We start from the raw sequence: 144,179 nt of genomic DNA on the forward strand, positions 1-144,179 counted from the left end.
AGTGCTATCCACTGTACCACCATGTCGCCCAGGTTTCAGGTTCATCTTCAAAATAATACACATGCACAATAGCAGGTGTGACAGCATCATTTTTTACTTTTTCTCTTTGAAAAATGTCTTAAAAATCTCACTTTTTGGGACCTAAAATGTATTTATGTATGGACATGAGGCCCAAATGTGGAGAAAAACATCAATTTTGCAAATCGTAGTATGGAGAGGGCATAAGTTACATACATTAAAATAGCAACAGTTAAAAAAAAAAACGACAACTTCTAACAACTGAAAAATTAGACCTATGACCTTTGTTACCATGGTAACAGTCAGTTACACTAACCAGTGACGCAAACTGACACATAACAGAACAACATGGTCATAATTTATGGTTTGTTTGTGCTATAAGAGAGTTGTGGAATGAGAAGAAGAGGTCATCTTTCTGAGTGCCATTCTAGACTGTTACTATTCTAACTTTGTGTGCTTCTCTCCAGTGACGAAAAAAAGTGGAAAAACACTCCCAGCCTCCATCATTTTTTAATGGATTTAATCTAAAATGTAAGTGGTTCATTCTTGCCCATTGCCCTATGCTTCTACCAGGTTTCATGAAAACTAGTGCAGCCCGGCAGGAGTGAGCACATAACCTGCATGGTTTCTACTAAAATAGGTTTTGGATGTTTATACAGTGATTATCTATATCTATATCTATATCTATATCTATATCTATATCTATATCTATATCTATATCAATATCTAACTGTTATATTGGTAGTATATACACTGCAAAAATCTAAATCTTACCAAGTGTATTTTTCTCATTTCTGGTCAAAATATCTCATCACACTTAGAATAAAACATAATCACCTAAAGAGTAACTTTTCAGTGAGATATAAGAAGTTATTTTTAGACAACAGATCTTGAAAATCTTATTTCAAGAAATCTTACCAAGATCATTTTCATTTGTTCCACTGGAAGATTTGTTTTGCTTAATTCAAGGGTTTTTGTTTTTTTTTTTTTTTTTTTTTTTTTGCTTAATTCAAGATTTATTTATTTATTTTTTTTTTTGCTTACTTCAAGCAAAAAAAAAAAAAATCTGCCAATCAAACAAGTGAGAATTATTTTGGTAAGATTTCTTGAAATAAGATTTTCATGATCTATTGTCTAAAAATAAGTTCTTATATCTCACAAGTTGCTATTTAGGTGATTATGTCTTTTAAGTGTGATGAGATATTTTGACAAGAAATGAGAAAAACACACTTGGTAAGATTTAGATTTTTGTAACCATCCTCATTTATAGATTCTCTTTTTTGTCATCTGTTTCCAGACATTTTATTTTACTAAGCAGTTTTTTTAACCATTTTTATATATTGAAAAAATCAATAAAAGAAAATAAATTCTGTGTGAATGCAGTCTTAACTAAAGCTATTAGAACAGGAGTAGTCTGTCCTTTTCCTACAGATACACATTTCTGTGATGGCGACATGCGAATCAATCCTCTCAGCCATGAAGTACAGCCAAGATGGCGCCTGACAGAGACGTGATTGAGAAAAGTTCATGAACTGCTCTCTCACTGAGCGCAGACCGACACGGATGGCTGATTGACAGATGAAACACAAAGACACATCTGAAAGACACAGCGCCAATGTCCTCAAACTGGTACCCATCCCCTTCTCCTCTGTCCCTCCCTCTCTCCCTCCCTCCCTCTCGCCTCACCCCTGCAGCCCCACCCCTTCAACCCAACTCCCCTTCTCCTCTCTCTCCATATGTCTGTGAATCTGTCACTATGGCAACCTCACCCCAGGGGCAGAGGAGGAGGGGGCTACGTTCAGACAAATAAGCATCGCAGGGCTCATTTATGATGGTTTGTTTAGGGATTATGATACACTGATGAGAGGTCAAAATGTGTCTACTTGCACACATGTTGGGATATAAGAGTCTATTGACATAAGATCATGTGCAGCATCTTGCCAAACATAAGTTGCACTGTAAAGATTATGGAAAGGAAAAAGGAAGTATTGATTCAAGTCTTTGGAAAATTTTACATTTGATCTAACGTGATTGCACCGTAGAAATCCTTTTAACTGAAGACGATATTTTTCTGCAGAATAATTTTTTCCCCCCTTGAATACTAATTTTAGGGAGCACAAGCAGCATACCAACACAGGACAGGGGTCATTAAATCGGTAGATTATTAGCATACTGTATAGTACTAGGTTGTAGCTTGTGTCTTAGATGCAGGATCAGCAATCTGTGTAAAGGCTCATTGCATTGTTTTCCCCTTTTCTCCTCATTTTATGCTTGTCTGCAACTTTTGAAAGGGCAGTCCAAGATAGAGAGTAGACAGAGCTGCACAGAGAGGTCAGAGAAACTCCCCACAATCAGATAAGTAGCAGAGCCACCTTGGTTTGATTTTCCTGATGCTGCATGATGCCACGGGGAGCTACTGTATGTACAGTGCATGATGCAGACGCACAGCACCAGATGTCTGAGGATACACGGGGAATTTTCCTGCACGACAGACACACTCAACCTTGACACAGTTTCACCTTTGCATGCACCCCTTCTCCCCCCACCCCCCCCCCACCTCCCTTCCTCATGATACCTTACATTGACTCAAAGGCCTCCCCTCCCCCCTTTTCAAGAGCAAATTTCCCTTTGCAGCCAGAAGTGCTGAGTGCTGCTGTTTGCTTTGTACACAGAAATTCGCTGAGGCTGTAAGCTGTCCCCAAACATCTGCTCCCTGGAGTGGAGCAGGAGAGGAGAGGCAAGGACTGGATTGGTGTGCATGTTGTTTAGCGTAGCTATGTCACAATGTGTTATGTATGGATTCGTGTTTGAGTGTGTGCATGCGCGTGTGAGTGAACAATTATTCAAATAGGTGCTTTGTATCTTTTTGAGTGCTTTATTAGTAGCACCTAGGAAACAAAACACATATTTGTGTAATTGTATACACAGTGCATCTAAATACACATAGGCGCACACACTGACACACAAACAGGTGCACTTCACTGCAACTTTCTTGATGTACAAATTGTTTGGTAGTCAAATATGTGAATGAGAGCGATCAAAAAGACTAATAGTGCATGAAAGTCTTTGCAAATAAAGAAAAACAGTAAAATCAGACGAGCAGAAAAACTGAAAGGGAAGAGAACATTCAAATTTTCTGTAATTACAACAACAACAACTGAGCTATCTATAAGTACTTTACATAGAGTTAGAAAAAGGCTTAACTTGATCAATGGATTTCATTCCCCCGAGCACCGGTGAGGATATTACATGCATATTATGCATTAAGTTAATTTTAGGCCAACTTAGCATTAATTACAATGAGCTCTGTAGAAACCCACTTATATGTGTTAATTTAAAATATAATGTTAGCCACATATGTTCTCTCATTGCTCATGCCGTGTTGCACTTGCCAGGAGAATTATAACAGCTGTATATATAGAAGATGATATAGAAGAAAATAGAAGCTGTCAATAACCCATCACTAGTTTTGCTTTGATGGAGCTGAAGTTTTATTTTAAAAAATGTAGAACCTAACTCTACTTGATCCCAATCCTTCAAATGAAGATGAAGAAAATATTGCACATTTATTTCTTATCATATGAATTAAATTAATTAGTTTAAAAAAAAAAAAAAAGATTTTGTGGAAATTTTATCATGAAAAAATAATGCCGTTTAAGACGAGACAAAGAAAATAAAGGGGAAGAAAATTCCCCCTTGTTGACTGTGACGACTGGTCCTACCTGTGGCAGTAACACATTTTAACGTGAGTTATTTTTGTGTTTTTTCCTCACATTTACCATGCGTCTTCTTGTGGATACACACGGCACAGCTGTCAGTCTTACGAACTCGCCGTACATCTTCAGAAAGGAATTACAGAAGAGCACAAATTCATCAGAGTAGAGTCACACTCAAACGCTTTCGAACTAAATGTCAGGTCTGAACAAACAATGTGGTTCTGCTTTCATCAATTGAGAGGCAAATGTTGAAGCTGCCACAGAATGAAATTAAAGTGATAGTTCACCCAAAATAAATCAACTCTTCTTTTCACCTGCATCTCATCCCTATAATTCACATTAAGTTTTTCCCTGTGCACCATTTCTGAACCTCACTCCTGTTTGAAATTGTTGTGTATTTTTTATTTTTTATTTTTTTTTAGTGAAAGCATTATTGACTAGAAACTGTGGTGAAATATAAGTTTGGATTTTTTTTTTTTCTTTAACCATGAGTGCACACCTGCTGCAAAGTATCCTCTGTGCACATTACAACTTGTAACTTGAAGCCCTGTGGCAAGGGAACATATTTGCACAAGATGATAAAAGAGTTTCTAATAAGGTCAACCTAACACACTTCTCAGTATAGGAACACTGGACATGGAAAAACATTTTTACATTCACTCTCTTTATTACCATTGTTTCATCTGTGTCATCCTCATAACCTTCACAAGTACACACTTATTTGCATTAAAAAGGACGGAAACATTTGATGGTTTTGTTAAACATTCCACTTTGTGCTATTTTGTTTAGAGAAAGGCAGGCTTAATGGAGTGTATTTGTTTAAATGCAAATTTATAATGGACCGAGTTCAACACATTTTTAGTCTCGCCTGCGTGTAAAATTATTTTGATCGATTACAAATAAAACTTTTAAATGTTTGTGCTGTCAAAAGCGGCAGTGCAGACCTTTAGGTATAAACTTTAATCCCATTCTAGTTTTCACTTACAATTTATGATATGATAATTATAAAAGATAATATTTGGAGAGGATGAATGTTTGGATTTTTTTTTTTTTAATTATTCAAGCAAATATACATGAAATATACAAGCAGCAGCCTTGTAATGAATACTTGTGCTAAATTTTGTTTATACTGACTCTGATGTTAAGTGTTAAGTATTTTCAAGTAACTTCCATTTGTCAACTTTGCTATTAAAAGTAGGTCTGTAGCTTATATCTGAAAAACCTATTGGGTGAAAAAGACTCTTCATCCAGTTTATAAAGTGAGCAAGCAGCATATTTTGGCTTATTAAAATAAGAGACGGGGCAAAAATTAGGTTAGCTCTAGGTGAAAAAAATGCATTATCTGGCCTGGTATGGAATTATAATAGGAACAATTATCATATGGCCTGGTCTCCCTTTCTATTCAGCTTGATGAAATATTATTGTGTGGCCATACAGACCCACCACAAGAACAATGGTTGCTTGTTGAAGTGGGGGGAAAAAAAGAGAAAACTAAAGAAAGAAAAAGCTCAGACTTCGAGGTCACCCGAATTAATGGTGCATCTTTCTGTCTCTGAGCCGCTGACCGGGTCATCGTTGTCCTGAGGCAAGACAAAGGTCAAGAGGTGAGGGGTGAACCCTGGTGTAACTGCATATATTAGTTTGGCCTTGCAGCCTGCATGTCCAGTCCTGTGCCCTGCAGAGGTGCAATTATCTCCTTAGGATTTTTCATGCTATACCTTATTCCAATGAGAGCACCTGTTCAGCATTTAGATGAGAACACCATGACTTTAACTTTTTAAAGTGACAGTAGTGACAATGCAAAATGTTATTATTATTATTCTAATTATTAATATCCATTTTGGACATTGCAAACTTCACGTCACAGAAAAACACACTCTCATAAAATTAATATGGCTGATGGCCCATATCCTGTTATTAAAATAGACATTAACATGATAAAAACGTGTTGCATTACCGTGAACATAACTGTGTTTAAGGGCCGACTTTACAATCATTTACTTTATATGAGACGAGATATTAATCTAGAAGGAATATTTAGTTGCTCGAACTGCTGGGGCCACACAATTTATTGGTTGATCTGCAAAACAGCACAGACAGCGTTTTATTGTCTGCTCTCCCGCATGAGTGTTCAAGCTAAATTATCATTTTCTGATGCATGTATAGAGGTAATAAAAGACGCAACAACTCCCGATCGTGATGTTTCTCCATTCCATTAACATGCAGTTACAGATGCATGCAAATGCTCCCAGATTTGTGCCTTAAATAGATGGATCACCACGGATCAATACTCTTAATACGAACGGTCAATAAATCTATCAGTCAATTATGGCATTTTAATCTTTTCGTGGACGGAGCCTGATGAAAACATTAAACCCGAATAAAACAGAGTACAGTGTAACATTAAAATAATCATTGGGGGATTGAGGTGAATTAGTCTGGTCATTATCCGCCTCCTTCAAGACATGCTTTGTTTACAACAGGTGCATCTGACTTTTTACTCTTTTTACGTTAAAAATAAAACTAAATAAAATTAAAAAAATAAAATAAAATAAAAAAACTTCCCTTAAAAAAAAAAAAAAAAAAAAAAATATATATATATATATATATATATATATATATATATATATATATATATATATATATATATATATATAATGTTGTAACTTTTTAAGTGCAGGAGAAAGCAGCAGCAGTGGAAGTGGGTGGAATAATTGGTAAAGCCTATTTACTAAAATATAGTTTTAATAAAATAAATCTGGTCAAATGTAGACATAAAATAAATATACATAATTCATTTGGGTTGATTTAAATAAAAGTAGGAATCTCATGTCAGGGTGAATAAATTATATAAATATATTCAACTGAGTCACATCCTGAATAAATAACTCCGAATAAATAAACAAATAGACTGCCACAGTTTCTATGGACAATTAATATAATTTTGTATCTCCGTTTACGTTGTGTAGATAGGAGCACGATGCAATGACTTGGATTTTAATATTCAAATCAGAGCGCCAGTCTGAAGCCGAGGAGGATGACAAATTGTTTTGACCCGTTCTTGCATGAAGAAACTTGCCATTGCGCTTTTTTTTTTTTTTTTTTTTTTTTTTTGCGATGAGCATCCACCGTGGTAAGCAAATAAAGGTGAAGCCTGATTGAAACCGATGCAAACGGGAATCAAAACATCTGCAGGCTGGCCCTCGCCCTCGCTGCTGGTGCGTGGCGCATGGTGCACGGCGCAGCTCCCACGGATCACAAGTTCAGGGGCAGGTGTTCTGGCGAGGACGGTCCGGGGGAGGGGCAGGTGTCCAGTCTGTCGGCGTGGGACTGCGCCGCCGTGGGCCCGGGCTCGGACAACAGCCGGTCTCTCTGTAATTTCTTTTGCTTCATGCGTCTGTTCTGAAACCAAACTTTCACCTGCGTCTCGCTGAGCTGCAGGGCACCGGCCACCTCCACCCTCCTCGCCCGCGTCAGGTACTTGTTGAAGTGAAACTCCTTCTCCAGCTCGGTCAGCTGTTTGGTGCTGTAGCTGGTCCTCGGGGCCCCGTTCACCGTGGGATGGCCATCCGTGCAGATGCTGCTGCTGCTTCCAGCTTCCACAGCACCGAGGCCTGAGCCAACAATACTGAACCCACAGGTCATGTGCATCCTGGCTGGGAACAGAGGACATGAAAACACTCGTCAGCAAGATCAATGAGGCTGCCCACAAAAGAGGCACAAAACCCTTCTGAATAAAATTATCCACGCCCACATCTAGGAAAGTAGAAAAATTATTAGAGTTAAAACATGGAAAATATAACCACTTTTAGTCAGTGTACATATTTAATTATATCTTATCATTTGCATAAATCCTCAGAAATTAAATAGTACAGTAGATTATTAATACTTCTGTGTGGTACTGGCCTGTTAATCTGTGTGATAATGAGAAATATGAAAATACATCTTCAGAGACTTGTTTGACACTGAAAAAATAAGTAGAACAAATATTCAAGCATTCAATGAAATTATTTCCAACAAACTGATTTGTGGGATCTGGCCCAGAGCCAGATTTTTGATAGAAACTCTTCACCGGGAGCCATTTTTCTGTCTGTAACAAAGATGTATTTCACAGGAGTATCAGCATTGCAATGGCTTATAGGCACACTGCAAAATCTTTTTGCTATCTGTTTTCACAAACGGTTGGAAATGTGGATCATCTACGTGTAGACAAAATAACACAAACACACACTAGATATACTGCGTTCTCATGCAACAGTATCACAAACCACAGTGTGAACAATGAACACTGGGTTAAACTGACACCCATCTGTAGCAGCTGCAGTGGATTATTAAATACTGTAGATCTGTTATTGTAACGTTAAAGTGTGTGCAGGACTTGTGCATGAAATCGCTGTCATAAAAGTGCTGCTCTGTTTTACATATGTGAAAAAGAAGTCAGTATAATCTTTGGTGATTCAAAGCAACTTTGCAGCGTTTACAGTCCATTAACTGTATTCATCAGAATCATTAATAATTTGCCTTTGGGCCCTTCTGTGTCAATGACAGTTTAACAGTTTACAAATCCTTTCAAACACTGCATTAATGACAAACGTCTCCATTTTTTCCTCTGAGGTTTCTGGGTTACACATTAAAGTATCATCTGTGCTACTTATGTGCAATGAATGACAGGAGCCACAGTTATATCTTGCTTTTTCATTGCTGACATTGTGGGCAGTTGTCAGTGTGTCTTTGCCTCTGAGAAAATGTGCTGCTGCTGCTGCTGCTGCATAATGGAGTCAGTGTGCCAGGTGTAGTGTGCAATGTCTCCCACCACAATTCATAGAAAGGAAGGTTAACAGGCCTCTAGCCACTTGGAAAAGCATAGCAGATGGAAAGGTCAGTTATAGGATAAATGTCGACATCTGTGTTTTAAGAAAATGAATGTCAAGGTAACCGCGTCTAGGAATTAGAGGGCAGTGAATATAAAGCACCAATACAGAGGAACTGTACGTAATTAAGAACTTCAGCTTTCAGGAGTGCAAATCACATGCACGTCCTGATTAATGGCTCCAAAGATAATAGAATTGATGCCGGCCAGAAGGCATAAAAGAATCAAACTAAATATTTGAGGAATGACTTGCACGCTTAAAAATAGCCAGCCTGTAAAGGGAATGGAAGGGCCTTCCAAGCCAAGGAGAGGGAAGAAGAAAAGGGATAGATCGATACACATTGCCTCAGTCATCTGGGCATCCAGCCCACAGTAATTCAGGTGCTGTCAAAGCATAATTGAAGAATGACGCACTGGGAGTATATACACTGAGCCAGGAGATCAGGTTACAGCAGGTCTGTGGAGGCCTTTCAACATGGAAGAATACGCAGCGACTTTGTTTTGTGCCAAAACCAATACACCCTCCAGAGTAAAGCATACTTTCACTAATGACTCTTTTACAAGTTACACAGTAGCACTAATGAGTTACTCCTACAGATGATCCCCTTCAGAGAGATACAGAAAGAGGTTACAGAGATACTAACAGTAGTGAGAGGAAAAGTCTTTGTGTATATGTGTGTGTGTGTATGTGTGTGTGGGTGGGTGGGTGTGAGAAAATGACTTTCTGAAGTGCATGGATAAGGAGGAGACAAGAGGCAAAATGTGTTTTATGAATAATATCACTAAGCAAAAGGTGTTAATGTCACTTATTATATGTCTCACCAGTAGGATCATCAGAAATAACATTTATCCAGGTGTTTATGGGCACATTATTTCAGACAAACCTGAATTTTAAGCACACAAATAGTAATGGATTTGGTCTGTTGAAACACTCACAGCATTTCATTATTTGTTATTTCCAGCTCCAAGTCAAATCGAAGGCGCCTCTGTAGAAGTGACTTTACTGAAAATGACACTTGCATTTTACTAAATAATCTGGACTGTGAATGTTAGAGCTGGAGATTATTCCTTTGTGCTGTTACGTGTTTGTGATATTTCTGACTTTAAAATTAAAGATCTTATTGGTTTCTCAGTTGCATCAAAAATAATGTTTTCAGGCACATCATCTCTAACAAATCCTCATTTTTAACACGTAAGTACTGATGAAATGCTATGTCTAACAATTTTGTGTTTCTTATCCCATGCTTCATTTCAATATTTCAGCTCCAGTCGTGGTGTGCCTCTTTCAACTGGCTTCTTATGAAGTTGTGCTTTACAAGATGCACATTTTATAAAATCATCTGGATTTACATCATCAGAAGGTAATGCTTTTATTTAAGTGTGTTGCGATGGTAATATTTCTGATTCAAAGTCAAATTAAATGTGTTAACATCTCCTTTTGCTTTATTAAGTGACATTCTTCTTTATAATCTGTGCATTGTTACTAAATAAGTAGACAACCAGACGCTGGCAATTGTACTTTTATGGCGTTATAATCTTAAATGAAAGGTTTTAACGTCATTGTTTTGCAAGCTTATGTCAGCCATTTTACCCAAGGAGTGTTTCTTTAAGAGTTGTGTTTGTTGCATCTCTTACAGACAAACACAGGCCTCTAACCAGTCTGACTAAAGCCATCCTGCATTTTTGGTCACTGAACATTTGGGTCAGCAGCAGCAGCAGACTGTGGAAACAGAGGAGGGTGGACCACCATGCAGTAAATCTACCTCCATGAGAAATTTATGAAACCCAACCCAAAGTACAGCGGCCAGTCACTCAACTGACATTATTGATCAAATGAAGAATCTATATAAGATACTATAAGTCATATCAAATTGAGGATTGATAGGCATTTTTCACATTAGCAGGCTATTGGTATTTTTTCAAAGCCTGAGATATGTATTCTTCTGTGGGCTCTCTGCCCAGGACTCATCAGTCAGGGGAATGATGATCTGTGACAGCAATTATGTTAAAAAGGTGGACACATGTAAAGGTGCTGCAAACTGAAATCAATACACCAGGGCTTTCATTACAAACAGACAACTAATCAATACTCAGGGAGCACTCCAGCTTACAAGAGTAAGTTTTACTCAACTTCCTGTGAGTCTCGACAGGCAGTGGTCTGCTGCATTATTCAAAGGCTACTGGTTAGGAAGAGCAGGGGTAAATACTGTCATTGATCGTTTTCCAGGTTGAATATTCACTGAAGCTGAAGGGCCTTTTTCTGTGCATCCGCCTTCCTGTGCGTCTGTTTGGTTTTGGAACAGTAGGTGGAGCAGTGTTAAAATGAGCTAACAGTCAGACATTAACATGGCACCGTTAAGGAAATACTAACCGGCTCCTCATGTGCATATTCAAATGTGGCGTCCACTGAGCAGCTATTCCTACTTTTCAAAGGGTTTGATCTGCTCCAGAAAGTCCCCCTAAAGTGTTTAGAATGTGCTTGAAGTTGGTCCTGTTGGAGACGGAGTGCGCGGTGCACGCTGACGCACAAAATACGTCAGCTTTTGTGTGTGTGTGTGTGGTTTTTTTTTTTCATCTTGTGGAGAAAACTTCAGCAAAGCCCGCTAACTTTTACACCTATGAATGAAAGTTTTCTAAATCTCAAATCAAATAAAACTCAATCGAGATCGATGTATTCTTTGTAAAGGTTACTTTAACAGCCGCGCTCATTCTTCCTTGACTCAACTTACCCGCCCGGTGTGGACTCCTCTTCACTTTCATCCACTCAAAAGTTTTAGTCCTTTCATCCATATCAGCCACGTCCGTCTCAGATGAACTTCCCACGGCGATGTGGATATCGGAGACATGATTATTATGAATTTGTTCTGGAAGTGACCCAAAAACGGAGCGACGCGCCTCGGTGTTGTCGCTGCTTGACGCGCAGGATCCGCGCCCTGCAGAGCCCTGCCCCTGCGCCCTGCACCGCCAGGGGACACGGGACGAGTGGAGGCAGGCCGGCGTGGAGAAGCCCTCGAGAGTCTCACACACTGGAAGAGGAGGAGGAGGAGGGTGAGGAGGAGGAGGAGGGCTGTCCGGAGAGGTGTACAGAGTCACACTGTTCGACAGAGTTAAGTACCGTGGATGCGGGGACTCAAATCCTGCAGAAACTTCCTCCTCCAGTTTGTGTTCGTCTCCTCTGCAGAGTTCAGGATGCGTCCTGCAGCCCAGGTCCCGGTTTATGACCCCTTTCACTCGGCAGCAGCCTGTGAACAGAGGGCTACTCTCCCCTTCGGCCGTTAACTCTTGATAGGAAGTCATTATCACCTCTTCCCTGCATAATCATTGGACGGGGTTGCACTTCATGCCCGGCCTCTCATGCATCCAGCAACGCATGGTCAGGCGGCTGGACGACCGAGGGGACATTCCTCAGAGGGGAAACAGCAGTCCCTGATTGATGGAGATGACGTGCCCTCTTAGTCTCGGCCAATAGCCGGACATCTCTGTCATCAGGGAGGACAACACTGATTAAGCCGAGCAAGCAAGTTGTGAAACTCACTTCAGGTCAACGCTTCAATAACAAACAATTAGGCTGCAATTCTCCTTAAAAACAGCAAGAAAGTTCAGTGTGTGTGTGTGTGTGTGTGAGGAGCATCTGAGGGCCTGCGTGGGCCTCATCACACAGGTAGGCGAACCAGGTCAGGGGTTTTAGTGTCCCTTTTTTTTTTCTTTTCCTCCAGCAACTTTATTCATCAAATATAGAGGGGGGAAGAGGAAAATGAAACACATTTTCTTTTATATTGTCCTCTATATAATGAACTGAGAGCCTTTTTGTTTGATGACATTTTTATCCGAAATCCTGATATGTTCTGGAGCACTGATGATGATAAGATGAAATGGTTGTTCAGTTCAAATGTATTTAAATTAGCATTATTTGTTTGTAAAGCCTGGAAAAAGCTGCAGATATGATTGTTTAAATAGGTCAGTATTTTGTTTTGTTTATATACTGTGCCTATTGTCTGGTATTTGATCTTTGGTTTGTATTTATGGTGTCTTATAAGCCCATGGAAGGGCTGGGCATGTCTGTATGCAAGACACAATAATAAAAACATTCGTTCATTCATTCATTCATTCATTCATTCATATAGAGAATAAAAGTAGATTCCAGAGAATATGTTTGCATTTGAGTGCATCATTTAGTGTTATATCTGCAACACTTTTTTGGTTTTAACATATTTTTTGCATGAGATTCTGGTGTGATAATTTTAGATTTTAGTAGTATTTTTTACAACAATGATAACTTTCTTTGCCCACAGCTGAATTACCATAATACAGAGCTACATTGATGGAGCTAATGGATTATGTAAATGTATGAATGCTTCTTGAAAAGCCGCGGCCCTCTTTAGTAAAGGGCTTAGGTCATATGAAAGGCACACTTAATGGGTTCAGAGGTCGTGACAGCTGGTATTTAGAAGTTCAGTGGCAGCAGATTTGTAATTAGCCTCCAACAAATACAAAAAAAAAAACGGTCCGAGCAAAGATCAAGAAGTTCCTGACAGAGAGGACATGTTGATCCGAGATGCAACCACACAACCCTCAGCTGTTTTTAGCCCACAGAAAATACACTCTAAAAATCTACTATTGATATTTATTTAGATTAAACAGCCTTTATTTTTCTGTATTCTTTTCCTCTGTGTTTCCTATTCATCTGTGTGTTTACTCAGCAGTGACTCATCCTCTCATAGGTTTCATACACATGCAAACAACACTGCAGCTACTGAAACAAAGTTCACATCCATACAGACACAGATGTGCTGGAAATAAAACCTCCAAAATCCCCACTCTGCTGCGCCCACGCTGACATAAAACATGACACATTTGAAATGGCCACAGATACAGCATCCAGCAGCAGCAGCCCACGGAAGTGGAAATGTCAAGAGGCTGCACAAGTTTAGTTTGTTGACCTACTTATAAATTCACACATGACTGTGTGACTCAGGCCACCAGCATGCATGTGCAAATAAATTACAATAATAGAGTAGAAGATGCACTGATGGGTTCAAATATTATGTGATTCATATACGTCTGCAAATTGTAGTTTTTTAATTTGTTATTCTTCATCGCATTGGACTCGCTTTATCAGAAATGGCGAATTACCAAAGAAATATGACAATTTATTTATTGAAGCCTCATCTTAAAGCTTCTTTTTATTTTATTTTATTAATTCAGTTCCTATTGATATAGTGCAATTAAAAATGACCAACGCTCTAATGAAAAGTGGTGGATCTTTAGAATTATATAGACTAGTAAAATAAAACAAGATTCAATTTAAAAAAAAAAAAATTCAATATAGTTATAATATATGAGAATGACTTTAAATGGCCTACAAATCTCCAGTTATTATTATTATTATTATTATTATTATTATTATTATTATTTGTGGGTCAGATAACTGCTAAACTAACTGTTCTTAACCTCACACATCGGATTGCTTCGGTTCTTATTGTTTGCTTTTAGCAGTATTTCTTATGTATTTTAGGTCTCCAGTAATTAAAAAATAATTCAGCGTAATGAACAACTTCTAACTGCATTCTTACAACACAGAAATATGGTCCCAGCTGTGGGAGTTAATGGGATTCTACAGGCAGCGATGTGCTGAATGACTGAGTGCAATATATCCCTTCTCTCCATGCATTTGCATGGTGCACTGATCCATCTTCATGTCAGCTCGGAGGTTACTCAGGGTTCACGCGCTAGCTTGTTTCTCTCCTCCACACTCAATAAATAAATCTCTGCAGCTTTCTGTTTACCGCCTGAATATAAATTTGTTTGCAGTCGATCGAAGACCTGTGCGGAGGTATTAGAAATTGTATTTCTGTAATGGCTTTCAGCAGAGGGAGGGGGCGTGGAGGGGTTGCAGAGAGGGGAAAAAGAAAAGAAAAAACAGGTGTGAGCAATCTCTGCTTTCCCGTATGCAAACGAATTAAAAAAAAAAAAAAAAAAAGAAATACACAGAAACCTCAGCCTATTACAGCCCTTGGACGCATTCAAATTACATTTAAAACCAAGTAACCTTTTTATCTTGTAGGACAAGAATACCAATCCTTGTTTGTTCCTAGAAGTGCCATATGTTTGATTAGCATATCTGAAGTGTTTTCCACATCACTGCCCAGCACCTTTACACAACAGAAGTTATATGATCACATTTAGCAGAGAAAACAAGTGCTCTTTAGTCTCATCTCCTTCCTCTGCACAGCTTGTCTCCCCTAAACCACATATTTTGCATGGGATATCTTCAGAAATAAGAAAGAGAATAATCTCACAATTTAGCTGAAATGGATGCTACACATATAATTGTGAATTGTATTTCCCTCCAACCAAATTCTGTGCACCATTTAGACAAAAATGTGGCTTTTCTTCTGCCTAAATTACCCCCCAAAAGGATCTTGAAAGTCAGTGCAGGCATTTTCTATCACTATTGTGTCTGTTGTTTTGACTGGAGGTGAGGTAAACATGGCTGCTCTTGGGTGGCTGTGTCAGGAGGCAGGAGGAGGGAGAGAATATTGACTGATGCTAATTTGTTTTGCGTCCATGCTCTGATGTGTGTCAATAGGCAGTCGAGGCCCTGGGATCAGTGCGGCCGTGCTCGGATTACCTCCGTGGCTTGAATTGAACCCTCATCCTGCCTCTGACATGATGATGCTGGGGCCGCTGTTGACACCAGACCCTCATATAACCCTCCAACACTGTCAAGCCTCATTATGTGTCAGCTCTTGACCCTCACAAGACTGGGAATTAAGCGGCGTTGACAGACGATTGTCACCGGCAGCCAGAGAGGTCACTGCCGTTAATGCAGTTCCAGGAGGTGAAGATGACAGCCATCTATGCCATGTTTATGGAGCTGGAGCTCATCAATGTGGCATCATGATAGAGCTGTAAAATGGCACATGGAGAATGAGGAACAAAGCAAGAGAGAGGCAGAAACAGAGAAGAGAAGGGCTGAGGTACAAGCAGACAGATATTCAAGTGTGGTACATTGACTGTTTGAGAGATGGCTACCCATTTGATTGATAGAGCGTGTCAGGGTTTTTTTCAGATATTGACATTTTTGAAAAATAGTGATGTGAGGATTCAGGTTTAGCTTAGTGTATACCCAGCCCACACACAATCCAGGGAATACCACTTCTAAAAAAAAAAAAAATCCATTCTCAGTGTGAAATTCGAATATTTGTGCTTGCATCGTTGTAGAATTGTATGAAATCTGTCACAGGACATAAACCGTAATCACATGTATCCATTGCAGTTACTGCAATGACCAGGGACATTAACCCATAAAGACTGGAGACCAAACCATCTACTGATCTAAAATATTTAATAAGTTCTGAACCACGAAGCCTATCAATACATGTACATAATTGGTGTAAAATACAGTTTGTCATCTTTTCATGGTCATCAGATATGAACCATTTGGACATTCAGAGGCTCCGTCATTACCATGGAAACACTGTCAACTTCTACAACATTAATTCACCAGTAAAACCCATGGAGTTGGATCAATGGCAGTGGATGGAGACAGTGGTTTTTATGTTCAGCTAATGATATCTTTAATGAAAAAGTCACGTTTTGTTCAGTTTTCACTGTAACAAATTTCTGTCATTTCTACAGTAACAAATTACAGTAGCTTCTTGTTCTAACAATTTACAAGGTGTAACTGTACATTGCAATGCATTATGGGTGAGAAAAAAAACAAAAACATTCATGATAACTTCAAGCATTTGTTCACAGCATCACATTGTAAAATTACAGGATGGTTGTGTTTTCACTTGGTCCTGACTGTAAACAATACAATTACACACTGTTAGTATTAGAAGGACATGAAGGAGGACACAGGGAAGTGAACCCCACATCCATCCATTCAGTAAAGTGGAAGTAAGACATTATTAGCCCACAAAATTAAAATGTGATTCAAGTAGTGACTTCATGCAATATAATTTGACCGTGTAGACATCTATTTTAAGTCAGCGTGTAGACATGTCAAAACCAGCATTGTAGTAAGAATAATGTTTCTTTATTTGTGTGAGTGACTGTATTTCACATTATTTTATTTATCTTAGTCGTGTTTCACACGGAATATACGGGATGTAGGATTCATGCATTGTTTTTGCAAATGTTAGCCAGTGAAAAACTGTTTAAGTTAAGCTAATGCTAGCTGTGTGCATTAGCCCTGTTCAGAAATGCCTCCGATAGTCCAGGCTCTTGTTAGCGCCGTTAGCACGACTACAGTCGAACTGAGGCAGTCAAAACTAAAAAAAAAAAAAAAAAAAAATACAATTAATGGTTGTTTCTAATATAAAACAATACAGTGCTGTAATTTATATACAGTAAAAACCTGTGAAAAAAAAAAAAGTATCCAGTAATATACAATAATTATTTTACAGTAATTAGCAAACAATTTTACAGCACTTACTTGGCAACGTTTTTGCCTGGTATTTACTGTAAAAAAAATTTTTTAACAGTTTTCTCTGTTTCTGATATAATAACCGTTAACTTTAATCTGAGCTTCTAGGAATATCTACATGATCAGTAAATTAAATACAAGAAGATACATGGTTTTCATTGAAAAAACACAAAATACAGAGGATAGTATCATAATAAATGGTGATAAATCATTTTAAAAATTTGAATTTATGTTGGAACTGCCACAAAAGTAACACTGGGTCTTTATAGGTTAAACATAACTACATTCATACAACATGTAATGTTATTTTAAGTGAATAAATACTTATATTAATATAATCTGTTTGTCTCTAAAGGATCCTCTCTCCACCACACAAGCTCAACAACATGACACTGAAGCAATACCTTTCTAATACCAGGACTTTTCAACAATAGCCTGTAGTATGTACTGCAGCGCTTCACAGCTTCAGTGAGCCAAGAGGCTTGGAGTCGGCAGAATCCCAAACATCATGACAACAAGCCATCAGTCATCTTCCCCCCAAGCTGCTGTGCACACTTGTGTGTTTCCGGAGTTCTTACTGTGGGAAATGAGCAGGGTTAAACATGAAACAGGAGGAAATGTTCGTCATTGCACCACACTCTGTAATATTCTCCCTCATACTGCACTGTGTTCGCTGCAGGGAAAAAGAAGGAGTGGATTTTAATTTTTTTGGTCTTAAACATCCCCTGCTTGTTCACAATGCACATCAGTAGTCGACTGTGCACGCTAATCATGCTTAATAGCAAAACGCTAATAGAAAAATGACTCTGTATTAATTTAGCACTAATCTTCTGTCTGAGTAGCAGGAAGGATTCATAGTGTATAATATTACAGTCACAAAAAGAAAAAAAAAACATCAGTGTAGCAAAGTTACAAGGTAAAAGTTAAGATAAATAAAGTGGTAGATATCCATATTGAACTATCTGACAGCATCATATATTTTCCTGCTCGCTCCAGCTCTTCACTGAAGTTTTATGATGTTTACACTGAATGTAACTCCAGACCTTAGACATGTTTCAAGTGAAAATGTTCAAAAAATGAAAATACTCTAATGCATTTTCATACAAAAATCAGCTCAATGTATCCTGATTATATTTTTGGAAGATTTGAACTGAAATGTAAGCATATTTTCCGAGGCTTTGAACAATATTTGGCGACACAGCATGAGCTTGTAATGACTGACACACCAGCTGGGCCGCTGCTGGTTGTTTGGACTAAAATACTGACAAACAGAAATGACACAAAGTTACTGTTACTGTGTGTGATATGTGTAGTTTAGCATGGTTTAGCAAAGGAATAATGGGAAGATGGGGAAACTAACATAACTTCAAAAGCTAAAATAATTTTCTCTTTTAATTTTTTTCTATAAAGAATAAGTAAAAGTGGTGCATTAGTTCAATAAATCAACTCACCCCTATAGAATGGAAATCACAAGCTTGACATATACATAAAAAGATCATTTAAACATAAAATCAAAATAAGGCATACATTTGGAAGTGAGAAATAAAGTGTGCAATGAAACAGAAAGGAAATGTGCTTGAAATGTTGGAATCAAAGCCACATCTTCATCCATCTTCATGTGAATCTGAAGAGGTCTGAAGTTGAAATATCGTCCTGCAAAGATGCATATCAATCCAATCCATTAAACACATAGACTTATAGGATGCAGTCGCAACCACCGTGTTTACCTAATCTCTCAAAGGGAGATTTATCTTCTCATGTGTCAAAATAATTCTGGAAGCTTTGATCCAATTCACCACAAATACAGAAAATAAAAAACGTTTGATATTTGTTAAAAAATCTTTCCCTTGTCGTTAACGTGCATTACATTCCTATTTACATTACAGGAAAGATCCCATCTCTGTTTTATGTTTCCAAACAAAAAAAAAAAAACAGTTTATCATCTTGGTGAAATATGAGTTTTTTATATTTTACTACATTAATGTAAATCTCCATCTTCCTTTACACATTTTTGACAATCTGCTCAAATGTTCATCTATTTCTTCTGCATAAAGACTGGTGCCAGGTCTCTGCCATAACAATTTAGATGATTTAACACTGATAAACAAAAGTTTGTTTATTTATTAAATCATGGCGTTTTATGGTGTTCATGTGGAATATTCAGGTATCTACTATTGCACAGACCTCCAACTGATTTATACTTGTGTTTTATTTGATTAAAAGTGGAAAACTGATTTTATTTTATTCCTCCTCTAATATTTAGGTTGTTAAAGGGTTAGTATAAGTGATCCTAAATAAACTATTTTGACATTTATGAGCATTTAAGAATAATAATGGTAATAAAGCAAATATAACCATGATGATAAAAATAATGATATCTAACATTTAGATCTTATTTCAGAACCAATTGGTAAATGAGCTGTTAACTACATAACCAGAGCTAATGGAGGTTAAATAATGGAAATTCTGCTTCACATGTTACAGGAAGAACAGTAAAATAAAACAGAAGTCAGCAAAACATTCAAACAAAGGTTTTTTTAAGGAAATGTGTCCAAAATACACTATGCATTGATTACTTCCCGGGTGATGAAGTCATTGAGTGTTGATGATTCTTGATTGATCAATAACGGTCAACACGTGGCATTTAGCAGGTGACTGTTGTGAGTTCATTCATTTGGCTGCTTGTGTCTTTCTGAAGAGGAAGTGAATCGCTCGCCGTGCATAGTGCCGCCTCACCACAGCTGAGACAGTTTCATCACCAACTTACCTTTTTATTGTCACCGATCATCCTTAACTGGAAAGCATTTAAAATGTCATTGATCTTGATAATGCTGTGCCGTAATATGACAGTAACAGTTGTATGAGATTCAGGAAGTCAAATTTCCGAGATTGATGAGTCGTAGCAGTTGAGTTATAATCCATCTACCTGAGTGATGCTCAGGCTCTGTTCCACATGAAGGAGCAGACAAATAAATAAAACCCATAAAGGTGACACAGGAAATTGATACTTAACAATCATCTTGAGCAACAAGCACCTAGAGAGACTGGTGGGCAGCAGTAAGTACTGTGGAGGGAGAAGGCTGAGAAGGTTAATAGGTCATAAAGAGAACAAAACCTCCTAAAGGCCGGGCATAAAAGTTTAGAATTTTGTTCAGCAGAGGATCGGAGTACTGCATGAAACAGCCTCTGATGGGTTGATTTTATTTCTGTGATTTTTTATAGAGCATATAATTCTATTATCAAACATTTTAATGCTTTAAACATTGCAATTGCAGTGTCTTTGTAGTTACTCTATTGGCCATAAGCTTTTCACTGGGTTTTCCACAGTAAATGCAAATGAAATTTTTACTTTTAGAAATATATAAAATATTTATAGTCAAATAAATTCACAAATTTAATTTAAGTCAGTCATGCAGCATTTATGGACGGCGTTCTCTGTTGTTGTAAACGCTGCAATGGAACGCTTTACAATAAGGGTGCATTAATTAACATTAGCTAATGCAGAAATAAGCATAAACAAACAGTTAGCTAATGTGTATCCACTGAATATTCTGTTCTATTTGTCTCTTTTTGCAAGTCAATGCAATTATTACAATTGCCATTACTGTCAATACAAGTTAGCAAGCATTGTTATGTGCTTATTGTTTGATGACTGTGGATGTTTTGATATCCCTGCATATTCACTTTCCACAGAAAAAGTGTTTCAGACTATGTTTGTTAATGTGCAATGACGGAATGTAGTTTTGTTTCCCTTTAATGAATGACCTCTATTGTATTCAGTGCAAGCTAAAACCTCACCTACACACCTGGGAATGATTTCATCATGGCTGTGAGAACAGCAGAGTATCTTATTGTGTTTTGATGAAGGTTTGTTTGCAGAAATATCATCCTGATGGGGGAAAAAAAAGATATGATGCAACACATTATTGTGCTATAAGAATGTCTTTATTCAAATTTGTCATTTTTATTCCATGAAATGAGATCTGTGTCCATAATATGTGGTGTAAATATAAGTCTGTGGGTTCTGTTGTAAACAATAAACAGTAAATTAAGACTAGAGACAATGAAGAATTCTGGGTAATCTGGAAAAAGTTGCATCATAAGGCTCAGATGTTTGATAGAGTCTCAAAGACAGGCCAAGTACGAGCTGGGACTGTCACATTTATTATGACCATTATCATGTATAGTAATCCCCATATAATGGATGGATTTAGGACTTTATAACCTAAGACTCTGGTGGACAGCAGTAGCTTAATATGGATTATGTTTGGTTAAAACCCGGGCAGAAAGCTAATAGTACATTTAAAGCCATGAGTCTTTGTTAAACACGCTGCAGTTTTGTTTTCACAGGAGCTTAAGAAAAGTCTTTATGCATAGAACATTTTTCAAGTCTAACCCCAAAATCAGTTTCACAACAGCTGCAAATGGGACAGTGGGCCATCAGTCACTGTAAAGGACATAACGCAAAATTCTGAAATTAATGATTGACCGTAACCAAAGCCGGTTTCATGGCAGCACGGCTTGTATCATTTATCACTTCAAAGATCCACTTAATGCATCGCTCGGGTCTGATCAAAGCCCAGAATTGAATTAAAAAAACATGTACAGATTTTTGGCTTTGGCTTCTAAAAACAAATGTCATCATAGTGGGGGAGGGAGCCGGGTGACTGAGAAGGAAATAATGACTTTAGTTGCTTTAACAAGAAGCAACCCAGTGTGAGAACAACTGGCTAACTTAATGTTCAAATGGAGGTCGACAACCCCCCCTTCCTTTGCAGTGGGGCCCTTGGGGGGCTTTCCTTGACCCCTGGGGATCCCCCTTGACCTTATTCACAGAATTACTGCACTCCAGTGTGTGGATCCTCCTTGCTTTTAGTGTCAGGAAAGAGAATGTGTTGAGGAACCAGAGGTAAAGGTCCTATTGAGCCTCGGCACCATTAACACCATAAATCACCCAGCATATGCAAGAATCTGAGGAATCCAACACTGTCTGCCTTCTTTTCCACAGTCTTTGCTCTTTCTGTGTCTTTGTAAGCAAGCATATTTGTAGAGAAGAACTTTATCTTTCTTTTGCCCTTTATTACTTTCCTCTTAAATTACCCCGCTGTCAACACATCTTTAATACAGATGTGGTGTATTTAATTTTATTCTAAATTTCCCAAGCCACCCTTCCCAACGACGTCTGAGACCTTGGAGCAAATGGTGTCAAATATTTACAGAATGACAGCTGATCCAGAGACTGATTAGGTCATGAATTAGGAGCAGGAAGTCGTTTTACGCAGGACCAGTAGGGGATCAGTTTCCTTGTTACCTCCACTATTTCATAGCTGTCAGTAGTCCTCAGTGACAGCTCATTTACAGTACAGCCACTGATATAAAACTGTCAGCATGTCCACAAATTGAGTGGAGTTTTGTTTAGAATATTGATACCAGAGCTTTGATTATCAAGCCTAAAAGAGAGTTTGCTCCTTCATCATAGTCGTGAAAGTTGCTGTCTATCTTGAGTAACTGTTGAAACCCAGGAGAAGCCGTGACCCACTTCTGTCAAATAAACGCATAATGCCTCATGCCTATAATTTAGCTCTGTAGATGAGTTTTTTTTTTTTTTAAGCAGAAAGCAGCAAGAAGAAAATAATTGTTCCATGACGTCGTTTGTAGTGAAGAATTCATGTGTCACAATGGCTCAGAGGATGCCAGTTAAAAACATAGTATCTTCATTGTTCTTTAAAATAATATGTTGTCATTAGTGATTGAACCTCATTGGTCTGTTGTGGCCTATGGGCTGCTGGAAGGGCTTCTAAGCTACACAACTAACATGCCCCCTGAGAGGGAGGCCAGCCCCAACTTGCAGCAGTACAATTTGGCTATTGAAAAGGCGAGGGGTTGAGAAGGAGGAGGCAGGAGATCTTGTCGTGGCGCACAGTGGGTTCAGAGCTTGTGGTTGGAGTGCTGGAAAGACTGCCTTGTCTCGGTGATTAATGGCGGGGAACTCGAAGGCAGGAACGAGGGAGAGGCTTATGTGGCAAGATTGTGCAACTTGAATGCACAATACTGTAGAGTTTTCAATGAATGTAAGGCATGGCTTAATTTGATTACAGAATCGTTCTCATTTTTCCCATTTGGGAGCTAATCCAGGAATCCTTAATCATGAAATATACTGCGGGAAAAATGTAATTTTAATCAGCGATGAATAGGGTAAACATTGCACGAGAGCTACCGTTTTCCCAAATGCATTTATTAAGCATGTACAGTATATGACATCTCAATTAATCAAGAACAGTATCAAAGACTTTCTGTAATGGCTTTAACAAAAATATAACATCATTCAATATGAACATTATTCTGCCCATTTCACAGTTAAAACATTTTACATAAATGAACTACTATTTACAGTAATGAAAAAGAGGCCTAATGTGACACTTACAAACCACTTAGTTATAATCTGACAACAAAAGGAAATAGAAAACACACTTAAGATTCCAACATGCATTAACATGCAACAATGCAAATGTAACAGACACATAATTGCAGCAAAGAAATGTTTAGATATTAACTGGTCAAGTGTGCCATGCATGCTGTCTATGTACAACATGAACAGCAAGTTAGAAGACCTGCAGTCACCATGCCTGAGAAAATGGGAGCACTTTAATTAACGCGTGTTCATATAGTCTAATTAAAATGTTTCATGAATGTTGAAAAGGCTTGTTTAGGGGGTTCCAACCCAGCAATGCTAATCAAAGATCCTCCAGTTTTTCATGAGTGAAAGTAGATGTATCATTGAGGTTTTGATGAGCACAGGAGGGTTATTATGATACTCTAGGGCCAGTTGGAAATGCCAGCATGATGATGACTATCTACGGCTGCACATGATGATGCAGGACCATTTGAAACAGATGGAAGTAGACAGTTCAGACTGGAAACGTCCACTGGGTTAACGTGAATGCAGTGAGAGCTGCTGGCATCACTGTGAGAAGACCAGAATGAGGAAGACATGGGAGCACAATCCATGAAGTGCATATATGAATGGGATGAAGAAGTTCTCACAGCACATGCACCTGGGAGCTTCAGCTGCACGTCACATGACCTGGACGATGGGTTCCACTGAGACAGACCGGCCACTTTTCCGTACTTTTGCTCCTTTTTGTGCCTCATCCTGCGGTTCTGAAACCAGATCTTTACCTGGCGATCTGTGAGTTTCAGTCCCGCGGCCATCTCCAGCCTCCGAGGCCGACACAGATACGGGCTGAAGTGAAACTCCTTCTCCAGCTCCAGCAGCTGGCTGTTGGTGAACGCCGTTCTCTCCCTCTTGACGCCGTTTCTGGCTCGGCTTCGGCCCAGGGGACCAGCCTCCGCACTGGCTGATACAGGAGGAGACATGAGGAAGAGAGGGAGTTGAAAACAATAGTTACCATGGGTTTGTTTGGACGTTCAATAAAGTTTGAGTGGGAATGTTGTCAATAGGGGAAAATTCCATAATAACATAATAATCTTTCAGCAAATTGTAATTCTAGAGGTCTGGGAAGAAACTAGACTCCCGCATCTTCTTGGCTCTGTTTTCCAACCTGTCAACGTGAAGGAGTAATGTGGCAACTGATATTTTGGCTTGACTTTTCCATAGCAGCGCGACTTGTGTGTTATGATATGTATCTGTATACAGTCTGTAGTTAGGACAGAGAGGAGAGAGCTGCAGGAGGTGGAGCTGTAATAAACTCAGGTGTTTTTCTTCCCGATTTATGCCTTTTGAAGCTTTAAGCAGGGGTCTGAGGTTCTTCAGTCTGGGAATTTAGTGTCCCAAATACTTACTTTCCTGCATTCTGATTTTTTATTTTTTATATGTGGTTTTAGGTGTTAGCTTATGCTAGAAATGTTTTTATATAAGTAAAAAAAATTAACCAAAATTTGGGCTACAGATGACGACTGGAATTACAGTTGTGGGAAAAAATTATTAGACCACCCTTGTTTTCTTCAATTTCTTGTTCATTTTAATGCCTGGTACAACTAAAGGTATATCTGATTGGACAAATATAATGATAACAACAAAAATAGCCCATGAGAGTTGAATTTAAGAGTTGATATCTAGCCGTATTCCGTCTTTTTTTTTTTTTTATAATAACCAAAATCACATAAGTTCTTACATCAATAGCTATGGCATTGTACTGACAAAAACAGTGCTTTTAAGCATTCCATGTTTTCTTTTCTGTCTGTTTTAGTCACATAATACACACAGGAGTTAGTACTTCATTGCATAACCATTGTTTTTGATGACTTTTGATGGTTTAATAATTTTTTCCACAACTGTATAATGGGCTGTAACAGGCTACAACAGGCTGCAAGACATTTTCACTGCTTTCAATTATTTATTCTCCTGAAGATCAGCTTTAGAGTGCATTTAATACTACCGCTCCAGAGACCACAAACATATAAGCATGATTTAATCATGTGTCCTCTTGTGTATTTTATTCCAGTAAGTAAGTCAAGTTGCTACTGAACGTCAATAATAAATAACCTTAAATAGTGCATAGTTAAATCCTGTATAAACCACCTGTGATTAAATATGTCATTTGATTTTTGTTTTATCATCAAAACTTTCGGCATATAAAAAAATCAAGCATATGTGTGAGTTAAATCTAGCTCTGCAACACATTTTAGCCATAAATGATCAAATTATTAATAGAATGGGACCTTGTTAAGTGTCTCTGTGTTAGAATCAATGGATGTATGAGCTCATAATTCATATTCTGGAAGTTTTCTTTTCATGTTTGTTGTGGGGATAAATTAAGAGCGGGAAACATCTCCCCTGCGACCCCCCACACCTCCTTGAAAACAGTGCCTCTGAGTGTCACATGTCTATTAAGTCTATCACCATGTGTGTGCCCTCCATGGGAGAACTTCATGTTAGTCCTCAGCCAATCAACCTGAGACAAAGTAGGGCCCTCAGCTCTTCTTGTGTATTCAGTCATGCTCAGACAGTGTACAAGACTGGCTGTCGACTGTGTCATGTGTTCGGGGAAAGTTACCTCCCGAAGAAACAGTCTGGGGGAAACATCTGACGCCACTACGGCTGTCTGACAGGCCACATTAATCACGGCTACACACGGAAGCAGACCTGTCAAAACCCCATCTCAGTCACTTAAAAGGTACCTTGGGACCACCACTGAAAATAACCACCATTAGAGATTCCATTTGACATGTATATGAGCAATACCGGGGCCCTGTTGATAACAATACAGCATACAGGAGTTAATGGATATTAAAAAGGGCCTAACGTGACCTCAGAGAGAAAACAACACTGCTTTACTCATCTGTACTTCACTAGGGGGCTGGAGATTATTTTTCTCTCTTTTTTTAATATTTTTAATGAATATTTATGTGAGAAGAAATGATCATTATGAATTCTTCAAGTATGGATGATAATGATATTTCCTGATAATAGAGAATCATTGTAAGTGTAGTTCATAGTTCATACAGCGACTTATCTTTTTAAAACATCACTTGACCACGAGAACATTTGTTTTACTGTCCTGTACTTTTTCTAATCAATTATACATGTATTTAAAACTTCTCCCAGCAGATATACATCTTATTAATGTACTTTTGTTCCTAATAAATTATGCAGGTGGCCAAGGTGAGACTAGTGAATCAATGACTTAGAGAACAGGAGGTTTTTTAGTTACAGCATGCATTCATTGTCTCCAGGAAATGTAATTTTTCAGGCAGATAACAACAAATAGTCAATGGATTGTTTTTGCAGCACAGAAGTTAGGTATGTTCATGCAACTCTTTATGTAAGGCACACACTGGTGACCTTTGCATCAGAAATCCACCTCATTTAAAGACGACTGTCAACAAATCAAATAACTAAACTTTAACAAACGAAATTAGCATTACCAGATTGTTCTGAGTCACTTGTCCGTGGGTTCATCCAGGGAAAAATTAATCCAGAGTGGCAGATGGTGAGTAGACTGCAGCTCCTGCTCTTGATGCCCATCTTGCCCTTGGCATGGCAGTGACCCACGGTGTCCGGTGGGCTCTGGAACTGCTCACGTGGGTTCAACCTGGAACTGACACCAGCAGAGGAGGTCAGATTTTGCTGATTAAGTTCTGCTTCTTGGCCTCGTCCTCCTCCTCCTTCATTGTATCCAGAGCTCAGCTTTGGCACATGTCCAGAGCTCATAGGAAAAGTGTTGCCATGCAGCTGCAGTGGGAGGGCAGACAGTTGGGGGTCCATGGACCCAGCTCATCAAACTGTCTCAAATAAAACCAGGAATCCCTCAGCAGTAGTAAAGACCTGTGTCTGTCTAATATCCGATCACAATTAACCTGAATGTATAAAGGCATGCAGGGAAGAGCACTTGGAGTAACTATGTGGAACATTTGAATAATATTTACCAGAAGGGTGCCGTAGTCACGTGTGGCTCTCCTCCAATGACCGCGCACTGGAGTTGCAAAGTAATCCACTGGCAACTTGGGGCGCCGGAGAAGCTTCTGCGATATTTCTTCAGACAACATTTCAATGAGCAGCCAGCGTTTCCTTACCTAGGGAAAGAAAAATCATAACGGAATATGAACAGGCGCCAACTACTGTCTTATCACTGGGCTGTTTGTGAGAGTGAGAGAAACAGGGAGATTTGTTTATACGAGGAGAGAGAAAAATGGCAGAGGGGGGAGACAGACAGACAGAGATTATACATGTGCAGCCGAACGTCTCATCCCAGCCTGAGTGTGGTTTTCTTAGAATGTTCTAAAGCTTTTGACAGGTTGCTTTTATTAGAGGGAGCCACTGCTTGCAGATGCACATCCTGAACTTTTTTCCTGGTAGGTTTTATGAAATGCAACGAGAAGAGTTTGTCCTGCTGCTGATATGACATGGAAAAACTGACTGATATTGGATAATAATGGGAAATCGTCCATAATTCGTTATTTTTGCTGGGGCTATTCCAGATGTAAAATGTCAAATTTAATTATGTTCTGTCATTTTTAGCAGTTCAATATATATAATAAATAATACTTTTGATTCCCGTATTTCCATGTTATTAGCTGATCTATGTATTGACAGTCTGCTGCAAAGCTGCCTCTCAGTTTCAAAGAAATCAATCCGATTATTTTTTTTGGATAATTTATTTTGCAACCAATTTAACTGTCTATTTTAAATCGGCGGGCTTTTCTTGAAATAACAGCATATGCTTGTAACTGTCGGAGTGGAAGTGCAGCTTTAATGGGATGCACTGGGAGTGGTCAAACAAAGGCATGACAGTCATTGCCACACAAAGACAAAGGAAGCAATCATTGGAGATTTTTTTTTTTCATACAATGATTCATGCATTTGCATTAATCAGGCATCACTGTACAGTATCAAGTGTCCCTTTCTGCAGCTCTGTGAGGCAACAGTCAATCTGCATGGACATTTTTGATGGTAAACACCCCGTTTGCTGCACTGCACGGCTCAATGGACAAAGAGGAGGTGGAGGTGTTCAGCTGTGTGTGCTTCTGTGCAGCTACAATGTACAACATGTAAAAACAGCAACTCTGAAATATAGCTATGAAGGTGAAATGCATTTAAATAAAATATAAATTCTGCAACTTCATTATGAAAGCCCCCCCATTATATATAATTTCTGGGAAATTATTTGGGGTAAAAGCTACATCAAGTGTGGCCTAACTGAGTTACACTTGAAAAAGCACCTCATAAAAAGTGGCTGCTTAATTTCAACAATGCCCAAATGTATGCAAAGTGGATTAATAAGTAGAATAATGAAGCTATCAGGAAATTTTAAATAGTGCACCCTCTAAAACGAGAGGCTTCCGCAGGCAAATGTTAGCATATTCTGTGCCATTATCAATCTTAGTTCTTTAGATATAAGTTCCTTCTGGTGTTTCACTACAACAAAGCTGTCGAGAAAACCCTCTTTAGATGTCTCTCAGCGGTGATGGATTATGCACTCAGGGTTGCATAGCTTGGAAACAGAGGAGCCTTCCCCCTTTTCCGTTTCACCCCTGCTACCACCATCACTGAGGTTTTTACCTGCACCTCCAGGGTTGACTCACGTCCTTGAATTCCCCCCCCCCCCCAACATAAAATATATTTGTTTTGAAAAGATGCATTGAAAGAAACTAAGTTAGGCCACTAACTGTGTCTGCTGTGGCCATAAACATGATCAACAATTACATTATTTAATTCTGTTGTTATTTAGGGGGTGATTTATACAGAGTTTTAACTTCAGCTATCAAATATAGGATAAAAATAATAAGAAGATTTATTATTGGGAGGCTATTGATTCAGTTCATGTGGCGTATCCATTAAAATGACTAATTATTAGCACCTCCTTAGAAATGTCAATATAAGTGAATAGGCAACGGAGTAACTGATAAACACCAATATGTTGACATCAGCTGGTGTCTTTAGATGCAAAACCACACTATTATTATTATTATTATTATTATTATTATTATTATTATTACTATTACTGTTATTATTATTATTATTATTATTATTATTATTATTATTATTATTATTATTATTATTATTAATATTATGGCTGTTGTTGGTGGTGTTATTGACTGAAATGGGGGAAAGTAATTAAATTCGTCTTGTTTTCCTTAGCTCACACCCTTGAACACACTCTCTGAATTGGAGATAGAATCTATGATATACTAGCTCAGCAAGACCATAATTTAGCTCCTCCGCGCCTCCACCACAATTCTCCGTGAACTCTGTTTGAACCGCCTCAGTGGCAATAAATCATTTTTCTCTCTCACACAAAAGCGCGCCGGTCGCTCTGGGTGTCAACCCTTTTACAATTCCTCCTTACCTTCTGCGCTCTCTCGGCTGCTGACACAAACAACCAAAGAAATCGTCGATAAACTTTTATTTTTCATACCAATAACTTACAGGGAAATAGCATTGGGAGAGAGGAGGAATATCTGCAGCTGCGCACAAGAGGGGGATATAAGAACGGCAACACAGTCCGTGCGTAAATACGCCTGTTTCCAATAGGTTTTATTTATATATTTATATATTCTTTACCTTTAAACCCGTATTGGTTTTCTGAGCTCAATGAATGCATGGATCAGTTAATGTATTTCCAGGGGACAGAGCTGGGCAGATAAGAGGAGACTGAGAGAGAGCTGGGGAGAAGACGTTAATGGGCAGAGGATGCTGTCGGTTAAAACGGTGCATACAAATGGCGCTGTCTTGGCAGAGCAAGGAGAAGATTTATGGGCCCGGTGCCCTATATTGCTGTAAACAATGCAGAGTGAAATGAAAGGACTAGAGTTTGCAGACTGCACTTCATAAGTGAGGAAAAGACACACATTGTCAGTTTCCCAAACAAGTCTTGACTTTTGCATAAGCACGTGTATTAACATAGAGGATTAATTTAGGCCTGTGGGTACGCCGCAACCCACTGTAAATCCTAGCGTGTCTGTGGAAAATAAATCCAGCAGATCTGAGCCAAAAAAGAGCATACAGAAGTGTCACAAATGAGACTACTTTATAAACTTCAAAAAAAAAAAAAAAAGTTTTCAGCATATGTGCACACACCTGTATAACTAATGACAAAAATAAAATAAAATATACAAAATTAAATATGCTGCACCATGTTATAGTTTTATTAAAAATATGCACATTATGTTGGAGTTTAATCATTTTGTACTGCGAAATATGGCGCACTGCTTTTACATACAATGATAAATGTTTGTATATTTTGATATAAAAAATATTTTCCTTTAATTTCATGTGCTCATCATTGGTAATTAATTGCAGTTTTTCAGAACGTTTAATATATGTTAAAATATTGGTTATTAGAATCATTGCAAAATTGTCTTTGGTTGCATGTGACTTAATGTGCGTGTTTAATTTCCATGTTGTGATTTTTTTTTTCTTAAGTGGATCATTGTTTTATTTGTGCATTTGTTTATAAATTGTGCCTTTATCACTGAAACGTCCCGTTTTTATCTCTACAGCATGCACATATTTATATATACACATAAGCATGTTTCAGGTGTGCATATATGGACATGTGCATGTTTGTGTGGAGTTTGTGTATTTTATAGGAGACTATTTAATCACTGGCAAGGCTGAACTGATCTCAGTCATCTGTCATTTCTTATGTAGCTGCCTTGTAACTCCAAATTCTGCAGAGATGCGTTCAGTGTTCACAGACACTACAGGATAATTCAATAGAAAAGCAACTGGTGGCCAGACAAATACACTAGAGGAGCATTTCTGGATTACAAATCAAATGAAAAGCGCATTTTCACTTAACCTATACATAATTGTGAATCTATAGTCTCCAGATCCCATATTCAGATCATTTTTGCTAATGAAAAGTGAATAACATAATCATAATTCAATCTAGTGACTGTCTGGGCCCCTGATGACACCTTGAACGAAGGAAAATGACTGTAATTTCTAAGGTCCTCAACGATGCAGCAAATAGGCTAATGAAATATTTCTCAGAGAGGCGTTATGATGATATAAAGTATTAGGGGTAAGTTTATCCAGGCCATCATTTCCTCTCTGATGTGATGTTGAAGTCTACAGTGGGATATCACAGCGTTGATCCAGGCTGCCTTGTCGTCCCCTGGTTGAAATGAAATGTTGGTCTGCATTGACAGTAAATCATTTCTAACATGTCTGATGGAGTTTTAAAATCTAATTGTATGTAAATTCATTTAAGTCTCCTTCTTATGCGCACACACACAAAAAAAGAAAAGACACGGTGCATCTGCTCCCTTGAGTTGAACGGATGGGAGAGAGATTTACGGATTTATGACACACCCACTGCTGGTCAATGTGCGAGAGCCTCTGTGTCCCTGGAAAATAGCAGCATGACCCCTGTTTCAACTCTCAGCCTTTATGCAGCTGCCATGGCTGCCGCTTAAACACACTACACCATAACAATACTGTGGCCCCGGACCTTTCATCACAAACCAAAGTGGTTGAAGAAGACACTCACCTGAGACGAGTGTGGAAATGTTTGCACTTAACCCAGCATTTGCAGCTGATAATAAACTACCAGCTGATCGTCCTCTGTTTCCTTTTTTTTACGCTTTGCTCAAACACTCCCCATGCCTGTTTGTGTAAAGTTTTTATATCATCCAAGAGAGTCCTCGCCTGAGGTGCTCATAAATCACCGACAGCCTGCAGCGGTGCAATGTGAGCTGAAAATCATGTGTGATTCAACAGTCTCAAGTCAGAAAAGAAACCAGTTAGGCTGAGTAAGTGCACAGGAATTTAAACAGTGAACTTCAGACGCATAAAATAGACCATATTCCTGCAAGGTAGTGATAAATACCTACCGCTTCCTAAAGTTATTGTAAAGGTCCGTCTATAGCTGAGAGTAAAGAGCTGCTTAAAACTAATTAGACAAGTGGAGAGAAAAAAAAAAAAAAAAAAAAAAAAAAAAAAAAGAGCAAGAGAGACAGCTTTAAAACATTAAGTCAAGAGGAGGAAAGTCTAAAGATTAAGTTGTAAGCTGCGGAAATTATGCTGACCTCCTGACAGGTAAGGCTCATAAACTTTATTTACTTTGAGCAAGAGAAAGGTAAACGTGTAAAATGATATGCACTTTAAAGATAAAAGTAAATACTGAGTGCAGAACAAATCTGTGCGCATTAGCCTAAAGTTTAATAATAAAACAGGGAGACGTGTATGATTTATGACTGACAGCACTGACATAGGCCTTGTTTAACCAACTCTAAATCACATCTTGTTTATTCCCGTAATAAATCTAGAAAATCCCGCTTTAAAAAAGTGCGAGATCAAAAAAAAAAAAAAAGTCTCCGCAAATGATTCCTCCTGTCGTCTGCGCAATTATTCAGTTGGAGGAGCTCCAAGTGCAGGGACGGGCCGTCATTGTGCGGCTGTAATGTGAGATGCACCTGTACACCACCACACACGGGGAGAGGCTGACTTATCACACACGGATGACAGACACTCACATTAGTTGTTTGGCTTTCAGCGTCAACTGTTTATCTAAGAGGGCATGCTGCCGAATGTCAACGCTGAATATTTTGGTCCTGCACACACAAGTCTGATCAGACTCCCTGGCATGGAGCTGCAAAATGACAAATTAGACTAAAATATAAGAGGGTGGGACTGCAGGAGCACTGAGGAAAATTACAAGAAAATGAGGAATTAAATGAGAAAACATAATATAACCAAAACAGGAGTTATTTTGTATTTAAGTATTTTATTTTTCTTTTAATATAATTCTACAAAAAGACTGAGTACGTTTGTGTAAACTTTGAAATGCATGTCTCAGGAGGAAGTTGTAAGTCTATAAAGCAGTGACTTAAGGCAATTTATTGACAGCAACTTGTAAGTGCTGACCTGAGGCCAGTAGTTCAGTGTCAGTACAAGTATTTTACTTACTTTACTTCTACTTGATTTGTTTTTGGAGACTTTAGAGAATTTTGTAGAGCCTTGAAAACGTTGACGTTTTAGATCTTATAGGCTATCTTGTATTTTTTTATGCAACTTTAAATTATGACGAGCAAGCATTTAGTAATAGTAGCAAATTTCTATTAAAATGTAGAGTTAAAGGGAAAAAAAATTCCAGGAATATTCTGCAAGATTTATAACACAGAAGATTAGAACCATGCTTTTTTTTTTTTTTTTTTTGCTTGAGGAAAAAAAACAAAAACATAATATTGCAACCATATGCACTTGTGTTGTCACTGCAGTGACCCCTTGTAAAACAGCCACTAAACTCTCCCCTCACTTCACATCAAATGGTAAAATGCTCCAGAAGGCGCCCGTTTGGAAGTCCTGCAGATCTGCTGGAACTGTCCGTGAGTTCAGCTCCGTCCTGGGTCACCCGGACTAACAAAAGGACCAACACATTCAGTAGTGATGCCCCGCCGCAGGGTTCCCTATAGGCACAACGCAGGAAAATCCACAAAGAAAGCGTCGGCCAAGGGGGGACCAGTGTGGGCACGCACAGAAGGTACACGTATAGAGAGGCAGTCAGGTCACAGGGTGGGAGAGGTCGGCCATCCAGACTGAAATGAGCCTAATGGGACAGAAAATGTGTCCTCGAGGTGAACTCGGCCTTCTCCCACTTCGCCCCCAAACTTCAATAAAGTACCTTTTCAGCCTCGCGACATGGAGGCGACAGGCCCTCGAATGGGATTGGAGGGATGCTGCGACTGTGGCGAGAACATTAATTTCTCTAATCTGTCCAGCAACATAAAGGCTCCTGGATTCATTTTTCAGCGCTGCCTCAACACTATTCTAGCGCCTTTCCAAAGCCAAAACGCAAATGTTGGTCAAATTAAAACAGTCCGCTTCAAAAGTCCCACATTTGGACACACTGGCAGAGGAGACGGTGTGGGACAAAATATTTGGTTCGACCAAAACTGGCTCATGTCAGAGTTGTTTTGCAGAACATAACACAATGCTCTGTAGTGAAAGATTAATGATGGAGAATACCTCTTCCTTTTGTGCTCCTCTGCCCCCCACTACGCCAGGCATTTTATAAGGCCTATTCATGTCACAATTTCAATAATCTATCAAATTCTTGCGCGTCTTTGGGTTTAAGTCATGTTTAAATCTGGAATCACTCTGCAAAGATCTGTCCAAAACCTGAAAAAAATGGACGCGCTTGTGGCAAAAAGAAACCTCCTCAAAAAGAACTAAGAGGAGCCGTGCAGTTTGAGTAATGTTTGGTCTAAATGCTGGGCTCGTCCTGCAGGGCTCCAGTCCTACTACTGCTGCTCAGGATCCTCACTGCCAGATGAAAAGCGGACGATGACGTTGCAGCGAGAGACGCTTAGCGCCGTTTTTTGAAATTGTAGTTTTTTTGTGTGTTCTCGCGAGCCGCTGCTGAACACTGGAGGCAAACTGCCCACGAGGGAGACAGCAGGTGAACGTGACAAAGTGTTTACACAAGCACAAGTCAAATAGTGAACATACAAGACAACATCAGCATGCAGCACTGCACCTTCAGGCCAGGGCACTGACAACAAAGGCCAGTCCACTGCACCCTCACCGACATGTGGAACGAAAATGACGCACCAGCTCCAATCTATCTGCAATTCACGACTTTATTTGATTTGTAATTTTTATTGTATATTTTTTTTTATTTCTTTACATTTGAAAATTCAGTCGCGGCGCAGTTGTTTACTATAGAAAAAGCAGCAACTACTTAGGTTACAAAATCAATAAGAATGTTTTCACAACAATGTAGAATCTCTAACACATTGCAAATATCCTCTAAATTAATCGCATGCAGCTTCGTGTTCAAGTCAGACTGAAGGCAGCAGTGAGCTTCCTTCGTGGCACTGGCTCAGGCAGTGCAGTGTGGAGTGGACTGGAGTGGAGTGGAGGGCCTCAGTGGCTTGTCTCTATCGGTAATTGAATGCCCTTCAGACTGATGAGGTTGCACATAATGCACAGCGCAAACTATTTCATTTTCAGATTTTAGAAATAACTTCAGTCCATTAGTAGCTAACGCACACGCTCTCATTCACGCATATACATAAACACACACACACACACACACACACACACACACACACACACACACACACACACACACACACACACAGAGGACTACCTGCTTTATCTGGGCAGATTTCTGTACACATTGCTAATTTAACGCAGGAGTAAAAGCTGCAGGGTTGATAAACACAGTTTGAAGACACAGTGATTCTTGTTTCCTCCATGAAATGTTCAAATATTCACAAATCTGTACAGTGTTCAGGTAAATCCATCCAGAAAAAAAAAGCCCAAACAATAGCAGACCTCATCTTGCCTAGAATAAAGTTCGACCAAACGTATTTAAAACTAGTAGACACTCACTGTTTTATTGACCAATATGATTAGCACAAGTACACTAAACTCCGTTTATTGCATTTCACAATAATCTGCTTTTTAACGGTCTAAACACAACATCAACACCACAAAACTAAATAGAAATCAAAAGCCTGTTTCTGAAATACACGAGGTAATTCACACATTGTTATTATCCTAAACATACAAGTTCAAGATCAATGGTGTGTTCCAGCTTTTTTATACCAAAAATAACTATTATTATATTGATTTCCTTCCAGTGTTGTTTGAAATAAATAGATTGTGCATTTCACCTTGGGCAGCAGGGCAAAAGAATGGCCCACAATAACATTTTGATAAAATGTATATTTTTTCTACTTTTTTTTTCCTTCATTCAAAACATTTTTAATAAAAAACATCATTTTAATTGAGCTTCAAATAAATTAAACCCTGTGTCACGTAAAAATAATTCATCGGTATTCGCAGTAATCCATGCTATATAACATGCATTTTATATAACTTTGGACTTAAAGGAAACCGCACAAGATAGCTACGAAAACAAAATATATAATTGTTCTATAAATAACCAGTTCTTTTTCTACCCCCAATCTCGGTTCGTGGTTTATAACCTGGTAATATCCTCGCCATGCTGTGCTCCGGTGAGTTCATCGGGGGCCCCAGTGTTAGTGGCCGAGGCAGCGGCTACAGCGCCGGCTGCAGAGCCTGTGTTGGACCCGGACGAGGAGGACGAAGATCTCACTTTGGTGTTCGGGAGCCTGTGATCCTTTTTCCATTTCATTCTGCGGTTTTGAAACCAGATTTTAATCTGTCGCTCGGAGAGAACCAGGGTGTGGGCGATCTCGATGCGCCTCCGCCGAGTTAAATATCGGTTATAGTGGAATTCCTTCTCCAATTCTAAGACTTGCTGGCGGGTGTATGCTGTCCTAGACCGCTTGGGCTCCGTCCCATTGTAACCCGAGTTCACTGGAAAAAGGAGAAGTGGGAGAGAAAGGGAGACAGAGAAGGGAGGAAAGGAGGGGTAAACAAGAATGGCCTCAACTGAGATATGTGCAGAAAGATTTATTGGATATGAATGTTTAGCTGTTTGAGAAATTTAAATGGGAAGTTAAGAAGTTCTCATCGTAATGAGAGGACACTCACATCCAACTATCAGCTAAATTATTAATGCAAGATTACAAAGCTCTATTTTTTTTCTTATTCATTTCTCCCCCTCTCTCTATCGCGCAATACATAACAGCAGAAGCCACATGGTGATACGGCTGCCCTGAGTATACCTCGGCTATAAAATTTATGGTGGGTGTAATTACCAATGCCGAGTCGTAAATCCGCCTCAATTGTGCCATTTCAAAGGCTTCCCTGCTATCGGAGCAGGGGCTGGCAACGAGATGGGAGTCAGAGGCACAGATAAAGGGAGGGAAAGGGAGAGAGGAGCATGAGGAGTGCAGGGAACATGAACACACAAGTTGCCTACCAGTGCTGACGTGAATTTTCTTCATCCATGGGTACACCACGGGCTGCTTGGAGGAGGCTGTGCTGTTTGGATGCTCCGGGGTAGCTTGGTTGCAGGCGGACGTTGCGGCCGGTGGGGTGGCAGGGGACATGGACAACTGTGGGGTTTCACATGAAGCAGGTTGCCCTTTTCCTGTCAGCAGGTGCGCAGAATGGGGTATTCCATGTCCCCTTGGCGTGTCAGGTTCAGGGATGCTTGCACAGTTATACTGGCGCTCTTGGTAGCTCGCCCGCGGAGGATATAACTCCTGATGGTGATGCTGGTAGCCAGAGTCCCTTGCGCGGCTGTAATATTCTGGACTATGCTCAGGGATGTAGTTATTTTGCGAATATTCCTCGCATGGAGGAAATTTCGGATCAATGTAGTTAGACTCCATCAAATACGAGCTCATGATCATTAATTTCTGGAGTGGAAAATAATTTTTCTAGCTTTGTCGTTTTTCTGCTCCATAAAGCCCTCCTACTTGCGAGCAGCCCTGTAAAGTTACTTTTACCACGTGACCCAGTGGCCCAATAGCAGAGTAAGAGGTAGTTCCCGGATAAGGAACCAGAGGTATTTAGCATACCTACAGTCGCCATTGTGGGCACAAATCTCCCTCTCTCTCTCTTTCTCTCTCTCCTTTCTCTCTCCTTTCTCTCCCTCCTTTCTCTCTCTCTCTCTGGTTGTGTTACCAAAGCAATTGATCTTGGGGACAAAACTAGTAGCTAGTTGCTGACCAAGGAAAAAACAAAACAGGCAAAATCCTATGGACTCAATTATTCAAAGGGACAATAGGTGATTCGCCAAGGATAAGATGCAACAATAGCAAACCAATCATTTTGTAAGCGTGCACGCCTTATAGAAAGGTTATCTACTAATTAATGAATGCACAGTCTTTACCAACAGTATTTCAAGTGTGAAACAGATTGTGCTCCATTAACACAATATAGGATCAGAGCTGCATCAGTTGTGTGATGTGATATTATTAAAATCATCACAGTGGGTTTATTTTGAGGCTTCATGTCAGAGCAGACTGGATTGCTAAGGTGTTCTGCACAAACTTGTAACTGTGGTTGTAAATCAGCTTTATAGTTGAAGTGATGGTGTGGAGCAGACAGGCAGAGTTGAGCTCTAATAACAGCTCTATTAAAATAACACAGTGTTTGTTTATTTTAAGTTGGGGCTTTTTTTTATGGCCTTTACCTTTTATTGACAGTTGGTAAAGAAAACCAAATGCGTGGGACTGATTCAAATGAGGATTCAGGAATAAAGCTCAGAGGTTAATACCTTTAGAAGCTGCTTTGCATGTAAAGCAAAGCGGCTTATACAAAAACAAACTTGCTGGAGGACAACTTGTCTAAATTTGGTTTTATTGCTATTGTTTTTTGGTTGTTATTTTGGGTTTTATTGCCATGTTAATCTGGCCTGGCTTTGATTTCATTGCTGTTTTATTACTCTTATTTATGTATTTTCCTCTCTTTCTATCATAATTCTTATGATGCACATGTTTTTCTTCCTCTGCATTCCTTCCCATGTAAAGCACTTTGTAGTCATGCTTTGGAGGAGTGTTACATAAATAATGTGTTATAATATCTGATAACAACAGTGACTTGTGCTGTTTAATATAGAACATGAGGTAAGAAGAGATATTTAGTGCAAAAACAGTGAAAAGGCCAGGATGTAACACATGCCTGCACATGAGCTGCTGATATAGACAAACATGACAACTGTGTAGAGTAATGCATTATATCAAAGACCAGTCTGCAGAGGATCTGCACCATTATGAGGCCAGGGAGCAAGAGATCAGTGGAAAAGCAGCAGCAGAGTGTGATAAGACAGTGGACAGGACTTGTGTCAGCGGGGATTTATGGTAAATTTAGTTGTCCTGGTCAAGCATATTGACTTTAGACAATAATAAACTTTAATAGACTGTCTATGCTGCTATATTACAGAAGAAACATCCAAAATAATAAACTTTAATAGACTGTCTATGCTGCTATGTTATAGAAGAAACATCCAAAATAATAAGCTTTAATACTGTTTATGTTGCTATGTTACAGAAGAAACATCCCAAATAATAAACTTAAACAGACTGTCTATGCTGCTATATTACAGAAGAAGCATCCCAAATAATAAGCTTTAACAGACTGTCTATGCTGCTATATAACAGAAGAAACCTCCAAAATAATAAGCTTTAATAGACTGTCTATGCTGCTATATTACAGAAGAAACCTCCAAAATAATAAGCTTTAATAGACTGTCTATGCTGCTATATTACAGAAGAAGCATCCCAAATAATAAGCTTTAACAGACTGTCTATGCTGCTATATTACAGAAGAAACCTCTAAAATAATAAGCTTTAATAGACTGTCTATGCTGCTAAATTACAGATGAAACATCCAAAACAATAAATACCAAATATGTTAAAGTCCAGAGTCGCCTATTCTTCTATTTATCTGTCTTCTACTCTTCTTCCTTGGTATCTATTATCCTTAAAAAAAAAAAGAAAAAAAAGAAAAAGAAAAACCCTTGCCTTGTACTTTTAAAGGTTAGTGCATGTTGTGGCCTTTATTATGGCTTCAACATAAATCTGTTTGTGTACACTTTCTTTCTGTGAACACCAGAGGAGGAAGCATCATCACAATGCACTTCCAATCATTTTATTTAGAAAAGAAAATGCAGAAAGGAAGTCTTCACCCTGACTTCCAAAAGGACAAATGTTACTGAATATACAGAAGAAAAGCAAATCATGTCCAAACTAAAGCTGTATTCTGCATACCTGGGCTGCACTTTGCATTCTATATTCTATATGTATCACCAAGAAGTAGAATGAAATGATAAGAATACCATAAAAGGGTGACAGTGGAGCTGCCATGTGGAATGTCACATGCTAATCATGGCTGAGGCACTGACCATCAGCCACGTTCCTGGAAGTCTGCTTTTGTATGGTAAAGTGATACTGCCAGGCTGCTTAAGTTGTCATGAGTTGTAAGCTGTCCAGCCTTATCTGCATTCAGAGGTTAACTCCTTTTTTTTTCTCTGACTGGTTCCAGCAGAGGTTCTTCTTTACTGCTATGCATCCAGATGTGTAGCAACAACAGCCAAAACTCCAGGTAGAAAATAATAACAATAATAATAATAATAATAATAATAATAATAATAATAATAATAATAATAATAATAATAATAATAATAATGAAAGTAATATCTGCCTTTTGCACATTCTCACATTCATCTTAGAGAAATCTGGTGCTAAATTACAAAGTAAAACAGGGATCAGTTTCCAAAGCAATCATTTCATAAAATGGTTAAAAATCGACTTGAAACGGCATATTTCCGCCTGTCCTGTTTGTACAGAATGCGCACGACATTTCTATTACCCTTAGCGAGGATGTTAGAGGCGTTTTATAGAGCAATAAAAGCCGTAAATCAGTCACTTTAAAACGACCCCTTGTTCCTAACGTGTTTTACAGGGTCTGACACAGGAGTAGCCGCACACTGCACACATGGCTTTGCTCTCTGTGGCCTGGACCTACCCAGTCTATGGCTGTCTGGACTATGAATACACTTTGTGACAATGTTATTGCATTGCTAGTGGCTGCGTGAGAGCTATATGTGTATATCACTGATGGACGGGTGTGAAATAGCAGGAAAACGTTGGAGCCAAAAGGGAGGTGAAGAACAGCAGAAGAAGCAGGAGAGTCCATTGGCTGGCGTGGTATTTCAGTTGCCCATGTATTCCTGTAGAGACGCATTTGCGACTGTTTATACTTCACACAAATTCGGTTCTACAGGGTACATATAGACAACTAACGTGTTTAACGTGACAAACAACGCAGGTGATCTCTCAGCAAACATATATGCAAAACGGGTTGTTCGAATTTGACTGGCATGCTTTTGCAAGGGAGGATAATAAAACGTTAAAGCTGCAAAAAAAAAAAAAGTAGAAACAAAGCGTGCGCCAAAGCAGATGCTGCCTTTGAGGACTCCTGAGACCTCCAAGATAAATGATTTCAGCTCTTCCCTTAGCAATCAGAAGAGAGAAAACGCTACTTTAAAGCCACTTCACCACCCCAAAAATATTCTGCTCGTCCAAATCCTGCAGCCATGCATGCACAAAGGAGATGGAGGCTCTCCTTCTCAACATGCAACCTCTGCCTTTGAGGTAGCTCTTATATGAATATTCAGTCACAAACACGGCGCATACAAAGGGACGGCGTGACAGCGCAGATGAAAAATAAGTTTCTATTGTTCCCAACCATTTCTTCTGCTTGCTATTACCATACTGACCGCTCGGTAACCTTTCTTCCTGCCACTCTGGAAGCTAATGAGAAAAGCCTCAGATGAAAAATGCAATATCAGACATGTGACCTGTTTCGAGGGGGTTATTAAAAACAGCAAACATGCTCAAATTGTGAATCAATGGAATTGATTACAGTGGCAATGCACAGGGGTCTTCAAACACTGTCAAAAAACATCTCAATCTACATATTTCTTCGCTCGTATCAATTTCATAGATTTTTTTTTTTTTTTTAAAGCAAACAATGCCAACAACTGAGAACTAACGAGGAAACAGTAGCAGGAATGTGGCTCCTTTTCTTTTTGGCTTTGTCATATTCTCCTCTAAATATATGCTGTTTGTTGTGCACCCAACCAGTCTGTCAGAGCAGCACACACACACCCATACTCCCACTCGCCCCGTGCGCTCTGGCGGACGCATTTTAATATTAGTTAGACAGCCTGACCCGCGTTTCACCCCTCGCGTTTGACTGGTTCCAATAGTTCACTGCCAAGGATTATTGATGGAGAGACAGCAATGAATTCTTTCTCCCCACAAATGGCTTTCAGATCGTGCACCTAGTTCAATAACTAGTTATAATGTAGAAGTACAAAAAATGAGGCCCTCAGGCGCACTAATTTGATGTTTCATTTGTTCATTTGAGAAATAGTTAAGCTTTCCCTTTCCGCTGCAAAATAATAGTCATACAAACGTGCGCACAAATGTACATATGTAAACAAAATCCGTGCGTAAAAGTAGGCGATAGTTGTTCTGTTCATGCATGGCTGTTTTTAATTTGGTGGCCCCAGAAGCAGCAGCAGTACCAGCAGCAGGAACAGGAACAGAAACAGCAGCACCTGACCTGGATGCAGACAGTGCAACAATCCCCCGTTCCCTGATGCAAAGGGTTATATAAAGCGCTTTTAATCAAACCCTTAACCTAATAGCCTTTACACGTTTACTCTCCCCAGGTGTAATAACGGTAAGCTGCACAGTCCAGTTACAATAAAAAGTTTTAATGAAGTGCAGGCAGGCTGGAGACCAGTTGGATATGAGTACCCTGTAAAAAGTGCAGCCAGAGGAGCAAAAGAGGCTTAAGATACTAGATGCCCCACAGAAACCATTGGTTGGTTTGCAGTTCATTACAGCAATCCTGCGGTTCATTAAAGCCAGTAGTTACAGTGTTAAATTCAGTTCACCTGTGCAGCAACAGCGCAACTTTTCGGACTTTTAACACAGCCACAGACTCTGCAGGGTGACGGGAAGTCCTACCCAGGCGGTACTTTTTTTTATTTAAGCATCTAAAATTTGGGAAAAAACGTTAATATTTTTGAAAAAAACGCGTCTAAGGTTTAATATTTTGGGAAAAATATGTATTTTTAAAACGCTTTTCCAGTGTCCAAAAATGTGCAAAAACAGTTATCACTGGCCAAATTCCGTTAAAGGTTGAGGCATAAATATTGTGGATGTCAGCGCAGCCAGCTGTTTGCCTAAAGCCAAATAAAGAAGCTGCACAAAGTGTCAGATCTCTTGACTAAAGCCAGGTGGCAAAGCGTGGGGCGAGGGGGTAACACTTACTGATAAATCCACAGTCCCACTCATTTTGACCCGATGAACCGTCTGGAAAAAAAAGCAAAGAAAACGAAAATTAGAAAAAAAAACAAAACTAAACTAAAAAATAAAATAAAAATGACTGATCCAAAACTATTCCAATTTTAACACACACAAAAAAATATTTGTTGTAGTGAGTTTAGGAAATTACAACGCTTAAAAATGATGAGAAAATTATTTAGGTGTTTATATAATTTTTTCCTTTAAGTAAATATTAATTTAGTGCAGAATCAACTCTAAATACTTGAAAAACATCTGCAATCTAACGCATCACGAGGAAACAACCGGACGCAATGTGCATATTTCGTTTTGTTTAATTTAACAGAGCTACAGTACCAAAAAAAAAACAAAACTAATAAATAAAAATAAAAGATTTAAGAACAAGCATTATAAATTATATCAAAGCTTCGGAAATCCATAAGTGGGCCTACATATTTCATTCTGAATCCCCTTTTAATGGGTTTTACACAGTTAATTTTGCAGTTTTCAGATGCAAAAAAAGGAATGGTTTTCACACGCCGAGTTATTATTTTAATCTAGATGATCCTTCAGCCTGTCCCCCCTGATCTGCTCTGGTATCTAGCCCCACTTGAAGGAAAGCTGCCCTAGAAAAGCGTTGACATGTGTGGGCTCCTGCAGAACTGGGACCGAGGACAGAAATTTAGGGCGGGTCATTTTCAGACAGTAAAAGTAAATTTACAGGCATTTTGGTATTTCCTTGGGCAAATGTTCTATGAATAGAAATCCCCCAGACTTCAGTACGGCTGAGTTATGGCAAACAGTCAATAAAAAAATCACGACTTTGTCTTCACATTGTAAATAAATTCTGTCTGTTTCCAAAAAAACTATGTAATGAGACTTTATGGTTCTTATTTGGACTCAGACAAAGGGAAGTCTGTGTTCACCCGGATATGACCTCTGTGGATTGAATAATGACAGTGTCAGTTCCACAGGTCAAAGAAAGGAATACAACAGCAGAACATGGCAGTGAAAGCGGATGTTTGCACTGCTTCACTTTTACTGTAGCAGTAAAAGTAGATTATTTTTTGCAGAGCAGTTTCATTAAATATCTTTGATTTAAGCTCCTTCAAGAAGCAACAACTGAAAAGTCACGAGGGTTGAATAATTTTCATTAGAATAAACACTTTGCAACTTCTGTAGAGGTGCTACAATTTATTTTGTTAGATTTTTATAGATGATTTTTTTTTTTTTTTGTAATAATTTAAAATATTGCAAAAAAAATGACAGTGAATCCTCGTATGAACAGACAATAGTCGGTGGCCTGGCACATGAACACACTGCCCACACAGTGTAGGAGTGTCACACAGTGCCCCCTATTGGAGGTGCATCATTGATCTGTGTGCACACCTGAAAGAAAAACCTGCACACTGAAGGAAAGAGTAAAGTCTCACAGAATCACAAGGTGAAAAGTGCTCGGCATCTCACAGGGAAACAGACATGAAGGAGCGTTAATGTAATCAATGTTCAGCCATAAATGCATTTCTGCGCAGATACCCACGCAGGCCTGCTGACAGCATGGAAATCTAATAAATAAATGAATAAAACTTGTCTATTTTTATCACATTCTTCCTTCAGTAGCTCCTGATGCTGTTTGCTGCTGCACATTTTCTCTGCCAGTCGAGCTAAACGGAGCCAAACACGAGTTAATATCAAAAATGAGCCATTTTCAGTTCTACACATTGATTAAGAAAAGAGCAGAATTTGTTGGCTGAATTGCTTTTTTTTTAAGAAATACGGTCAATTAAATGCTGTGTCCTATGGAGAAACACAAATTTATCGGGCTTGTAAGATCACAACAGCTCATCAGTTTGCAGATTGATCAGGTCTGTAATGTCTGCACTAAGACGGAAAGGTCACCGCTAAGTCACAAAGACAAAACAAACAGTCCTTTATAATTCACGAAAGGTGCGTTTACTAGAACATTCAAGAACAGTTATGCCTTCATTTCACTTCCAGATTGTGCTTTTTTTTTTTTTTTTTGCAGGGCACAGCTTGAGTGATGCCATAATTACACCACAAAGTGACTTTGAATGAAACCTGTCCCTTGGCCCCTACATGACCCCAAAACAACAGGAACTGCAGCTCATGAGCACAAACACTAACCTTATGTCAAGGTGAAACACATATGCAGCATTTTAACCATACGGCTTTACATTACACAGCTTTTAATGAACGTATAGAGATTTTTTTAATATAGATATATAAAAGCTATAATACAATATTTTTATTCCAACGCATTAAACAAGTCACATTTTAATTCCCAGCACATGCGGATACGAGTCATATGATCAACTATGTCATATTCTGCAGAAATAGAACATTTTTAATCCTCTAAAAGCAAATGTACGTGTATGAATGCAACACAGAGAAGGAATCTGTGTGTGTTTGTGTGTGAGAGTATGACAGTGAGTGTGTGAGGGTGGGGTAAATATAAGGAGGAAGATGATTTTTGCTAGTTCTGACTTTTCATTTTCCTCCCATTCGCCTTTTCTTTTTTATCAAACATTTCTCTCTTTTTTTGCTGAGAATCAACACCTAACGCAAACTGTTGAAACGAACCGATAATAAATGCGTTTTCAGCTTTAAAAGACTATTTTTCTTTAAATCTTCTTATTACAAATACAGACATTCTTTAGCCTAATTTAACCAAGCTTTAAAACCTAATCTATAACCGATATTTCCATATATAGGCTATAAACATATTTCTGTCGAATTAAATGTGCAATACTTTATCCCTCAAAACAAGCATTTCTATAAATTATTCCTTTTTTTTTTTTTTTTGCAAAAATGAACAAAAGCAGCCTCGTGTGCATTAAAACTCTAAATCGCAGAATTAATCATATTGCTATTCATGCATTTTGGTGCCTATGCATAAAATCTACAGTTGCATAAAACACAAACATCCCTATTTGTCGGCTCTCGGTGAAATAAGGCAGCAGTCGCAGGCCTGTAGGCAAAGTTAAAGAGCAACTTACTGCAGCAGCTCCCAGTCCTCCGCACCGCCCGACTACAGAGTCCGGAGAAAGGTACTGCATCCTCACTGCCACAAAGCCCTTTCTTCCTCAGATAAGGGGAAGCCAGCAGCTGCGATTCCGGACAGTTAAGATTATATATGATGTGTATATATCGAAGGTTTGTCAGCTCTTCCAGGCCATAAAACCCACTTAAATGGCACCACGTGCTTCCTATGCACCATTCACAGGCCCTGCTTGGGGCAATTGGCATATGTAACCTTGTAAACTTTAAAATACCCTAAAAGAAAGACATACAAAAAGGGATTCAATACATTGTCCACGTATAGGTTAGGCCTAACAGAGCGCAGAGAAAGTGGACGCTGCTCTGACCAGTTCTCTATCCCACAAGGAAGTTATAGGAAGCTATTAGTTTGAGAGGTGAGTTGATTTTTATTTCCTTTAAGTATAGAGGTTTAGATAGAGGATTTAACCCATAACCTTAGGATAAACTGCGTCATGTTACTCTACTATTAAAGCTGCAGCTCAGTTCAAGACAGCCAACCCAAACCAACTGGCATGATTTCATGTCCTCTTAGTAGCAGATATAGTGTTGTTCTAACCAGACTGTAAATGATGCCACCATGAAAATGCAGAGCGATATCATTAAGTCGCCATATGGTCTGAGCTGGGATGGCGCGTCAGGCTGCGGCCACAGGAAACCAAGGTTTTGCATCCATGTTGTGTTGTGGCCGAATGTTATCACAGGGCTAGTGTGTGTCCTTTCCTTCCCTGACAAAACAGGAAACGGAGTCAGCCTGTGGTGCGGAGGGAAAAAAAAAGGGGGCAATAAAGTTTTATGAGGGCCTTAAACTTCAGTGCGCGTTTGTCAGTCAATGAAATTCGGAGGATTTCGGCTCAGGCTTAAAACATGACTAGTGCAAAACAACAGGGAAATGTGCAGTCAATTTGTCCATATTTAAAAAATTAAATTCAATTAAATGTATTTGTGTTAAAGTTGTAAAACTCAACCGCAGTGTTAGAATTGATTTGATATTATTAGTAGACTACTGTTATTGTTGTTATTATTAGAATTTCCTTCGCTGTAGAAACAACAGAAATTACGCTCAGTAAGAAGATACAGATTTCTTCACATGAAATGATGAGACTTTATTGGTTACAATCAACAAACAAGCCATCTATCAGTGATTCTAGGCCTGCTGTAAACCAGGCACCTTCGAGTTGAACAGAGGGAAGAAATGGCTCCATTGCACATTACAATACTATCACATACAGTCGCAGAATTAATTACACGAAATGATTAAGATTCACAACGATATAACAGACAAACATGGTGGTGCCTTCAAGGAACTTCACACACAAAGACACAGCACACATCCGACCAACTTGTTTGCACTGCAACATCCACATCAGAGAGAAATGTAAAAGCAAAAGGGAGAGAGGAGGGGGGTGAAAGGGAGAGAGAGGGGGGTGTTTACTGGTGGGAATATTGTTTAGCAGGATTATTTTAGTCTTTATTTGATTCGTTGAACTAACAGTTTTATCACATGATGATGATATAGACCTGGGTAGAATGCCTCCTCTACTCTTATCCTAATTAAAACATGGATTATAGGAGCGTTGTGCAGCCTCTCCATGCACTGCAGAGCCAACGCTTTGCTGCGTAAAAGGACCCGGCTCCCCTCAACCTCTTGTCCTCTTCGTGCACTAAAGTGAGGTTATCGTCGCATGGGCAGCAAATTAATTTAGAAATGTAAACCGATTGATCAAAGTGAGTGATATTCAATACATTAGGTCCCAAACTGCAGCAAGTGACACATAATTGGTGATGAAGCGCACAGAGCGGTGTCATGATGTCATTGCTCCTAGCAGTTCATCCGGAGGTCAGGCGGCTCTCCAGCACTGTGCAGAGTGGGGCTCCTAAACCGTGGAGCCCGATCAGTGCGCTCTATTCCTTCACTTTGATCTTTGAGTCCTTCTTCCACTTCATTCGTCTGTTCTGGAACCAGATTTTGATCTGCCTCTCGTTTAGACACAGGGTGTGGGCGATCTCTACGCGCCTGCGGCGGCTCAGGTACCGGTTGAAGTGAAACTCTTTCTCCAGCTCCAGAGTCTGGTAGCGGGTGTAACTGGTCCTGGATCGTTTACCCTCCGATTCTGAAGTGGTATTAAAATCAGTTAGCTTCCATCAGTATTATATTGGTGAATAAATAAATAAAATAAAGAAAAGATCCTGAAGAACGATAAAGCTTCTCCTTTACAACAAGCATTCCAAGCAAATTAATTTATCCTCAATACACTCATGTAATATGTCTTTATCTAACCTTAATTTAGCCTTATATTACTTCTGTGGATTCAAGTAATTAACATTTATGGCAGGCTGATAAGGATGGTTAACTAGATCCTATAAATAAAAGCAGTTCGTAAAAAAAGGCCAATTTCATGCTTTTACGCATAAATATATAACAGCATTAGGCTATGATTTAAGAAATGTTTTCCTACATCTAATAATGTGGGGGCCTCCCTGTAAACACTGGCCTCGGCCTAATAATGCTTTGCGCAGAATTAAAAACCGTGGGGAGGAAAACATGTGTAAAACGTACAGAAGGAGTGGGATTAGAAAATGGAAAATGCACTTTTCCAGTTTTAGCGCCCTATTAATAGACTGGGTCCTGCAGGCCTGCTAAGTAAAGCAACAGGCCCGGACTTAGTGAAATATTTTGGCCATCCCTGCTGTGTGCTCCTGGATGTCTGCGTATGTCAAAAAACAAGCCTGTGTGAGTATGTGTGTGTGTGTGTGTGCTGTACATCTGCAGCCTAGAGTCAACCAGTGGTTCCAAAGCGCAGAGAAGGAGCATGCCTATTCAAATGTTTTAGAGGTGAAAAGTTCATGATTGGGTCAGGGCATTGGTGTTTCCCAGAGTTCAATTTAAGGCTAAAGCCCCTCACTGACACACAGCCTGATCATGTAAAACCTTAAAACACAAGTAAGATTATAAACAAAAGCGAGAGAAAAAGCCACACTTGGAGCGGATTTGGTAATATTATTTCGTGGTTTTATCACAGTTTCGTTCTCTTATCCAATTATACAACCATAAATCACCCACAGATCACCTCTTCACCGTAACAGAGCAGGTTTACGAGCAATGGATGCCTTTGTCATAAAATTTATGACCGCGAGTTTTTATTATTTCCTGCGTTTGGCCTATAAAACTCAAGAGGGAAACTGGAACGGGCGAAAAGAAGTGTTGCAGCGTTAAGAGTGAATAAGGGAAAGCATCTTAGTCGCACTTTAGAAAATAGGCAAACTTTACCGTGGCTCATGTGTAGTTTTGTCATCCATGGATAAATCTGGGGCTGCTGCTCACTGTCCTGTCGTTGGTTCATATTTGTGTTGCGTTTCACCGCTTGCGTGTTCTCCGCGTTTCTCTCGCCCTCTTGGCTCTTGTTGCCTCCGGATTTCGAGCTCCTGTCCGGGTCTCTGTCCGCCCCTCGTCCCAGCAGAGTGCTGCCGCCGTAGCTGAGACCGCTTGCGTCCACGGACGAACTACTGGAGACCATGGTTATCTGTGGTCTGGACGGGAAAGGAGTATCCGTATTGCCACGCAGGCTAGTTTTCATCTCCTCCCGTTCCACAGAGGTCGTTGGGACGGGACAAGTGAATACCCCGTTCACATTAACACCCTCATAACGGCTGGACGTGCGCCCAGAGAGATCGAAACTAAACATAGTGTTAGCAGAAGTTGCCTCGGTTGTTTGCCTGAGATTGGAGCTGTCAACATAAGAGCTCATTTTTAACTCTTCCCGCTACTTTTCTGGTTAAACTAGACAGGGCTGCTGCTGCTGGATGGATGGTGCGCTTATTTCCTTGTTTTTGTTGATCATATCTTTTCTTTGTAGTCGCTTTTGGTCAAATTCAAAGCTGTCTGCTGTTTAAAAAAATAATTCCAGGATTTATAGGTGGAGTAGGCTTTGGTATCTTTTTTTTTTTTAATTCTTGATCCGACGAGCGCTGCCCAAATATGGGGTATTTGTATGGGATCACGTGCACATGTTGGCCAGTCATAAATTGGCTTTGATACTCAATGGGGATATTGATGAATAGGAGAAACGTGTCCGGTAAACTTTGAGCTGCTGCTTGTCGAGGACCAGGCAGGGATCTTTAGCGAAAAAAGGGCAGGACAGTAAGACAAGAGCGTCATCTGGTGTCTGGTATGGGGCAGGACGGTCATAAGTGGACACTGCTCTCTGGCCCCGACGCGGTGTGAGCCCACCACCGGTCCAATACAATCAACCAATAATAATAATAATAATAATAATAATAATAATAATAATAATAATAATAATAATAATAATAATAATAATAGGTGATAGGTGAACACATCCAGTTGGCTCAAGTATTTTACGCACATTGACGTCGTGGTTATGCTTTAGTAATATAGGAGCGCCGGGAATGTTATAGTGATTATACATATTGGACTTATTGGACAAGTGGTTAATTCCCGTGCTCTTATAATTAAAGCTGAAAGTCTATTACATATGAGAATATGAGGCTATAATCCAATAAAATCATAAATCAAACCCTTTCCATATGATCATACTTGTTTGCCTCCTATTTAAAGCTCCTCTTCAATAAAATACAATATAAAAATTTATATGATATTAAAAAAAAGCTAAAATGTGAAAGCAAAGCTTTGAAATAATGCGCTGACTCTGCGCAGACTTTCATTATATGCCCCTCTGACTCATGCTAAGAAATGTCATTTTCCTCCACCCTCCCCCCCAAAAAATATCCAAGACCAGTATGAAAGTTTTACAAATATTTTATTTTATGATACACAATTATGACAAAACATGAATTCATAACTTCCAAACAAAAGTGAATAATTACTGGTGTACAAATCTATCTCACAAGGAAAGCCTATTGTGTCAAATGTTCAAAAAAAGAGGGGAATAAGCGCAAATTTTTGTTATGCGGCGTCTATCAATGCGACTAAATGCACATAAGTCCTCACAGGATTTACATATTACACTGTTTTATTTGGATTATATACAGGCATTTGTGTGAGTGAATTGATTCCCGTGCAACTTTCAGGTTTTTTTGTTTTTGTTTTTTTTTACCAAGACACTTTCTGCGGACTATTCAAGTATTAGAGTATACTGTGATCAGATGAAGTGTCCGTCCGATCCTGCCTTTAACTCCATGGAATGTGGATGTACAATACTGAGTTTAGTCTGACCAACACGGTGTTTTGTGAGGTGATCAAAGAGTTCACAGTGATGGATAGGGTGTGTGGGGAAGGGGGGATAAATACGCTGATTTGTACTGGCATAGGAAATAACGTAGAAATTAATACTTCTTTTTTATTTTTACAATACAAGTGTGACATTACAGTGACAAAAACGCTGCGATCCAATGTCACATGTGCCATATGTGGCTGAAATAAATTGGATTTCTGAGGCTCAATACTCCTGTGGTCAACATGAGATATAAGTGGGAGAGCTGCGGGGTAGCCAACATGCAGTGAAGTCGCTCTCAGGTCCATATAGAATTTTTTTTAGGTAGTTATGTTGGGTTTTCATGGTCATCAGGTGTTTTTTCTCCTCCTTCTTTCCTTCTTTTCTTTCTTTCTTTTTTTTTTTTTTTAACTATTCTTTCTTCTTGTCCTCATCCTTTTCTTCTTCCATTGCGCCATTCCGTTCCTCCTCTTGAGAGCCTCCTGTCTGTTCACTTCCAGTCACCGTGGAGGTCAGGTTGCTCTCTTTCTTCCATTTCATGCGTCGGTTCTGAAACCAGATTTTGATCTGACGCTCAGTTAAACAAAGCGCATTGGCGATTTCGATGCGTCTGCGCCTCGTCAGGTAGCGGTTGAAATGAAACTCCTTCTCCAGCTCAAGTGTTTGGTAACGAGAGTATATTTGACGTCCTCTGCGTCTGTCTGTCCCGTAGCCTACTCCTGCGGGGATACAAAGTAAAGTCACTAATTTTACAAAGCGAAGCCATATATTGGCGTCATAAAAAACTGATAATACTTTGAGGCACTTAAGCATAACTTTCCCCTCACTGTTCCTATCATAATCTCAATCCACTAAGACAAATAAACATATTTTAACTGTAAAACACGATCTATCTCAGAGGGCATCTTTGTTTTATTATCTAAAATAATGAAAGCATCCTAATGTAAGCCCTCTGTCTCACGCTACTGATTATGGCTACTATATCATTCTTAAAATGAAAGCTGTTTGTTTGCACATGTAAAGGCCCATCTACAAGTCGAGGGGATACAGTAATGGTTTATGGGGCCATAAAAAGTAACTTACTCTCTTGGTAAGACATATCGTAAAACTGGCCCATTTCCTTAATTTATTTGTCGTAGTAAAACTCACCGCTGTGTGAGTTCATTCGCTGCATCCACGGGTAGATCGGGATGTTGCTTTTCTGGTCCTGGGCTCCTGCTCTTCCTTGATCCAAACTGTACTCTTGAGCAATGTGGCTTTGTGTATTGAGTCCCATGTTTGTTTGTCTGCAACTGGGGAGCACGTCCTTGTCTTGAAGAAACACATTTGATCCATATTCATACTGTGCCCTGCCAGACCCAAAAACCACATTATCTTGTGGAGAGTAGAAAGGTGCATATATCCGATTTTGGGTCACAGCTGCACCGTACGACGAAAAATGTCTGACTGTGTCATAGGTGGTGGAGTTTAGGGGCACGTTAGGCAAAACATCTTGACCACCGGATAAATGGCAGGAGAGCGACGGGTTTGCGAAATAAGAATTCATACCTTGCTTGTAACCCTCTCTCCAACTCTCCCCACTTCTTTATCGGTCTCTTTTCAATCTCCTTCTCTGTAAATCTCCTTCCGTCTCTGTCAACCAACCACTCCTTTTCTCCAAAAGTCTTCTTTTTTTCCCCCCCTCGACTTTCTCTTTCTCTAAGTGGACGTTGAGGACTTTGAGGATTCAATATTATTAATTTCCAATCTCCGGTTAAGACGCACAAACCCGAGTGTTATAGCCGAGGCTTGGCTCGGTGAGAGACAATATGACAATGTCAGCTGACCATTCTCCACCAATTGAGAGGCAGGAGTTGAGGAGAAACTGTAGCTTTTAGCTCAGAGCTTGAACATTAGTGCTAAATGCCGATAAACACAACGTAGAGTTGGTGTGGCACACTATACACATTAGATGTAGAAGAAAGCCTTAACTTGATGTTTAGGACTTTGTTTTGTTTGGGTTTTTTTAGGTGGATGTGTGTTAAAGAATGTGGCCAATGTCATTCAGTACAGACATGATATAAAAGGAGAGGAGGAAAATTTACATAGAAACAATTATCAACTGTCTTATTAAAGAATCCAACATTTTCAAACAGCTTTTAACTCCTATTATGTGAAATAATAGCTCCTCCTTACCTGTGTTTCCTTTTGTCCTTCCTCTCTGTTTGTGCTCTAGTCTTTTGTGTTTGATATGCGTGTGTTTATATCCTAAACTCACTTTGTTTTAATTTTACAACCACGCTGCGGACATATAACATCCAACACGTCCTCATCCCGCAGGACCCGTCTCCTCTGTATACAGACTCAAATGAATATTGGCATTTATTGTTTATCTCAGCTTTATCGACCACTTTCCTACATACTGTTAATGTTTCCATTGTGTATGAATTATCAGGCATGTGAGTAATTTCCATGCTTTTGCAGTGAACTGGGGGAGGGTGTAGGTGGTAAGAATGCGTTTATGGTCTCTCTTCTGTGAGGGCAATAAAACAAGTGACGTTCCCCAGCTCACCAGCAACTATCTCTGCAGCAAAGCCTGCAACACGAGCAGCAATCTCACCAGGCTCAGAAATGAAAGCACTGCACAGCATGTGGAGGCATAAAGCAAAAGGGAAATACTTCAGAACCAATAGGTCCGACCGACAAGTACAGATCTGCGTCTGAGAGGATCATTCCTGCCACCCTCTTAAAAATCTAATCAGTTATGCGACCTCTCCGGCCCACGTCAGACTAAATCCTCCACAGGCCAACTTTGGCCGGTGTGCACTCAGGTACCGTCTCTTTACTTCATAAAACAAAAGTTACGTTTTACGCGCACCGTGTACCGATCTAAAGCTGAATTTACACTGATATAAGAAGTGTTAAAACGCTTATGCAGATGTTCCTGTCTTTTTTTTTTTTTTTTTTTGTTCCCTGTTCTGATCATTTTTCGACATTCCTATGACACACACCAGGAAAGGAGAACCAATAATTATCTGAGCAGCAAATGATAGGTTTGAAAATTACTTTCTACAAAAAAATTTAGCATTTGTCTAAGCACAAAATCTAAGCGTATGTCAAAACGTCTAAATTAAAACTGAAAATTATTGACATTATAATGAACAACTTCCCTTACTCTGTCTTTAGGATTAACACAAACTAAAAAGTCTTTTTAACTTGTCAAGAGCGCATTAAGTTGTCAGAATTTTGTCTTCACCTATTTTTCTCGTTAAATAAAGCCCCACACATTCACTCTGAACCTTAGTCACATTTCTAAGTTTCTTTTCATAGCAACAGACAAAAATAGATACCTATAAAATAATCAATACATTAAAAAAAAAAAAGAAATCGGTTCAATCGCAGTCGCTGTAGCTGCAGCTTATTGGTCCACCTCATTGATTTGTTCAATAGAGTGAATACTTTGAGCCTAAACGTGCAACACTGTTTGGTCTGTTGTTTGGAATCCTGAATAGACCATAAAAGAGACACGAACAAAGAGAAGGAAGTAACTGGTGCAATAAAAGCTTCCCATCACCTTATTCGTGGCCATATGTGACATCCGCGACGCACAGATTTGAGGCAAATAAGGCGCAAAAGTTAGAGGCTGTGAAGTCCTACTAGTGTTGGGGCGGAATATAAATCTATTTTCTTCTTCATTTTAACATTAGTTAAGACATCAGATAATTACGGGATAAAACAAACATCTGTTAAAGCTCTAATATTACAGGGAGTATGTTTCTTAATGTGTCTAAATTAATCTTCATCTAAACCTCATGACTTTATCCATTACTTTTGAAGAAGTAAAACTTTAATTTCCAAAAATATACAAATTAACAATACAGTTTCAACCAGAAGGACTTTATACTTGTGGTTTGTTCTTAATATTTCAAACTCAAAATTTAAAAAAACGCAGAATGTGCAACAAATGTGGAAGTTTTCTTTTATTAAATAATTTCCTACTGTCGTCAACCTAGATCAACTATAAAATTAAATTGAAAAGGCTTGTTTTTTACTCAAAGCTCTGTTCAATACTTTACTGAAACTCAAATCATATTAATATGACTTGGTTTTCAGAATCACTGACGGTCTTTTATTGTGGTCGTCACAGTCCAAAACACACGGCGGATCATAAAGTTTGGGTTGTAAATAAAGGCGAAAGAGCCAAGCCAATATGTGGACTGGGGAGACAGGAATGCAGCAGAGGTTGTGCCAGTGTGCAGAATTAGAAAGGTCATTCTTTCCTCGAGTTTTAGTGTTTTATTGCGGGCCGTAAGGCAAATCACATGCGCGGCTTTTGATGCAGGGAGGACAGAAGCCGTTTGGTCCACGTTTCCAGGAACCTTAAGGAGATCATATGTCCAGTGATGAACGAAGGAACCAGAAAAGGTCTAGGAAGTAAATTATAAATTATTAATAATAGCCTAGTACTACACTAACCATGAAAATGAATAATCACCATTAATAATTAATTAATGGGTGGAAAATATTCTTTTAATTTATGCTTAGAAGCGGTGAATGCGCATGAAAGGTTGCGTATTTATTACGCATAACCCTGCGTAACATATTATTATTATTATTATTATTATTATTATTATTATTATTATTATTATTATTATCATCAGTGTTGTTGCCGCTGTAAGGTTAGTTTTATCATGTTATTTTGCTCATTTGTGAATTTTACGCATTAAATTAATTGTTCTGATGAAGGCCTGATTCCCAGCCTGTCCCCCTGCAGCAGAACAGGGCCCATCTACGTCCCCGGACCCATGGCTTGTCTCTTACATTCCTGCAGATGTACTTCAGCATTCAACATCACAACATCACTCAGTATTAGTTATAAGGGATCTGTAAAATTTCTACATTATCAGCCGTGATTAAAAACACAGGCAGTGAGGCAAAAAGCGTGGTCAGTCACTGATGCTTTTTCTTCTCCCCGGCTTCTAACCTCACTAATAAGGAGTAATTCACATACTAACAATGTAAAGCCCTCTATAAGCACTTTGCCATCGCTGGCTAGCCCAATTAATGTCCGGAAGTGTTCGACTTTATGCTCGTTAAGCACTCAGGAAGCTGTTGCCCAATGAGCGCATGTTGATCCACACATCATAAATTATGACCATTAGCAGGCAAAAATTTTTGCCCTGTCGGGATTTGTAAGTGAGGTTCTAAATGTGGTGATGCGGACAGATTCATTACTTCATGGAGTTTTATGCGAATCTATTTCTGCTTTTAAAAACACAGCAAAAACAATGCACTGTGGTTTCTCCCCTTTTATTTTAAAACCAAGATTTACCTCACAGTCCAAATGGCATTTATTAAATGGACTCTGTTTCTCTGTGTCTTTCCCCCTCCCTCTCTTTCTTTCTCTTTCTCTCTAGGCTGAATAGTGACTGGAGCAGCAGCGGACATGATCCACTGCAACAGCAATGTTTCATAAGGGAAAAGCAAACAACGTGTGTAACAGTAGGTTATAAGACTTTAAAGACTTCCAGAACAAGGCGTTTCCAATCATTGTACTTTACAAGACTGAAACGTGGGACTGCTGAGCTTCAGTCGCTTTATGATGCAAAAATATTTTGTCTGAGCACTGAAAATAACAGAACACAGAGGGAGCGTTTCTCCAAGCCACAGCACCCTTGCTGAGCTTTGGTAAAAACGACTGCTTTCAACTTCCAATGAACACAAAAACTCCTGCCTCTGTCACACACACGTTCACACACAAATTATTCTACAAAGTTATGTGTTTTTCGGATATTATCATGATTCACTATGGCTACATTTTCTAATTTTTCCCCTCAGTATCTCTATCATTCTCATGCGTAAACACACTCGTATAATACTGGGTTTCTGCCCAGTCTGTGGTGGTTAACATGTGGTATTTTGCAATTAATCTTACACATTCTATGTCCAAATGTTGTCAACTGTTTAACAGAAACTTGGCTTGTATTTCATCATCATCATGGACCATTTATGTTTCTTTTATTTATGCAGCTTTTCTGGTTTTGTCTTAGTCATAGCACCCTGTTCAATAATGTCATGTTAAATGTTGTTAATGCTGTTGTTATATTGTGATGATATAACATACTGGTGTTAATAAATGGTCTGCTACTTCTCATAATGTCCTCAGTGATTATGCATGTGGAGCAGCATCTCAGATATTAAGAAATAACTCATATCAACCCCTCGTATTATAATAAGAGACAAATCAAACGCTCAACCAAGTGTCAACAGCGGATCAAAGTGTCAGAAACAGTTCTGCGTGTCAGCTGGTGCAGTTAGTATGTGGCGGCAGTGGATCAGCTGGGTCAGCTGACATCCGCAGTGAACCGCCGCCGAAAACCAGCACCATAAACAACAAGGCTCAACACCCGCCCACTTCCACATGCGAAGCTTGTCATCGCTAGGGGGCACTGCCGGAAGCATCCCAGTGTATCAGTGTGTACATAACTGCGTGTGTGCGCGCGCGAACCCGTGTGTATGGATGCTGTACATGCGCGTGCGTATAGATGTTACTCAAGATCTTGTGACAACAAATATGGAAACAAGAAATAATTAGAGCACATCAGGCAGCCATGAAACAAATTTATCACTGCCTGGTCAGAGGGGCCTATGACTGATGAGAAAGTTTACTCTCAGCAGGCAATTTATTACAGCACACTGGCACAACATCTCTAAAATGCAAAACTAATGTTGGCTAAAGCGGCCAGCACACACTCAGGTGCTGCAGTAAGGTAAGACAAGGTAATGACAGTATGGCTCCAGGCAGCAGCAGCAGCCTCTCAGGCTACAGGTCAGGTCACAGCTCCATAGAAATAGGCTCCTCCACCTTCTCATGATCTCACACACTCGTTCTTCAGCATCATTCGTCATTTGCAACCAGCCTGCACAAGCGCACACCCAAACACAGCATTAAAAACAGCAAAGCGGGAATGATAGGGAAATGAGCAGCCTTACCCTCTGTGGGCTCTCCGTAGTTTGGAGCTTCACTGTGGTTCAACGCAGCAGCTGAGGGGTCACGATGGCGAGTGGGAAATATCAACACAGCGCACATCTCCACTGTGGGCTCGGCTGCTTTCACATCCCCGCGATGAGGAGCTCAAGGAGACAGAAGGGCTGTTTGCAAAGGGAAAGTCTTTTCTATAGCGGGGCTTTCTCCTTTTCCTTTTTCCCAGTCGCGGCTTTATTGCCTCCGGGGGGGATAAACGCAGGCAGCGGCGGGTACAGAGGCGGCGACTGTCCCGAAGATCCCTCTGTCAGGAAGTCGGAGAGCGCATGAATATCACACGAAGCGGCGTCAAAATCACTATCTTGTATTTTTATATTAAAGAAGGAGAAAAAAGACGTTTCTACGCCCCAGCTAAGTCTGCTGCTGATACAAGGGAAGGACCAGAGAATAGACAACAGCATAAAGTTCATGTTCATAGAGCGTGTGCCACGTGGCTCGCTGCAGCCAATCGCAGAAAGGATTCAGTCGTAAACTTTTATTACTCAGCTGTAAATTTCTCCCTTTAACAACCAGGAATGTTTGCACCCATCTTTTCCCCTCTTTTTTTTTCGATTGTACAAAACTAAAAATGGCCACACATTTTGATGCACGAAAGCAGAGATGTTCCAAAATGTCACAATTTCGACGTGCGTCAAAAAAATAAAAAAAAATAATGACAGTAAACCCACGGTGGACAAGGCTGCGTGGTATGATGTACCCACGCCAAATGGAAAAGGAAATAAAAGTGCGTGAGGCAGAAAGAGAGGGAGGGGGGACAGGAAAAGAGACGGAGAGGCATATTGGGACACGGAGAAAGAGAGAGAGCGACGTCTAATTAGAATTCAATTAGACTAAACTCGTCTGTGTGCGTCCATTTGAAGGCCTCATTCTCACTGGCTGATTCTCAGGATGGATTGCATGACAGTAAACAGATGTCAGGTTTCACTGTTACACTGTACAGTAGCCTAGACAATTACACATCAAGTGGATGCTTCAGGTGCGTGCGTTAAATAACTGTTATGTCTATTTTAACTCATGCGCAAAAGGACATCGACATTTTTTTAAAACTTGAAAAACAGGTAAAAGTCTAGTTTCCGCCTGCGGGGATCACACACAAACCTAACACACACCGCATCATCCTCAACCCCACATGACAATGAATCAACATTTCCTGCAAATCCAGTTCAAACTTTCAGAAAGATCTACGAGTAAGGAATAGACAGCAGGGGGAAAAATGACGCTTTTGGAAAAGGCGCACATAAATTTGACATGGATAGGAAGAAGATGAATCCAACACTGGGTTTGTAATGCATTTTCTACGCCTTCAACAAATAGACTGCACCAAAAAAGCATCTGAAAAATACGTGAGGAAAAGCTGGTTCACGAGTAAAACAATAGTATCAGCAAATAATTGGATTTTACGCAGCCACTATACGCAGATCCGCCCTTTAAATTCTACTGACAGACCAAGGCCTCTCACCTTACAGAGGAAATGACAACATGCAGCCACAAAACCGAATATAAATTTATATATATGACCGTCTCTTATGTATTAATAGAAATATGTGTTACATACTTGGATGAGCGGTGCATCTTGTCTTTGCAGGCCGTGATCTCCACACTGAGCCTCGACATACAGACAAAAGATGTAGACCCATCCGAGCTGCGCCTTTACACCGCCAATAAACTTTACAGCAGGTACACTAAAGTTTATTGGTAATGTCAGCCCCATGTTAAAAGTACACACACAATGGCCCATCCGAGGAGCAGGATAGATGTCACTTAGGAACACATCCGGAACACCACACGCACACAAAAGGCTGCGCTTTGACGCAAAAACGTGCAGTTTAAGGGGAGAAAAGGATACCAAATGGAGGAAATCTATTTTTAAAAGACTGGACTTTATCCCTCTGTGACATGGAGCCTGGTGAGCTGATGATTAAAGGGACACACTGGATTTAAGACAGGAATTTCCAAACTCTGCAGAGCCTTAATCCAGACTATTTTGTGCTTTCGTCTCCATTTTATTCGTTAGGGTTTAATATGAAGCCTGCAGGAGCACAAAGGAGGAATTGTCAGGCTCTCGCTCCAGTTCTGATTTACTGATAAACCACTATCAGAATAAAATATTTAGAAAATAAGTATACATTGGGGGAAACAGTTGCAGCTTTATTTTTTTTTTTTGGAAATGCATAAGTCCATTTAGGCCGTAATGTCCAAGGTCCATAAACCGCCCTTGTATAGGAATTAAAAAAAAAAAAAAAAAAAAAAAAAAAAAAAAAAGGCAAAGAAAAGATTAAAAAATAATTATCTAAAATAAAAGCATCATCAATAATAAAATTAAAAAGAGAGCAGGGGAATAAGTATCTCCTAACATACACCACTCAGTATTTGCATCCACAGTGTCTCGTGTACACATCGAATGTGTCACTTCAGCTTCTTCAAATACACAATGAATGAACGATAAAAACAGACTAGACGCACTAAAAGCTCTGAATAATTAACTGCATTACACACTGAAAACAAGCACATCGAAGGACGGACTCTTGTAATTATAAGGACAGTAGTTCTGATGGGAGGTAAATTGGAAATGCCAAATCCCAATGCACAGGATAAGGTAAAGTAAACACACAAATAAAATTCGTGATTCGGGTGAAAGTTTGTTGAAAAAAGAGAGACTGGAGGTAATAATGATTAAAAAAAAGAAAAAAATACCATGTATTTTTTTTATATATAGATATTTTTCAGAAGGATCCCATTTCCAGTAATATAACCACACATGTGGGCTATCTGACCCCCTGCAATAACAAGAGGCCCACTTCACTGTGCGTTTTTGGGAATTACTGCTGTTTGTGCTGCATGAATGTCAAGCACTAATTATATTTTGACTGTTCACATCCGTTTGCCCCCCTCCCCCTCCAAAAAAAAAAAAAAAAATTAAAAAAAAAATTAAAAATAAAAATAAACCACCGCCTTCATCATAAGCCCAACAGCAGAAGAGGAAACACAAGATGGTCCATCTGCACCTGGCCTGTCATTTGCAGAGGTTTCACCGCTCTGGGCAGTTAAGTCTCACCAACACATACTCCAACACCTTTGCATGGTATAAACAGAAAAAAAAACTCCCAAAAGCTCCGCCATTCCTTACTTTGATTATTAAGATAACACGTCAGATGTTTGTCATCTCAAACAGCCATTATTCTTCCCAGGATTCATTAAGAAAAGCTTCTCGTCCTCCCTCAAGACAGGAAGTTTTTTATTAAGAGGATGAATCAAATACAACTCAGACTTCAGAGAGGAGTCCTGCTGTGAATGGGATCCGCAACCTTTCCTTAAAAGGTAAAGGAATACATCCGCAAACGCCTGTCTTGCGGTTTTTTTCTCTCCATTTGAACAAGTTGGAAAGTTTAAATTAAGCAAACTTTAGTCAAGAGGATGTTCAATAAGCTCCCTCCTCCTCCTCCTCCTCCTCCTCTTCTTCCCTCCTGCCGTCGCACTAAATGTTTTTACGCATATGAGCTGAAAATCAAAGCATCATCACAACACAACAACACAGTGGCATATTTAGTCATTACCCCATTGAAATGTTTGGATTATGTGTATGAAATTACGCAGCGCAGTATGTGAAAGTTTACAACTTGTTAAGGGAAAAGCAGTAATAAAAAAAGAAAAAGGGGGAGGGAAAAAAAGAAAAAAAGAGAAGGTGCTGAGAGTATTACTCTACATATGTGTGCGGCTTGTTTTTTATGTGTGGGGAGGAGGGGATCATTTCAATAAACGAGCCTGTAGTATCAATAAAACCAGAAATGATAGTGAGCCATCTTGTTTATTCGTGATTTTACATCAACAATGGCGGGGGGACACACAATTCCGTCTTTCACAGGAGAAACACCAGGAAACGAGCATATTGTTAACATCAATATATAACAAGACGTACATAAAGATTATATTCAGTGCAAAACAACTACGCTATATCACCAGCACATTAAAATAAAAATTCCCTTACTTTAAAATTGTTGTAATTGTAGCAGGTATTATCATACACAGTAAATGTGCGTTATAGGCAGTTTTAGTTGTTGGGGAAATAGCTTGCAATCAATTCAGAGCGATGCCTAAAGTGTGGAATATAAATTCAGTAAAGGCAAAGCTCTGAGTTTAGGTAGTGCCGTGGTACAATCTCAAAATTGTTTGCTTGGCTTGGAGCTAATTGTCTTCCCAAGACTCACAAATTGTCTTCAACAAGTGTATACTGTATATTGGGTAAATGCTACATACATAACTTAATAATATAAGGTTGATATATAACACTTTTAAAATTAAAATCATATGAAATCTCTATATTCAGAAATCTCTATTGCAATTCCCCCAGGTTTAGGTAGCATCAAGGATTTCAAACGATTGCATTTCCCTGGTAATCCTAGAAAAAAGATGTCTGAGGAGCTAATGGCTATCTTTGTCTAGGCCATTCACATGAAAACGAGTAAAACAGTAACAGTAACAATTAGAATAATAAAACTTGTGGTTTTTATACACGGGCTGGTAGCCTATGTAACTGCTGCGATGATTTTGGAACACTTACTACTAAGTTATAGGCCTACATTTCGCTGAAAGGCTACTCTGAAATGACGTCCATGTACTTTTTAAATGTAGGCTGTTATTATTTTTATTATTATCAATATTATTATTATTATCATCATCATCTATTTACAACATATTTCGGCGTTGGTCATGTTTTGATCTTATTTGGCTATGCTTCTGATATAATATTAAAAGCAAATTTGTAAAAAATAGCTAAGCCATTTTCCATCTAACATGCGTTTTTTACTTTGCCCTTTTTTTTCTCAAGGGCGACAGTTCTATGAAAGAAAATGCGCTACAAACGTGTGTAGCTTCTCTAGAAATCCAAATGGCAATGCGAATATTGAGTTCGTATCGGGATAATTGTGAAAAGGTAGAATTTTGACTATTTATGACAGCAATATTGTTGGGATTCCTGTTCCCTCTTGGACAAAATGAAAGGGTGGTCATAAAGTTGACCTGCCTCTGCCTCCTTGTGACTCTTCGTCTGTTTATGGGACCTCTCTTTTTTTTCTCTTTTTCAGCCATATAACCATAAAAAGGACCATAAAATCATTCCTTGGTCTCTTCTTTCTCTTCCGCTTCTTTCTCCTCTGCCTCTGCTTCTTCCCCTTCACCGTCCTCGTTGCCCTCTTCCTCGGCCTCGGCTTCAGCCTCTCCTCTCTGACCCGGAAACTTGTCTTTGTTGTTTTCTTTTTTCCACTTCATCCTCCTGTTCTGAAACCAGATCTTCACCTGCCGCTCGGTGAGACTCAGGGCGTGGGACACCTCGATCCTCCTCTTACGAGTCAGGTAAGGGTTGAACAGAAACTCCTTCTCCAGTTCGAGAGTTTGGTAGCGACTGTAGGTTTGCCTCCCATTTCGTCTTCCTGGGGCTTGAATGAAATAAAGCCAGAGGTTAGCTGGACTGACCACGGTCCCCCATAAAAAAACACTCAGATGACTTATAATTAATTCTGCATTTACTTTATTTCCTCCAGCGGGAATACCAATAGTCCAGCTTCTAAATATAGCTGCCAATTCATTAAAAAAAAAAAAAAAAAGCAGGGAAGGCTTTTTTAAAATTACTATTATTATAAGTCTGATGCCAGAAATTGTGTGAGATAATAACTTAAATATTTCTCTCTTTACAGAATTCATCATCCACCTGGTGAGACTTTTACCCCCACCTCTTTAAGGAACTACAGGGTGAGTTGTAAAATAATAAATGAATTCAACACTATAGGTATTAGTTACACATTTAAAAATCTAACAATGGGTCCAAATTGAGTTTATTGCCTCCTTATTTTATTTTTAAGTGGTGTTCTCAGGCAGTATAGTGTGCTTTTCTGGGCCTATACAAGCCTGGTTGAATTTTCAGTCACACACACACACATACACACACAGATGAGGTAGCTATAAGATATAAGAGAAGTAAGAAAAGATAGAAATGAGATAAACTTGGGACAGAATAATGATGAATATCTGTGAGGGAATAAAAGTGAAGCTTCCACCTGTGTGGAGTTAATGTAGCCTGATAGTCTGACACAGTCTGATCCCTGAATGGAAGGGCTAATATCTACAAAGCCCTTATGATTATAGCTGGAGCAGCCTCAGCCACATTGGGCCTGTGGGTCAAATTACCCCCCCCAAACTCCTAAAACCAGGATTGTGGATAATCGGGCATGTTGTGTTTCAGTTAACCTTCCTGTCACTCTGCATGCTACTTGTGTGTGTGGTATATCTCCATTTTTTTTTTTTTCAACTCTGACTTCTTCATCTTTCCCACTAGTGCATTTAGAGGTTGTGAAATATCTGATGAGAACCATAATTGACTTCAAAAGAGCTGGTGTCGTGAGCTGTGTTCAGCAATTCAGTTTTTAAAGGCACTTTGGAAAGCAACAACTCAGCCCTGTATGGACATGTGCTGCAGAGTAACAGCAGCCTGCAGTACAGGTTATATGTGCCCCATCATGTTCCCTGACTTATTTCGTTTTATAGTTTAACACACACACACATACACACACACTGGTGTATACTAGGGCTTATTTAGTACACAAACACACACACATACACAAACAGACACACAGGCAGGTTGACGCACACACGCGCGCACAGAGCAACATAGAAAGAATAGGAAATAATTGTACGATTCTGACCGTGGGGTCTCATCCAAGGAAACATAAGACTGGGAGAGGAGTTTTGATTTAAGTGGCCTTGTCCTTCTCCGGGGTTAGAGCTGCTCGACGATTTACAGTCTGGGTATTGCGCTAGGCTTGCGTCTTGCTGGGTACCATAAAGCGTTTGCCTCGGAAGAGCTTCATATCCATAAAATTTCGTTGCGTCTCCGTGGCACGCCAAAGCGCAAGGGTTCTGCTGGTATCCGGGGTTGGAGATCCCCGTGGTCCCGTGGTGGAAAAAGTCCTGCACATGATGGGACGGGTGTTGAAAGCCCGGTGCGGCTGCTCCGGGTCCGTAAACCAGCGTGTGGCTGCGGGCAACGCTTTGTGGAAACCTGCAGTCATAGTAAGTTGGCTCCAGTGACTCGCCGCCTTTGTACTTAGAAAAAAGAGGGTTAACAAAATAGGAGCTCATGTTTAGTTAGCATCAAGCAGACGGGCTTTCTCGCAGCAGAATATCTCCTTTAGGATGATGGCAGCCTTTTGTTTAGGGTCCCAACTCGCTGAGCGCACACAGGCAGACAAACCGGAACTAGGAGAAACGCTGCCCCTTTGGACAATCTACGGCAGCTCACTCTCTCTGAGCCGTTCCTCTCACCGGATTTCTCTCGCAGTCGTGAGTGTTTTTCTCCCCCAGGTTTTGCAGGCTCAAAGCCGGCTTATTGCATGTGCTTTGGATGTGCGTTAGCAAATGTTAAAGCTGGCTTGCTCGACCGGCACAGTCCCAGACGCTGCTCTTTTCTTTCTTTTTCCTTTTTTTTTTTTTTTTTTTTTTTTTTTTAGCTTCCCACCCAACCACCCCCACCACCACCACTCACCCGCCTCCCCTCTCCTCCTCCACCCCCCACCCCCACCCCCCACCCCTTCATCTTTCTACCGCGGTCAGACGTGGGCCCTACGTATATCCACCTTGAGAGGAACTGCACTAATCATAACCAACAACCTAAGAGGCTTTAAATATGATCAATGTTATGTTTATCACCCAAACCTTTGTTAACAGCTGATCAATGGAACTGGGATGTTAAATTATAAAGCCCGTGACTCCAAACACATCTCCTTCCAATGTATACTTGAGCTTATAGTAGAGTAAATGGAGGTTTATTCCACACAGCAGGGGAGTTTTAATCTTTTATAAACGGATACTGAGCTGCTGTTTGCCCTTTTCAGGCCCCATCGGTGAAGGTTATGCGTAATTTCCACAATATTCCTAATCTTTCGTGGGTTCCAATAGGGCAGCAATCCCATCTTTAAGTTCAAATGTTACTCGTCAAAACAGAAAACACGCCGAAAGTTGAGGTTGTGACATTTTACAGGTGCGATGGTGTAATGGAGTAAGACCAAAACATCCTCCTCGGTGTAATCGAGTAAGGCCAGGGTGACACACACACACACACACACATGCACTGCGCGCTGTAAAACACCGACACACGCAAATATAAACACGACCTATGAATACTAGGTGGCACTTACTGACCCCGTAAAACCGACGAGGATAAGTTGTAAATCTCCCCACGTGGAGGAGTTCATAAAATTTTACATTGGATGTTTAGCTACAATCAGTGCGCGTATTCCCAGCTCAATAGTTGTATGGGCTCGCTCTCTAAATATGCCAGTGTGGTTTTTGTGGGGTTACTGACGTTTTATACACATCATCGTAAAATATGAAAGGCGCACTGGGCGAATTTATAGACCTTTCACACTCTATAAATATGCAGATTGCCAATCATTGTTCCTACTTCTTGGGGACTTTGAACCACTGGTGCAAACATGACTATATTCACATAGAAAGGATGCAAACAGATCATTTAGACAACTTTAACATAACCATTAAATTATTAATGCAAATCCACCACATTATTATTACTATTATTATTACTATTATTGTTGTTATGATTATTATTATCATTACTATTGTTATTATTATTATTGTGTGTATATTGTATGTTTTGTGTTGTCATATATTGCCTTGTTATTGTGCATGAATTCTTATTAAAGTTGGAATCTTAAAAATATACAAATGTTGTTTCTGCCTTTTTCTTCTTTTTCTTAATCCATTGCTTTTTTTTTTTTTTTTACATAAAATGTGAAATATTTTTGATTCATACACAGTTAAATGACAACAATATAAAAATATAAACTGATACTCAGATATATAAAGTCAGGTTTGTTCAATATAAATAAAGACTGTGTGAAAGGGATCATTTGCTAAATTATAGCCACTCTGAGCCAAGTGATGGTGTTAGAATTTCTAGAAATCCTAAAGGAGTACCATCTATTCATTATCATTGCTGTGATTATTATAATTGGGTGTAAAAAAAAAAAAAAAAAAAAAAGGAAAGAATACAAAAACTGATAATACTGTATTTCTAGACTCATGTAAAAATAGTAACAAAATGAAAACAAACCCCCCAAAAAGCCCATTTATTTATCTGTATCCTCAGAGGCCGACACAATAAGCAGCTCGGTGCGTTCCTTAGGGCTGCTCTGTGGCCTATTACACAAAATGTGGTGGCTGACCATATCTGTCATTTTGTCATCGATAGGTTACTCTTCATTTTTCAGCCAAGCCACAGAGCTGGGGGAAAAAAACCCTCTGACACATAGACCAAGGCTCAAACCGTGGACCAACAGCGTCATCTAGTGTTGAGACGCGTCCTTAGCCTGAGCGGATCCACCAATCAGAAACAACTGTTAAGGACTGAACAGTGTCTCCACATTTGTCTAAACAACGTATTCATTGAATTTCCTGTAAATAAGCTAAAGGTTGTGTTAGTGTAGCAGGTTTTTAACTGCGCTACTTTTGCCTCTGGATGGTTTTTGTTGCATCCATTTCTGCCGTGTTTGCTTTTCTAACAGACATGACAGTACTCTGGAGCCCTTTATACTTATGCACAATAACTATTGACTTTTTCCACATATAATTGAGGGCTAATAGAGCACTCATGTGATGAAGAACAGGGTGGTTGCGGCTGGGCCATCAGGCAAAAGTCTCCTGAACGGTGCGCATGACTCTCCTTTGAACGAGTCCACCACCACCACCGTCCATTAAAACCATAAAGTAATTTAGCCCAGACGTCTAGCCAGTTAGTCGAGTTTGCTTTGTTCGTCTGCATTTGAGACAAACAGCCGAGCTCCAACAGGGGCTGTAAAACTGGCATTTTTGTCCGAGCTGTGCGGAAACGCGCTGGATTGGGCTTTGAAATTACAGCATCCTGTCCGTATTGTTTGCCACCACAAAAAGGCAATTTAGGTCTGTCCCAGGAAACAAATGCGAGACATGGGAAATTGTTTCTCACTTAAAACTCGTACTCAAATTTACTCTACGACTTTTTTATTTTTATTTTTATTTTTATTTTTTTGATCGCCTGTACGGGCTTCAGGAAAGTTTTGACAAATTTACGCTCATCTTGGAGTAGATTTCTTTAATTACATGCAGTAAGTAGTTATATAAAAATAAATATACTTACAAAGAGAGTTTGTGACAGTGTAACTGAAGAAATATATTTTGGATTTACACTAATCTAGAAACTTATAAATTAAATAAACTGCGCACATGCGTTTAAATGCGCGTTTTGGACAGGAAAGTTTGTGCGTAAAATGGCACTTAAGTTATTTAGTATTTTTGATGGGTGTGACATATTAGCAAATACGTAAACACAACATTAGAATCAATTATTGGTTAAAAAAAAAGCCACAGTTACTGAATTTGGTGAAATATTTTAAGCCAAACGTAACAGTTTATATGTTTAATTGATGCTTGTGTATTTGATCAACGTGTGAATTAAAAGGAAGGCCATAAGATTCCAATGTAAATCAGCAAAGCGGGATTTAAAGCAGTGGTGTTTGGCTGAACAGTTAACTCTGGCCGTTATTTGCAGACGCAGGGCTTATTTGGGCCTTAGCTGTGCGCATAGGAATGCTCGCTGACCAAAACAAATTAGAAGAAAAATTCTGGTGGAACAATTTATATGCGATCCATCTGTTCGCAAACATCCAGCTGTAAGCGACATTGATTCGCTCACTTCATTTCCTTGACGTTTGTTAATCAAAAAAAAAATAGTTGAACCATAGCGAATGAGGTCCCGCTTCTGCGCAGCCGCGGACTTATGAAATGATCCCAAACACCATAAGCCACTTAAAAATCACAATGAATACAGAGTACAAGTGTTTAGTGTTTATGTTTGTATTTACAGAGGTCTATATCCACACTCCATAATTAAACAGGTAAGCTACAGTCAAAAGAAAGAGATGCACAAATACAGCAACAACTATCACAAAAAAAAAAAAAAAAAAAAAAAAATACAAGACAGACGAGTCCGAGCGCAGATGTTCTGTTCCTGTACAAAATACTACACCTGCACAACAATGTACAAAGAAAAAATATATATATATGAAAGAAACATTCACATCATAAATTATGCGTTTGTGAAATCCAAAAAGAATTCAAGTATTGTCTCTCTGCGGACAGTTTTAACGTATCCAAACAGCACTTGTATTAAAAAGAAAAGAAAAAAAATAAGAAAGTAATTATCTCATCGTTGGCTGTTTTCTTTTTCTCCTTTTTCATGTTTTTTTTTTTTTTTTTTTTTTTTTAAGTTGGACACAAAAATGTGCATTGGGAATTACGTAATCAGCATCAAACAGTCTCAAAGTTAAGGTTAATACCAAAAAAATCCAACAAAGTGATAAATACGAAGAAGAGGAGGAGAAGGAGAAGAAGAAGAAAGGGGTCGTCTTGTGTTTTGGTACATCTGTGCTGTCCATGTGACTAGTGGTTGTTATAGTTATTTTGTGACTTCAGTCCTTTTGTGTTACTCTTATTCTTATTAATATTATTGTTCTTTGCTGTCGGTCTTTTCTTTGTTCATTTTCTTCATCTTCATTCGCCGGTTCTGAAACCAGATTTTGACCTGCCTCTCGGTCAGATTCAGGACCCTGGCGACCTCGTATCGGCGGTCCCTAGTAAGGTACATATTAAACAAGAACTCCTTTTCCAGTTCAAGAGTCTGGTACTTTGTGTAAGGGCATCGCTTCTTCCTTGTCGACCGAGCATGTATCCAATTTGCCACTGGATTATCTGCAAATAAAAAAAACACCATAATGATAATAATGATAATAATATTAATAATTTAAAATAAAAAAAGACAGAACAGCAATGGGAAGACACATTAGAATAAACCAAAACAATGGCAGATCTCTACCACATAAATGTTAAGCCTTTAGAAAATGTCCCTCTGCAATAAGAAGAATTCTGTGGGCTCATCAGATGTTATTGTCTCCATCTGAAACATATTACTAATTATACACAAGTTGGGTGAAGCTACTCCGACTGTAGGCATTAAAAGGCAAAGATTCTGAGCTTCAGACTATCCAAACGTACACTGATTTGCTTCCTTGTCCCCTTAACTTGTGAGTAACACCGTCGTAAAATACTCAATGCGCTTATTCACTTTATTGGCCCATAAAATGGCCAGTGGTTCAAGCCTTTACAGGTCCGTGGTGAAAGTCCTCGAGTATGTCCCTACATTCCTCAAGTAGCTGGAAGAGTCATGTGAATTTGTTTTGGTGTAAAGAAGAGCCTGCATTTTCATATGTAACTACAGGCCTGTGCATATTATCTTCTCATTATCATGAAGGGGAATAATGTATTTTACCACTGGGGATCAAACTGAGCCAAAATGTGGGTTTTCCTGACAGAAATGGGCCTTCATAAAAAAAAAAAAAAAAAAAAAAAAAAAAAAAAAAAGCACACACTGAACACACACTGAAAGTCGGCTTATGACTTGATGTGCCATATGCAATGGCACAGGGTCAAAAATATGGTCGTAAAAATCCACTATAAGACATTTACTGATGAATTCTGTTTCATACGTTGGTTTAAGCGTCTTCATTTAAAAAGAGCACCTTGCTTGTTTTAGCATTAAGCCAGATCCTTCCAAATTCAACGTCTTCCTGTAGGTTTGAGTCCATGTTTACAACCCCGTCTGGTTTTATAGCCCCAATATTAGCCTGGTAGCGTTTGTCTTTTATAGTTCCTAAAGCTATCCCCAGCAGAGGCGATTCAGAGCCCAACAGAAAAGCAAGGATGAAACAGCAGATAATGCGACTTTATGCAGGACGTTAAAATGCCTTCAAGTAAAAGCCGTTTTACACCAGACTCCCACCCGACTGTAAAAGACCACAGGAGCTTGAACTTACTCGGATCTAGCTCCGGCTTCTCGTCTTTATGTTTCCCTGAAGCCAACAGCTCCGACTCGGGAGAAGAGACATTCTGCTGCGTCTTGTCTCGCATGTCAGTGGATGAGCAGTACAGATAATCCGTGTAGGTTCGTCCGCTGGAGCTGAGACATTCTCCGGCTCTGTGCTCCTGAAAGGCGTCGGGCTTCAGCCCATAGTGCCTGCTGTTTCCCGGATAGCCGTGGAAAGGCACGGCACCGGATATCGGCTCCAGCCATGACCGCATATACCTCGAGTCTGTGCCTAAGTGAGGTTGGTGACTGTATGGATGGTAAACCACTGATGACTGCGAGTGTACGGGGGCCCACGAGGTGGAGAAGACGGGTGGCTTTGGTGCGAAGCTGCAGGAAGGATAGTCAGCACACTCCGGTACTAGGGACGTCGGACGAGGGCCGGCTGGGTGCGCACCGGGCGCCGAAAACCGAGTGGCAGCAAGGACATCCTCATTCTCATGGTTGATCAAGGAGTCCACATAATAATTACTTATGGGACCCGTGGTCGACATGTCGAAGCTTCCCCGACTCTTTTACATGCATCCGATTATTATATGGAGTGTATGTGTACTTTTTTATCTAGCCATAGAACAATCAAGGCAGGTAATTATTTCTCAACGCTTCCACGGCTGCTATTGGCTGCCTCACCGACACGTGATTATATTTACCCCCACAAAAATTGTACAGTGGATCAATGCGCCACATATCCTGGGATACCAAAGCGACATAAATCGGATTAAAGAATGTGCTCCTTTGCTCTTTTCTTGGACGTTTTAGAGGTAAATTCAACATCTGCGCTTCTTTATGAAAAATCGTGCCTTTGTGGACTTCAACGGAGGATCGCTGTGAAGGCGCAGCACAGACCTGCGCACATTAGGTCTAAAACCGAGCAAGGCACTATTTGATGGTGTAATCAATCTCTGTCTGGCAAAATCTACCCGAGCCCCACGTTATAGCAATGGATAGTATTACAGCATCAAAGTGTTTACTGAATACTTGTCGCGTTTTATCTTTATCAAACCGCACATTTGATCAAGTGAGGGTTTTATAAGTTTGTGTGGAATGCTGTTTATTTCTTTATAGAGGGAGAAGCCTTAACAGTGGGCTACATATAGACCTGATAGGCGGCCTGAAATACGGCATGCAGCATGCACCAACAATAAAGTTTGCACTGTTTTAACGAGGGAATAACAGACCAAACATTTCCTAAATGGGATTTGCGAAGATAGGAGAGGAGGGGATTCAGATTCTTGACAAGCAGCCCACTACAGCGGGCTATATTCGGCTAGTGGTCGTTCATGTTTTTATGCCCATCAATAAATTTTAACGAGGACCATTTGATTGTTCATAAACGTGTCGTTAATAAGACTGCATCCGAGTTCCTCGCTTTACATAAAACCACCACGACTGTACGCATGTGAAACAATTCATATCAAACGGAAAGGCCGAAGACAGGAAAAGAGGAGAGTGCTGAGCAGAGGAGGTAAAAAGGTTCATTAAAGGGCTAACTAGATGAAAGCATCACAAGATGGATAATGTTACTGTTGTATCTAATGGCAACGGTTTACTGCGATATCCTCATGCGGCTTGTCATTTAGTAGACTGTGAAACAACCCTGAACTCTGCAGGCTTATACACACACAGCAAATAATGCAATATCATAGTTCTATCCAGTAAGAGACACTGAAGAAGCCGCCATTGTCACAGGGAAGACAACAGGACCAGTCGTGACAAAACAAATATCCTACTTAAAGTTTAATATGCATGCGTAAAATGGATTTGGTAAAGAATAGCAGAACTAATGCACAGTGCACAAAATAGGATAGAAGTTTCCTGTGAGGATGGTCAATCTGAGGACGTGTATGTACATTTTTAACCGCATGAGACGAGTTTATCTTCTAAAGTGAATATACGACGTGCATGTATGCATATAGAAGCCTCGGCTATTTCTTATTTGTGAGTTGCATAATGATTGGTTTGATATTTCATATGCTAGGCTTTTGTTTTATTACATGTTATTTTAAAATGAAGCTATTGTCACAGTGGAAAAAGTAAATTGTGATTTTGTCTTTTCTTCTAGAAATTAAAAATAATACAGAAAGGTGTTTTTTTGTTTGTTTGTTTGTTTTTTTGTTTTTTCAAAGAAATCCATTTCAAGCGTTGCACACAAAGGCACACGTCACTATAGTGAAGTTAAAAAGGACCACACTGTGCTCGATAACTTGCAAAATAAAACATATTGAAATTAGACGCTTTAAAAAAAAACACCCCGTAATTTGTTAAATATCCTAATGGATGAACATATGTTATATTAAATTAAAAAAAAAAAAAAAAAACTGTACGGGGAAAACCTGTGAAATGTAATCTGGCCTTACAGATGCATGGCGTAACTAATTCTCATGTAACAAATTCAACGCTGCTTAAATAAAACTAAAGTTCACACCGAATAATGGACTGAAATTACGCACAACAATTTGCGCGTCATTGCGTAAAACAAACCATATTGCAGGATACTTTATCCGTTTGGACGCACGATGTTTGCCATGGCAGTTGAGTTCAGATTCAACCATGAAATTTAAAAGGCCAGACGCCAGACCTGAACCCGACTAATGCCAAAAGGTGTCCTGGTGCGCGCGGATCAATGCGCAAGACTGAGGACACTGAAACATCTGACCCATGTGGACAGACTGGTGGCAAAGTTCTCCACGTTGAGATACGTTTTAAAGTTGTGTTATTTTCTACAGGTTGAAGGTCTGAGCCTCATTCTACTGGTGCCATTAAACCTGAATTTAAGAAGAGCTCATCGACATTTGGTGTCAATAAGATATGGTTTTAGAATCACGTGATTAACATCATCAGTAAATATGTCTGGACTCAATTAGTGAATGTTTTATATGGGTTTTGTGTTTTGTGTGTGTGTGTATATGTAATATTTGTAGATGTGCCAACGTGTTGTTTGTCTGAGTGTGCATGGTGTGTGTGTGTGTGTGTGTGTGTGTGTGTGTGTGTGCGTGTGTGTGATCTATAAATGTATGTAAATGATTAAGAAATCTCTGCAAGAAATCAATGCAACTATTCAATTCCTTTGTGCTTATGTATTTTATTATGCTATAATAAACTCATCGCCTCACGACACAAGTTTATGTTGTTGGGTTTTGTTTATTCTACAGTTTTTGCTTTTTTCTCATCCTCAGAGCAACAAGAAGTGTTAAGAGATAATGAAGCCCGCATTGCAGAAGAGTAGTTTTACCTGGGTGTGTTTTATGTCCTTTCTCACACCGTCTGCTATAGTAAACAAAACCAAAAGTGGCAGTTTGGAGCTTCCTAAGACAAAATTATATTTCGTTGCATAAAACAAAATACAGCCATCACGACATGACAAGATATAGTAGATAATGGTTTAGTTTGCAGTTTCCATTTATCTGGACTAAAGCCAAATCCAGTCGAGACACTTATGTTTATAAGCCTAAAAGTCACAAACCACAAATTGGACTCTGGGGCTTTATCTGCACCACACCCACTGCACACCCTCCAACATTACATAACATCTGTGCTTTTATTTTAGTACGATCCAAGGATGTGCTGCATTTGTCCATTTCACATGCAAAGGGTTTCATGTTCTCAGTAATTCAGCTCATTAAAAAAATGATGAAACCAATACATGATATTGATACAGTGGCCCCGCCATCCTCCAAATGCACGGCTTCCCTTTTATTTAGTTATAAAAGGAGAAAAAGCATCACACTGCAGTGGTTATCCAACAGGACGCAATGGGTTATAGGCTGAGGCTAGTGTGTTCACACATGCAGATGGGATGGACAGTGCTGGTTTTGTTTTATATACCCTATTGGCTATTTATACACAACCTTCCGTGTGTGTGTGTGTCTGTTTTACCAGAATGACAAAGGAGAAAAGCTTATATTGAGTTACACATTGGGTATTTTTAAGTAGCCTATGTGGTACTGGAGCCTGATGTTAAATGCAAAAGATTCTATCAAAAATAATTGTTAAAGAATATACGACTTCTATATAATAGCTTGTGCGTAATAGTGATCTATCTTAATGCAGGGCTTGGGGTAAAAATGCATGAAAATAAAATAATATCAAGCAAATAAATCAATTAAAAGTTAATTTTCGGATGCGTAATAGCAGCACACGTCTGCAAATGGTACTGGCAGGTGGCAGAAAATCCACATTTATATCCTTTTGTCCCAGAGCGCATAGAAGGATTGTTCTGCATACTTACATTATCGGCTTTCAGACATTACCTAAAGGCTCCCTGTTCATTTAGACGAAAACAAACATGATTTAGTACAGATTGTCAAGTGGACTTTGATTGCTTTTATTTGCATCAGCAACGCCATCCTGCGTCGCTGCTGCGTGGATGAATACAAAGATTTAAGTTGCTGCAACATTTTTAATAGATATATACTGTCACGTTTGCTGACTGCTCTGTTCTGTCAGTACATTGTCTGTTCTGTTCATAATGGTCATATAAAATATCATTTTATCCAGGAAAGACCCAACAGATGCAACAAATAAAGAGTATTTTGGACCTGCAGGCCCGTCTCCGTGCACACTCACACACAGACGCACATTGCGCACAGTTTAATTCTAAGCTAAAGAGGCGTAGTTCATCTACAGACAACATTTGGTCCACATCTTATCCGTGCTTAAAACCTTCATATGTCAGCAAAACAGTTATTCATATAACCCCGCATGTGCAGAACAGAAATCCATGCAGTACAATACCAGGAGTCACTGGGATCAATAGAAAGGCCACACAATAATTCGTAAGGCAGTAACTGTATTGTAGAGGTTATTTATCCAGGACATCCTCATATCAGTCATGTATCACCATTTCAGAGACTTAAACATTTCTATTTCTAAAAACCACAAAAAAAGAAAGACAAAGAAACAGCGAGGAAAGCTTAAGTCCGTGTTTGACGTCATACCTTAATGAAGATCATTATATTATCATAAGAGGGTAATGTAGCCTATTTGTATTTAGCTCTGGACAAGCATCGTGATTAAAAAAAAATCTAAATAAATAAAATAATTGGTCTCCGTGAGAAAGTAATTGGTTTCCCGAGACTGAGAAAAACATCTCTGTAATGCAGTTTAGATGATGCCAAATCATGCAGCTCGGATGAGAAATAGTGTTTATCTCCAGTCCAAAAAAAATCCCCAAAAATTCAATTTCCAATTTCATTAGAGCTTTTTAAAAAGATTCGCAATAAATAAAAACAATTAAAAAAAAAAAAAAATTACAATCACAGAGGAGTCCCCTTTTGTAATACATTCGAGGAAGTGATCTACTGCAGTGCATCCAAAATCTGCCTTTATGATTCATAAAGTTAAAACGTCATAAGAGAAAGCCTGTAGCATTTTTGCTCATGTCTGATCCTGCATGTAGCTGTGACACATTTTGAGCTGTGCTGAGGAAGTGGGTGTCTAAAGGCTTCAGTTCCTGCGCCACTACAAAGTGAAATAAATTGCTTTATGTGTATATGGTTTTAGGGTGAATCTGTGCAGCTCTCGGGGCTGTTTCCTGCGCTGTAAAGTCTTTGTCAGTGATGCATTCCAAGGGAGACACTCATTCACTCAGCTGAATGAAAGTGACTTTGGATTCCAGACTGTCTCTTCCAGTTGCACTACTGCCAAAGAGAGGGGGTGGGGGGGGCTGAGAAAACAAGGGGAATAGTGACCAGTAAACACTGGACTCCCTTGGAGCATATATGCTAACTGAGCCACAAGAACAGAGGATTCAATAAATAAGTTATTGTTTCTGCCCAATCCTTAACGAAAAGCGAATCTTATTTTACTTAATCACCTTTCTCCACAATTTTCCCTTTAGCGAACCATGATCAGTATCATCAACACTGTTATGAATCATTCGGATTAGTCTTTAACGTAATAAATAAAGTCAGGAATGCGATATAATGGATATAATGGCCTATAATGGGCAATAATGGGGTATAATGTGAGGCTCAGAGCAGAACTATGATATTATCAACTATAATTAGCCCTATGATTTATCCATGTGCACCAGGAAAGTGATTTCATTCACGAAAACTGCTATGCATCATTACATATAATGACACATCCAATCCACTGTATATATATAATTGTATATGTATTGCATTATAAGAAAGGTTTCTTGAAATTAGGGTCAACTTTTACTTTGTGTGAATTCATAGGAGTGAGGACGGATGCATCTTCAGTTCGTCAACGCCGAGGATTAAAACAGGGATATTAAATTCGTCATCGCATTTAAGAAAATCACGCCATAAAAGCAACACTAATGTAAACCCCGAAAGAATACTGAAATAATCCTAAAAATGAATGTTTGCGTGAATTTTCCGGCTAAAAAATGAAAAGGCCGCAAGTACCTAAATGTGACATTTAACCCCAAAACTTGTGCAAATAATTTTACTTCAACAACGAAAGATAATGTCACAATTATTGGCTATATTTGTTGTGTCTGGATATGTGCTAAACTTGATAACATTTCATAACATCGCTCATCAACTTAATAAAAACAAGTTAATGATTATAGATTTGTAAAATATTTTCTTAAAGTCACATAAATATCGGGTGAATTGTTCTAATGTGGGACACTTAAGCTTTACATTAAATATTATTATTGTTGTTGTTATTATTAAACTATGTTGGATTAACATTGTTATATATAACAGAAATCCGAAATACAAAAAATGTCCCACATTAGGAAAATTCACCCTATGTGATGCATATAACCCAGAATACAATGATGCACTAAATAATTACAATCTTAAAAGTTTAATTATTAATTTTATCACGTGCAAACTATTGTGATTTTGCTCATAAATACATAAAACCTTCAGAAAATTTGACTTGATCACATTTTTTGGAGCAAACCATTCCAGACAGCCGTGCATTACCAGTACACAACAGAGTCTGTCTCCATAATATCATTACAAACCCAGATGAATCCATTTCCTGTTATTGACCTGCCTTCATTTGTCAGATAATTGAATGAGTCCAACTATCTGATATCCATCTCTCCATCTATCATCTGTATGTATCAATCTATTCAGGTGACCATAAAGCAGCTGAAGCCACTAAACCCACGCAGAGCCACCGATGACAGATGCAACACAACAGTCTGAAACTTTACCCCATGTTGTTTACAACCTATTCTCCTTCTGAGAGCCTCGGAAGCTTTTACAGCCCACCACAAAATAACAGCAAAGAAAGAAAACGTCTCTGTCCAAGGTATTACAGCTCAGTTCATTTACAATGCCATTTGCGGGGACCTGGGTGACTATAGGGGGTAATTCAGCGGAAATTGTGCCCTTGATGAAGACGAACTGACGTAATCAAGGCAGTTTCTTGTTGCCGAGCCAGGAAGCCAACCCCAACAACATGAAACTACCTAAACCACGCTTCAGCTTCGCGCAAAGGGGTTAAAATCCATGGAAAGGACAGTGCATGCAAAAGCCAAGTGAGGAATAACACTATCCGGCACAAAGAGAAAAAAAAGGCGAGTATACCATCACAATAAAACCCTCATGTCTGCTAGGCAACAAACTACTTCTGCAAACTTAGATAGTGTTGACTCATCCAGACAACTATGCATCTGTGTGTTCTAGTTCTATCATTTGCATTTCTAAACTCCAACACTGTATCCAGCTGTTTCAGATCTTCTCTCTGAAAAAAAAAAAAGAATCCAGTCCCATGCAGCAACAAACCAGAGGCTCCGAGCAAACATATTCAACAAAACAGCATCTTGGATCTCAACAGACACCAACAGCAGCAACCAAGCAACTTCAGATCAACTGTCGACGTGAGCAGGCGTGCACCATGCGTGCCACAAGAGCTGTCAAGCGAGCTCCTCTGACAGATGTGGCATACTTTTCCAAAACAGGAAATCCAAATATTACGTAAAAATCGGGTCCTACCTTCTGTTGCGTGTCCTGCAGACGCCTTCCCGGGTGAGTTTAGTTATCCACGTGTTCGCGGTGATGCTCGTCCTTATTATTGTTCTTGTCGCCGTCCCTTTTATCCACCATCTTTCTTATCTCCTGCACCCACATGAAGCTCCATTATCCTGGGTGGAGGCTGCTGCTCCTTCCAGCCCCAGCGCCTCGGTAGGATCCTGCACATTGCAGTCTGCTGTGTGGATTAGCCCTCCTCCACACACACCTTTAAACGCATCTTTACTGCTGCAGCACATTATATTTGCAGATCATAAAATCCACCCCCAACGCTTTCCAGGGCGAACCTGACATTAGAATTTTATGACCTTGACTTACTGTGGTCACCTGGATAATATTTAAATCAACGTTATGGTCTCTCACTTCTATTAAAACTGCCATGATCTCCTTCTCTCATCCGCAGTGTCTCTCCCTCCCTTTTCATTTCCACCACTGTGCCAGGGGAAGGACAAAGTTGGTAATACCTTTCCGTTTCCCTCTCCTTTTTTTATTGTTTTGGAATCGTTTGCCATGACATCGTCTTGTGCATGCACATAAGATACCGCTGCAACGGACAGCAACAAAGAAGCTGCACAAGTGGCAAAACATTCATTACAGCTCGGCAAACTTAATCTTCTTGCATGCCAAGAGTTATTTATAGAGTGCTTAAGATTTCCTCCCCTTTCATTTGGTTGGCGTTATATTATAATTATCATTGCAGCGTAATAGCACTTCAGTGTTCCTGTTCTGCTGCAAAGGTTCACCTGGAACTAAAGTCTAGTAGTGTGCAGCCTGCAGCGTTTTATAGTTCAGATAGGAAGGCACGCCATATATGAGTGTGTGTGTACGTGTGTAATGTGTCTGCATGAGAATAGAAAATTGATAAATGAATATTGAATGCATTATAAGATGAAACATGCATGTCTGTCTATCTGTGCCTGTCATGTTTATATGTGTAATTGGGAGTGTGTGTATGCGCATGTGTATGCAAATGATGTGTGTGTGTGTGTGTGTGTGTGTGTGTGTGTGTTTGTGTGTGTGCATGTGAGTGTGTGTATGTGTATAGGGGGGGGGGGGGGAATCTCTTCAGGAATAGTTGTAAATTGCACTCTGGTCCCTTTCGCGGCTCTCCCTGCTGAGCTTCTTGAGCTTCATCCGTCTGTTTTGGAACCAGATCTTGACCTGTCTGTCGGTCAGGTTGATACTCCGGCTGATCTCCAGGCGGCGCTCCCGAGACAGATACATGTTGAACAAGAACTCCTTCTCCAGCTCCAGCGTCTGGTGCTTTGTGTAAGGGCACCGCTTCTTTCTTCCGCTTTTGGCTTTTAACCAGTTCCCCGTTGTCTTTTCCGCGGATATGTCATCTATCGATGCAGGATAAAAAAGAAAGAAAAAAAGAAAAGAAACACAACAATCATCAGATGTATCCAAAAAACAAGTAGATATAGATATAATATGGAGCTTTTCAACATCCATCAATATACTGGAAGTAATGCACACGCCCATAGCTCAGATGACCATTAAACAGGATCCCTTCCATCTGGATCTAAATTAATATTTCATGTTGAACAGCTTTACCTGGGTGTGGACTCTCCGACAGTCTCAGCTGAACAAATGAACAAAGACGAGCATCCCACCTTTTGCTACAGCTCCTATTGCTCGCAAATTGCTTTTGTGTGATGAACAACTATAATTAGATCAGATCAAACTACAGGGTGTAAGCACTTCTTTTGTACAGGCCTACGTTGGACCCGTAGACTCCCATAAAATGTTATTACCTTTTTTCTCTTTTTTTCTCTTTTTTTTTCGGAGCTTCACCCTAAAACAAAGGAAGTCTCTGCAGCATAATAACAAAATTAAAAAAGAAAGAAAAAAATATATACACAGAACCAGCAGAGAAACAAGCCGGAAAGGAAGACGAAATCACAGTGCTGCACATTAAGTTAATTTCTTGATTAGTTTGCGGACTCTGGGGAATAACGCCCCGGTTTGTACCCACGAACACACACACACACACACACACACACACACACACACACACACACACACACACACACACACACACACACAAAGCAGGTTACAGTAATAATTACCCTAATGTGAACCCTCTCTGCGTGGCCGGCATTTAATCATTATCAAAACATTTAATTCAGTAATATGGGATTAAGAGAACACACACACTAGCATCTACACACACACACACACACACACACACACACACAAATACATAAACACACTCAAAAGCATCCCATTATTTATCCTATAGAAATAAAAAATTAAAAAATAAAAGGAAGTTGTATCTATTCATGTATGAAGCTATTAGTATTATTAATTCATAAATATCCACAAGATGCTTTTTAATTGGAGAAAAACAGCACAGTTTTATTCTACAATATTATCTATTTGGCAATACTACTAATAATAATAATATTAGGCTAATAATAATAGACTAATAATAATAATAATAGTTGCTGTTTTACTTCAATAAATGTATGTTAATTAGTTTGTCATAACAAGAACAATAAAATGGAAATACACGCAGAATTTCCACGCTGCATTAACGAATCTTAAACACACGTTCACACTTTTAAATAACAATGTTATAAAACATCAACTTAATTGACCCAAATTATCCTTGCAGTGGTGCATAAAAGTGCAAATGAATTGAGGACAAATGTTTCTCAAATGTAACATTGAGAAATATTCCCTGAGGTTCTTAATAAGCCAGGGCACTATGACAAAATGTTTTCAAGTGTGGAGTAAAGCCGTAGAATTTTATGTTGGAGCGGAATTTTGAGGCGTAAAATAGTGCTGTTAAAAACAGTTACGTCTCTCAATGTAAATGAGCCATGTAAGAGAGAGAGAGAGAAACAGAAAGTAAGATAGATGTATGAGAAGTGTGTGTATGGGAAAGAGAGAGAGAGAGAGAGTGTGTGTGTGTGTGTGTGTGTGTGTGTGTGTGTGTGTGTGTGTGTGTGTAAATGCGCATGTGTGCATGAGAGAAAGCGCGAGAGAGGGAGGGCGCGCGTGTTTATTTCAATGATAACTGCCCATCTCACATTCTCACATTAATAGAAAGGTGTTAAATGCCAGGGGCACCATAACCCCTGCTAGGCACGGCTGTCAAATGCCAGTACTGCCCATATGACTGCTATCAAACCCAAGCCTGCGTATTATGACCGTCACACAAAACAACCAGCAGTTACAGCACACTGTTAGATTTAAGCAAATATTCCACACGTGTATTCCATACTACAAATTAGCCATGCGTGTGGGTGTGACTGCGGAGACTGTGTTTATATGCATCAGTGTGTAGATGCGTGGGCATGCGTGTGTGAGTGTGTGTGTGTGAAGGGGGGGGGGGGGGGGGGGGTGTTATAGTACCTTTTAATTCCTCGTCCGAGTTATCTGAGCAGCTGTCAGTCTTGGTTTTCTCTTCCTTCCTGCTCTGACTCTCATCCGTCTTTCCGACCTGGTTTATTTTCTCCTGTGTTGCTTTGCACCTTATTGTCGACTCCTCTGCTGATTCAACAGTTGTCGCCAAGTGGGTCAAGGAGAATCCGGAGGGGAACTGCTGATGGTCGTCCTGCTGCGGCCTCTGTCCGTTGTACACCTGGAAACAGCCGCTGGACGAGGAGGCGGTTTGTTCAGGCCTGCAGCTATTGTCCCCCAGCCGGATGTAAGTGGCCGACTCTGTTGTCTGTTTCCCCTTATTGCCACTGTCATTCTGATAAAGGCAACAAAACGCCTCCTCTTTGACGTTGCCTGCTGCTGGAAACGAGCAGGGTTGTAAACACTGGGCAACAGGTTGTTGGTCTCTACTGGTTTTGGAGCCTGGGGTCCATGTGGCCAGCTGTGGTGACAGGTAGGACGCATCCTGGAAGCCGCCGAGTGGCAGACCGCCCGGAGGAACCTCGTCTCTTTTAGACTGTGGAGATGGTCCAACCTTCCCAATGTTTCTCATCACTGAATATCCGTACTCTGCAGCTGTGTGGATGTACATTCCGGGGTTGCTGGAATAACCCTCACCCCTGAAGGAAGATGATCCACCCATTAAGGAATCCATCAGGAAGTTACCGGGCGCTATGTTATTCGGACATGACATTTTTGCATTTGGCAACACAATAATCTTTGGTGTGTTCCACTGATCTGAACTACGGGGTTTCTTCAGGAGAATAAGGACAGTAGGATGCTGACATCTTTTGGAGGGGGGTGCAAAAATATCAGTAACATAATTATGGATGCTGGGAGACGTGTCATGTGATTTTCAGACCAATAGCGGCGTGGAAGTGGCCTTGATGCTCCAGACTGACGTGACGTCACCCGGTCAAGTTGGGAGAAGTGAAAGCTTTTCCGTGGAGCAAGAACGCCACCTAGCGCCCACGCAGCGGTAAGGACAGCTGGGGCCTTAGGAGGGCGAAACAAAGGATGGCTGCTGCAGGAGGGATTTTTAAGACACCTACTACGTGGCTTATGAGACTTTTAATTGTGTTTAAGGTGAGATCTCCAGAGGAACTGAAAGAAAATTACACGAGACAACCGGTGATTGCACCTCCGCCCTGGCACGAGATCTGTGGACAAGACGCCACGGAGGATTTATTGATAAAACTGTGCATTTAGTTGTTTCTGTTTGTTTCCTTCGATTTGCTTTGTTGTTGGCACCGATTTAGCAGGTAAGCAGTGCGCAGGTGATCAAGTAAAACAACAGAAAGAAACTTTAAAGCGATTATGACGTCATAGTAAAAAAAAAAAAAAAAAAGTCTGCACAGTTGGTTTAAACAATCCTGCAGCTGAAATAGTCGCATTTGTATTCTCCCTGATAAATTTAAGTTCATAATAACCGCAATAGACTATGCCTGGACCTGACCTGGATCCGGTATTAAATATTTATCAGTATTTTTTTCATATTACTGCAATCATTCTTTTGAGTTGCACTACGAGAAATCCAAAACACATAAACGCGCCATGTTGACAATAACTGAAGCCTGTTTGGATGTGGAAATGACGAAGCAGTACTTGACCGATGTCTGGTTCTTTTTAATAGGAAACAACATCTATACTTCACTGTGGAATTTGTACGCTAGTGAACGAGGGGCCTATTTATTATAATGTTGTAAAAGGAAATTAAATCCATGCACACTTGGGTCAAAAGTTAGTTTTTTAACTACGGACAAAAAGATCTTACAACCTAATAAATAATTCATTGCATAGTTGAGGTAATTCTTGACACCGTCTTGTGTTATTTTCTGATTGTTCCTTGTTGTTTCACATGTGGTTTTAGTATGTGAAATTAGTTATCTAACAGGCGCTTTACTTTTGTTTTCGTGAACGTTGGTATAAGAGCCAATTTAGTAAGATTATCTAATTCACTTTTGTGTGTTTATCTTCATGGCCCTTTTACATATATATTTTTTTGAAATGTAGGCTATTAATGGAAGAAATAATTAAATCAAATGTAGTTTGTTTTATTAATTTGTTAAGACTTTTTTTTTTAATTTAATGGAAATTATAGCATTAATCATTGTGCGTTAAAGAAATCAAACTCAATCTGACAGCAGTGTAAATACGCTCTAAGCCGCAAATGTGCGTAGATTACATTTCCAGTCTGCGGTGAAATCAGTAAAAACATTTGAAGGGTTTAAACATTTCTTTTTACTATGGGGATACTAACATATTTGTGTCCACGGTCAGATTCAAAGGTAGCCTTCAAGTATCTATGTCAACTTCATGTAAACTGTGAAAGAGGTCGATGTTTTCCCGTTTTTTATTTATTCCTTGTGTCCAGATTAGACGTTTAGTGTATCCGTTTCATCATCGTTACGTTAAAGCTTTTTTTTTCTTATTTTATCATTTGGTTCGTCCTGTAATCACTACGATATGCAAATATCTCTAAAGAATGCACCAAGAAAATACTAAACCAACCACTGCTGCAGCGTCGCACAGTTCAATACTTATACTCGTCTATACAAATCTATAGGATTTACCAAATCTGACACAAATATATGTCACAAATAAAATGTTTGCTTATATATATATATATATATATATATATATATATATATATATATATATATATATATATATATATAAAATTCTTAAAACAATTGATGCATGAATCTTGGGTGCAGTTTTTTAGAGAAAACAAGTGAGTCCAGTTTTCATACTAGTCAAAGGTGAATTTTATTTCATTGTTTTTAGGAATGACATAAATCCATGTGCGCACTGAAATGATTGAACTTAAGAACTGATTCTTGAATAAATCTTGAACTGGATCCACTGCTATTAATACAAAGATGTCCAAATCCCCTTTGAACAGAGCTACTGCAGCCGATGATGGCATGCGTTAAAGCGGTTTAAAATGGACGTTGAAATGTTTAAGCGCAACTATGCGGACGTGCGTAAAGTCTTAGTGCAGCACACGCGTTACGTGCACGCGCCGCCGTCTGTCTGTGTGTGTTTAGTTCAGAATCATTTTCAAAGGCAAGGGCAGATATGTCACGAATGTACTGTATGTGTGTGAACATGTGTGGATGTGGGCACACAGAGGGTGAATATCTGTAATGAGACTGGACCTTTCCTTGACTGTGACACACTGGAAATGAAATAAATGTTCAAAACAAGCGATAAGGGGCGTGTTTGTGGTCCTTGTCCATTCCTGGTGCACTAATGGAACAGATGCGGCCTATCTTAGCTCTGGGCCAGTTCATGTGTGACAAATAAAGTTTTTGTGATGTTCAAAGTTGAGGCTAAATTAAAGGAGACATAATCTAATCAGTGCAGAACATCAGAGACGGTGAATTCCTCTGCAGTCATGTTGTAAACAACAAACTCAGCTTTAAAAGTTTTACCCACATTCTGAAAATTCCACTTTTAAAACAAATAATTAAAGCTAAGACGCTGAAAATATTACATATATTTTGTCATTTGTCTCTGTGTCTTGTTCACACGCACTCTTTTTAATAACTACTGTTAATATATTGCTTAAGTCACACCCACAGCACTGACACACACACAAAAAATTGCTTTATGACACATTCACACCTTGGCTGCAGGCTACTGCCAGCACACTGAAAAAAGTCATGCACATGAACACAAATGATAGCTATGTGGACACATTTCCAAGGAGTACAGAGCTCTGAAGAATGCATAAGGGGTGCTAAGAGCATTTTAATTCCCCGGATGAGGCAGTAACTGCGTATTATTATTTCATAGACCATGCAGTGTGATATTATGCATTGTAACGTAGGAGCTCTGCAAAAAATAAACAAACAAACATAATAGGAAGAGTAAAGCTGTTGTGCCAATTGTTCCACACCTGACATTCTAACAAAAAGTAACTGGTGCCAAAGTTATAGGCTCAGAGAGATGAACAGAAAGACTATTACTGGTACAAATCAATTTGTAATAGATTTTACAGTACTATGATTTTCTTTATTAATTTTACAGCTTTATTAATATACAGAATGGAGCTCATAATTATAGTAGGCTGTAAAAATATCAAAATATATATTAGAATAAACACGATTATGACTGCTAGATAATAACTTCTTTTCTGCATCAGACCAATGGGTGGACAGTAAAAACAGAAGCAGTTTAATAGTGTTATTATCCTTACAGATTCACAAAAACTATCACAAATGGAGAATTCATATTGTCACAAAGTATTCACTGGGCCTGGTGTCTTTTTGTTGCCGTTCACAGTTTATGAGCTACAATTGACTCAGCGTAACATGAACGCAACACAGTTTCTTATTAGTACACTTAGGTTGTTTTTTTTTTTTTACTCTTCTCAAGATGCTAATTGTAAAAGTTGTGGCTCTGTCACAAATTTCCAAGAGGAGCAGTAATTGTAGTTTCCATACAGCATTTGGACTTTTCTGCTATAGGTTGTATTTCTGAGTATTTGGCCCTCGAGCTTCTCACACACTTGCGCATTGCTCGTCAAAGTGTACCCTACTCTGGGCTGCACACACACACACACACACACACACACACACACACACACACACACACACACACACACACACACACACACACACGGAGTTGACCGAGACTACATTTTACCACGGTCTTTACACTTGTCTAAACTAGAGCCTGCATTTTCGCCACTAAATTGTGGTTCAATTGACTGCAAAGCTGGAGGCTGTTATTATACTGCACACAGGTATAGGTGTTGAATGCTGCGGGGCAGGAGCCATGGTAGCGGGTTTCCTTATTGTACTAATCAGGAGCCACTGGGGCGACACAACTAATTTGCTCCTGGCAGCCTCTTTGAAATATACTTCCAGTTGATGTGAGAAGGTTCTGCTTTGTGTCCTCTTTCATGCTGCTGTCCACTCCATGCGCAACCGCAAATTTATGATACCAGAATGTAAGTTCTTCATTAAAAACCAAAGTGGTAGAGTTGGATTAATGCAAACTGACCACAAATACAGACAGACAATACACCAGTGATAGGTCGATTCACTTAAAGATCCAGACGAAATATGAATAAATAAATAAATAGTGTGAGAGCAGAGAGTTGAGGTAAACTGAAGAGGTTTGAGAGTTATTTGGATGCAGAAATAGCAGAGATCCTTTTACAGCGTCGAACTGTTTTACAGCCCAATAGAACAGGATTGGTGCTGAGATGTGAACAGTAGGCTACACTGTAGTATAAACCCATTCAATAGCCTATAACCCGCTGGTTACTATTTGCAGAGGGGGAAAAAATCACAGGCGGGCATTCATTTACCAAAGCAATATAAGAAAATGCGCAATTGCAAATAACCAGCCCTGACTGACTTTATATTCTGATTTAATTTTACAGAAACGGCTAAAAAATATCCTTATTAGTCACAGCGTTTCAGTTATTTTTAAAATACATTTAGCGTGTTTATACATTATTGCATTTATTATTACATTTAGATATATTTTCACATGCATCACATCCTTAGTTATGATTATTATTTTAGAGACAAGAATAAAATAGAAAATATGCAACATTCAGAAATTCTAAGAAAAAAATATATATCAAAAGAGTACATACTGCGATTTACTCTTATGATTTATATATATTTTTGTCCCACAATAAAACAATATTCAGGAATAATATTGCAGCTTTCAATACAAACACACTGCACTAAATGAAAATGTATTATAGTATGTATATTTTCTAGAAAAATAAAGCAGTATTTTTCCAGCAGTATCCCAAACCAGATCGAATACTGTTTGTAATCATTTCTTATAAATTAATGTCATCATATTCATTTAATTTTACACTTTAAAGCCACCAGGTTAGACATCTTCTGTGGTGCTTCGTCTCATCTGGATCGAACATTAGTCTATGTTGCTTCACTGACGCACTCATGCGCATTAGCCACTCTGATACCAGGGCATTTCCAACCGCGTGGACTGTCCCTCTGTCTGTCACACATCACTAAGAGGATGTTTCCACGACTAATAATACTACTCTGATGTCACCGAGGCATCCATCTCAGGAAACGTTTTCAAGATCCCTTTGAGGAAACAAAACAGTGCAGAGGCCAGGAGACTCTTGGCCCCCGTGTGGTTAACGGACAACATTTGCAGGAGCCTCTGCAGCCTCTGTTAGTGACGTTGTCTGTTGGAGAAAACTACAAATCCCCCACGTCACCGTCCCAGGGCCAAGGTTGGTGGGTGTGGCAAGGCGAGGGGCTCCTATAGCCTTGATCTCATCCAATGTGCATCGCCTTTCTTTTGTCAGAACAGCCCCTGTCCTTCCTGATACTACAAGCTGACATATGCACATTTAACCCAATTCACACACACACATATAAATAATATAATAATAAATAATAAAATACGAGCCTGGGGGAGTTAGATTGTTTTAATTAAGACATATCTAACTAAAAATCACAACCTCAAATATCTCTTCAAACCTGTTTTAAAAAAAGGAGCGACATGTTGGTAAAATCCCTCAAAAAGTAAACACATGCCCATTCAACAGCCCGCATTGTAAAACCTCTGTGATCCGCACACCAACCTGGGTAAAATCTAAAGTTAACAATTAAAGGATGGGCTGACACAGACTTTGATACCCAACCGCGCACAAGAAACTCATGTTTGCACTTCCAGAACCACCCAGAACGACAAGCACACTGCGACAACCACACACCAACATGTTTTTTTCTTCTTTAAAGAATACAAATACAGGCCTACAGTTTATACCAACATGTTTTAAAACGTTTCATGCGTGAAAGCGTATACATTTTACAAGGACAATAAAGTGTATTTACTGGGCGTGCTAAAGCTGGCAAAGTTACCTGCTGTAGTTTAATGCGAAGGGTCAAAGTTGGTCTCTGTACACATTCCATTTTCTGTTCCCACTCACTCTCATTGGCCCATTCCGCCGCTGCACACATTTCCGGGCTAAAGGGGCTCCTTGATTCCACTTTATTGCAGCGGGTTAAAGGTGAAGGCCTTGACATTATTGAAGTTCAAAGACTACATTTAATTATAAATTGTAGTTAATGCACACGTGCAATCTTCGTACACATGTTGCGTTCTAGTGTGGAACTTAGCCTACATACGACACACACATGCGCTCCCATAAGGATCACACACACACACACACACTCACACTTGCCAATTAAAATTTCCTTTCCCCTCACTATCTCTTGGTATAACTCCCAACACATGGCCCAATTACTCAACAATTATTTATTCCTAACGGATGTGTTGAAATAACATCGTGTTTGGGGTCAAGTCGAGCAGCCACTTGAAATTATTGACTAATTCCTAGCTGTAAAACTTCAGAAATTCACATGGTCCCGCTTATGGCATATATTTTTGAAGAAATTATTGAAATTATGAGCAGGAGAGGAAACGCGCAGATTTGCCAAGTCTGGCTTTGCAGTTGGTTTTCAGCCTTAACACTGAAGCAGTAGTGGACATGACAGTTGTGTGCGAAGGGGGGATTGGTGTTTTGTTTGGCGTTAGACTACACAGACAGAGTTCATGTCGAAACTTCTTGGCAAGTTCTCCCCCTCGGACATCTAGTCTTGTTTACTATTTACTGCGGAAGTGAACGCCATTCCCCCCGAACAGACGGTGCAATTAAGAGAAAAAAATAGCCATTTAGTGCCTCTGCCTTTATGGCAGTGTCTAGACTACAAGAGTGGCGATTCCATTTAGTGGGCACTAAAAGAGGTTATCATTCCACCCTCTTTCTCTAACATTTCTAAGATATAGGCTCTAACATCATTTAAAACTCTTGCTAATATTCAAACATGATCCGTGAGGGTGAGCCTTAATTTTCCTGCGTTTCACAACCGCCCGCAAATGCACCATAGCAAATGTGTGTATCCTTATAAACCGGCCGTTAACACTAAAGTGTACAAATGTTATAAATGCAGGCCAACAGTTGTAGGTATACACACATTTATGAGAAGCCTAACTACAAGGCTGTGACCCACGTCCACGACCAGGCAAAAGCAACAAACACTGCGCCTGTTCAGAATAAATGCATAATGTTAATGGTGATAATGGTGTCACAAAAAGCACAAAGTCATTGAGTTTTGCCTATACGTTTCTGTTTATTTCATAGGTATTATATTAATGATACACAGGCCGACAAGCTGTTCCCCCTCTCTGGGATCCAAAGCACCAATGATTAAGCAAATAATTTAACGAGGGTTTGCGTGTTTTGTATGGGCAGTGTACTGAAAATCAGCAGCAGGGATAGGGGAAAGGAAATTCAACATACGCCTATTTACAGTCACGAATGCATATTGCATAGGCTGCTCTGTACAGGGGGAAATACTTTCACAGATTGGACGTCACAGTTCTCAATGGCGAAAATGCAATTGTAGATTCCGCTATAAGTTGGACTCTGGTCGGGAAATAATTAGATATTATGCTATATACATAGACCAGAGAGAAGGGTACGAGCTAAAAGTTGTCTGCGCAATAAGGAGTCAAATTGTTTGTTACATTTGATATTTTAACAAATATGTCTATATGAACAATAGAATAAACACAATGAAGAATCGTGATAAATAGATGGACATATTCAAGAACAGCATATAAATGATTATTCTAATCATGTAGGCCTTTCTGAGGACCAGCTAGAAATACACCGCCGCCCGTAGGGCTGTAAGAAAATGGCGATTTCATCCCATGCAGGCCTATGACTCCCACTGTCCACTTAACATTGCACTCTTGGCGATATGGGCACCTTTAGAAAATGGTTATGCCCACGATTACAACTCAATGAGATAAGAGTAGGCCTTAATGTCACTGACCAGGACTGTGACACTTTCTGCTCACAATAGGGGGTTTCCAGAAAAGTACTGGAGGCGATCTCTGCTCAGTTTCTTCTCTTTCATTCTTCTATTCTGAAACCAAATTTTAACCTGACGGTCGGTGAGGTTTAGCATTCGGGATAGTTGAAGCCTTTTCTCTTTGTTGATGTAAACGTTAAAGAAGAATTCCCGCTCCAGCTCTCGAATCTGAAACTTGGAATATGGACACCTCTTCTTCCTTGTGCGAGGAGTGCCTGGAGAAAAATTAAAAATTAGACATAAAATGACAGTGTCACAGAAAATAGTGGTGAGTCATATCAATTATAATATTATAGATAATATTTCCAGGGATAAAAAAAGAAAGAAAAAAGAAAATGAGAGGAGGATTTAGTGCTGTGGCGGTGATGGAATTCCAGATGCTATATAAGAATTCAGTTTTGGTGACATTACTAATGATTACATTTCAGTGAACATTCATTCAGCAAAGTACAGCTGAGGCTATCAGATAAACCAGCCATAAAAAGTGTTAAATATCCGAATCGCTTGGAGTAAATAATATCACCTTACAGCCTCTAAGTACGTGTTTATCTGTTATAAATATACAACAACAAAAGTATTTCACCGCATTATGTGCGTCACATTCCTCTGGAGCTAAACTAACAATTTACACAATCTTTTGGCAGACAGTTGAAATGCACTGCCCATGTTTGCAATGGCCTATGAACACCTCTGTGGCCCTATAACTTCTTATCAAACAGGTGACTGGGGAAATACATTTGTTTTATTGTTTTTTGTCAAAGAGGGACAAACAGCAGCTCCTGTTAGCTTATGTCTGCAGTGTTGACTGGGCTGTGCAATGTGCATGGACCTGTGTGGAGCAATCATTAAAAGCCTTATAACCCTTAAAATAAAGCTAAATATATAAATGCATGCTGGTCAGTCGCGTTAATAGCAACGTAACTCTGTGTGCAATGCATTGCTAGGAGGGTCAAATGCAAAAATAATCCCAAAAATTACCCATGGGGCTTTGGTGAAATGGCATTATTTGCAGATGTGTGCCTCTCATATGGACAAGGCTAAACAGTCGATTCTAAGATTGATTTAGTGTCAGTTGCAATTAGAAGAATCGGTTTTGTTCAATAGATAGATAGATAGATAGATAGATAGATAGATAGATAGATAGATAGAAAGAGTGATAAATAGATAGGGTCGCACTTAACCGGAAAGTGTGTAATACTGTGTGCAGCATGTCTTTTGCGGGCAAACCCTGCGCTAAAAGAAAATTCACAAGACGCCAAAAGCAATGTTCTGCCCAATTGGTTTTTACTCTCGACAGCCCAACGAGAAAATCCCTTAAAATGCCCAACGCAAGTTCATGATCAAAGTTAACATTTGTCACAATAGCTCTCTCTTAAAAATTTCACAGACTCTCACCATAGAGGCGTCTGTGTATAACATCCCCCTTTTTTCAAAGCGCTTTCCCATCGTAAAAATTCTTCTCGTTGCAAGAAAGAGCTTTGTAGGGTTATAATAAAATCCTTTGAATGCTTATAAAACTCCACATAAAATCTGACCGACAAAACACCGGGCTAGTCCCCTTAACCTTCCCCCATTTTACTGCTTCGGTATACCTACTCGAGTGGCTGTTCTTGCTGGCGTTGCCGTCCTTGGTTGTTGCGGAGGAAGAAGTACAAGAGCCCGAATTTGTATGTTCCTCCTCATCTTCTGGGTCTTTTTCCTGCTCCGGGGCTCCGGGTACAGAGGCTGGGGGCTGCTGTTGCTGTTGCTGCTGCTGTTGCTGCTGCTGGGAGTCGCTTTCCAGCTTTCCCCCCTCGCCCTTTTGTAAACAATTGTCTGACTGATTGTCCGTGCTGCTGCAGTATGCGGTCTCAAAAAAGCGGTCGAAACCTTGAGGGAGGACGTTGTTTTTCCCCACGCCGGAATAAAAACCTGTGGAAGGGTGATTGGAGCCCGGATGGGTGTGATGGTGATGGTGGTGGCTGTATACACTCTCGTTCTTCATAAGCATTTCTGTCATGGTGGATTGTGGAAGACAGTCCCTATGCACCAGATCCTCTCCCGAGTAGCACGATGCATAATTGCTTCTGTGGTGCCATTTACTAGCAGGGTCCAAGCCGTATGAAACTTCCCGTACCGGCTGTACTTGAGACAGATTTGTGGAATAAGGGTAGCTGATTTGCCGGGACGGGGCCTGTGGAAGAAACGAAGAGACGGCAGAAAACTCGGGGACGTAGTAGGTGCAGCTGGGGAGGTAGATGTTGGACGCGCAGCCTGTCCTGTCCCCAAACTCGGATGTCCGGTCTTTGCGCGTCTGGGAGCAGAAGTTGCCCAGATTCACCGAGTTAAACATCTTTCTCTCTCTCGTACTCCGTACTATAGATAGATGTTTTGGATACGAGCTGCAGCAGAAGGGAAAAATTTGGGAAGGCGAGATGACGCGCAATCCGTCTAAGTCGCCCCGCAGACACGTGATCGAAAGTAGATATTGTCATATATCAATTTGGAAGAGTTGGATGTGTAGGAGTGGTTGGCTTTAGGTAAGATCTAGGAGGTTCAAACGAATAATTTTCAAACACGACAGGCGCACTACGAAAACCAGTAACAGATTCCTGTTTGCTGGCTTATTACAATTAGAGAGATATGTGTTCTGTGTTTATATTTATGGGCTTGTGGTAGGCTAGGCTAGCTAAAACTGCTACAGCTCCTTAGGCAGGCAGGGCACAAACTGCTGAGTGTACTCACTGACATTCAATTCATAGTATTATGGAGGTTTTCAGGTAAGATTATTATTATTATTATTATTATTATTATTATTATTATTATTATTATTATTATTATTATTATTATTATTGTTATTATTATTATGAGAGTGGGTCAAGAATATCATTGCATTACTTGCTATGTTGCTCCAAATAATATAATAATAATAAAAAAGCATCTTATTCCTTAAATGTTACACACAGCTCAGTGTCTGTATAATACAGGTGAACGCTTTCCTCATTGTGATTATTCCTAAATTTTCCTACAAACCCATCCAAAAGCTACCCCTTGAGCTCAATCATCATTTTACTGTTTAGAAAAATCACAGGAAAGGTCTCGTATTTGTCTCCCCAGGACACTTTCACATTGTGGTCTGTGAAACCGGGGTCTTTTTTTTTTTCATGTGGATTATATTAGTCGTTTTAATTCCCTTTTCATATGAAATCCCGGCTGTGCAGAGCTGCCGCATATATGATGGATAAACAGATGAGGGTGAGCCAAGCTGCTGTGTTGAGTACAACATACTAATTCGTGATCCATTTTATTTTGTTTTTTTCTCTTTGACCAAATGAAAACCTTGCCCATGTTACACTGAATCAGTGGTGGACGACTATAATTATGTTGTAAAATGAAGTTGAACCCACGGTTAGGCAATGCAGAAAACACAGCATGCATGTTGACTGAGCAAGCTCAAGTAATCGGCGCACTCTCATTATTCCCTTTGACTTTGGATCATGACAGAGCCCATGAAGGACAACGACGCTGATTCAAGACTCAAGTTCCCTGGAGTTCCAGCAGGAACACAACCAGTTAAGCCTTGGGGCCTTTGCATCTCCTTCAGTGAGGGGAAAAACCCCATAACGACATAAACACTGAGGGAAAAAAGAACACAATTATTCTCCTTAAACTGCAGGATTCAGCATTCTGCCAGTTTAAGGTGGTGTCTAATTGATAGAAACGCCCGGCATATCACCGCAGTGTGTGGGACAATATTCAGTCATATGTGGACACTGAATGTCTCCTTGGACTCACTTGTCGATCAAAACACATTTTAGGTTTCAGCTTTTTTTTTCTACGTCAGCTGTAAAGCAGAGGGAAAAACTTGTCTTGTAAACTGCTACTTATAGGCCACTCAAACAAGGCCTGTATAAATGCATCCGACGTTTCCCTTTAAAATTAAATAAGTCCCAGTTGATGTTTCAAGATGCTATGATAATTTTATTTTCCACCAGAATGTCGAGATTTATCTGTGGGTGAATGTTAAAGAGAGACACATGTCCTCCGCACTATTTTTTAAATAAATTGCAATAAAATGAATTGTTTGGAGAAAAGATGCGCCTTCGTGTTCTTTCCTGCGTCATTGTAAACTTTTAATTGTACTGTTGAGGGCCGTCTTCAAATCTTTATAGACTAACTGATACTAGCACAAGGTGAAATTAATATGATGGCCCATTGTTTATGATTATAGGCTACTTCCTAAATGTTGCAATAGACTCTTGAATTATTATCCAATATTCCAATAACACTATCCGCTATTACAATCACTTAGGGACACCTGCAGTGTTTAAAATAATGGAAAACAAAGTCAGTGTTTTTTGGTGATTCTCAGCAAGAGGGAAATTAAGGAACACCATGAGACCTGAGCTTTTGGAAAAGGGAGTCCATTGCAGGCGTATTTGTGAAAAAAGGTGGCATTGGCATTAGCCTGTTTACTACCCCTACAGACAAAAGGTTGACTCACATGATGCATCCTGCATCCAAGTACAAAGAAAGCAGACAGCTGTCCAGACACAGCACTTGAATTTGACCACTAAAATCCTCTCTACGTCCACCATAAAACTCCGAATGGCTGTAGTAACGCTAAATCCCTTTGTTCTAAAACCATAAACGTTGAGAATGAGAGGAATTTGGATTTCAGCAACTAGATATTCTGCAGCTAAAAAACACAAATGCGCCGAATTTTCACACCTAAAGTACGAAATCGATTCCACATTTTCTACAATGCAACTTAGGGTGCACTTTTTCTTGAATGATGTAGTCATTAGGATCATTTGTAATGGACTAAATCCCTCAAATCCTGCGACTTTATATTGTACTAGGGCGACACACTTCTGATAAATTAAATGAAATATGAGACGTTGCAACTGTGAATAACAATCGTGCCAAAGTGAATGTTTATTCAGTTTGAAAATCTGTGCTTATTTAGAGAAGCAAAGTTAAAGGGGATTTTTATTTTTTAGGAAATGAACCGCAGCTTCGATAATATTTGTGTAAACAAATTGGCTTGTGGCCTGTATAGACACATGCTCCGCACATGAGCTTAGTATTATGCAGTTGTATAACAATTCTCATAATAATTCACACATTAAAATGTCATTGTCTATTTTACCAGCGTGAAACATGTGGTATAAAGTGTAATTAAAAAGCTAAAACCTAGAGGATATGTAAAACAACAACACAACAAAAATCTGTCAGACTAACTGGCCTATTATAAAGACTTTGAATTGTCACATCTAAATATTAATATGACAACATTTTCTCTTCAGTCATGTGCAGAATAAAAAAAATGTTTAATGGTAATAAATACAATCCATAAACTTATTTTTTAACCGGCAAGACTTGAGTGACTGCATGCATACATGATCCAAAACAATAATGTCAAAGTATTTCCTCATCATAATTATTCCAATAGTATGAACCAGTGAATGCACTATTAAAATCCAAACTTTGGCCCAATGATCAAGACAACTGAAAAACAACAGAGAGCTAGAACGGGTGGAACTAGGGGCGTTTAAAGGAATAGGAAATAGCACTCCTGGATACGTTTTAGTTGCAGTATTTGTCATACGGTGGCAAAATATGACCAGTCAACTTCCATCACTTTGTAATATCCGCCTTCCGAGGCTTTAAACACTAGCTATTCACGCCTTGGTGCGCTTAGACCATCAGTCACAGAAAAAAGGTTTGCCACATGTGTTTATTTCCATGGAGGACTAACAGGCGCTGATATTCCGCTAGCAGTAGGACCCAGCAAAGTTTGATATGCTTGCACCAAATGAGCAGGCAAAGTAAATGCAGAGTATACATGCAAAAGGACAAAAAAATGTGAAAAATATCCGAATTGTAAACCAATCTCTACTTAGGCCTACAGTGTATTAAATTTAAAAAAAAGATACATATTGGAAATAAAAGTTCCAGATATTGCATCTAATGGTCAAAATGTTCAGTCTCTACAGCATATAGTCGAAAGGTGTTGTAAACATTTAACATTCTTCACTTAAATATCACTGTTGGAGCCCAAACTTTACGAGTGCGTCTGAGGAATTTAAGCTATGTATTGCAACCTCGCACCATAATTCCAATGGTTAACCTAAGTGTCCCCCTTATGTTAAGACAAAATCTCAGTTAAAAAAATTAAAATAATAATTAAAAAATTGCCCGATGCTCTGTATCTGATAAATCCGCTCACCAAACTGACCAACGCTTTCAAAAAAAAAAAAAAAAAAAGAAAAAGAAAAAAAAAAAAAAAGACGCGCACACACAATAGACGCAGCGCACCAAGACACTGTCGCACAGTCAGCTGAAGTCAATGCTAAATGTGGGAAGCCCGTGTAATCATATTACTGTCCCCTCATGGCCTAGATAAGTTTAATTGGATGTAAGTCGGGCAGTTAAACTTGGCTGTATGAGCTGTGAACAGTTTCAAGCAACACTAAAGAGCCTTTTTTTTTTTTTACAGAGGTCTCAGTGAATGCACCTAGCGTGAAGCATTTGTGGTGACAACAATAGCTTACAAGATAAGGATGTGTGTTGCTGTTACATTTAGGGCAATCTCCAGAGTGTATTTCTCTTTCAGCCACTGGGACATAAAGCTTTCACAACAATGTGTTAACTTTTTTATTAGAAGTATTAAATGATTTCACATCACAAGAAATCGCCCAGTAGTGACTGAGTTGGCTGGAGCTTCTGTGTGTTATTTAGAAACCTGGTAGTCCATTGCGCAGGGGCACAGTAAACAGACAAGTGTATCTATCTTTGAACAAATCCTAGATATGATAAAAGTAAGCTTTTGTTTGGTATTTTGCTAGAGGGGCTGGAAGTTTCACGGTTAATACCATTCTACAAAAGTCAAAATAAAGAGCATTTTATGTGAAGACAGTACTTGAGGCTATGGCCTGTCACATGATAAGATAAATTTAAAAACACTAAAGGGTCAGATCAAATGCACAATTAATCCTTTTACATATCGGAAAACGATCTTTAAAGTTATGAGGAATAGTATCTCGTATTTGTAAGTAAATAAGTTACTATCATTAATAATAGATTCAAACATGGCGAAATTACGCACAGGATGGCACACATTACGCACGAGATACAGACTATTTTGCAAAAGTTTGTTTTGGAATTTTTTGTTTCACAGATTTTTACACATGGCAGAGTTTCAATATGACGTTGCTGACATTGTAAATAAATCTGAGTATTATCATATTTTGACCACCTGTCTGTGTGTACTAACTAACTATGTGCGACTTTTTTTTGTCGTAGCTTCGACGCAACCGAATAGCTTTCATTTTTATTACATGGATTTTGTCTGTTACATGTTGATGGGCACATATTGTGAAACACAGTGAATGTCGGGTGCATTTAACAAAACAGAATAATTTGCAGGAGACAGCGTTCGCCAGTTATAGTGTGCCATCAATGCGTTACATATGTAAGACTGAATAAAATGTGTTTATCGTTGTAACTCTGGTCAGTGCAGGGTCAGTTTATATTTTAAACATTTATTTCATCTCGGATTAAGCATGCACCGGTTGCTTCTTTTCACTCAAGGTGTCAATATGCATTATTTTTGCTTGTGCTGGCCTTGCCAAAATGGACCAAAATAGAAGCTCTGCGCTTTATGCTACAGCGTCAGATATCTTTAAAATGCCTGCTCAAACACTTAAGCACTAATGTTTGCTTTGCCGTCTGAGCTGCAGATTTTCCTATTCTTCTGAGCCAAACTTTTAAAGAAAAAACGTGGAGAAAGAGCATAAAAACATAAAAAAAAATACTGTTTTTCAATTAGAAAAAAAACCCCGGCTATAACCCAAACTATACTTTATGTGCGCGGGGCCGATACTGGACAAACACGAACAGGTGACACAGAAATTTCCATCTTGTATTAAATTCTAAGAACTTTACACAGACACCGCCCGTCGTAGCTATATGTTGCATACTTGACCTTCAGTGGGTGCGTTAGCCTTGTAGGGCCCTAAAGTCGGCCTGGTAGGGATAGTCAAAACACGAACCATTTAAGGCACTGGACGCAGAATAGAAAAACGGAAAATCAGCAAAAATCAAAACTATCTAACTGACACAAAAATCAGATTAAAAATGAAGAATAATACACGGTGAGTCGATTTCAATGCTCAGAATCACCCGGGGCGCATTCTGTGCGTAATGCCGTGCGCATTCTTGGCATTGTTACAACCTTTACACAATTTCAACATTCATAATGCAAATTAAAAGTAAACATATGATGAGTTAATGGAGAAGCTAGAAAATCTGACAAGAGATTTATAATCGTGGCTTCAATCAATTCTGAAAACCTGAGTTGTTTTCTTATCTGTCTATGAGGGACAACTGGAATACGAGGCTTTTTTTTCCAAGACGGCAATGAAACCTTCACACCTCGTATTAAAGGTTGTTGGAAGTGCTCTGCTATTGAGAAACAAATTTATAAGACGGTACATTTGGAAATATAGAGCCCATACAGAACTCATTTCAAATCATGTCAAAATCAATATACGACCATTCGGAAAGAGGTGAAAAGATATGGATCTCTGATGTTAAGCATTCTACCTATTCCGTTCTCTCTTTCTCTATCACATTAACACTCCCTTTCAAAACACAAACACGCTCCCCCCGCACTCACACACACACATACACACACTCTCACAGGTCCAGCCAGAGACACACACTGCATCTCCCCCCCCCACACACACACACACACACACACACACACACACTTTAACAGAAATAACACTGCTTTCTATTTCTCTAGCCAGCTTCGTACCATAAACGGCAGAGGGGTGGCGGGGGACCTAGACCACATGCCACACAAGTTCTCTGCGAAGGGCACTGTGAAGCTCACTGACCTTTGGGACGCGGAGACAGGCCGCCATAAACAGATTTAGCCAGTCTCAAAGTCAAAAGTGCTCAAGAGCAGTGAAAGACCTATTGTAAAGACCTGCAAAGCCAACTGAGATTTTGTCCTGTTTTACAATCCAAATATCTTTCCGCATGGCGACAGATTTCTCTTGCGTTTTTTCATATGACATCACTGTGCAAATTCTACTAAATCTGAACGGAGACAAAGCAAATAAGCTCCAACTAATATTAGCTGTAATGCAGAGATCACTTTTAGGATTTGGGGAGAAGCGATCGCCTCGGACATATAGTGAACAGCTGGATCCTTAAACACATCCAACCAAATGAAATGTATTTAAATATAAAACACACACATACACACGCAGATACAGTCAAATAAAAGAGAATGGAGGACAAAAAATACGCGTTAAAAACGAAATATTGCACAGGTAAGGCGCATAACACATGTGCAAGAAAGTCTAATTTGAAGTTCAAGTTAAAACGCACAGATATCCGTTTAGCACCAAGCAAAGACCAGGCAGTCTGTCACGGTGTGAAGTCCAACCGGTTCCACTTTAACAAAGGAATCACCTGACTAAGCTAACACCTTGTGCTTAACCGCATCTTTTCATCTTGGCAACAAATGCGAACCACGTTGTGCTTAAGGTTGTGACATGGACAAGAATTTATACTGCAATCTGTTTAACAGATCATAGATCTTGGTTAATATGTGTTTACCTGGCTCTCTGTGCTACGTTGTCAGATTGTTTTGCTCGTTTGAACAAGCTCAGACGCGCATAGAACTAGAGTTGAAGAAATAAACCTGTTTTTTTATAGTTCCTACAAATCTTTGCTGTTTAAACATCAGCAACGCGGTTTCTGGAGCCCTTTTAATATTTTAGGATAATATTTGTGACATGGTTGACCTTGAAGATTATTTACAAATAATGTCTCAGGCACTGTAAAAGAGTCCCGTGCCCCCATGGAGCATTTTTACATCTATTTTTTCTCTCCAAACCACTGAAAAGTCAACACAAAAGCAAGAGACATTTGTGTGTTTGCTTTCATGGCTAACAGCGCGTTTGATGTAATAAAAAGAACGGTATTATTGTAAAAAAGAAAAAAAAAAGACACCTTGGATGCTCAAGTCAGATATACATAATTCAGCATTTTGAGTATTTCACGATCTATGCTAATATTTACACTGCAGCAAATATTTGCTCCACTTGCAGGTTGTGATTCACACCCGACTGTTATCACTACACACAATGCAAATGAAACCATACATACATGAATAATGCCAAATAAAGGTTCGCAAATTACAACATTAGGCTGGTATTTCTCTTATTATATGGAAGAAACCATGTCTTTCAAAACATTTCCACTGAGTCATTTGATATGAATGTACAGATCCAGTTAGTCATGACAAATTTATCTTAAAGAATCCCTAAACGACCCTATATTCACATGCGTAAATGCATGCGCAACGCATTTTCCCCAAGTCTTATAACATCATCTAATGTCAGTGTCTGTATATTGAATATTTCATATATAATCCTAGTATATTTCAGATATTTAAAAGAGTAAATTTCGGAGATTCACAGCATATTATAGTTGTATTATTTTTGATATGTGCACACTGACACACTGTATCGGGGCCTTTCTCTTTCCTGGAGGAACACTGGATAAATATGTGTATACGAACCAAATTCAATGTACTATTCAATGGAGTGTGCATTATTATTTTTAAAGTTTTGGGTAAAATTACCCTGCTTCGGCGTGATCTTTGCATGCAAAAACACAGATCAACCTTCTATCAGTGGAGACAGTATTAGACATAAACATAGTGTAGCACTGCAGTCAGACAGACTGCAGTTTGTCCTCCATATATTCCACATGTGCATCAGTTGGTAATAGTGGGAGGTAACCAAAGTACTGTGGCAACAGAACTCACGTGAATTTTCACTTAGTAAGGTGTTGTAATTGTGAATAAACTAACTCAGGAAGACCATTCCTGAACAGTGTGTCGGCTGCAGGAGCGGCCATTCACAGTTCACTGAAAAGGCAACATCTGATCTCAACACTGAGACAGCATAACAGTTTCCAGTGAACCTACTTCACCTAACTATGACTGAAAGCTGCATGGAGGAGATAAAATAATGCTTGGTAATGCACAGACCTGTATTGCTTTACACTTGCTTGCCAGTAGGGAGAGCTTTGGGATTTCAGATATGACATTGTTATAAAAATCATTCAGTAGTTTTAAAGATGTATGATACTTTGATACTTTATAAAACACGTTTTGATGTGTCATCCAGATAGATATTGGCCCTAATGCAAACCAGAGGATGCACAGTGAAAAACCAGTCCAAAGGCCTTGTCTATATGGAGCACTGGGGTGTAACCCTATTACTGCTTTACAGAGCTATTGCGTGTTTAGCTTCGCCGTTATAGGCTTGTAGCATACCAGTGACATTGATTAGGTCGAACTTCAAGGAAAACCACAAGGGCTGAGAAAAAAGTATTTGTTGAAAAGTGTTGCTGTTGCTGTACACCTTAACACACTATGACATGAAACAGCCGGTGCATCATGGGGCTTGGAATATGCATATGTCGGCCATTTTGCATGCACCTATAGATAACCTCTGTATTGGAGCAGGCGCAATAAAACAAGGCCAACCTGTGTGGGCTCCTTTTGCTTATAGTTCACAGCATGTACAATTATGTGCCAACAAAACACCCACTCAAATGCTTCCAAATGTCCTGTTAATGTTCAGATCTTTATTTAATTATGCTGGACACATGTATTTTTAAAATGTGATACAGGTCACGTCTAATAAAATAATCCCACCCGTAAACTGTCAGAAAATCTGATTTTAAAGCAGAATAATCACAGAAGCCTCCTAATAACAGACTGAGGCAAAACCAATAAATGTTTCAATATTCTGTTTATTGAAGACCTTACGCATATACATTCATATCATTATTACTTTTACAAGACAACGTAGCAATCCTTACAAGCGCAAAGAAGGGAATGCAATGAGGGACGAAATAAAAGAACGATAACAAACAACTACTACACAGAAACAGGGTTTTCATTAAATGTCATGTATGGTAGAATTTCTTATGTACCATATAATACCATTCTTGGCAATATAATATAATAATAGGCCTATATTTTCCAAACCCTTACATCCACAAATAGGCTATATGGAATGCGATATTGTACAAGACGATGAATAACATAAAGCACTATTACATAGCGATAAGGGATCCTCAAATAGGATGCAAACAGTAACATATGTAATTTCATTTTATACACGATTACAAGGTAAGGAAAGGGACAACATTGAGCACATTGCAAGGGGCAAGTAGCCTACATTAAGAAGGCCTACGAGGCCATCCGTCCTTCCATAATAATAATAATAATAATAATAATAATAATAATAATAATAATAATAATACATTCTCTGTAGATCGTTGTGTCAAAAACGTTTGTGTTCGACTTTGATTTGTTCCGAAAAAAAGTATAAAAAGTCACCTACAGAAAAGAGTAGCCCGCAGAACATGACTTATAGCTATTTCACATCAATAACATGCTGCAAATACATTTCACTGCTATAGCTTACTCATTAGACATGACGGATGATGCACTGCATTCGCACCATATTAAGGATGCGAACGCATCAACGTTTCTATATTTTTACATATTTATATATGTTACGAGCACCAGGATTTATAAATGCTCTTTTAGGCCCAAAAGCTTAAACCCCCTCCCCAGATGCAACTGCAGGTTATTCACTTGTTTAACCAAGTCGCCCTAAAAATGTAATTATACTGTTGGATATTTCAGTTACAAATCTTAAGTTTATTTTACTGTAGAATATACTATTTTTTAACTGGCACAATCTGGACGCGGACCTATAATAGCAGCTCAAAACCGTGTTCAAACGGTGATCTCACACAGTTTAAGAAATGCAATCCATGCAGGACACTGTGGTTGTTGTTGTTGAGACAAGTTGGAAGATAATAAAAATAAGAAAATACTTTTAGAAACTTGTTAGCACATGACCAAAGTCATGGAAATTCGTTTTTTCAATGTGCAGCCATAAGGTTATGGATTACGTTGCGGTTTTGTCCTCCCTTTCCAAATGCAGACTCCCAGACTTCCTGCCCGTGACCGTGAACGTGTCCACAATGTGTGGAGTAAAGTATGGGGGGAAAAAAAACACAAAACATCATCAGTCCCTCTAACCCAACAAATGATGGTTGGACATATTAAGCAACAGAGAGAAGATTATTGTTGATCAAATCCTAAAGTTAAATAAATTATTGCGTAAATGCGGCTCCGGCCTGTCTGTCAGCCATCTCTGTATTTATGACCATACTCTTATATTTAGGCTTATTTTCTAGATTAAAACATGTGTTTCTCTCTCCGCTCTCTGCATAAAAAGGAAACAAAGATACTGTGTGTTCATCCCGTGTCATCCCAAACTGCGGTGACACTTAGCTGCGTGTCTTACACTGTGTGGTGGACAGCCTTCTGGACCAGAAGAGATGGATTCTACACAGTAAAACACAGTCTCACAGCTTTTTTTGTGCGACTACAACAAACATGAAGGCTGTTTTTCTTTCATGTACATTATAGTTTTGGATGCCAGATAGTGGCTTGTTTTGGGCTTGTTTAGCCCGCACCTTTAAGAAAAAAATACTTAGAAATTGTTGAAACAATCGCCTGCAATGTAAAAGATGGATAGATGAGTGCATGCACTGAAAGAAGACCTAAGGGAGCGTAGAAGGCTTGGCTTTTACTGCCTATCGATTCACCTTCTGCAGCATCTCTAAAAGTAGGCCAAAGCTTGCTCCCTCAGCATGAGTCTCTTCTTCTTCATCCTGCGGTTCTGGAACCAAATCTTGACTTGTTGGTCGCTGAGATTCAGGCGGTCGGAGAGCTCCCTCCGCCGCTGCCTGGTGATGAACTCATTCAGCATGAATTCACCCTCTAGCTCAGCCAGCTGAAGTTTGGAGTAGGGTTTACGCTTCTTTCTGGTCCGAGTATGCATCGGGTACCACGGGGCACCTAGAGGAGGGGGAGCAGGAGGAGGGGGCATACGACACATTTGTCACCACAGTTGCAAAATCACGGTCACCTCCAAGGTTATGAGAAGAGTGTGTTGGTCTATCCATGTGCACTGGTAGAGTCAAAGTTCATTTCACATTCATTTCATCATTAGACTTACAGGAGAGCATTCCAATTCCACTGACATTATACTGATGATATCACAAACCGTCCTTCCTTCCTTCTTAAGATATTTATTAGACACAACAGGATTATTTTAAAGTTTTGCAGAAGACACCAGATGCTTTGTGTGATTGTGAGTCACAGAATTGACGCAGCTGTGATTTCCTCCAAACACAGCCAAACTGGATTTGTTTTGATCACTGTGACTGCACTGAATACACAAGCCAGTCAGGAATCCACCAGGCTATTATGCAGTGGTGTGTAAATACATGTTTAGTATATTTTATTTTTCAGATTCTCAGTAGAGACCACCGATATACAGCGGTTTGTGTCAAGCAAGTTTTATTGTTGCAGTTAAAGTTGCATTAACGTGATAATTAAGCCGTGCTTGCAAATACCCCTACTTATTTGTGAGTTTCGAAGCATATTAAATGACTCTTGAGTACACAGCGACAGATATTAATTTTGTTTACGAGTCATTAAAAAGAAAACTCTCTCTATTAGACGCAGTCAACCAAAACACCTCACCTCTTTAAATCACAGCGTTAATTTGTGTGTATACTCGATGCAATAGTAAACCAAAAAAAATGCTCTATTCCTGTGCTCGAATTACAGAGCGTCGTTGAATCTGTGGCAGTGCAAAGGCTGCACTGATCTTTTATCTAAAGCTCCATAGGTAATTTGGCTTGGTGTGCTTATCTATAACTGTATACAACCACATGGCGTGTGGAGTATTTTAGGGCAACCCCTAGCGGCGTTTGCACACCACGCAACTGCCTTGCAGCCCAATGTAACCAGCAAGATGTGCATCAAGATAACGAGCTCTGGTGACAATTACATACTGCAGCGGCCACGCTACGTGCAGCCTTGTTACAAATAATATGAAAGAGCGTTCATAACAATCAGATTTAAATAAACACCACCCACCTCCGCCTGCGGCTATGTTGGTTGAATGGCTTCCCGGTGACACCAGGGTCTGTGTATCGCTGGATGAAGGCTTGCTGCCCTCGTTGAGCAGAGAGGAGCTGGAGTCGGACTCCATTGACTGACAGGATGGCGGATCTTGCGTTAGCTGCTCGGTCCCATAATCATATTTGGAAAAGGCGGCAGTGCTGCCAATTCCACTGTGCATCCCGTGGTCAGATGTTAGGGATGATGTGTCTCTCGCCCTATCCTCTCGTTTGAGGCTGCTGCCACCTGAACAGGTCTCCCTGTTTCCGTTGCCGTTGCTATAATAACATTTACCCTCTTCTGGTCTGGTAATTTCACACGACCGATTGAAAGAAGGGTTAATAGACACGGGGCTGCTAAAGTAGGATTGAGAGTATCCATTGCACGGCTCCGAAGGATTCCACGGGAGGGAGCAAACATTGTCCCTTCTCGGGTAGGAAAGAGACGGTAGCCCCGCCAGTTGTCCCCCTGAGGCTCTAAAATTCGGAAAGTAAAATGTGTCTCCAGTGTGGATGTTTACCAAAGGTCCCACAAACCCTGGATTAAGGAGATTATGCTCGCCCATTTCCGCGGGCCCGACCAACAGCTTCTACTTTATTGCAATCTGACATTTAACATAGTTAAACCTGGAGGGGCGCCTGATTGGTCACCCCCAAACCACGTGTCCAGGCTAACTTCTGCTACACATGGAACCACCCACTTGGTCCATCTCAGACAAAACAAAACATTAACTTCTGTATTACAGAGGTTTATATGCTTTTTAAAAATACTATAAACCTTTTATTAAAAATGTTGAATCCTGTTTTTCTTCTCTTGAGTCATGCTGAGCCGAAAGGAGCCCAGGCTGCTTCTCCTTTTACACTCGAGGAACTGTCCATGGCCTCGTTTAATATCTTTATAAGCTGGCAAAAGTTTTTTAAATGCTATTTCTTATGAAAACTATTTTTCTTGAAGGAGAGGGTGCATATGACATCTTGTTTTCTTGCAAATTATGGTTGAATTCAATGTCATATAAAGCTGTGATGTCCCAATTTTACAAGCTTGTTTTAAGAAAAGACTGATGCTCATTGCCGCACTCCACTCATATTTACAGTAACAGGGTCAGCAGGTTGAAGCCACTGGCTCTGTAAAAGAGGACGATATTCTACAAGGTTACTTTAAGAGGGTATATTTCACATAATATTCTCTAGTACACCTCACATGAACAACTTTAACAGATACCTCCAATAAACGTTCGCAGCCAAACTCTGGTGGGATTGTTATACCTCTCACAATTCTTTTATATGAATTTTACAAGATATCAGAGGGCATTTAACTGGTTCAATCAGTTGATAGTCTCTCTGCTTTATATCTCACTAATTAGTTGATTTGTAGATGCACTTCTGAAGACTGAATAAATATGCGAGATGTTAGTTGTAGTCTTTCCTTTGTTTTGTCAAAAAAAAAGAAAAAAAAGAAGGGGGCTTGCGGACAAGAAAAAAAAAAAAAAAACTTTCCACACATGCATAACAGTGCACTCTTTCTGCAGAAAACTTATGATATGCCCATGATTCAGGCATCGTGCCAAGAATTTGTAATACAGTTTTCGGTCATCAAACTGCCCAACCATCATCCACAAATATTCTCGTGTGCATTCGCATTCCTCTCGGGGTTCAGGGACTTCTTGTAAATTAAAAATAAATATAGCGTTAGGTCTGGACATTTATATAATACACAATATTTTTTCAACCCGAATTTGCCTTTCTAATTTCAGAATTTGGCCTGACATCAGCCCGCTGTCGTCTATAAACGCAAAGAAGAATCCTTTTACTCATCCCTAACTCAGCAGCATAGACCTGCTCAGATCTTCACTGTGATGTTAAATTTAGAAAATAAAACTGACTTCATCTCATACAAATAGTTGGACTCCTCAGACGCTCGGAATTGACACGGGAATACCTGGATTAGCACTGTGGCGTCCACAGTCAGTCCACTCAAGTTCACTACGCACAGTGACGGTGCGTTGAACTTGATGTTGAACTCGCATGGCGAATTTAAATAAACGCAAGAAGTAGAAAATATATTCCATAAAATACAATAAACATATTACAGCCTCTAAAGCTGTGGCAGTTTTAAAGTGGGGACTAACAGCCTAGTGCCATTAAATGTGAATACAGGCTATTCTAAGATGTGATGAAAGCTACTTCTCTGATTTAAAAGGTAACCCATCATCTGGCAGAATCAAAAATAACCTAACTGATAAGAGTCCAAATGCTAAAAATAAACACTCATTTATGTCTAAAATACTATCAGCTGATTGAAATGTGCAGGGTGCGGGGTTAACACCTTGCACATGCGTGTTGAATAGTGCTAGTTGCGTGCTGCAAATTTGCCAATGTAGTGTTATGTGAGAACATTAGCATTCATTTAAACATTGGTTTGAGAGCCATTTGCAACTCAGCCGATATTTGATAGCTGCATCCGTCACTTGTGACCACGCAGCCTGTCGAACCCAAAGGCATCAGGCCTCGTTTCAGCCTTAAATAGATAGAAAATATCAAATGTGTAAACTGGAGAAGCACAGGCGGATCCGTTACGGTTTCACGTTGTCCCTCTGACTCTTTGCCTTTCCTATCACTGCACATTCTTGCATCTAGTTAGTCAGTCTCGCAATGCAGCATATCAGTCCAATATAATATCTTGTGGCCTTGGTGTGTCTTGGTATCACGTCACGGCTTTTCCTGTTATGATAACAGTTACCAAAAGCAGAAGCAGCCCTGTGTGATAGTCATGACAAAATAGCCCGGTCGCTTCTCCGGTGGGTCCAGGCTTAAGTCGACCACTTTACCTCGGAGAAAAGAGGCCATGTGTTGCGCCTCCTGTCTCGTCTCTGATCCACTGCTCCCACAGATCCGCATTTCACATGCAAACAACTGCCTGTCTGTTTAGTGCATCTAAAGCTCAGCTATGATGTCAGGTCATAACCGTGAGCTGCAGGCCTTGTGCTCGCGTTCAGCCCAACGAAAATCTGCCATGAAAAACAAGTTAGTAAACTGAGTATACAGCACTGTCAAGGTCACTGTCTAGTACACTGTCTGCTCGATATTGAAATTGCCCTCCTGGAATTCACTGGTCCTGTCCAGACAGGGCAATAGCCTTAACAAAAGGCTTTTCTTCCCATTTTCTCTCTTTGATTCTCTACAGGCAGGTTGCCACAGTTATAGCTTTGTGCAAGCCTTTTAAAGCTTCCTTGAAAGAAAACAAACCACCAAGGGAAGCCCAAAGAACACACAAAAGTGGTAAAGCTTTATTTGATCTGATCTTAATCATTTGTTTACAGTGACAGAAGATAGTGCTGCTTTTTTATATAAATATCACCTTTACAAATGCGCCTGTGAAAAATTATGCATCAAAAATATTAATCAAAGCTTTGAAGTAGCTTCAATGTTTAAGATAATTCACGTGGAAATAATAAAGAGTTGTCTATGTCTATATTTTATCTAAAATATAGCACAATTTTAAACGCAATCTGTATTATTATCGCGTAGAAACACGCAAATACGTGTAAAAAAAGGAAGAAAAAGAAAAGGGGGAAAAAAATCACATTTAAAGTAGCCTAATAATAATAATAATAATAATAATAATAATAATAATAATAATAATTTTCATTGTATTAACATTTTTTTAGTTCAATGACACTGCATATAAAGTATATTTACATTAAGCTACAACGGCGTACTTTCTCAAATAAGTACATAATTGAATCCTCTTAATTTTGCCAATTTAAAATCAATTTGTCAATTTATTTGTTTGTTTTTTTAGTTGTGTGCAGTGTGTGTGCGTGTATGAGCGACTGTTGAAAATTAAAACAAAACCAAACGCAATCTGCTGATTCAATATGGGAACATATTTACCATAAATTAATTCTAAATTTTATAACTTTGCTGAAATCCTCAACCGCATGTTTATAATTGTAAACGCACTGACATAACCACTGCTGTCAAAGTTAACACAAGCGCATATTATCTTCTTATATTCATAAAGACAAGGGCGGATAAGCAAAGGAAAATAATAAAACAGAAAAAGTGTTGAAATCCTGGCTGTTATCGGTGCGACGAATCATTTTCATATGATCGAATGGGATACACCAGCAATAAATTCAGAAAAGTCACAAAATTATCATTGGACTGGATTTTTGTGATATTTAGTCTGAACGATAAACTTATGACAAAACAGACAAAAGAAGAAACATGAGGAGTCACACACATTATATTTGTGTATTTACTGTACCATCTGCTTTAAGCCCCAAACTCCTGTTAAAATACCCGCATAAACAGGATAAGTCATACCAGTTGTTTATTCTCAAATAAAATGCATTAAATTAAGACCAGGGTTAACCCAAAGTCCCGACTGTGCAAAAGGGAAATCCTGTATAGGGATCTAAAATAGTCCCAAATCAGAGTGAGTCACTTCCTGATATTTTCCTCTGGTCACCACCAGAGGTTATCAGCCCCCTGTCTCATGTCTGCAGCTGACACTGGCCTGCACCGCTTTAGAGCCTCCACACAAACAAAACTCATGACACTTTCTCAACATTTCAACTTTTTATGTCAAAAATCTCTGCAATTTAACGTATAAAAGCAACTTTGTGGTCACTTTTCCTTTTATTTTATTTTCCCAGAGTGATGTTTTAGGAGTTTTAGCCTGCGACTTCATTGTTACTGCATTAAAAGTAATCCCGGGAGTGTGTTTAATTATTATGGGTAACAATGTAAGAAAATAAAAAATTTAATTTTCCAAAAATATTGTTTATTTACTTTGTATTTACTGTAGGAGTAAAGGAGAGAAAAATGTTTTTTACATTATTTTAAAAAATTAAAGACTCTGGATAGCCTATACGTATGTATTTGTATTTGACAAAATTAATAGTATTAATGTGAAGTTATATTTCCCTTTAAATACAAAATATAACAGCAAAACATACTTTAATTGCACTTTATCTTAAAACAGGCTACACTTAGCATATCCGTGTCATCTTATTTTATTATAATTTTATTATAATAATTTCTACATGTGGCAAAATGCTTTACAGCGCTGCTTAGCAAACTCTAAAATGACACAATTTCTGCCAAAATAAAAGTAGTAATTATCTTAAGTAACAGGAATTAAATGTAATGTGTATTCAGGACCAGGCATGTTTTCTTTAACTTCTCATATCTGCGCCCTGAAGATGCACAAATAAAACATACGCCTGTCACGGGACATACTCTACATTATTCCTTTACATATACGCACTTTTTGTCCGTTTAATGCAAGGCGTTTACAGTGAACTAAAAAGTCTTAACGCACAGTTCCATTCAGGCCTGCTGGCATAGTAGGAAGAAAATGGCCATACCTTTAATCGTTATATTGTGGGCGACGTCGTATTATCATTTCCTCTCGCTGTGTAGGCACTATGGCTGCTGCTGAGGATTACTGGTGTTAGTGTGAGACGTCAAAAGTCCTACCTGTCCTCCGTGGTCAATAACACACACCTCATGATGAGTGCATGAAACCATTGGTGGTTCCAGAGGCATGGGCCAGAACAACTACTTTTAGGGGACTTCTGCAAAAAGCACAAAAAGAAAAGCGTCCAAATGTTAATGCAAACCTATAAGAGATGGTCAGAAATGCAGGTCAGAGGATATCACTACACTTCCCCTTTTTTATGTATTTATGGCATGCCATTAAGCCTGGCTGTCTAGACAGGGAAATAGCACCTTGTTTGCCTACAAACAAACCGCCGGCATTGGTGTCCAGCCCCCTATTTATTATTCACAATCTGCTGTGATGTCAAGGTCAAAGTGACTGCATAGTCATGGTCAAGGGTAAATGACGAGCCCCACAACTTTCCACAAGGATTGAAAATGCAGGAACCAGACAAACACAAACTTCACCGCCCGAAATCACACCAACAAACTCCAAAGATGTGAAGAAGCGGAGGAAAATGAAAGAGTGTCGCTAATAACGGGCCATGTGAGACTTTAAAACTAAAAGCAAAACCTCCACCAACTGGGACGTCAGCGTCATTTTGTCTAAACCACCACCACATTACGTGTTGTTGTTTTTATTTAGATGCTGTTCAAGGTCATAGAAGTGAGTTTTGTGGAGGCAAAAGCAACTGTGTTTATTTTAATTTATTTGCACTTAAGGGCTCATATGCGTAACTTATTCACACAAAAACTAGATTATGAGACTAGAAATACACTATTAAAGACAAGAAAGTTATGTTCACTTCAACTTTGATGATTCTTTTGAGGTTCTTGCATTAATATACATTTTTTAATTAAATTGGTGTTTCCTCTGAATCAAAAGACTTTAAGGCCTGCATATGTGGAAAAACGGACCGCGCCTGCAAAAGCTTTACATTCAGAATAAGTGAATGTATATAATACGTACATTTAATAAAATACATCTTCCATATTCCATGTTTAATAATGGTGTGTATGCTACACTTTCGCCGCCCGCGTGCGTGCGCACAATCAGAGTAACTGTTATGTTTAGAATGAAAATGCAAAAAAAATGTACGGACTCAAGCACTAATATAAACAAATATATGTTAAAGTTCAATGCACAGCTCATCTGAGCTCATCACGCTTTGCATTTCTCGGTCCATAGCATGACAAATAATCAAATCTTGAATCTAAATCAGAATGCACGCGGAGCTGCAAACCTACACACATTGTTTATTTCAGATGCATATTTACGCACGCAAACTTTTCTCTTTTTAAGGCAGCTTCTTTTTTTAATCCATTCATCAAATATCAAGTAATGCTGATGTAGAAGGAGGAAATATTGCCGAAATAACTGACGGGATTGCACTCAGTCCTTTTGGGGCGCAAAAAATGTTGCCTTTAAATGCATCCACGAGATATAATTAATACATGCAGGTTATGAAAGGCTGAGAACAGCACTGGTGGTACAGCTAGTCCAGGCTGTCCTGACAGCTGATATGCTTTTTGACATGTGAGATAGTTAGAGATGATAGTGCCAACTTAACTTTTGCCAAGTCACATTTCAGGTAATGAAGACACCTTTGGCGTTAACCTGACTGAAAATCCGGAATGAGCTGGAAACCATGATGTTTTGTTTTGTTTTTGTTTTGTTTTTTAAATCATAGGTCTACCTGTTTCTCTCACCCGCTGATGGAGCTTCTCTAAATTAATCCTGTGAAACATCAGATGCGTAAAAATTTCATCTGACATCCATATCCGGTACAGAGATGCGATTATAATTCATTTACTGTGGTATTTTTCTCACAGTTGGCGTGGAAGATGCGGATAATCTAAATATACGTAATTACTATGTCGTTTTCCTGGAAAAAAAACAAACATAAAATACCCAGAAAGTTTTAATCCAACACCTTAAATCTTAAACCCTTCATTCTGCATCCATCCACACTCTGCATATGAAGGAAAACAACCACAATGCAATGGGGTTTTTGCTGTAATTTGAGAAAGGAAATGTTGCAAGTAGGCTGTTTGATTGACTTGAATATGTGAGCATATTCATAATCATCATTTATTTATGAAACACGTTACCAGTACGTAATTCAACACCACAATACAGTTTCACATACTGCACCAAAGTAGAAATTACAGGCTTCGTACAAGGCGTGGGATTAGCTCCAATGCTACAAAGAACAAAATAAAACGATTGTGCATTTATGTGTAATACTCACTGACTTTTAATGGTTTACAATCATTCCAGTTGCATGACAGAATCCTTCACTGATAAAGGAAAACATACAGGTCTTGGGATATTCCAGTTTACAGTTCCGCCATACAAGATAATATGAATTAAATAAAGGCATTGCACTATACAGATTAACAACATAGCAGCCTTTGTTTTACCCCAGGCTTAAGAGAACATATCCCACACATAGGAACATTGTTTTTCTTTTTTTAATCAGAAGAAATATTTAGAAAAAAAAAAAAATCATTGTTCTCCCATAACTCCCTCTGTGAGCTCTTCGTCGAAGGTCTTTAAGTCTTTGAAGTTGTAGGTTTGCCACAATATCTCCTGTTTTTTATGGCGATTATGTTTTTTAGAATGACATCAAACCAATCTGCCCGTTACAAGTCTGACAAACGTATCAGTCCTTTTGAAGATCTGGCTTAAAAAATAAAAAGGAAAAAAAAAAAAAAAAACACGCAATACTTGTCTTTGAAATACAGATATCGTTTTAAATATTATATATTTATATATGTACATTCATATAAAACAAATGTGAAGTGAATTTTCAGTTTTTTCACAGTTCTTAGAGCGTTATTCTCTAAACTGAAAAACGTGGGGCGGTGTAATGGTCGATGAAGATGATGATGGAACTTAAATTAAGAAAAACACTCAGTCAAAAATGTTCTTCAGCCACGATTTTAGATGCAAGAGGTAAATATATGGCATGGCATTTTGGAAGGTATGAGTTGCTCTTTCCAGGAGGTCGCTCATCTTATCAAGTGGTGTGCATGTGATTGGTCTTGGATTTACTGACAAATTTCTTCTCCTTGACCCGCCGGTTTTGAAACCAGATGGTGACTTGACGCTCTGACAGGTTTGTGGCAGCTGAGATGCGCCTTCTTTTGTCTTTGGTTATGAACTTGCTGGCTGCATACTCTTTCTCCAGCTCCTTCAGCTGGATCTTGGTGTAAGGGACGCGCTTTTTACGCCCTCGACGATAACTGCTGACCTCAGGCTGCAGTGGCACAACATCTGGAAAATGAAAAAGAAAATACAAGAAATATGTTAGACTTTAAACACCAACGTTAGTTTGACAAAACCATTAATTATGCATATGCTCTGAAAAAAGAATGTTGCATTTCACTTTAAATAAATATGAATTTTAACTCGTTAAAATGAAGTGTAATTATAAAGAAGTTCGACCTCTGTAGTGTGTGTGTGTGTGTGTGTGTGTGTGTGTGTGTGTGTGTGTGTGTGTGTGTGTGTGTGTGTGTGTTTTACGGTGGGGGTGGGGGGTGGGGGTGAGGAGGCAAGCATCAGATATATTGGTGTAGTCAGGTTCTCAGGTGTTCTGCACCTGACATTAAGGAATGTAATAATCATCATATCGTGTGAGTTTACTGTTGAGCGCAAACTACAAGAATTGTTACGTCCTATTCAGCTTTCTCATTCTACTTTTATTATCCAAATAAAGTTGTTAATCGTGTCTTAGATAAATCTCTGTCAGAAATCTTTAATTGGGCTTCACTTTTGCACTAAAACTGTAAGAATGAACTGTTCGTTAAAAGTGTGTTTATTTTAAACACGGGAAGTGTGAGCAATATGGCGGCCTATGTGTCTGGATACACACTAAATAACTCAGGCTATGAACAAAAATGCACCACAATCCGCCCCTTAAATTAGATAAGAACAGAAAAGTGTATTTGACTATTGCGCTATAACTACCATAAATATAAATACATTAAAATTTATAACAAAAACGCATAGTAATTTATCTGAGATGACACGTCGTTAATTCCAACAATATTGATTCTAAATGTTTGAACTCAACCAAAAACATTTTGACACTAGCTATATATACATAAATATTTACAATATATAAACATACATATATAATATATGTATGTTCAGGAGAACAAAGTGCTGCGATTCCACCCTATGGCCAGACTGACGCTGAGTTTAAGACAACCAATGAAAAACATGACAGGACAAGTATGGTAATACCTTGAGAAATAGTGGCAAGCTGTGAGACATGAAGCTTTTTACCCGCGTGTAATTTTACAATCTGGGGATGTTGAAATTTCTTCATAGCTGATGTAGGTATGTGGGATTATACAGATGTTCATTTAGGACAGTGGATCCCAAAATAACACTTGTATGCTCACACAACTTCGCTGATACATTAATATCCTCCTGTGAGTGTGTTTTAGAGACTATGTGAAAACTGGCAGATGATTGGTAGATTATTTCCTGACAAAATAGTATTAGTGCAGTGTAGTTTGCATGTGTGTGAACTCAGTCATTGAATGTAGTGAGACACACATACGCGCGCGCAGGGACAGCGTGTGCCTGTGTTTTTGTGCCTGTGTGTGCGCGTGCTTGTTTACGTGCCCGTGCTTGCGTGGCTTGATCGTGTGTATTTTCAGTAAAAGGGGGGCGAGTGTGAAGTTCAGTGGAGGTCGGAGAGCATCCTTATCTGAAATTAAAATACCTACAGATTTCACCAAGATAATAAACCCTCGTGGCAAACGGAGCAGCCTAGTAAACACTCTGTAAACGACATACTGGTCGGGCCCTTGTGTCTATTATCAGATATCATGCATGTTGCATGATAATAAGAAAAGCAAAAGGCTAAGCTCATTACAGTCACATAATTAAGCAGTGGTTGTGGTGCATTCATGAAACGTGGTACACAAATATCCAATGCAAATTTATCCTGTATGCAAAAAGACTGTGGAGACGTCGCAGGACGCACAGATTTATTGGCACTATTCTAACAACTCTAGGCTAGGCTTATATGCACTAGATTGTCAAACTGGGGGCAAAGGTATACCTGCAGTGGTGTTTCAATATTCTACGACACTGAAAACGAACTACTCATCATATGACTTGAAAGTGGGAAAAAAAATTACACACTGCCAAACCCAAATTCTTACTCTGTATTAACCGTAATTTATTGAAAAACTATAGCAAATTATAAACCTTATAATTATTTTAATGCTACCTTCAAAATAAAGCAGTGTTTGTTAAATTATGGGATACTGTCTACAGTTCATAACGCACATATGACAACACACAAGAGACTGTGACAGTTGTTTGTTTGAGCTGCACATTTAGTGTTTCCCTGCACTTTCTGGTAAGTTGATATTGGCAGTTTAACACAATAAAATTCATGAACTATGCAATAACATCTCAGCAGGGTAAAATATCAGCCTATATTTAAATAGCTATCTTAATGTGATGACACAGGTGCTAAAAGCCAACAAGCCGCTGGACTAACTCATGAATTCCTGTCTGTGGGAAACGCATGAAAATAAAAGTGATCGGTTTCGTACCTGGAAAAGGTGATTTCCACAGATGAGTTGACTGCGTTTGTTCTTTGGAGCAGTACACCTGCCCATCCCAGCCATTGGAGAGAGCCCAGTGCTGGTAACCCTCCATGGGGATCAAGGCGTCGTGCCGCGGCTCAGGATGGGCACTGATACTGGGCACCACAGACACGTCCAGATATCCAGGGACAGCCTGATAAGAGCTGGCGAAACTCGGGTAAAAGGCAAACTCTTTTGCCCTGGTAGACAGTTCTTCCGTGGGCAGCGCTGTGCTGGGCTCGGCATATTTCTCTGCAGGATGATACGAGCAAGGCTTCTGCTGCAAGTTCACGTTGTGCGAATGAGATAATCTACAGCCGTAATATGGGTTTCCAAATGGATAACCGTAGCTCAAAGATGCACTCGATGATGTCTGGGGAGCGGGACACTGTCGGCCGGTGTCTGGAGAGGAAATATCCGAGTAGACGGAGCCCTGGTGGGTCGCTATGGTGCCAGAATGTCGTCCCAGCGCGGGGTGCGACATCAGGTCCCTGCAGTGGGTCGCAGGGCAATTACCGCTCAGTCCCTCCATTGTTTGGCTTTTATTCTGGTTGTTTTCATTCGGGCTTTTTTCATAAACGTACATCAAGGTGTCCGCCCAGCGTGGATGCAGAACCAGCGAAGTCGTCATATCAGGGGCTGCCGATGCTTTTTAAAAGTCGACTACTCCAAGACGGACACCTCATTTCCAACTACATTTTACACCAAGCGCATGCGCACACGAGGCCCTCGTGTGTCCACTTCATTAAGAATCTGGCACGTGATATGCTAACAAGTCCTACGAGATTGGGCTTGTGAGTTGGGGCAGAGCAGCCCTTTAAAGACCCTCTGCCTCACATGTCACAGTTTTTTCCTGCAGAATACCGAGTCATATCATTGGCTTAAATCACCTAAACCCACACCCTTAAAGGGGAGTTTGGATAGCCTACTTTCAAGATTGGGGGAAACGAAAACAACCTGTGAAATTTGGCCGACTTAGAGAGCTGCCAGAGAATATAACAACCAATGGTACATGTCAAAGTTGGTATAAAATAAAATAAAATAAAATAGAAAAAAACACGTATATTTCTAAATCTAAGTTGCAGAATGTGCGTCATGACGCACTGGTGCGCAGGGTGTGCGCCTCAGTGGGTTTACTGCTCGGTTTTGCTCCATCTTAAATTTAGCTTTAGATTATTTAATATCATACTGGACACAAAACTAATACATTCTGAACCCCCTGTCTTCTTCTAAATAAACCTCCATAACGTACCCGAATGTTCACGGATTAAAATAAATGTAGTTGTCGATTTCAAGACTATAAACACGAACCGTCCAATCTTATCTCCTCTGCTGTTTTGAAGGACGCATTTAATGTAAACCCAAATATAACTGCCATAGGGTTATCTATTACGATGCTGAGATGAGATTCTAGGTGTGGAGTGGGCGACTTTTCCCCTCAGTGCGCACTTATCGTTAGGCAGTTACATTTTTTAATCAGATACATTCACTGATTATCCTCATGGAGCCTAAAACGACTATTTACTTTTTGTTGCATGAGGCGTTTTTTTTGTATTTATTATTTATTTAATCTGTAGGATGGAAAGAGGGACAATATGGCATCAGCACAGTGGGTATACCATGTTTGTGTGTGTGTGTGTGTGTGTGTGTGTGTGTGTATATATATATATGTCAGTGTGTGTGTGTCAGTGTGTGTGTGTGTGTGTGTGTGTATGTGTGTGTGTGGAGGGGGGATATTTTAGTATTTGGAAAGTTATGTGTTAAATGAGTGTCAGCAGTTACAACCGCACGCCGAGGTTAACAGCTCTCGCTCAGGTAAGAACTAACCCTGGACAGAATATTAGAGGTTTCATTTGTGGCTCTTATCACTGTAATCTCCTGCAGTGAATGGTAGCTCGAATTATTGATGTACATGTTGTTCCGCATTATGTTTGGGCCCACAAGCTTGTTCGGCGATAACGTGGCAATTAAATTTAACCATTAGAGGAATTCATGTGATGTTTGACTTCCACTTGGCTCCTCATTCATGCCATAGAAGAGGATGTTCACTCTCCCAGACGAAAATATGAACAAGAGGCTGCTTTGAGCTGGAATGTGGTGCAGGCTGCAGCCCTTATCCACTTGGACATCATGGTAGAAATGCGGACGTATTTCCCCCAGGAATTCTTCCTCCACAATTTTACACACATCTTCCTTTAGGAAAAGCAGCAATAACCACCGACTAAATCTAATTCTAAAATCCAAAAAGCTCATTTTCACTCACTTTCTCCTCACACTTAGACACTTTGGGGAAATCCTAATCCTTTTTTTGTTCATTTCTTTCAATTTCTTCTGGGTTAATATTTAAAGCTGGCTGTATTTTTTTAGTCTTAAATGTTACCGATGGGATAGGCCCACAAAGTATCCATTAAATAGGCTTTCTGCAATGCCTATCCCATGAGTCACTCATAAAGCAGGCTACGAGCTGCCTTACGAAGGGTGCCTAGTTTATCAACCTTTTTTTTGCGCTGCTGAGTTGCCTTGGGAATAATCAGGCCACCGTGTGTGTATTTTAAAGTCTAAGGAAGCTAGACCCCTTTCCTTCTTTGGACAGACACTATATAGTTCTTTTGTCTCAAGGAAATTGCAACTACGAAGGGCTCATCCAAACGGCAGCTGCACGGAAGTCCAAGGTCAAGGTAAAAAAACGCAGACAAACAGGGTCGTAATCAGAGTCTAGACAGACAAGAATGAACTTCACACTAGAGTATACATGCAAACTAGCTGTTATTTAGGGACCCTTACTCTAAAATGTTTGCTGTGCAAGTGGAGAAGGGGAGGACTCAAAATCATCCCACTGTGCTTTTACTTAAACCACCAGGAATTTGACAGATTTTGCGCAGCGACTTAAGATGGTTATCTGGAAACACACAAAAGTTCAAACTTCAGCAGAGTTGATCTCCCTTAGAATATACTAACGATCATTTCTTATGATAAAGTTTTCTTTGTTTTAATTAATTGCATCTGATTTAACTGAGTCTAATTTTCACATTTTTTTTCCCAGAATATTTGTAGGTTATAATAATGAAGGATCCACGCATGATCCAACCGTGGACACACAAGAGGAAACGTGTAATTAAAAATCTAAACTTCTTTAAATAAATACTATGACTTGGTGAAGTTATACTTCATGTTGGGATAACCATAAATCACATGTTGAGCGTGATTGTGGTTTTCTTTAAAACTGAGACCGCAAGTTTATTCCTGAATATTCTCATTATTCCTGTTACAGGAAAAAGAAAAAGTACAACTGCATAATAAAGGAAAACATGATATTTAACCACTGAGGAATTTATATTAGAGTGTTTCACTGTTTTGCTTTATATTAAATATTTTAGAGTCGTGGGGGAAAAAATGAATAAATGATCATTTTATAATTAATATTCAGGACTAACAGATTTGCATCATCAAAATGTGGCAACAGAATCTGAAACCACATGGTTGCAAGCGACGTGACTTGGGCCATTTTCTTATACACGCCCTTTTAACTAAACGGAATTCTAAATTGTAGCCCTTGAATTTCTCTTTGACAAACACCAGACTAAATGAGGACGCATATGTTAATTCCTAAAGGATTAAGTTTAGTTTGTTTTCTGAGTTTAAGATGAAGAATAAGTTTTAACAGAATGCATACTATTTTTTATTTATCTGTGATATCATACAAACTATACAATTAAAACGAAGTTAGGCAATAAATAAACATGTTTAAGCATTATTTGGTCTGAAAACTTTCATTTAATTACTAATATATGAAAAAAATCAACATTGAAGCCCTGATGAGGAAACTTGCACCTTGTATTTCTGCGACATACACTGTTTACTTCGTAGCCTAATTGTTCCATCTATGTACATTTGCAAACTCCAAATTAGATAACAGGAACTAAACTTAAATAGTATTGATTAAATAAAGTTTTAAATTCTATTCAGCCACAGTAGTTTAGCGCTCAGGCTAATTATAATAAATACGACTGGGGGGAAAAATGTGGATAATTATCCAGTTCGACTGTCAATATTATAACATTCAGTTTCTACATAAGGATTATTTTCACTTTCAGTTTTGTAAATATTGAAGAGTCTAACCCACGGAACACCTCTGAGTTCGGCACCACAGGATAAAAATGTTTGCGTTAATATGGAAATATAAAAAGTAGCTGAATACACTCTGAGTTTCAGTGGCTGGAATGTGCTTCAAAAGTTGCTATGGTGGATATTTCCTTTTACTCCGCACACATTTCTCACTGAAAAGCGTTTTTCATCATACATATATGCAATATTTATTTATTTAAAACGCTTTTCCTCTTAGCAGAAAAGTGCGCACAATGCATTTTTTCCTCCTCTGCAGCGCAGCTTTTCTTATTCAAGGACTTATTAGAAGCAACTATCAATACCTTGACAACCAGCCATGATGTGTTGTAGTAAATATCTTGACAACCAGACATCATGTCCTCCCAGACAGGCCCCGTCAGACAGAGAGCGCCTGTCTGATGCAGAGGTTTGTGGGGGAGGGGAGAGCATCCTTCCCCAAACAAAATGCTGCCTACCTGCGGCTACTGCGATCTGAGGAGCTGACTGCATATGCACATGACAGAGCCACTGGTCCTATAGCCTCCATGCTGCATCTGTTATTATAATACTGCACTGGGATACATTAGTCTACACTAGAGCTGCAACTTGTGATGCATTCACTGTCGTTTAGCTATATTTCCCAGTCAGAATAGTGTCGCAATGACCAAACAACAGTGAAATTAAGACTAAATGTTGCCTTTTTTTGGCCACTTTGCAATAGAAGATACATCTAAAGCTCCATTATTTGTTGTTGCTGCAGCAAAATAACTTCTTGGCTAAACTTTTCCTGTCTATCCCCTTAAATGCATCACAGATTAAGCAATGGCCAACGAAAAGCAACTTCGAAACATTATCTCACCAGTCTTGAATGTGATGCAAATCCCTGGGTATAAAGTATATGAAGAAGCGATGCAGCGATCCAAGAATGTGTTGACAGCTTGCAGGTAGAGACTGCGCCATGCTGAAAACAGGTTGCGTTTATGTTTACGAGTTTACAGCAAGCTTCAGGCTTTGCTTTAAGATCAAACCATTTGATAATCAACGCAAACCGGTATTTCTACTTAAGAATGGATTTTGTCAACTGAAATGTCTGGACAAAAGTGCTGCACACTTGTGTTTTTTTATCGCCTTCAGTCCTGCATTATTAAATTGAGGATTCAAATGTAGTGCACAGGAGAAGTTAATGAACATGTCAAAGTCAGTGAAATAAAGTTGACGCATTAAGTGTTCGAACTAATGGACAAAATCTGACTGCAGTTGCATACATAAATCTCACAGTAAATCACGTCTGATGTACATTTGGAAGTTGTGCTCCTGGTCTGCATTAAAGGTATTGAAGGTAAACTTATCTGATGCAATGCTGTCATCAGTACTTTTTATCTGCATTCGACTCATTTGGATTGCTAGTATGCGTATATATTAACTTTTTGTGTGTTTGGTGTATATGTGGGTAATGTGTGGGTGTGTGTCTGTATATGTGGGTGAGAGGGAGAGTGAGTGAGAGAGAGGGAGAGAGAAAGGGACTCTGGGATGTGTTGTAGACAGGAGCAGAGTCCACTGCTATGAAAACTTTCCACCAAAACTAAAACAGCATCTCAATCTGGTGTTTTCCCGTTCAGGGTGGTTTTAATTTACGATCAAAAAATGTTCATAATCGTAAAAGCCAAGACCGCTGGACCTCATGCTCAAAACACAGGAAGAAGTAATTTTTTTTTTTTAACTTTTTTTTTTTCCAAGAAAATCCAGATCCGTGGTCTTAAATATAAAAGTATGTCAATGCAGTGTTGGGTTATTATAAGCAGAATAGAACATATTTTAAACTCCTGCCATCGCCTACATGCGTAAAATATTCCCACTTTATAATGAACCTACATGAACGAACACATAATGTATGTTACTTTCCGAAAAACACAATATACTACAACCCTGGTGCTATTAGTAGGAACACACTGTTTCCGGGTAAACTGAAATTAGGTTTAGTATTCGTGAAATGACATACAGTGAATAGAGGACACAAAAGTGTCGAGTTTAGGCCATACAGGAGGAGTGTGTGGTGAGTAAACCTCCTTAGTTTCGCTTTACGCACAAACACCTTCCAACATAAAAGAGTCTTCCTCAGTCTTTACGCAGCGCACCCAGGGCTATGGAAGACACTAACAGAAATAAATTATTTCTATTCATGCTGGCAAATTGTTTATGACAATAAAAAAATAAATAAAATGTGTTTAATGATAATAACCAAAATGGGAGTTATTATTTTTTTAATTCACCACTGATTCCATATATTAAACCTGTAGTTATTTTTTTTGTGGTTGTGGAATAAATCACCTCCACCTCATATTTGACTTTTTTCACTTCACGCCGAGCAGGTAAAAGAGAAGAGGATGGTTTGTTTAACCGCAAAATAAAGCTGACCAGGCGGAGCCATGCCCAGAGGATAGAGGGCAGGTTATCAGAGCCATGGCATCCAGGACTGGCTTCAAAAACACACCGCAGTGCATGTGTACAACCCTTCCCAGTTAGTGCACGATACAGGCGTTGTTTTTAGTATTACAACAGCACGAGTGGTTCGTTATTTCTGCATAAAAACACGGTTATATGATATATAAAATGTAATAACAGTATCAACATATGCGCGAAACCAGTGTAACATTATATATTTTCCAGAGAAGCGTCATCTGCGACTAAATGAGTCAGAAAAACTTGTAACCTTGAACCTCTGCAGAATGTTGTACATAGAAACGACGGCCTACATACCGATGAAAACACGTTGACAAACATCCCACACAGGTACGTATAATCTCTACATTTTAACAACCCACAATTTCAGATTTTTTGGAGATTTTGTTATAACAGTATAATAATATAATAAAAATGATAAATAACACAAAGTTGGAGGTGCGTGTCTCCGTGATTCAATAAACATATAGGCTATAATTCACTAAATGTGGTCAAATACACACATTACTGTTAAACACGGAGAGAAAATGCTTCACCGAGATTTGTTTATTCCGAGTAAGATGATCATGTTTTCCAGTCAAACACAGACACCTCGGATCCAAACCAATCCATTGTGTTTTATCTCCCTAGGTTTTATCCCCAAACGTCAACAAAAGACGACATTCCTTTTCAAACCTGCACAAATTGTTCTCATTTTTCATCTAAAATTAGTCCTGCACTAACTAAAGGTAGATTCCCTTTGTCTTGCAGTCCAGTGGGCAATGTTGAGAAAGCAGACAAAATAAATCAACAGTTGGACAAGTCTTCTCGGAAGTCCAAGTTCAAGTTAAGAGAGGAGGTCGCTCCATCCGTCCAGACGGCAAAACAAAAGACACACACGTTCATCATTAATCATCTCACTGCATCCCTAAAAAAAGAATAAACCCACTACAGTTTCTCAACAATAATCCACATTATATTCACGGGATTAAACATGTCTGCGAGGCTTTTTTTAATTAGCATTTTTATAATTTACGCACAAAAAAAGACACATTTGTGGAACTGATATCCTGATAGGGATAACCTATATTCTAAAAACAGAACACACACTTGAAAAAACGACTTTAAATTTATTTTTAATTGTTTGCAAATAATCAAATAAGGTATTTAGAGAATACTGAGGTTTCTAAATACTAAATAATGATAAGATACTACGCAAAACGGTCTATATTAAATACAATGCGGCACTTTTGGTGGCAAAAAAAAATCTATATATGCATGAAAACAGTATTTTGAAGTTTACATTAAACTAATATTGAGATGCAGTCAGTAATACCATGCTGCCTGCAAAATGTTCCCACTGAGGATGTGTCAAAATGCTGATAAAGAGTTCCGTGCCGTGAAGACAGGGCAGGGATATTTCTGAGCTTAACACGCTCCCTTCGCCTGCTGAGAAAATACTTGCGCAACATTGTCAAAGAACTGTTTTCTGTGCGCAATAAATGGCCTAAATCTATAAACAACTTAAAATCTGAATATTTTTTAATATAGTGGAAGTGTGCTGACTTAAGCAAACTTGCAAAAACACTGCAGCACTGTATCCTTCTCTAACGAACCAAAAGAGTAGACATTGTTTTATAAATGCATGGACTAAAATAAAACACGTTGAGTTTGTTATTAAAATTTCATTGAGTGTAGACTACATGCAAACGCCTCCTTTGCACTGTCGTAATTTCTTAATTTAGGTACCACAGGCCTAGATATGTTTTCCAGTGTATCAAATGGCATGGGGCATGTATGACATACCTTCAACTTAACACAAAACTCATAAAAAGAAATTATATAACCGATGTTGCTTTCCCAAGAATATGTTCAATGTTGGATTGAAAATACTAAACACATCAAGGTGTTTAAAAGGTTTATTCACATATAGGCCACTCCCGTGATGCCCACTTTGCTTTAAGACGACCAAATAAAAAGCCGTGAAATTTACAGGAAACGTTTTTAAGGACAACTACTTCCTCGTCCAGAATGAAGCAGGCCATCAGTGACTGGATGAAAAGTCAACATGAGATTGTTAGTTTGGTGGAAAAAAAAAAAAAAAAAAGACGTCCGCACCTGCCCAGAATATAGTCGGGACAGGTTTGAGGAGTTTCCACGGTGAAATGGAAACCATACAGCCATTCCTGTCAATACGCACAGACTCAAAGGATAATATATCGATCCAAAATGTTTATGAAGACCTGGTGAGAGATGTTAGAGAACTGCTGGGCTGATAGTCGATACAAAAAGGGGGAAAAAATATCTGAAATCGTTAAATAAGCAAGTTAAGCATAGTGAGATGAAACGTGGACACGGATCATTTATAGCCTGTATGTGTTATTTAAGAACTGGAGCGGTTTGGAATATGCTGCACACCACAGCTGAGTCAAAAAATGAGGATTGTTGTTTTTGTTTTGTTTTTTAATTTGGCACTGCAATAGGGCCACAGGACTTTAAATTATAAAAACCGATGATTAACTCTCTCCAAATAAGCCTCAATTCAGTCAGTACGGGTGACTTTACACAGGACAAGTCGAAAACAGCAGTCAGTGTTGTTTGGTCTCTTGGTGAAGGTCATCCTGATAAGATGTCTTTGGTGGTTGAAGTGGGCGATGGATTCTCATGTGCTTTTTCTGCAGACACAGCAGATCTAGAAGACCATTAGTGTGGGCGGTTATTGTAGGCTTACATAATAACTAAAGCATGTTCGTTTATGGTTTCAATGAGCTACAATCAAACATCACTGTTGGAAAACCTCCAGAAAAAGAGGTTTGTGTACTACGTAATCTGTGCGCCATACCCTGAAACTAAACATACACCCACATGCGACCTGAACGCATCATTTATACCTTCTACTTCAGGTGAAACAGACACCTGAGTGGTATATATTTGCTACTCTTCTACTCTATTGATGTATTATTTCCACCAGAGGAATGTGAAATCATAGAGAAAAGTAACCCTGAAGGCCATATGAGCTATTTTTACTGGAATATTGTGTGCCTAAATAGATTTGGAGTATGCAAAGTCATTATTGAGTCCCTAAATGTATAGATTATTTAAAGGATATCTATAAGTAGATAAATAAGATAATACCTAGAATAGTCTGGCATTTCTCTGGTGCATGTCGATTTTTTCTGCATCCACAGACTTTTTTTAATGACAAAACAACCCAGACTTGAGTTAAATTAGACACAGATTGCACCAAAGTGACTGAGGAGACGAAGCAGAACATATTTCTTCTGTAAAAAGCTTTTCATCCTGGTCTTGGTTTGTTTTTGCGCACTGATGCGTAATGGCTCCCAAAATGACTGAGATGAAAAGACGAGAAATAAGAGAGAGTTAATCCACGGTCCAAAGTGAATCCCGGGTTCACTTGTGTCTCCGTTTTGCCCAGGTTATGAAGATCTGGAAAGAAGACGAAGTTCAAGTTCAAAGTCGCCGTGGTCAGACGGAGCTGGGTGCGTGCGTCAGGATAGGACACCCCCTCACCTCTCTCACCTCGCTCGTAAACCAAAACAGTAGCCGTTTGCATAAGAAGGATCCAAACCCGACCCGACTGGAAACAAAAATATAGGCTACACTGAAAATAATCCAATTTAATACATAAACTCATTAAAAAACTGCGATCAATTAATACTCGTAGTAAAGCTCGTATCAAGAACAAACTAAATCTGCCTTGTATTGATTTGCGTTTTTTGTTATATTAAATAAGTAAAACCAGCTATATGGCCTCTTTGACGCCTCTTTTCGATCGGATCTATACATTAAATGCATGTCCTGTTAACAAATTCGATTTTTATTTGTAAACGCTGCTCAAATATGCAGAATGAAACAGGCCAGAAAATGCAGAATCTATAAGAATCTGCGCCTCCTTGATTTAAAAACATTAATTTCGCCTTTTAACCCTCCGCTGTTTTCTACAACGGGCCTACCTTATTTATATGCAAAGATGGCGACTGAATTACTGCTATTTGCGATGTAAATAAATGAATAAATAATCAACCCCAAAATGCTGAATATTTCTCTCCTCGTTTTGCAGCGGGTGCTGATAAAATGCGCGCTTATAAAAACTAATATTACGCAAATAACTCATACAACACAAACCAAATGTGAGAAATTAGGCTGTAGAGCTTTTATTAACATATTCAGGTCTGGAATAGGACGATGAAAAACCACATTCTCATACTTTTCTTCCTACGTGGGATTTTTATGGAGCAGCCAACAAAAACTCCAAACTTTAGAAAATTGTTGCAGTATCACAAAAAAATGCATCGGCGTTTCAGAGGTTTAATTAATTTTCTATTTAATTGCATAATGAACGATTAAAGAGGCTGTAAAATAATCCGCATCGGTAAGATATTAAATGCGTGAGAGGGTTTTACATGTAGTTATATGGCCATAATTTTGAGACTATATACAGAGAACAAATTAAGGTACAACATCAGGACACGTGATGTTTTCTTAGATTACTTTAACATTTCTGGTTAAACATAATCCTACAGGGAGAAACAAAAACTTCATTTATAAAGAAAATGGAATAAATCAGTGTTGGTTTTTCAATCCCTTAAATTATACCGGCATATTAAAAAAAAACCAAACAAACAAACAAACAAACAAACAAACAAACAAACAAAACACAGAGTTTTCATCCAACTCCACTTTGGATCTATATATTATGAAATATTTACCACTAATCTACAAGCACTGGTGTCATCCAGATCAGTTATGTTCATCTGAAAAGCTAAAAGCAATAACTATTTTTTACTTTAGTAGTGTTGAAAATGCAAATGTGGTTATTATCTTCTGCACTCAGTGGAAAAACTGTGAAATGTCTCACCAATGTAGTGGAAGATCAGATATCTAAAATATTAAACACTGCATATTTAGTATTTCCATACAGGGGGAAAAAAAGCTGAAGATGTGAAGAGAGAACAGTAAAGTGTCTACATGTTCTCTAAAGCCTGCTTTCACTGTTGTGGAATCCTGGAATAAACCCAGAGTAGAAATATTCACTCACAACTTGACATAAAGTCAAATTAAACACAAATACATTTATTTTGGCTGTATTTGGGTAAAAAAAAAAAAAAGGGGGAAAGTCGGCTTCGAGAGCCAGCAGACAAGTGATTCAGCGTTTACCCATTAAACCTCGCCATTTTAACTGAAATCAAATGGCGTCCCTAAACATTACACGTTGAATCGACTAAGGAGGCTCAGGCTCTTAAACCCTAGAAATTGATCCGGTGGTCAGTTAAGCTGGAGCCAGATGTGACCTGCAGCCCAATAAATAAGCATCACTTATTAAAATTAATTACAAAGAACAACAATGCAGTATATTCTAGTTCTCAGCTCTGCTTTTGGTAAAAGTGGCATCATAACTCTATTTGAGATGTAAGTTCATATTATAAATATCAGATCTGATTGTATCAGACTTCTCTACATTATATCCTTGTGCTTGCTGCAGTGGCCCAGTCTCTTCTCAGTGTTACCACATAAAATTATAATGTCTTAAGTGTTTCATTAAGTCATAGCTGTCATAAAATGTTGAGACTAAATGCCTGTGGTTGTTTAATATTGCATTATTTTTATTTTTGAGAATCCTATATAATTTTTATCATTGTAGCCAACACATACCAAACAATCAGTTTAGTGAAAATTCTAAATGAGTATTTTTCCTTCATTTTTTACAATCCCTTTTACATTCCCTTCCTAGAAGAAATGCAGTTTTGTGTTGCAAATTTAACGGCTCTTTTTTATTCATGTATCTTCGAAGAACAAGAAAACACTAAAAACTTTTTCCTCATATTAGAGAAGGACCATCCATAAATGAGTCAACAGTGTCTAGTACTGGAAATTATTTATATTATTTGTGAAGTTATTTTTCTGCAGGTGAAAAACAATCAGCATTGGTGGCTACATATTAAATTGTTTATCATGTTACACTTACAGCATGCATTACTAAAATGTAACAACCAGTATGTGATGACTGACTTTATTGGTTTGAAGTTTGGTTAAATAATAAACAGGTCAGTCCATCACAGGTACACTTCACCCTTTAAGAAAGACAACATACGACTCTGAACGGACACAAGCAAAGCACTTTTCGGAGCCGGGCATGGGACACCCCAAGGAGTCCGATTTTGTTTGTGTTTATTTTTGCACACCCAGTCAACAGAGCGAGGAAAATGTCCATTTTTTCCCATACTTGGTGCGGGTATAGTAACCACACAAGTGGAGGCGGATGTCTACCATTTGGAAAAAAGTCAACAGATCTTTCCACATGATTGAGGACATGAAAGAGAAACTTGTAATGGAACATTTTAATGAAAAACCACATATTTTGAGAATGTTTAGTACACTTTTGTCACATGTTTCCAGATTTAAGAGTTTTTGAATATTAAAGCAAAGGCTTCAAAATAAAAAGTCCTTCCACACCGTCTGAACATACCATGTCTCCATTTTGTGTTTCTGAAAAATCATGCGACTACAAATACTTCTTTGCGTCCTTATAGAGAACGATACACACATTAGTATAATTCAGTAGCTGTTCAGTGTGTGCTGCATGTGCCTGTGTTTATGTAGCAAACAGACACTTGCATGCAGTGAAGTGGTGCTTTCTGCCTTGTATTTATTTTCTCATTAGTTTATTTTTTTCCATGCGGTGCACACTGCTGAATTAGCAAGCGTTGCCGTTGCAGATTTGACCTCGCCTCTGCTTTTCAAATGCCTCTCAATAAACTGCACTTCAGTTATTTTGTACATAAATTTCCCCAGACACCGTTAATTCAACATTTTCTACTTTCTAAGTTTACTGCAAATACTGTGGCGTCATGTCATTAATACTGATTAAAATGCTGTTCATATGTCCATGTCTATGTCTATACAATACAAAGTAAACTAGAAAAGCACTCGGAGAGCGCAGACGTCCGCCAAGGCAGATCAGTGTCCCCCCCGGATCACCACCAAAATTTAATCATTTGTTCCTTGTGCCAGTATCAACATTTCCTGAAATTTTCATCCAAATCCGTCCCTAACTTTTTGAATTATCTTGCACACAGACAGACAGACAGACAGACAGACACAAACCAACGCCGGCAAAAACACAACCTCCTTGGTGGAGGTAAAAAACATTCTGCAAAAACTGCAGGAAGGTACATTTTGCTTGACAGTTTCCATAAAGTTTGAGTTCCCTGAGGCTAACTGAGTCAGTCTAGCGGACGATACCGTCCAAGTGGCTTCAGCAGGTTAAGAGTTACCAGACAAATAAAACCTGACTGGTGTTTCGTCACTTCTACTTCTTACTCTTAACTGCTCTGCTTGACATTTCTACTGGATGCAGAAGTTCGAACAAGTTAGCAAAACTGGCTTTTATCCCACTGATGTCAAGGTCGGGTGGTTTTCAGGGACAAGACTTCAATAGTTCAGTTTTATGAAAAAAAAAAAAAAAATACTACAACTGTTGTACTAAAAGTTTAAATGCAGTAAGAAAATGCTATAGAACTGTGGTACTTTTAAATTATTTTTGCAGCTTCACCAAAAGGTGTGGATTAATGTAAAAAAAAAAAAAAAAAAAGTTCTTGTGTTTTAATCTGAAAATTCAAGAATATTTACACTTAATAGGACAAAAAAAGAGCATATTTATACATAAATAGATTACGTATGACTATAAAGCATTATTTTTCAATATCTTAGACAGCAAAGCCCTTACAGTTCAGGAAATAAAGCATTAGAAGAAGCAACGCAAATAGAAAAGAGATGTGACAAATTCAAGGAGAAAAAAAAAAGACAATTAAGTAACATATTGGACTAGCATATGCTACAGGAATAGCTTCAATGCTTCTGAAACACTTATCTTCTTTAAGATATGCCTACATTTGGTGTTTGGGTGATGATGCAAGTGTTGTCTAGCATGTTTATTCACATAATTTCATATCAAACACCTCAGTGACCCTTAATGCTTTGTAGATGGAGTAATGGTCAAACTGGAAAAGACTAGTCCTGGGTTATCTTTAATGTGTCACCCATCTGTATAGGTGTAGATGCTGTATACCTGCAGAGCGCTGATGACAGATACCGTATATGGTGAGAACATATGGCATCCACCTGCCTGCAAGTGACCTGCAGCAGCATCTGAAACACAAAGTAAGCGTTAAAGTTGAAGTATGAGGAATTAACTGTTGATAATGCCGGAAAACATAAAAACACGGTGTGTGATGTAAAAGTAATTAGGTGCACTGCTTTACAGATACGACAAATGCGAATAAGAGGGGCAACCTCGATGACTGGATCACAGCAACTAACAAAATAATACCCACAAAACATTCAACATAGCCTGGCAGATTGCTTGTAAACTTAATGACAAGGTTACCAACACACAAAGTGCTTTACGCCCAAAAAATACCAAAAAGATAACAGAGGCAATCTGCAGCGTTTTAATTAACATAATGGGGACGCTCCTCTCTGATGTTATTTTCACTCGTTGAATACTGCACACTGTACCACCATGAAGCGGTGCATTCATGCACATTTCCACTGTTTTCCCACAGCAGGGGCTTCCCTTATTATGGTTCTGGTGAAGGTTGCTTCCCACAACCAAAAAGGAATGACAGACACAAAAATACAGGCCACTAGAGACAATGCGGTGTTATTACAAATGTCTGCTTGGTGCCAGATTCAGCAGTGTTTCAGCTAAATATGTAGAGTAGGATTTACTGTGATTTTCTTAACAAATGTCTTCTGATCTTTCCAGTTCGTTGTGCAATTAGAGCTGTAATGATGTCCCATGTTACTGTTAATGCAACATGCAAAACCTTTAATATGAAGAATTTCAATGAAAGTTATTTAGTAGGGATGTACTGATGTCACAGTTGAACATCTGTATCAGCCTTGGCAGTGGCCAGTGTTTGCCTTTTGGATTTTAATTATGGTTTTTCATGAGTTTCTATGACTGAATTCAGGCTCATTCAGAAAGCAGCAATGAAGGGTTAAAAGATTTTAAGACCGCTCAGTGGTTTTTATAGAATGAAGATTTCTTTGTTTCACTGGTGCAAAGGGTGGAGAAGTCATAACAACTAAAAGAACACACAAAAGACGTCAGTGTCAACATTAGCCAGAATACAATCAATACAGAATTTCACAATCAGTGTATCCTTCGAAGTCACTGTTTCAGACAATACAGCTTCTTTTACATTTCAATTGGTTGAATTCCATTTGTGTTCAGAGGAACTACACATTGGAAGAGAGAAGAGGTTCAAGAGAGGCTGGTCAGACACTCATGTTTAGAAACATTCAGTGTGAATTGCTGAAATTCAAGACAAGCCAAAACTACCGTTTTCGTTTTCTTTTACTTTCAAATCTAATTTTAAGAGCATTTTCGGTTTAGCAAAGCAAATCAACACTAAGCTACACATGAATCCATGTATGGTTCATTCTTTCATTCAATTTCAAAATAAAATCAGAAAAACCTAATTTTTGGTTTCATTTTTGTTTTTTCGTTTTCTAAACTTGGGTAGAAAAAAATGTATTATCTAATTTTTTTTAACATACCTGTGTGTAATTTTGCTCTGATTGTTTTACATTCAAAACAAAAATATAAACTTACTATTTTAGTTTTATTATTATTGCAACACCGGAAGTGTGAAGTGGTAGTGCGCGGTGAGGAGTTTGATCAAAGTCGTTTAAAGTATCTCTGGTTTTATCTACAATGGCTGCACTTGAGCCTTTTGCAGATTTCATTACGGAGCTGTTTACAAATGGGGCAACCCATGCAGAAATCAGCCATGCTTTATATCACCAGGGAGCAACACAGTGCTCTTTAATGACAGGAAGGAGGTTCTGCTCGCACCACAACCTTAGACATCTAAACCATATTTCCGCCGTGATCTCTTCAATTTATCAGGTATGCACAATAATATGAAGCTACACCTGTAAAGCTTATTACTACACAAATGATGTTTTTGAATTTAGCAGTAAAACAAATCTATGTGTGTTACAGACAGATCCGGCCTATGGATGGAAGTTTATGACAGGATACTTGACATCCATTGGAATACATGCCGGAGAAACAACACCAAACAAAACATTAAAAGCTGTTTTTTCAGTGTTTCTTTCCCACTGTATGACTAAAAAACAGTCTGATGTTTCATTTTACATTTAAGATTTTTTCCGACTTTGTTTAAAAAGGCCAAAAAAAAATAAAATAAAATAAATAAAAAATACAGGCAGAAATGTAGTTTTTCTGATTGTATTTTGAAGCAAATGAATGAACCATACACGACTTCACATGTATTAAAACAGTTGTCTTTAATTCTAATCAAAACATCCTCACTTGAAACCCAAATCAATTTAAATGAATTAAAGCAGCTGAAATTTAATGATAAAATTAGTGAGGAGGAGCAGGCAATTTGTTTTCTAATCCATGCTACACTCCTATTGTAGAATATTAATAGAGTACACCAGATGTTAGTTCAACACAAAGACACATCATAAAGTCCTCTACGTCCAGAATAGCGTAGGTCATCTGCCACTGTCGTCCAGAATAACTTACATGAATGTTACAAAAATAGTTTATATATGTATTTTCAGATCAGCCTCTATCATTCCTTTATTGCTCTTCATATTTCATATCTCTGAGCTGCTAGCATTTGTGCTTTGTGATAATTTTATTAATTTGCGTCAGAGATATAAAGTAAACTTTGCTCTACTTTAGTTACAACATCTGTCCCATAACAATAATCAACCATAAAATCCTGAGAAGATCATTCTGGATGACTCTGCTGTGGGGAAACTAAAAGGCGTTGCAGACACATTTCGGTCGCATCATATATTAGATATAATTCATGTTTAACCCATGCACGTTTACTACCCATGAAGCCACTGTATCTGTTTCTGTGTTAAAAATGAGATTCTGCGGATTCACACTCATGTCTGCTCATAAAAACAATGTCACCATATTATGAATAAAGTAGAATGTTAAAAGAATAATTACAATGTTCAGTTATCCCTCAGTCACCCGCAGTATTTACTAAAGGACTAGTAAACAGTTTAGGACTACACATGTAAACATAGAGCGCCTCCAGGCTGCATGCAGAAACAAAATGCGTCATTTAATAATTTATTTTTACACAGTTCTAATTACATTTAAAGAGATATTCATTTTGTTTTGGATTTGTTTACAGTGTCACATCAACTGTTTGTGATTTTGTTATTATTTTGACTAATTTTACTCATTGAATTGTTGATGACAAAATATTCTTTCATTCTAGTTCTTTTTAAAGTTAATGTTTTTAATTTTAATGTTTAGTGATCTACCTCTAGATATGTGAATATTTTTTCCACTGTTTTGCATGCATTTCAAGAATGTTTGTCATTATGTGCACAATTTTTCTTAGAGGTAGTTCTCAGCTAGATACAATAAAAAGAGAAAATATAATATAAAAACACTCAAGAATATCATGTTCTATCCATAAAGCATGTGGTTTCTTCAACTTTCACTCAGAACGAAAAATAAGCTTTTAAACTGACAACAAAAAATAAATAAATAAAAAATTGACATTTATTGTGATATTTATCAATAAACAGATATAAAAATGTTCACTATGATCATACTTTTGACTGACCAACCTTGAGCCAAAATGACAAATATTTTCTAATTTCATTTGAAAATGTGTTAATTTCACACCTTCCTTTGTTTTATGAATACTAATAAACAGGAAATCTTTATTTCTAAACATTTAGAAATCATTAAATTCATTTTAATGTTGTGCTTTGGGAATTTTCATCTGTCATTTTTTAAAGTAAAAGTAATAAATGAAACCAGACATTAGCTGCAGCTTCATTTGCCTATATACACTGCATAATTTCCAAAGAGATACACAATTACCATAAATCTAGCTCAGTTTTGTCAATTCCTTGCCATTTAATAATAACTACAAGTGTAGCTTCTTATGAGATTGACATATTCATTTCCTTCCCGTCTTAGATACTCTTCTCCATACATTTCCATCTTCTCTTCGAGACATTTTTAATATTCTACGCTGTTGATTGTCATCTACAATAACTCTGAAATTACTAACTCTGATAAGTCTCTCCACAGCACCCACACAAGCTCATTTACACAACTCTGCTGCCTGAAGTGATCACACAGCAAGCATTTTTTGTATCTGATTCAACAGGAAAGGCGAGAGCCCCGCTGTAGAAGTAATACTTTGTAATGGTATTAGGAGGGCTATAAAAGTGTCAAAGCTCTGTAAGCAGGCAATCAGAGAGTGAGGCATGGCTGGTTGCTTCTGCAGGCATCAATCACAAAAGAAGACTAATAAAGACTAACAAAAATGGAAGGGCATTTGTCATTATGTGATAGGCATACTCTGTTGGTATTATTGATGAGTACTGCTTAAAAGTATTTCTCCCATAAATTAGCACACATCTGTGTATTGTGACAATAAATGGAACAAAACAAACAGTGTCAGGCACAAGAAATCCCGCCCCTCGCATATATTTCGGCCATTATAAGTAAATGGGAACGTTTTAAAAATTCATAAAAAATGTGAACTCTGACCTACTGTTCCCAAAATGTAATGAGATCCATTCTGGGTCACTGGCGGTGTATAAACTCAATTTGTTATGAATTCAACCAATAGTTTTGCTGCTAGAGACATGTGAAATTTTGCCCATTATAAGTAAATGGGTGGGGTGGGGGGTTTAAAAAAATTCATAATAAATAGAAACTTTGACGTCCTTTTCCCAAAATGCAACGCAATCTATTCTGGGTCACTGGCACTCTATAAACTAAATTTGGTATGAATTCAACCAATAGTTTTGTTGCTAGAGTGTAAACAAACAAAGAACCCGAACCAAAAACAACGGGGTAAATATGGTAAAAATAACAGTTTCATTTGGCTCTTGACTTTTAAATGACACAGCTATCTCATGAATTAACATACATCTAATAGTGGTTCTATTTCATTCTTAACAAGATTCAATTGCTCCAAAAATAATTATTTTATCACAATAAAATGGGTTTTATTCATATTTTTTTTAATGAAGCAATATGTGATCAGTTTATGGGACAAAGGAAAATCACAGATTCAGTTTGATGGAAGTTCTGTCATCTGTGCCTTTACTTACAGAGAATTTGCAAAGGAAGTGTGGGGTGACTTCATTTAGCAGATGATATGGCTAGATTTTTGTCTCCAAAGTTCTCTAGAATATTTTACATATTTCAATCAGGTTTTTGTAAGATGGAGATATAAAAGGTCTATAAGTAAATGGCACCTACTGTATATTCCCTTTTTCCACTGTATCTCACTGAGAATGTTTGTATGCATGTTAATATACACCTACTATTCTGAATTTTAGAGGTGTCATAAAGACGCATTTTTCAGCTAAAATAAATAAGATTAAAATACTGAAATTATTCTGGTTTTATGAGGATTCACGCATCATATTCAGAATATGCGTCTCATTTACAGGTGTTTTTTGCAGTAGGTTGTGATGCATGTGAAACAAAAAAGACTAAGATCCTGTGTGGTAGAGATGGATGCTCCAAAGATAAGTCCACATTTTAGGTCAGAGGGAGAAACACCTCTACTATTAAACATTATGAAAGACGATATCAACAGTACGTGTAAATATCGAAAACACTGACCATTTTAAGACTGCATTTGAGGGAATGAAAGAAGGAGGCTGTGCTCAAACAGTGGAACATCTGCCACCAGTGAAAACCCCTGTTTTTAATTGGGGTATGCATGGCTGCATGTAAACAGGGACATTAGTGGAAGGTTCATTTTCATTAGCCATCAGAATATTTTGTGCATGTAAGCATGGTCAGTGAAAAATAAAATAATGTGGAATGTGCAAACTAATCAATCTTATGTACACTGGATCTTTGACTGAACATTTTGCTGTTAAGTCAAATACAATAATGGTCACTTTTCTTTCCACTATTGCACTACTAGTAACAACCACACTGGACTTAACTGATTACAATGTACAAATTTAAATAAGAAAATAATATAAAATAATTTTAGCTATACTTTCATCTTTTATAACCGGATCAGAAATTATACCTTAAATAAACAAACCCACTATTACTACCAGCCTCTGCACCATTGATTTAAAACTTATATTGTTGAGTGGTACATTTGGGCATCCAGCTTGTGTCATTTGGGTCACAATGTCTCAGAAAGCAGAGGACGGTCATTGGCTTGGTTTGGTTTGGTGTGGGTGGAGCAGCATTTTTCAGCCAAGTGATAAAGAATTCTACACCGGACAATCCAATTTTCTTACTGTCGTTTCCATTGAACTTGAATATTGACAATGTAAACCTTAAAACATGTTAGGTCTGGAAACCTTTTTTAGAGTATGTCATGTTTTACATTAAAATTAGAGTAAACACAGAGGTGAAGGGAGTATTTGGATCCTTTACTTTTAGGTGACAAGGTTGTAAAATGACCTTACACTCTGAAAAGTAGGAGTACAAATGGTTCCTGTCAGTGTTTTACTTTTAGATTTGAGTTTCTTTGGATTCATATCACAGGTACATTCATGTGCATGTTGATTTAGATGTTTAAGCATGTTGAGATGTTTATCACATTTTATGATTACTACATGTTTTTACAGTCGAGGTCATGTAAGAATCACAAATCTATAAGAAAAATCACCGAATAGACTAGAATAACCCATTCTACTCTATTTTCTCACAAAAATGAAAACCCTGCCCATTTGGTGATTGTTTAACAAAAGCTGTCAGCCAGATGTAATGTGTAGTAAAGTAAATATCTGTTTCTGATATGGAAAGGAGAAGTAGTATGAAGATGAATAAAACAGAAACACTCAAGTAAAGTACAAGTACCTCAAAATAGAATTTCAGGGCAGGGTTTTTCTTTCATTGAAAAATAAATAAATAAATAAATAAGACATCCAAGCTATTTTAAAAACAATGTGGAGAAAATGTTGTGTTTAATCATTAATTATGTGACATTACATACGTCAAATTTCCCCACCTGTGTGTCTGAGAGGTCTGGAAAATGTCAGGAAAATGTTGTAAAAGTCTAAAATTTAGTTAAATTGAATGCACAGTTTTTAGTCAAACTATAGCGCGCAAGTCTTCTAGAAGCCTTGGGAGAACGGCGTTGAGTAAAAGTACATGCATTTAACCATTGAAATGAAAAGTAATAAAAGCATTCCTAAACCATAGAGTCTAAAGCCTTTGACTGTTGTGACGTTAAGTACAAATCTAGCATGCACTGTGATGTCTGTCAAAAGCAACTGAACACTACGAGCTGCATGAGTAAGGATTTTGATGAGAACCTCAAATGGACCATCGGGCCATCATAACAGCAGATGAGCAAATAAAAAGCAAACAACACAAGTGCTATTCAGTAGGTGATATCTATCCATCTGCTATTGACTATTATGCAGAAACTAAGATGTGACTGGCTTTCCCCCCACAGGCCGGCTGCAGGAACCACACGCACTGAGCAAGACAGCTATAAATATGCAGTTATTATAAGAGGACTCAATCAAAGTGAAATATATAAATCACAAAGATTGATCTCCCTGGTGTGATTGGTTTACAGTACAGATTTAAAAAAAAAAAAAAAAAAAAAGACATGAGAGAAGCAGCTACAGATAGATTGATTTTAACTTGACATTTTAGTAGGATGCACTAAATTCAACTTTGACTTTTCTGACTTGAAATATTATTTTGTGTTTTGTACTTGTGCAAAATTCAATCGGGATTTTTTTTTTTTTTTTTTTTTTTTACACAACGCAATAAAAACTAAAATATGTGATTTGTTAATTTCCTTGAACCTTTAACTGACAAAAGTGCAATGAACATTTCAGTGTCGACACAGACAGGTTCAATTGTAGGATGTTCAATAAAAACACAATTACAGAGGTATGTTGTTCTAAAAAAATATGTATAGATGTTTTCAAAACAGAGGAGGAAAATATCCATTTAGAAAAATGTCTGTGTTAGAGTTGATAGGAAATCCATTTTTACAAGGATGGGTTGTGGCTCAACATTTGCCAAATTTCATGACAGAACTATCAATCAGCTCATCAAGCATATTTCTCAACATAAAACTGCAAATAATTTAGGCGTTTCACCATCTACATTACATATCACCATGACAGGATTCAGGGAGTCCAGGGAAATGTCAGTGAGTAAAGGCCAAGGGCGAACACTGCCATTAAATGTGTGTGACCTTTGACCTTCAGGAAGCATTACATTAGAAAATGTCATGATACTACGATGAATATAGATACATGAGCTTAGGAGCACTTTAGAAAAGACAGAAATATAACCAGAAACTGCATCACATGAGAAGGAAACCGGATATAAATTTTGCGCAGACACAGAACGGAGATCTCCTGACCTGAGCTCATCTCGCATGGACTAATAGATAATGGAAAGTGGTGTGGTGGGGTGGGGTGACAAGTCCAAGTTTCAACTGGTTGTCAGAAAAAAAAAAAAAAAAATGATGAAAATGACCAAAGAGACCGTCATTAAAGGTGCAAAAGCATCGGTGATGGTCTGGGGCTGCAACAGTGCCCATGACATGCCTGACCTGTATAAGAGTGAGTCCAATCGACGTATGACAGCTTTTATTTAGATCTTTTTAGAAACATATATACTAATGCCAAGTCAACATGTTCTCCTTGGAGGTCTGTGTCAAAACAATGCGAAGTCTCATTGTGTACGTGTCAACAGATCATGATTCGTAGTCATAGAGTGCTGGTGCTGGACTGTCCTGCCTGCAGTCCACATCTGTCTCCCATTGAGAATGTATGGATATCATTAAGTGGAGAATCAGACAACCACCACCACAGACTATAGAGCAGCTGAAGTCTTGTAAAAAGCAAGAGTGGACCAAAATAACACTTATAGAAGTGCAATAATTAGTATCTTTAGTTCCCAAACAATTAATAGGTGAAACAAAAAAGGAAAGGTGATGAAACACATTGGTAAATAACCTAATTTTTTGACTGATGCAGGGATCACCATCTAAATGTATAATTATCTTGACCATACAGGGTGGGGAAGCAAAATTTACAATATTTTGAGGCAGGGATTGAAAGACAGTGTATGACCAATTAGTTTATTGAAAGTCATGAGAATTTATTTGCCACAAGAAAATTTACATAATAGAAAATGTTTTTATTCTATGTGTCCTCCTTTCTCAATAACTGCCTTCACACACTTCCTGAAACTTGCGCAAGTGTTCCTCAAATATTCGGGTGACAACTTCTCCCATTCTTCTTTAATAGTATCTTCCAGACTTTCTCGTAATAGTTTTGCTCATAGTCATTCTCTTCTTTACATTATAAACAGTCTTTATGGACATTCCAACTATTTTTGAAATCTCCTTTAGTGTGACGAGTGCATTCAGCAAATCACACACTCTTTGACGTTTGCTTTCCTGATTACTCATATAGGCAAAAGTTTCTGAAAAGGTATGGATAATAGTGTTAGGTATGATTATGACATCAGTATATGTTTGGTTTCAAAACAATTGACGTAGTGCCTGCTGAGAAAAAACAACTAAATGTTTATTGTAAATTTTGCTTCCCCACCCTGTATATATATTAAATTGAAATATTTAGATATACTGAAAATCTTTTCTTTGTAGCTCTGTCAGTTGAATAAAGGTCCAAACAAATTAACATATCACACATTTTAGTTTATACGGCACATTAAAACATGTCCTGACTTTTCTGAAAATTGGGTTTGAATGTCTGTGACAACGTGCCGAGCAAGAGGAGTGAGTGCATCGCTGTATGGAAGCCATGCACTACACTGTTCATTTAAGCGCTGGTAACACAAAAGGCTGTAATACTTGTACCTAGAAAAATAACTGTGTTGCATAATGTTTGACTGACACGTATATAGCGTGTGACATAGAATGTGTTTTAGTATGTGTTCCCATTTCAAATTAGGTGTAACCAAAACTATTATACAGAGCTTAGACTCCAGTTTTTGGCTACATTGTGAGTATTTATAGATATTTCATGAGCCATAGCTTTTCACAGTTTTTTCATCACATCGTAACTCAAAAATAAAGGTCGTCTTTACTAGACCTTTTACAATCAATAAACTGTTTTTTTAATCTTGTTTAACAGTCACTTACTGTCAGTTTTTGTATAAAGAACTCGGCCTATAAATTTGGGAATGAATTTTACTCCAATCGCTTGTTTTAACTTTCAGTGGGAGGTTGTGTATTTATTTATGATTGGATTTGGCAAGCGTCCTTCAAGTCATCTAAAACTGCAAATGCTGTGGATCAGAATCACTTTCTGTGGTGCATCACTCCTGAATGCCACTTCTGTATTTCTAGAAAGTTAACCGCTAACAGGCATTTGAAACAAAGTCTTTAATTCCATACATCTAAGCTGTTTTCCCTCAAGTGCTGTGAGTTTTCCATGTCTGCATGAGCACACACCCATGTCTGGAGCCGTAATGCTTCCCTGTGAATAATTGCACAAGCATATGCATATAGTATTGTCATAAAGTCCTTCCAGAAAGGAAAAAAAAAGTATTATTTATAATCTGACCACAAAACACATAGCTTTGTAGCAAAGACAGGTGGAGTATACGGCGGCTGAGTGGACATATTCGGTCATGTGGGTGGAGTTCTAATTGTAGAACAGAAAAGGGTCCATCTTTTAAGTCCATTTCTGAGTAAATGTTGAAAATATGCCTCTGAACAACAGGGCTGCGCCAGGGCCCTTCCTGTCCTCTTGAATGATTTTTCCAAATTAATTACACAGAAATGTTTCCAGTCTCTTTTGACACCTGCAAGGGAACCTCTTGTTCCATTAAAACTGAGACGGATATTACGTAATTACCCTTCATATGTTTCCAGTTACATATGCTGATGTCACTCCTTTTCACTGCTGCTTTCCAACTCTCCATCTCCACCACCACTACTGACCATAACATAACAGCAGCATGGAAGCCATTAGGTAGCTTCTAATTAAATAGCCAGAGAGCTTTTGTCACAATTCACGACTGGCCAAGGACCGACCAACATATATTTGTGCAAAAACTCCAGGATGTCTTAAAGGACTCATTTACCCCCATGGGAACACATATGGATCCCATGAATATATGTATAGAATTTAGAACTACAGCTTAAACTTTTATCCGCAGTTCTGTCATTTACTATGACATTAACTGGCAAGATATTCTCAAGCAAATATTTATCTCTCAGCGTCTGTTCGTGTTTTGTGTGCGTATTGAAGATTTTGCTTGTCTTAATCATTTTTCCTCATGTTGGGCTTTGCTTAGGTACTGACATCTGGGCATTTATAGTGCTGGCAAGTAATGGCTGCTGGCTGTGGTTTAGCATACTTGAAACCATACCTTGGAGGGCTAAGCAGGGGTTTGTTCAAATGGACAAACATCACAGCTTTAAATTGAGCTTAATTTTGACCAGAGCAAAACATACCCCAAGTTTTTCTCGAAAACATTACACTACAAGAATACATTACATTCTACAGTGATAATCTATTCTAACAGATATGTCTGGATTCATTTTTTATGTCTTTAAATGGATGTAGGTTTATCGGTGAATAAAAAGGATTAGTAAATGTTACAAACAAGCCATGCATTTGCTATACATGACACCGTGTCATTTTATAACCTTTTGTAGTAAACAACACAGATGAGATATGTTTATATTAAAACAACTTGGCAAATATAGTAAAAACCAGCCGAGCATAATGCAATCAAATACAATAGACATGATATTAAAAGAACGTCTTTAAGATCATGCTGATTT

At 38.8% G+C, this 144,179-nt stretch overlaps 11 protein-coding genes across 11 annotated transcripts; all 11 read right to left on the reverse strand.

Annotated features, from left to right (window-relative positions):
* Window positions 1-6,398: 6,398 nt before the first annotated feature.
* Window positions 6,399-11,901, reverse strand: LOC115422463 (homeobox protein Hox-D1-like). Its single transcript, XM_030138817.1, has 2 exons — window positions 11,334-11,901; window positions 6,399-7,390 (listed from the first exon to the last, which is right to left on the reverse strand). Exons 1-2 carry the CDS (start codon window positions 11,899-11,901, stop codon window positions 6,990-6,992), a joined length of 969 nt encoding a protein of 322 aa, XP_029994677.1. The 3' UTR covers window positions 6,399-6,989.
* Window positions 11,902-23,372: 11,471 nt separating this feature from the next.
* On the reverse strand, window positions 23,373-27,266 carry LOC115422827 (homeobox protein Hox-D3-like). Its single transcript, XM_030139390.1, has 2 exons — window positions 26,927-27,266; window positions 23,373-24,396 (listed from the first exon to the last, which is right to left on the reverse strand). The coding sequence occupies exons 1-2, from the start codon at window positions 27,264-27,266 to the stop codon at window positions 23,855-23,857; spliced, it is 882 nt and encodes a 293-aa protein (XP_029995250.1). The 3' UTR covers window positions 23,373-23,854.
* A 9,017-nt stretch (window positions 27,267-36,283) lies between these two features.
* Window positions 36,284-37,832, reverse strand: hoxc4a (homeobox C4a). The gene is made up of 2 exons (XM_030139230.1): window positions 37,306-37,832; window positions 36,284-36,797 (listed from the first exon to the last, which is right to left on the reverse strand). The coding sequence occupies exons 1-2, from the start codon at window positions 37,739-37,741 to the stop codon at window positions 36,436-36,438; spliced, it is 798 nt and encodes a 265-aa protein (XP_029995090.1). The 5' UTR covers window positions 37,742-37,832; the 3' UTR covers window positions 36,284-36,435.
* Window positions 37,833-48,097: 10,265 nt separating this feature from the next.
* hoxc5a (homeobox C5a) lies at window positions 48,098-50,120 on the reverse strand. The gene is made up of 2 exons (XM_030139353.1): window positions 49,521-50,120; window positions 48,098-48,363 (listed from the first exon to the last, which is right to left on the reverse strand). Exons 1-2 carry the CDS (start codon window positions 49,996-49,998, stop codon window positions 48,155-48,157), a joined length of 687 nt encoding a protein of 228 aa, XP_029995213.1. The 5' UTR covers window positions 49,999-50,120; the 3' UTR covers window positions 48,098-48,154.
* A 1,735-nt stretch (window positions 50,121-51,855) lies between these two features.
* On the reverse strand, window positions 51,856-52,990 carry hoxc6a (homeobox C6a). The gene is made up of 2 exons (XM_030139321.1): window positions 52,594-52,990; window positions 51,856-52,163 (listed from the first exon to the last, which is right to left on the reverse strand). Exons 1-2 carry the CDS (start codon window positions 52,988-52,990, stop codon window positions 51,856-51,858), a joined length of 705 nt encoding a protein of 234 aa, XP_029995181.1.
* A 10,587-nt stretch (window positions 52,991-63,577) lies between these two features.
* hoxc8a (homeobox C8a) lies at window positions 63,578-65,599 on the reverse strand. Its single transcript, XM_030139311.1, has 2 exons — window positions 65,164-65,599; window positions 63,578-63,900 (listed from the first exon to the last, which is right to left on the reverse strand). The coding sequence occupies exons 1-2, from the start codon at window positions 65,597-65,599 to the stop codon at window positions 63,578-63,580; spliced, it is 759 nt and encodes a 252-aa protein (XP_029995171.1).
* Window positions 65,600-69,891: 4,292 nt separating this feature from the next.
* On the reverse strand, window positions 69,892-71,935 carry LOC115422752 (homeobox protein Hox-C9). The gene is made up of 2 exons (XM_030139263.1): window positions 71,383-71,935; window positions 69,892-70,261 (listed from the first exon to the last, which is right to left on the reverse strand). The coding sequence occupies exons 1-2, from the start codon at window positions 71,924-71,926 to the stop codon at window positions 70,017-70,019; spliced, it is 789 nt and encodes a 262-aa protein (XP_029995123.1). The 5' UTR covers window positions 71,927-71,935; the 3' UTR covers window positions 69,892-70,016.
* Window positions 71,936-80,458: 8,523 nt separating this feature from the next.
* hoxc10a (homeobox C10a) lies at window positions 80,459-83,477 on the reverse strand. The gene is made up of 2 exons (XM_030139384.1): window positions 82,787-83,477; window positions 80,459-80,736 (listed from the first exon to the last, which is right to left on the reverse strand). Exons 1-2 carry the CDS (start codon window positions 83,475-83,477, stop codon window positions 80,459-80,461), a joined length of 969 nt encoding a protein of 322 aa, XP_029995244.1.
* Window positions 83,478-91,642: 8,165 nt separating this feature from the next.
* On the reverse strand, window positions 91,643-94,148 carry hoxc11a (homeobox C11a). The gene is given in 3 exon segments (XM_030139372.1): window positions 91,643-91,889; window positions 93,271-94,019; window positions 94,021-94,148. Coding segments are annotated over 3 exon segments (1,110 nt in total). The 3' UTR covers window positions 91,643-91,656.
* An 11,244-nt stretch (window positions 94,149-105,392) lies between these two features.
* hoxc12a (homeobox C12a) lies at window positions 105,393-107,309 on the reverse strand. The gene is made up of 2 exons (XM_030139506.1): window positions 106,721-107,309; window positions 105,393-105,631 (listed from the first exon to the last, which is right to left on the reverse strand). The coding sequence occupies exons 1-2, from the start codon at window positions 107,307-107,309 to the stop codon at window positions 105,393-105,395; spliced, it is 828 nt and encodes a 275-aa protein (XP_029995366.1).
* A 7,905-nt stretch (window positions 107,310-115,214) lies between these two features.
* hoxc13a (homeobox C13a) lies at window positions 115,215-118,438 on the reverse strand. Its single transcript, XM_030139387.1, has 2 exons — window positions 117,775-118,438; window positions 115,215-115,471 (listed from the first exon to the last, which is right to left on the reverse strand). Exons 1-2 carry the CDS (start codon window positions 118,436-118,438, stop codon window positions 115,215-115,217), a joined length of 921 nt encoding a protein of 306 aa, XP_029995247.1.
* Between the last annotated feature and the right edge of the window lie 25,741 nt (window positions 118,439-144,179).

The sequence above is a fragment of the Sphaeramia orbicularis genome, chromosome 7 (genome assembly GCF_902148855.1).
Source record: "Sphaeramia orbicularis chromosome 7, fSphaOr1.1, whole genome shotgun sequence".
Taxonomy (NCBI): Eukaryota; Metazoa; Chordata; class Actinopteri; order Kurtiformes; family Apogonidae; genus Sphaeramia; species Sphaeramia orbicularis.

Bases quoted from the DNA above. Each gene is read 5' to 3' on its own strand.
- LOC115422827 (XM_030139390.1), bottom strand. From the start codon at position 27,266: ATGGACCCCCAACTGTCTGCCCTCCCACTGCAGCTGCATGGCAACACT. The intron at 24,397-26,926 runs GTAATGCTAATT...CTCCTGTATCAG, and splicing joins AAGTGACTCAGAACAATCTG to CCAGTGCGGAGGCTGGTCCC.
- hoxc12a (XM_030139506.1), bottom strand. From the start codon at position 107,309: ATGGGCGAGCATAATCTCCTTAATCCAGGGTTTGTGGGACCTTTGGTA. The intron at 105,632-106,720 runs GTGGGTGGTGTT...CCCCTCCTCTAG, and splicing joins CAACATAGCCGCAGGCGGAG to GTGCCCCGTGGTACCCGATG.
- hoxc10a (XM_030139384.1), bottom strand. From the start codon at position 83,477: ATGTCATGTCCGAATAACATAGCGCCCGGTAACTTCCTGATGGATTCC. The intron at 80,737-82,786 runs GCTCAGATAACT...CTGCATCGATAG, and splicing joins GAAAACCAAGACTGACAGCT to ATGACATATCCGCGGAAAAG.
- hoxc8a (XM_030139311.1), bottom strand. From the start codon at position 65,599: ATGAGCTCCTATTTTGTTAACCCTCTTTTTTCTAAGTACAAAGGCGGC. The intron at 63,901-65,163 runs GTCAGAATCGTA...ATTTCATTCAAG, and splicing joins TCCTTGGATGAGACCCCACG to CCCCAGGAAGACGAAATGGG.
- hoxc5a (XM_030139353.1), bottom strand. From the start codon at position 49,998: ATGAGCTCTTATGTTGACAGCTCCAATCTCAGGCAAACAACCGAGGCA. The intron at 48,364-49,520 runs GTAAAGTTTGCC...ATACCACTTCAG, and splicing joins AAAACTACACATGAGCCACG to AATCGGAGGGTAAACGATCC.
- LOC115422463 (XM_030138817.1), bottom strand. From the start codon at position 11,901: ATGACTTCCTATCAAGAGTTAACGGCCGAAGGGGAGAGTAGCCCTCTG. The intron at 7,391-11,333 runs GTAAGTTGAGTC...CTCTGTTCCCAG, and splicing joins GAGGAGTCCACACCGGGCGG to CCAGGATGCACATGACCTGT.
- hoxc13a (XM_030139387.1), bottom strand. From the start codon at position 118,438: ATGACGACTTCGCTGGTTCTGCATCCACGCTGGGCGGACACCTTGATG. The intron at 115,472-117,774 runs GTACGAAACCGA...TTCATTTTCCAG, and splicing joins GTGGAAATCACCTTTTCCAG to ATGTTGTGCCACTGCAGCCT.
- hoxc6a (XM_030139321.1), bottom strand. From the start codon at position 52,990: ATGAATTCTTATTTCGCAAACCCGTCGCTCTCCTGCCATTTATCCGGT. The intron at 52,164-52,593 runs GTGAGTTTTACT...GTATCCCCGCAG, and splicing joins GCGAATGAACTCACACAGCG to GAGTAGGCTACGGGACAGAC.
- hoxc4a (XM_030139230.1), bottom strand. From the start codon at position 37,741: ATGATCATGAGCTCGTATTTGATGGAGTCTAACTACATTGATCCGAAA. The intron at 36,798-37,305 runs GTAGGCAACTTG...TCCTTTTTCCAG, and splicing joins GAAAATTCACGTCAGCACTG to TGAACTCGGGTTACAATGGG.
- LOC115422752 (XM_030139263.1), bottom strand. From the start codon at position 71,926: ATGTCGACCACGGGTCCCATAAGTAATTATTATGTGGACTCCTTGATC. The intron at 70,262-71,382 runs GTAAGTTCAAGC...TTTTATTTGCAG, and splicing joins GAAGCCGGAGCTAGATCCGA to ATAATCCAGTGGCAAATTGG.